Raw genomic sequence first — 144,179 nt, 5'->3', positions numbered from 1 at the left:
ATTCCATTGTCTTTGGAGAAACACATCAGGAAAGGAAGAACATTGCCTTCCTGTGCCCTGCTACCTTCACATAACCCAAGGACCTGGAGCCCCTCTGCGTGACTCACCTTCTCGCTACATCCCTCGCAGACCCCATAAGAGAGGCACTCTGCCAGAGGTGCTCTGGATAGAACAGAGAGCAGTTGCTAGGTAGAAAGCAAGACCCCACTCAGTCTGGCCAGTGACACTGCCCACCCGACACACAGAGCATCTGAGTTCCCCTTGTGATGTCTTTCCATAACTCTAACTGCTCCCATCTCTCAGACCTGATAACAGAATAGTTAGCTTAACCCTTTAAAACATGAAAATGTAAGCCTATGAATTATTGATGTTACAGACCAAATAATTCACAAAGGACCATGAGCAAGCAAAAGTTAAGGAGGCCTCCTCAACTCACCCCTGGCCTTCCCTGCTATCCTCTTGGCCATTTGGACAAGACCTTGCCAATTTTGTAAGTCTTTAATAGGTAAATATTCTTGGGACAGTAGACAGTTTATCATGTATCACTATAATAGAGTCATTTATTCTTTAAATATTATAATCAAAGTTGGTGTCCTTAATCCTAACCACCCAAATACAATGTGACTGATTTTAAAGCAATTTGAAAACTTTGCTTTGCTATGCAAGTAATTTTATAATCCATATCGTAATATTTTATTTGATAGCTTCATTTGCATCAGTTAATTTCATACAAAGACGATAGTACAAAAGGATAGTGATGTGATCTTTTGTAGCTAGGGAGAGATCAAGGGCTCCACCAAGGCCACACAGATAACTAATGACAACATTGAAACAACACAGGTCTCCCAACTTCTGGCTAAGGACTCTTGAAAGCATTTGATACGCATTGTTTGTACCGCATTGATCAAAGTTCAAGTCTTCTTTCTATCACCACAGAGGACACAAGTTATAAAGGACCATGAGCTTCATAATCTGCATATCTGAGAGAATCTTCAGTACATGAAAGCTCAACACCCACCTCCCCTGTTACTGAAGGACAAGCCTCAGAGTGCTGGAGGACTTGTGGCTTAGTCTAAGGTTGTCAGGAACTGCCCAGCAATTACTAGTCCAAGTTCTCAGAGCTCCAGTACTTGCCTGATCCTTGCCAATCATAACCCAGTGGGCCTCCCTGGTCCTTTCTCATTTACTAGCAACACCCACGCTGCTGGCTTCTGTGGCCCCACTAAATAACATGCAATGCACCATCCCTTCTACCGACATTGTGCCTTTGTGCATCAGCCCAGATCACCTTGCTTGATTCTGAGCTTGTAAGAGCCAGGCTTCTGCAGCAAGACCAAGCCCAGGAACTGTCTCTGTGAAGATCTCCTGGGCTCACCAAGACAAAATCAGGATTTACTTCCCATGTATCTGTTTTTGCAGAGTACTTGACTATTAACCTTCTTAAGAACACAGAAACAGAACTAGCTTTAGGATCAACTTGAAGCTAAGTCTCCTTGGGCACAATATTTGCACAAAGTAAATTGTCAGTAAATGGTTGACTCAGTAGATGGCTAGGTGGCTGACAGAATGAACTACAAGTGCCCAAGGCTCAGTGGGACATCCAATGAAGTATCATTGCAGTGATCCTAGGTACATAATTTACCCTTTGAACCCCATTCCCTTGGAGCCCCAGGAAGCTGATCCATGGGGGTGTAGCCATGGCTGTGCACTTGTGGTTAGCTAGTGGAAGACAACAGCAGGAGATTGCGGGCAGGGAAAACACGGGACAAGGATATCATGGCTTCCTCTCTGTGAGTTTCTCTGCCACCTAGCCTGTTTCTGAGTTCCCCTGACCACTCTCTCCCCTGACCTTCCAGGCCTAGACATCAACACTCCAAAGTACCCAATTGCCCCCTTATTTTTCTAACCCACTCACATCTTTATAATGGCCTCTTTATTCTTAAACTGTTCTCAGTTTATTCAATTTAAGGATGCCATCTGCTTTTTGGCACAGTGGAAAGTAGCCCTTATATCACTGTCCCCCCAAGCCCTCTGATAGGTTAAGTGTGATCCTGGATTCAAAGCCCTTACTCTAAATGTGTGCTGCTAATTTCTTTGCTAAATGAGACTAAAGATCTGTCCTCTATGGGTGAATACAAGGCTCGAGTAAAATGCAGCATCCTCCAGGGCGAAAAGATGTATAAATGTAACTCCTGGTAAATATTTCATGGGAAAGTCACACTGGAAAATGAGAAGCACCCCTCTTGTATATGCTGTGAACTCATGGACTCCCTGGAGCAGAGCAGCAGAGCCTGAGCTAACGGAAGCACACAATTGCACACCAGGGAAAACCAGGCTCCCCATGGGCTTGCTCAGCTCCCTGGGGGCAGATGAATGCAGGCTGACAGAAGGAGGACAGCGAGCCAGAGAGGAGTAACCTCCCCCAACGCACTCCAGAAATACACCAATTACCAACCCAGATTGATTCTCTTCCCGCCACTCCCTCTAAGCCAGCACCTGCATCCGATTTTAACAAGAAGAAGACAGTTGCATGTTCGCCAGGATTAAAACATGCCGATCTGGTCTGATAAAAAATTTGCTTTTGTTTCCACAGGCTGAGCTGAAGATCCCTCTTATTCCTCGGGCACCAAGGACCATGAACAGGCAGTAAGTACCGCAACAGGGCTACTAGCCCCAACTGCCATCTCAAGGTGGGGAACAGGAGCTGGCTCCTGGAAGGGACAGGCAGGAAGGGCACAGCTCCGCTCACGTGAAAGAGAACTTCCTGCCTGGGGTGGTTGGTTCAAAGAACTACATTTCTAAGAGCATCTGGGCGGACAGGTTGTCGGTTTTTACCCAGCTTGGATGTGCAGTAAAAACAAAGGTGAGAATCCATGGCGTGGAGATTTCAGAAGGGCGGGCAAAAATAGCCTCTGTCACTGCACAGCCTCGTGAGCAAAGGAACAAACAGAGAGACAAGAGAATCTGCAGTCCAGCTCACTCCTTCAGACACCCAGATGGAGTGATGTGATTGATTTAGCATAATCAAATGTGGATTCAATAAAAAAAAGAAAAAAAAATACTTGATGTCTATGAATATAGCAGAAATGTAGAAAGTTTTAAGGGTTTACACAGATTTATAACAAGATAGAAAGGTGTATGCACTGAAGGAATGTGCTGTTCTGGTTCCAAAATGGACCTCTGTGCTTGGGAAAGTAACATTGCCACTCTGCCCTGGCACCAAGCAAGAAGTCCAAGGCTTGCCTTGCAAAAACACAAAACGGGCTTCAGAGGGCGGCTGTCTCAGTTGAAATCGCTGGCTCCATCGTCCCGTGGTGGAGGATATTGCAGAAGTGCATGTTCAAGAGTGACTGAACCCTCTGCAAAGCAAGACTGGGCTGCAAGGAGGAGGACTGGCTGATTTCCGTGTCATCTCTGGGCAGAGCAGGGGCAGGACCAATGCCCCAGTGAGGCCCACAGGTTGAACAAGCCAGACAAGGTGCAGAGAGTACTCCCTGGTCACAGTCCACAAATGGGCCCCTGCCCTGACCCAGAATCTCACTCACCCCATGACTTCTCTGAGCCACTGTGGGCAACTGTGGCAACAGTCCTGGCTTCCTTGGGCAGCAGCTTCCTCACTGATGTGACAAGTCTGAGAGGGCACAGATATCTGTCTGTCTTCTCCAAATCCAGTGCTCCTCCCTTTGCAGAACTCCCAAGCAGGGTGCCTGGGCCGACATCAGTGCTGCATGCTGGTTCACTGGTAGTTATAAAGCAAAGGAGATGAGTTCTCACACGCAAAGTGGTGACCAGAGAGGGAAGGATGTGACAGAGAGCAGTTTCCTAGAACGAGGAACGAATCCTGGGGTTTGTGGTAACACAAGAAACTGCACAGCAGATACACTAAGCACTATGGGGCTGTTACAGAAAAGTACCATGGTTCTATTAAATTAAAACATTAGAAATCTATTCTCTCACAGTTCTTGAGGCCAAATACCCAAAAGCAAGAGATCAGTAGCATTGATTGAGCAATTGACACCATGGTTAAGGTGCCACTTGGCATGCCTGCATCCCATGTCAGAAGGATTTGGTCCATGTCCTGGCTCTGAGCTTTCCTGGTAATTCACACCCTGATGGCCCCAGCAAGTGCTTGGGCCTTACCACCCACAAGGGAATGCCTGATGCAGTTCTCGCCTCCCACTTCCTGTTTGGCACATTCTTGGCTTTTGAAGATAGTTCGAGTGGTGAGCAAAAAATGGAAAATTTCTCTGTCTGCCTTTCAAACACATAAACAGAAATTCAAAAAGAGGGCTCAGTGGGGCACTTCACCTTCTGAGTACTCTGGGCAGATCTCTCCTGCTTCTTCCAGTGTTTGCTGGTCCCCACCACTGCTTGTCAGGCAGCTGTTTCACTTCAGTCTCCGCCTCTCTTTTACCAGTCTTCTTGTGGTCTATGTCTCCTCTCCTACACAGCTCCAGCGTCCCTCAGCTAATGTTATAAGGATGTTTGTCACCGAATTGCAGTCCCACCTGAATAACCCATGATAACATCTCATAAAGTCCTGCACTACAGCTGCAGACACCCTTTCAAAATAAGGTCACATGAGAGGACTTCAACCAGGCTGTAGAATACTGAAATTAAATAAGATACGTTGGGTATCCGTGCATTCCTTTCTCATCCTACACATCTCAGTGATCTTTTTGAGTTTGAATTTCCAAATTTCTTTGCACCAAAACAAACATCTTTTAAATTCTATTTCCCAGGAACTTCTTCAACAGCCCTCATATGTTAGATCTATAGCTCAAGCCACTATTACAGCAATCTTTATTTTTATGTTCACATACCTCCTTCAGAAAAAGGAAAGGCTACTTGGGTAATTCTGGAGGTATTTGTTATAAGCTCCCCTTTGGCCTGGCAGTTGAGACCTTGTACCCCCAGGCTGACTCTTCATCTCTTGGCGACTCCACCTGTGTCCACGACCCCCTTTGTCATGAGAACTTTAGGCAGTGTGCTTCTTAGTCAGAAAGGTGACTTCTTGTTGGGGATGTTTTCTTATCAAATCTTCCAATAGATAGCTTGTGATTTTAGCTTTAGAGTCACTTCAGGTATAAAGTACACACTCATCAGATTTTTGTGACTATAACAAAATACCTAAGGCAGGCTATTTGGGAAGGTAGGAGATTGGGTTTGGCTCATGGGTTTGGAATTTCCCTATGCAAGATGAGGCAGTCTTTGAGGTTTGGGATGTGGTGATGGTGCTCCTGCCAGCAGAGTCCTAACAGGACACAGAGTATCACACAGACAAAGAAAACATCTGGGTCTGGGTCTCTCCTTACATTATTTGACCATGGGGCGCCATGCTAACAACCTAGTCCAATGTCTTCCCCACAACAACCATGACTGGATGAAGTCCTACCCGCTTAGTGACATTGACATACAATTCTGAGGACCAAACATTTAACACATTGGCCTTTAGGACATAGTGAACATCCTAAATAATATTTAAAAATTGCAGCACGTGGCAGCACTTAGGCCATAAGTCAGGTCAAACCACCATCACTTCATAGTCATTCATCTCTCAGGTTGAACCAACATGAAACCCATACAGTTACCTGTCTTATTCCTCAGCACAATGAGCCTGCCTTGCTAAGTAAGTTTTCTCTTTCTTTCTGAAAGCTTAGAAAATCCTTTTCATTGATCCTTCCATCTCATGCAGCCTCAACTCTGCTGACCAGCATTTCTGCTGCTCTTTCTTGAAATGAAGAAAGAAAATATTGTAAGCCTTCCCCCAGCACCCATTCCTTCTACTGAGAAACACAGCAGAGAGTACCACATCTGTAAGAAGCAAGCTCTATTCTTGTGTCTCAGTCTCTATGGCTTCCTGCCCAGTGTATCCCCATCTGTACACTTGTGCTAAATCAAGAGCAGGCGGTGCAAAAGTGGCACCTGCATCACCTTGGAGGAGACTAGAAAAGCTGAATCCCCGTGCTGCAGCTCTACCCAGACACGCAGTCATACTGCAGTTTGACAAATCTACCAGATGATTTGCAGACATGTAGTTGGGGAAATGCCAGACTAGAGAAGTAGTTCCCGGCACTGATTGTTTCCCCCTGAATTCTGAAGAAATACCTGTGACGGTCGCTAACACAAGACACAGGGAGGGCAGCCACAGATTGTACTTTGTGCATGTATAGTTTGGAATATGAACCACGCCCCACCCACACACCCACACTCGGAGTGGTTTGATCAATGAGAATTATTAGCCCTATCAACTCAAGGAAGTAGATTTAAAACCTGATGGAACATTAGAATCTCAGGGCAGCTCTAAATAAAATAGAAATCTAATGTCCTTCCTATGTCAAAGAAATCAGTCTTGGGACCTCAGTCCATTTAATTTTTTAAATTATTTGAATTGTTTTATTTACATAAAGAGAATGCATTTCGTGTATTTCTTATATACAGTCTTAAGAGCAAAGTGGTATTTCCCATCCTCTCTGTCCTTATTCTTTTCAATTTTATAATTACATACTTTAAATTGACTTTATAATATTATTTTCTTGAATGCTTAGTTGAGTTTAACCTGTAGCAAGGTTGGCAAATAACTGTCTTGAGGTGCTTGTGTCACTATAACAAGATGCTCTAAGCTAGCTCACAAGCAGCAGAAATCTGCTTCCCCTGGTTCTGTAGACTTCAAGTCCAAGGCCTAGGCAAGGGCAGGTCTGGTGTCTCTGAGGGCTTTTTGCTGGTGCATAGGTGCCCATCATCTTGCTGTGTCCTCACTCAGTAGCAGAGACAAGGACCCCCAAGCAGAGACCTGCTACGACCCCCTTCCTAAGGAATCTAATCCACGGGAGTTCTGTCTTCAGACCTAATCACCCAAAGCCCCCTCTCTGTGACTAGGCTTTAACATGAAATGGATCTAAACTCTTGTTAGGTACTATTTGTAATTAATAAATTAATAGTTAATACATGCACACATACACATGTGTGGGTACTTGCCTACGTATTTGCACAGATAGAGAGACACATCAAAACTCTCATCGGAAAAGAGAATTAACGATAGGGCATTGTGGCACACGTGTCAGGTACTGCCTGTGACACCGCATCACACATCAGAGCATTGGTTTGAGTCCTAGTTGCTCCACTTCCAATCTAGCTTTCTGATAATCTGCTCAAAAGGCACAGGAAGTGGTACAAATGCTTGGGCCCCTGCCACCAACAGGGGAGACCAGGGCCCTGCCGCCAACAGGGGAGACCAGGATGGACCTGTTGACTCGAGGCTTTGGGCTGGCCTGACTGCTGTTACAGCCATTTAGGGGTGAACCAGCCAATCAAAGTTGTCTTTTTTCTATCCCCCCATTCTGTTTTTTGAATAAACAAACCTTTTTTCTTTAATGAAAGGAAGGAAGGAAGGAAGGAAGGAAGGAAGGAAGGAAGGAAAGAAGGAAGGAAGGAAGAGAAAAGGAAGGAAGGAAGGAAGAGAAAAGGAAGGAAGGAAGGGAAAAAGTCTTTTGATGAAAAGCAGTGCTCTCTGGCTTCTGGTTTCCCTAAGAGTCAGGTCAGCTATACAAAGCCTCATTCCTTGGACTGTGCCGCTACTGTTAGGGAGGCATGGCGGGACCTGCCTCAGCCTGATGCACCATCAGAGCTAGAGAAACAAGCCTTGCGGGTTCCAGGATCTCTTCATTATTGTGAACAGAGCTGATTAAAGAACTCCGGTGCTTCAGTTAGGAGTGTTAGGAAGAGGCAAGGTCTCTAGAATAATGGTTTCAAGACCATTTCCAGTAAGCAACGCCCAACTCAGGTCAGGCTCCTTGGAGAGCTCAAGTGGAAGCAACTGACTGGGGCCAGATGGGACAGCAGGCATCCCCAGGGTCGCCACTTTGAAATAGGCCAAAAAGATACAAAAGTAAACCAGTTATGTCTGTTAAATTACTCCCAAGCCTGATGAAAACATAAAAGGATTTTTTGTTGTTTTGTTTTTAAGCAAAAACAAGAAAATTAAAATCACCCATCATGCTACCACTCCAGAAACAAACATTACTCTGTACGACTCCCTTAGTCAATTTTTCCACACCTGTGTGTAATATTTTAATATTCAAAGAAACTTAATTTTGAAACACAAATTGGGGTGAGTGAGAATTTAGCCTAGTGGTTCAGGCAGACACCTCCCACATCAGAGAGCATTGGTTGGATGGCCAACTCCGGCTATAAACTCCATCCTCCTGCTAACTCAGACACTGGGAGCAGAAGCTGTGGTCGAAGCATCTGAGCTTCTGCTATTCATAGGGGAGACCCTGATTAGCTTTTAGACTCCAACCATCGGCCTGGCCCAAACCCAGCCATTACAAATATTCGGGAACAAGCCTGGAAAAGTAGGGACTGACTCTCTGTCACGCTCTCTTTTCCCAAAGTAAAAAACTAATAATAATAAATAAATATAAGACTATTCATCCAACTTTGCTTGATACTATAAGCATTGCCTCACATTATTAAATGCTCTTCAAAGTCATGGCATTTTAAGGCTACTCTTAAACATTTACAATTCCTTCTCCATAATTTCAAAGTCAAAAGGCTATGAAATGCTGCTGAAACATTTTTATAGCAGAACTTGTCCTTCAATGAGGTAAAGTTATGTGTGTTCTTCATATATCACAGTTAATGTGGCTCTGCACGTGTTCCATTGAAGCAAATCAGTGTGCTTAATGGCCAGCTTGGCTGCAGGTCCCAATAGCAATAGTAAAAGCCTGAGCACACATGCATATTACTTTTCTAAAATCCACCACGTTGTGAGTTTCTGGCCCCAAGGAAACTGGATAAGGAATGAGGGCCTGTATTTCATCTGGTAGTTTATTGTATCTTGCCCACAGTCTGGACACTTCAGTAGTTACCTGTGGAGTTTTATGAGGCGGTTTGATCATTGAGATTAAATGTAACTCTGGAAACATCAGAGCAAACTGTACCCCAGTTCTTCCCAGCAGGCAGTGCTGAGTGTGCCACCAGTGTGACACAATTCCATTGCAGTCTCTATTATTCCACTGTAATAGACCATTATACAGGGCAGAGGTTCAGGTGACCTCACATTTACCTAGTGTTGCCCTTCTTCCACTGGAGGGGGAAGCTTTTGTATTTTCTCATTCAGAAAAGAATTTTGATGGTCAACAAAACAATAAGACAGAGGTCTAGGAGGAATCTCTGAGCCATGCAACACAAGCTGCCACACATGGCTAGCAACACTTCGAACCTTCCTGAATGCTCCTAAGTTAGAGAGCTCACTACCTTCTGGGATGGTGTGTGAGGAAACAGCGAAACAATGCTTCCGCTTTAAGTCAGTATTAGTCCCTGGCTCCCTACACCTTACTCAGCCAACTGCTGGTGCTTCTCTGTGAGACGTTTGAGTCTCTAGCAATGAGAATATAAAGGTCATGGCCATCACCCCGGTGCTCTGCTGGTCATTTCCTGTGAGGCTCTGGGTCATGCCATGTACCTGTGCGACGCACAAACATGTCTCCAAAAACCCACCTCAGGATGACAGCTTGCCCAAATGCAGCATTGGTGGTTAAAGGTATGTGTCTCTCGCTCCAAAATCCATGGACTTGTGCCAGATTGAATCGCTTTGCCACACTCATGATGCTCGTCCTTGTGTATGTCTCATCAGGGGCACATCAGCAAGCTGAATGACTGCTTTGCTTATTAGAGGCATAAAATTCCCTCTTACAGGATGCACAGAAGCCCCTTTAAAATGACTCAGCCCAGGGTCTGGCACACAGGAGATTTCTGCTGGCTGGTAGATCCTCTGTAGGAATGTAAAAAGAAACTTCACGTAAACTCCAGGTCATTATTTTCCTTCATGACATGTGTGAACAAACCCCTGCCATCGACCTCAGGGAGTGCCTTCATTTTGATTTGCAGGAATTAATAAGTGTAAATCCCACTGAATTTGGGGGAAACTAGAAGCAGGGATTTTGGCACCCTGAGATCAGAGCCCTACACCCAGCTGAGTTGTCAGTATGGTCACCCTCCCGGTTACTCAGAGGTAATTAGGAACCAACTCTCGGGCCAACCAGACCCATGCTCCGATGCTATCAAAGTTGCATTGCTTAGGCTTCAGCTTTGTGGTTGGCTGGTAATTAAAAAGCTGCAAGCTGTGAGGGAGCAGGGCTGGGATCCAGGGAGGGTCTGCAGAGCTTGCCGGCCAGGCCAGCAGGGCCTCAGCAGGAGCAGCGGGTATGTTTTGCTTGGTAACTCAGTGAAGCCGGCCATGTGGGGGATGGATAATTTTTAAGGTACACGTCCTGCTTTCTTAATGGTTAAACAGTTACCTGATAATGTAATGAGCTGATGTAACCAGCTTGCTGCCCCGTGGCAAACTGCTGCTGAAAAAACGGAGGCTCCTGGTGATGGCCCACAAGGCTGAACTCTTCATGGCGTGACCTTTAAAAATGTCGCAAGGAATGAAGATTGTGAATTTTTCACATTGAAGCTTAGCATTATCATATGGGTAACATATATTCCTTATACAATATTTAAAATATAAAAATACATACATAAATTAAAGGTATCACTCATTGAAAAAAATGAAAAATATCCAGTACTGTTAGGCTTTTTAAGCCTTCTAATGTGTTATGTATTCTTTTTTAAACAATGGACATGATATTTTCCTGGTATCATTTAAGCCGTTTTTATAGCTACAATCTTCTGTCATTTAGGCATCCCACATTATGTATTTCTCTGTGGTTGGAAAATAGAAAAAGTTACAAAATAATCTAACACACATTAACACAATCATGGCAAACTGATTGATTTTTTTGTGTGTGTTCCCTGAGTTTTTCACATGCATTATTTTTTACTTATTTATTTTCTTATGAAAATCATTACTTCTTAATGCTAACTACAGAAGTGAGGGGGTGAGGATTGCAGACCCCTGTGGGCCTTTGGTAGGGAAGCAGAGGGTCAGAGAGAGGAATTTGGGTGAGAGAGGTGTGTCCGTGGCGAGGGGCAGGGGTGGGCAGAGAGGGTACTCAGCCCCTTGTTGTCAGACTATGTTGGGTGTGGAAGTGGGGATGGTCTCTGATGCTCCAGGGGGAGAGGGAAGGAATAGTGTCAGAGTGCTGCCTCATTGGTCAGTGTAAGGAGGTGACATAATCCATCTGCCCTCACAGGGGCTCTTCCTTGTTCTCTCTGTATAAATGCAAAGCCTGTTGGCTGTTCCTGTCTGCCTTGGAGTGTCCACAGGCCTGGATGCTTCCATAGAGCTTGGTGTGAAGTGTGGTGTCACTTTCCTTCCCAGCCTTGGAAGGGATACTTGAAGTCATCCATTGGATGAGAGGACCTGGCTATATTGTCTTGCATGTGCATCTGGATTGGATGAGAGGACCTGGCTGTATTGTCTTTCATGTGCATCCAGATTGGATGAGAGGACCTGGCTGTATTGTCTTGCTTGTGCATCCGGGTATGTGCTTCATTCTTTCTGCAGAGTCAGCAACAGAGATGACCAGGTCACATGTCCATGGGATGCTCTCTGAGCTTGAGTCATGCCAAGTATTAAAATGCTATGTTTCCTTATCTGACACTCAGCAAAAGCAGACATTCCAGACAACCTTATGAGGAAGGCAGTGTTTAGAGCAATGAGCCCACATAGATGTTTCACAATGAGTGTGTAGTGACTTAGAAATAAAGGCCAGCATTTGTAGTTAGGTACTCTGTAAAGGCCAAACCATTGGTCACTCGCATCCCTGTTACATATGCCCAACATCACTGTAAGGAAAAGAAAGAGGAGGGGAGATTGATTTTATGAAAACTTAGTCATTTCCAAGTGCACTTGACATCCAAAGGGTAAAATGCAGAAAGTTCCAGATGAGTAGGATTTGGGACCAATATCAATCATGAAGTCCAGAAAAACAGAAAAAAAGATTTTCCTGAAGGCTTGACTGCCTAGAATTTCCAAATTCCTAGGGAATGGAGCGAGGACCACATTTAAGAACAAAGGTGCCCTCATCACAGGCTAAACAACTGGGAACAGCACCTTCTGTTTGGTTCTCCATCCTTGCCTTCCTTTCCTAACTGATTTTTTTTGAAAGTACATATTTCTTCTTGCACTTTATGGTTTTCAGAAATAATTCTGTTGAGTTAGTGCATGAAAGGATGCATTGAAGTCAAACATGCCTTTGGTTCCCACAGTGGTAGAGTCAAACGGTAACATCAACTCTCCCATTCACCAACCGTAACATTTTATGCACCTATTTCGGTTCTTTGAGCCTCATTTTCTTGAATGAAAATATCAAGGATAACTATGTCAAAGGACGCTTGCAGACACTAGTGACCAGAATACACCATGTCTAGTACCAAGGCTGGCCTGCAGGGAGCATCCTTCCCAAAATGGATGTAACGCATTTCCCACCAACATGTCTTTCGGAAATGTGACCCACACTTTTCATTTAGAGGAGATTCTGTGTCTCCATCTCCATCAGCTTATATGAGCCTGTGACAGCTTTGACCAACAGAATATGATAGAAGGGTTGTTGTGACAGGCCTGGGCATTGTCTTTAATGTACAGGAGACTTTGCCTGAAGTGTATGGAGTTCTGCTTCTATAGTCACATTCTATGACTGTCATGCTGGGAGCAACCTTGGCCACATGCAGAGGTCACCAGACTCCAGCAGAAGAGTCACAGAGCCATCTGTGGCCATCAGCTTGGTCCAGCTTCCAGATAACGATGTACATAAGGCAGTACCAGAAAAACCACAAGGAAGGCATACAGTCAAGGACCAGGAGAGATAAAAATAAGTTGTACGTCATTGTTTTTTAGAGTGCTGTGTTCCGCAGTAACAGAGGACAAGAACAGACATCAGTTACACAATTACAGCATCACACACAGATATTTGGAATGCAGCCTTCAGACTCATTCTAGACAACAGTGGTAACATATAAACCACTGCTGGTGGACAACTAGGATACTGAGACTCGGTCCTTTGCTCCGGGTGTGTAGAAAATACTAAAAGGAGTGGAGACAGTAGATCCTCTCTACAGGAGCAAATATTGGGAGTGGGTGCTCTGATGTTGAAGGAGACCTCAGCATACCAGTGTGAGACTCGAGCTGAGCTGAAGGAGGCATGGGATGTCACCAAGCAGCCAGCATAGCCAAGAGTGGGAATAGACTTTCTACGGTCAGTTCAGCAAACAGAAAGTTCCATCAGGATTTCCTGCAAAGAGTCATGCTAAGTTGACTGAGGATTGGACTTTGGTTGCTTACAATGTGACTCTCAGTGGTCAGAGAGAAGCTTTCTTGACTCCTGGTGACAGGTGGTGGAATTTAGCTTCCTGAATCTCTGTAAGGGGAAGGGAGGGAGCCACAGTGGGGGAATCAGAAGAATGCTGGTCTGAATATAGGTGGTAAATTTTCAAACCCTGTATTGGCAGGATGGGACAGGCTTCCCTATGACTTGTCCTTTGCGTAGGCTACAATTAGAGGCACTGCTACTGACATTCATTCCCATCGCTATTTATTTGAACAAAAATCATTTCAATAAGGGTAGGTCCTTAGCCAGCATCCCAGGCTACTAAAGTGCCTCGTTTCAAATTCAGCCCTACTTTCAATTACAGTTTCCTACTAATGTGCACCCCGAGAGGTGATAGGTGATGGTTTAACTAAACGGTTGGCTCTCTACCAAGAACACGAGAGAATTAGACTGAGATTTTGTCTCTCAGCTTTGGCCTGAGTCAGCTCTGGGTGTTACGGTCATTGGAAACTGAAATAGTAGATTAGATATCAAAATCAGTCTCTCTCTCTCTTTCTCGCTCCTTCAACCTCTCTTCTTTACCTCCTTTTCTTTCCCTCCCTGACTCTCTGCCTCTCTTTCAAGTAAATCAAATAATCTTTGAATAAAGGAAATTTTATATCCAATTCAGTGTCTGTGGACCTTCCTCAGGCTTCTGTCTTGTTTTATGAGGAAGCAACGTGAAGTATTGCCCTACCATTTTTGGCAAGGTTTCATTTTCTCCTTTCTTTTTTGCTTTAAATATTGATTAGATATAAAAGAATAACTATAAAATATGCATACTGTATTAGAAAATAAAATGGTTCATATATTTGAACCCATCTCGGGTTTGGGAAACGTCACCATTAGCAGTGACATTTCTATTCACCCTTCTCTCATCACAGCCCTTCACACCACGGGGAGCAGCCATCATAAATTTTTTTCACCATTCACTCATTTTTTTATCATATATGTTTGGGTAATTAAAGATTTATTAGTCTTGCTTGTTCTTAAACTTCTAGAGAACAACAACACAAAAAACCCTCCAAAATATATTTCACAAATACTGCCTGGTTTTGACACCTGGTTCTACCAGTTATGGAATGTGAAATCTTAAACCAGTTAGTAAAATTCCCAATGTCTGTTTCTCGGTAACATTTCATAGTGTTCTTGTAAAGGTTAGATGTGCATAAGACTTTTCAAAGCAGTGCATAGAACATAGTGAGCTATGTAAATATTAGCTATTATTGTCCTATAATCCACTTTATGATTGCATCAATCCATGCTGCTGTGGACATGCATAAGTCCTGCAGTTTTGTGGTCACACATTATTTCCTTATAGAAATGCAATCCTATTCATTTATTCATTGTCCACTCAAAAGGCATTTAGCGTGATTACTGGATATCAATTACACTGATGCTGGTAAGAACCTTCTAATCTACTCAGGATATATTCCTAGGATTGAAAATGCTGGGGTTTACATCATGCTAAGGGAAATGAGTCAATCCCAAAAGGTCAGATACCACATGTTTGCCTTAATTTAAGTTGAAATGCTGTCAATTTGTAAAAGGGTACCAGTAAAATGTAGTATTACATTGTTAATTAACCCCATAATGTTGGAAACTGTTGTTGATGTTATGTTATGGCATTTAATCGGTCGGAACAATAATCTGCCAGCTATGTCTCCAGACCAGAGTTAGTCTTCTCAAGAAACTGTTGAATTCAGCTGGGCAACAAGATACTGGACTCTATGCAAGGCACATTCTTGCACTGAAAGAAATAAGATTAGATTTGCTCTGTAATACTGCAATAAGGTGGAGCAATCCACCACGGGGGGAGGGCAAGAGGAGGGGAAGGAGGAACATCAGAGCCTATGAAACGTTCTTATAAAATTAAATGCAATAAAAAAAAATTCTGGGGTGTAAGGTGTGTAAACATAGCTCTCACTTTATTAGGCTATTTATTGGTTTCCAAAGAAACCATACCACTTTACACCACAGCATGTGTGACACAGCTGCTCCCTGACCTCATCTACCTTCCCTGTGACATTTCTAATTTTTACCAAACTAGCGGATGCTTCCGATTCACACCTTGTTCACCTTAGATGTGATTAAGAATCTTTTGGGGTATTTATCGGCCACTGTGATTTGCTCTGCTGCACCAGAGGTTTGCTCAAATATGTTGCCTATGTATCTGCCAGGCTTTTTGTGCTTTTCACGTTATTCATTGTGTACTTTTCGCAGTTTGAAATTTAATTTTTTCCCTTTCTTTTTCGTTTAATGGAGACCACACCTGTGTGGCAGTGGAAATTTTTTTATGATCCATTCATTCATTCAAAGAGTGTTTCTTGATCTGAAATCATCAAGATAGTTCACTGTATTAATTTCTCAATATCCCAAACTTGGCTTTCCCTTTTAAGTTATTAACTGGTTTGGGGCTGTTTAATGTGTGTGCGGTATGCTGTTTGGGTGCTCATAAATGCTTTTTCATGGATATAAACAACTTGCTCGGAATCTTAGATTAAAACTTCTGTCCCTCCTCCACTGATAAACAGTGACATTTTTTCACAGAGCAAATTCTTGCACTCACATGAGCCTCATTCTGGTCTCCTCCTCGGCGCCTCAGCAGATGCAGCCACAAGTTGGCATTAGTAGAAATATCACTGATGACAACTGCATATCACATCCCCAAACTTGCACTTCAACATTGAATTGTATCTTGAATATTTCTTCTTCATGCGAATACTAACCTCAGTGTATCAATAAACACACACACTTTGGGGGCAGTTTTCATTGGTATGACTTTGCACGGAATTTAAAAAATAAATACACTTTTTTTTTTGATAGTGAATTTTATCAGCTCATGACCATTTAAGAATCTCCAGTGAGAGAGATTTCCTTGACATAATTTCATGTTTAATAACCTGGTTCAAAACAACTGAACTTAACCTTTTGGAAGTACCTTATGTATTTTACCGATGCTGTAAATGTTGTGATATCAAAATCTTAATTTTTTTAAGTTTATCTAATTTTTTATTTATTGTTTTTAAAATATTTATTTATTTTTATTGGAAATGCAGATTTTAAAAGAGCAGGAAAGACAGAAATATCTTCCATCCACTGGTTCACTCCCCAAATGGCAACAACTGCAGAGCTGAGCCAGGAAGCAGAGGCCCTGTCTGGGTCTCCCACATAGGTGGAGCCCAAGAACTTGAGCCATCCCCTGCTGCCCTTTCTGGCCATAAGCAGAGAGCTGGAAAGGGAAATGGAAAAAACCTGTCCAAGAACCCGTGCCCATATGGGGTGTCAGCACTTGCACATAGAAGATTAGCCAGTGGAGCCACTGTGTCAGATCTTATGTTTTATTTGAAAGGTAGAGTGACACAGAGAGAGTAACAGAATGAGAGACCTCCCACCCACTGGTCACTCAGCAAATGGCTGCATCGACCAGAGCAAGACTAGTCAAGGAGCTAAGAGGCAAGACCTTCGACTGGGTCTCCCACAAGGGTGCAGGGCCCAGCACTTGGGCCGTTTTCTGCTGCTTTCCTAGGCCATAAGCAGAGAGCTTGACTGGAAGTGGAACAGCTGGGATCTGATCCAGTAATATGGGATGCCAGTAATGCAGGTGGAAAATTAGCTTGCTATGCCAAGTTACTGGTCCCCACAATTTTATTTTTAAATTTATTTATTTTATTATTTTATGATATAGTGCCATGGGCTCTGGGCTATTCCTTCCCTATCCCCAAATTCCCTCTCCCCCACTCATTCCCTAAATTATTACAACAGTGTAGTCATTCATAAACCGTCAAAAGTCCATCATTCTGCCATTGAAGTATATCCTGACATTGTAGATGTGGACAATGGCAGAGGATTCAGCATTCCATTGTCAAGATAAATTTAACAGTTTCATTGGGAGGCCATCTTTGATTTGGAAGTAGAGATGCCTACTGCATTATATCTTCACATCCGAATATGATAGTCCCTATTACACAGTTACTACACATACCTTTAAATGAAAAGCATAAAACAAAATCAACAACAGGAAGAAAAATAGAAATTTTACAACATGAAGTTAAATAACATGCTACTTAGAAAAGCCACCAAAAGCACAGGTAGTTGAAGCCAAATAAACGAAAGGGACCACATCAAACTAAAACACTTCTGGAAATAAAGGTAACAAAGTGAAGAAGCAACCAAGAGACTGGGAGAAAATCTTTGTGCAGTGCACAATAGGGGACTAATACCTAGGATTTACAAAGAGCTTCAGAAACTGAGCTACAGCAAAACAGAGCCCTGCGAAGAAATGGGCAAAGGAAATGAACAGACATTTCTCCAAAGAACAAGTTCAGGTTGCCTGGCTATGAGGGAAGTACAAATGAAAAGCACATTGAGGTTCCACCTAACTCCAGTGAGGTTGGCCTGCGTTCAGAACTCTACTAACACCTGCTGGCACGGATGTGGGGAGAAAGGTACACTCCTTTACTGCTAGTGGGAGTTTAGGCTAGTGCAACTACTATGGAAATCAGTATGGAGAGTGCTTAAAGAACTCCAAATAAGCCTACCATATGACCCAGCTATCCCACTGCTGCAAATATTTTTCAAAAGAAATGAAATCTGCATATGAGAAAGGGATCTGTAATCCTAGATTTACAGCAGCATAGTCTACAATAGCAAAGACATGAAAACAACTCAAAAGCCCATCCAAAGAGGAGTGGATAGAGAAACTGTGGCAAATCTACTCCATGGAATACTACTCAGCCGTTAAAAAGAATGAAATTCCACCACTTGCAACCAAATGGTCCCAACTAGAGACTACTATGCTCAGTAAAATAAGTCAAACCCAAAAGGACAAATACCATATGTTCTCTCTGATATAAGGCAACCTTTATGCAAAGAACAAGAACAATAGTTCTTTCAATACTGTTTTTGCTATAACTCATGTGTTTTGATATTTTTTTATTTTCTTTTTTTTAAAAAGTTTTCATTTCTTATTAATTTCTTCACTGACTCATAGGTCATACAGAAGCATCATTTTCTTCAAATTTTTATTTTTTAATCAGCACAATAAACTTATTTTTTCATGCTGGTTAATATGTATATATACTCATATTTGAGTAATGTTTGCAGCAGGCTCCCTAAAACTTTTATCAATTATGATGATATGCCATTTGTATGTTCTGCTTTGGACATATATAATATCATCTGGAAATAAATGAATTTTATTTCTTCCTCTTATTTCCTATAACTTTCTTTTCTAATTGCACAACGCTGAAAATAATGCCAAGTTAAAGTGGCAGCAGCAGGCACCCTTGTTTCCAGTCATAGAGGAAATGCTGCCAGTTTTTCATCACAAAACACAAGGATGGTTCCAGATTATGTAGGCAATGAAGATCAAAATATTATAAATGAAACAATTATCTTTAATGTGTACATTTTAGTACCTGTGGACTCGATTATGCTTCCCCCTCCCTTTTTGCTAATATAGTGATCCACAATAATTAGCTTCCTGGATGAGGACCAACACTTCAGTCTCAGAGATGTACTCAACTTGAAGATGTTTTAACACAGTGGAGCAATGGCTCACTCAGTGCGATCGCTGACAATGGCCTCAAGCTCTCTCTTCTCTTACTCTCCTGTAGGATATTGCCATCAGCTCTGTACCAGCACCATCTAGTCAGAGAGTAGCTCCAAGTTTTTCTTCCAGACTAGAGATTGTATAAAGGGCCATAATATGTTCCTTTACAAACAATACTAGCTTTGACTCATATCTCACTGGAAGAATTTCAAGAATTGACTTGATGTAAGTTTTGATTGTAGGCAGATATTTAGTTTTACTATTCTTTCCTGAGTTACCTTGGTGTCATGTCATGTATTTGTTCACTCATATTCTTTTACCTTTCACCTCTGTGGTACCTGTTTCATTTTTAATTTTGTCCATTAGTGGCCTTCATTTGATTAAATTAGATTTCTGCGTTGTATTTTCATTTCCTAGATTTACAATTTCTACTCTTACCCTAAGTATTTCTTCTGTTGGTATTTCTGGCATTACCCCTCTCTTATTTCTTATTTCTTATTTGATTTACCAAATTTGTTGCCTTAGATAATTAACTTTTAGCTCTTCTTTTTAAAAAAGAATGTTTGCATATTTTCCATTATTGTTAAATTTTAAATATTTCATTCCTATTATTATTTATTCTTTACTTATTTACTGATTTACAGATAAAATTAGAAGAATTTCTTGATATTTTTATTTCTGATTTCATGCCTAATCATATGGCAGTACGGAGGACAGTGTACATGATACTAATTTATGATATTTTGTCACAATTTATGTTCAAGTGAGTGGCACATGCTTGATGAAATAATATTTTCTGTGATAATTCAATGTGAGTTTTAGAATTTTGTTCATTTTATATATACTTTATGTTCTCACTTCTAAGTGATCTTTTGTCTTCTAACAATTGTGAAGGTTAGGTGTTTAAAATATTTCATTTGATGATAAATTTGTATTTTTCCTAGGGTTTATTACAAACACAAATTTCCTGGGGGAATATGGAAGCTTCAAGTTATTTTGTCTTCCTGGCGAACCAGTTATTGGGTCATTATGTGCAGACTTACTTAAGACAAAAATTATGAACAAAGCTTGTTTTCCCTGGTGTTAATAGAGCCCTGCCAGCTATTCTGCCAGTCCAGTGTGACTATTCCAAGTCACATTACTTTATGTTCAAATTTTCTTATCCTATGATTTGGAAAACTCTTGCAGGAAGTACTTAGATTGTAAGAAAAGCAAAGGTGTCTTTTAACTAGGGAGTGCTCTCTATTCACAGCTGCAGTTATTACAATTAGAAAGTCTATCTCCTCTCTCGCTTTGTTGCTTTCTATTTTGCCCTTTATTTCCTTGTTGTTGATGCTTGCTTTCCGTTCCTTAATCTGACATGTGTGCATTCTGTGTGGGGGTGCAGCACACAGACATACCTGTTTTTCTCACTCCATTTTACGTGCTGCTGTATTAGTTACCCCTCCGTTGCTGCCTTTGTGATCGCCAGTATCCACACACACATCCCACACACAGGCAGCGCCCATGATCCAGTGATGTGCCTGATCCATCGATCCATTTATGCTCTTAGGCGCTCAGTGCTTTCTCTCTGGTCTCTGACACAGTGTGTCTGCTTCTATTTCGATGGTCTTTAATTAAGTTGCAAATTACTTAACATTATATGATTATTGTTTTCAGCATTCAATACCTTTCAATATTTGCTCCAATTTTCAGCGTAATCTTTGATTATTACATTTCCTTTGTATCCCAAGCCACCCATTGGAAGTCACTTCCCTGGAGTCTGAAGGACATAGTTTGCAATTTTCTCTGGTAAAGATCTCTGTTAGAAAAAAAAAAAAAAAGATCTCTGTTAAGAAAACATGATTTAGCACCAAAACTCTACTTTTATTTCATCCTTAACAGTGTAACTTCTCTGGGCATATAATTTTAGGTTGACAATTATTTCCCCTCAAAACTATAATGGCATTTTCTATACTCTTGTGTCCATTACAGATGTTCTTGAAAAGCCAATTCCTTTGAAGGGGATAATTTGCTTTCCTCTGGATACATTCAGACCTTGTTTTAGAGTTTGTTCTCCGTAGGCACATTGTAACGGGTACGCAGGTGATTTTCTTCTTATCCCCTCTGCGCTGTATGGGGCATCATGAATCTCCACGTTCATGCCTGCACTGCTTCTAGACACCGTAGTCATCATTTCTTCTATTGTTCTTCACCTCGTTCAACCTCTTTCTCATCTGCCGAAAATCCCATCCGCTCCCAGCCTTTCTATGCCATCTCTCCTTCACAGTTCCCACTGCTTCACTCCTTCTGCATTCTCTCTGGTATATTTTAGAATTCAAAACTTTCTCTCATTAATTCATGTTCCTTATTTATGTCTAAACTGTACTAGATCCATAATATCTTTCCCAAATCTTACTTGATAATGTTTCTTCTTAGTTTATTATACTAAAATTTTCCATTTGTTACTTAAACGTAATATATGAACCTCTTTTGTGTGCTTTGGTAATTTTAACATCTAAAGACAAATAGATGCTTTGGTCTAGTTCATTGTAGGTTTAGTTTTGCTGCTTTGACTTGGAGAGTTTTCTGATTTTGTTGGTGACAAATACTTCCTGGATACTAACCTCTCGGAATTCTTAGAGGCTTTGGTTAAAAATCCACTTGTGCTGGTGTCTGCTTTAGTCAGGTACCTAAGAGATCCATTAAAATAGAACTTCCTTATACTAGTTAGCGTGAAGATTTTTAGACAATTTAGGCTGCAGTATTTATGGGTTCTTGGGGGAGGGTAGAGGCACTTCTTTCACAGGCGCTGATTTCTACCAGTGAGAATGCCACACTTCTCTTAAGTTCACCCTTAAAGTGACAGTGCAGCTCTTTGGTATCCAGTTTTGCATAATGAAAGGGTCTCCCACTACTTGTTGTCCACATCCCCACCAGACTATTCCTCAGTTTGTGTTTCACAGATGTCTGAAACATCTGAGCTTGTTTGAAGTTTCCCACATTCTGGAGAGCTGTATCAGTCCCAGGCCACCAAGGCTACAGGAGACCTCCATGCTCGGCTTCCCTCCCAGGGTTCTCACCTTAATAAGCCTTTGTTTAGATTATGGACTATTTCTAAGCAAGCTTTTGCCAGTTTAATGGAAAAGGAAGATGCTTTAAAAAAAAAAAACACTGTTTTCTACAGAATCTTTAGTCTGGGTATTTAGTTTATTATACTGCATGAAATAAAACTCATCTACCCAATGGAATTTAATTTCTAAACTTATACTTCAATAAAATTTTAGTTAAGGAAGAATAAAACATGATTTTATGTCTTCAGTTTTTAGCAGTGCTCTTATTTTCACATTAAAAGAGTCATACTTTTCAGGGATTGGCTTGTTTTTCACTTAGTGCAGTTCACCAAAGTTCTGCAAATGTTCATTCGTGAATTAAACTCTTAATATATGCCAGACACGGTGCTGTTCCTATTTATATATATGGTCTCATTAGGCTTCATCTTCATAAACAAAGGATTCAAGGTTTACCACATGTTTACATGGCCAAGTCAGGTCTCCCTGAATGGAGCTATAGAAGTGAAACCATTGGTTGTGGCCAGTAGATGTAACCCATTGAACCCTCATTCCCAGGAGATCATGTATCTGACACCCAGATGTTGAGAGCATGAGGTAGGAAAAACCACAGCATGTGACCTTCTTCACTCTCTCCAGCTTTGGGAATGAAGGTCTGAAAGAACAAAACAGTGGATACTGACCAGAACCACAAGGTCTGAGCACAGTCCTCTTTCCACCACTGCAAGCTCTGTGAAAACAGGCAAGACATGCTCTCTTGAAGCCTTGGGCTCTCTTCCCTAACTTTGGGGATAAAATAACTCCTACCAACTTTCTCTCACATCCTTTTTATGCCTGATGTGTGAGAAGGCAGAATATCTAATCATGAAGACAGATGACTATGGCTGTGCACTTGAAGCCACCTAGACAGTGCTGACCCTGCTTCCACAGCTACCCAATGGGAGTTATGTGTGATACAACATACATGAAGCACATGGGAGCAGCTGGTTCATCCTTCAAACTCAAAGTCATTAGACAGCAACATCTCTACACTGAGTCAAATCTAAGACTCAGTTAAAGAGGCAGATCTCTTCATTTATAAAGCAGAAATAATGCATGTCTCACAAGACTGTGATTCCTTGATGCCACTTGAATATATCCATAGGAAAAGTTTTGAGCAGCTCAAAATGACGAAAGGTATGTGACATCTCATTGCATGGCAATGTGCTCCAGAAAGAATTTAGCTGAGAAGATCGACAGCAAGGTGCGGGGTCTGTCCTATAGCACCACACCATTCCTTTCCAACTTCCAACCTACGCAGAAGGTGGAGGTTCCAAGAATTGCTAGTGCCCAGAAGGCCATCGTAGAATAAGCACATTCGTGATGGTTACATGTAGAGATAAACCCTAAGTTACAATCTGAGGATCAGGTTTCAGTTGAAAAGCTAAGCCATGACACCCTTTTGAGAACCAGAGAAGCATGTGTGCCCTTTTGAACAGCCAACAAATCTACCTTCATCATTTTTCTACATACATCACCTGGAAGAGTGTCTCACACAGGTCTGTCAAATAAGTGAAGCCTGATTCCTCCTTACAGTTAACTTCACCTCTAAAAATGATAATATTTGCCTCTTAAATTGCTGTGACACATAGGAAAGGCCCCACCTAGAGAGCACTTCTCTCCCTGAATTGTAATCTCCTGGGTGGATCTGATGTGACAGTCCTGCCAATCCCACCAGAATGCTCAGGCATATGTCCACAGTAAGTACTCGTCCAACACCAAATGGCTAAGGCTTAAATTCCCTTCTTTTTCTTCACTGAGCTTATTGTAAACAACCCAAAGGAAATAAACAACTTAAGCTGACAAAATTCAAGAGCCAGAGGATACATTTGTCTCATGTTTTTTCTCAGCCCACAAAGACTTCAAACACAGAACATGAAAACAATTAGGCAGTGGGGGAGAGGAGGGGAGATTTCCAAAGTGCCCAATAAACCTAAAATTCTCTGATTCCACACCTCACCAACATGTCACCAAGGGAAGTGGCTGAAAAGAGGCATGGTCTCTTGATGGATGGCACCTTTCTGTTCATAACATACAGGCCAGCCCAAGGGGAGACTCATCTCTGGTATACCCACACAGCTTGGCATACCCAGCCTTTGTCTCTCAGGAAGCATGGGAGGCACAAAAATCACCATAGCATCTGGATGGAGACAATGTTCAGTGATAGCACAAAAAGAGTGGGCAAAGTCCAGAGACAATAAGCTGCATTGTGTATGTATTTCTTTTCCCTTAAAAAAATTATTTTTTTAACTTGAACATTTGAGTCAGAGGGAGGAAGAGAGACAGAGATATCTTCCATTGCAGGCTTATTCCTCCAGAGGCTGCATGCTGATGTGTGGGCATCACATTCATAGGCAATTTCCATTCATCAGGTCAAATTTAAAGTTTACATGCAATAAGGACAGAACAGGGGACAGACTACAGACTTCCTCCACCATGCTAGCATGGTTCAATATTTTTCCCTTTCATTGCATTGTGCTGACAAGTTATTTTTTGTATTAAGAAGCACCCACCGACCAGGCCAGAGAAAGATACCCACCGGCATGGGTTGGGTTGAACCCATTCACATCACCCACTGGCAAATCCGAGCACCAGAATAAAGTGTAGGTGGCGCCAGGTTCGGTCGCGACACAAACCAGTACACATAATGGAATGCCAACATGAAGTGAGCCATACCAGATATGGCCGCAGCATCCAAACAGCACACATGAGAACCAAGGAGGGAGGAGGCAAAGCCGGCAGGGGAAATGTGGGCTCCCCTGCTGGACAACCACTCCCACTGGAAAGCTTGCATTGGGATGGGGGCAGACCAGACCAGGCAGCTAGAGCAGGGAAAAGCCAGGTTGGGCTGACTGATCCAATTGGTGCAAGCAAAAATCAGAGTAGGTGAGGGTTGATTGGGCTTTGCTGCAGCATCAGCTGGCAGAGGCTGGTACTAGAGGCTAAATCTGTCAAATTAAACTACAGAATCACCTGGATAGTGCATAATTCAGGAGTGGGAGTGCCGTAGGAGGGAAATAGTGGGCACCTTGCTCTTGAGTTACCACTCCGATGGGAGAGCATGAAAACCAGGACCGGGCAGGGGTGGCTAGACAGACAGGCACCCACCAGTATGTGCATGGGCTGGATAGTAGGTTGGTTGGGTTGAACTGAGCTTCAATGTCCATTGACAAGTACAAGAGTTAAATGGGATGTGGGACAGACCAAACAAGTCTGCAGTACATACTGGCAAGCATGGGAACCAGGGCAGAGGCAGGCCTGGTGGGGGTTATAGGGAGTCACCCCAACTAGGCTGCAGCTCCCACTGGTTTGAGTGAGGACCAAATATGAAGTGGGCAGGATCAGGCTGAACTGTAACACCCATCAGTTCACGTGGAAGACAGGGCTGGAAACAGAACTGACCCAGTAATTGAAATGAACAGCATGTGCGTAAGCTGATTGGGGCAAAGGACTGTGCCAGACCCTGTACTGGCAAGCACACACAAAAATCAGGTCTGGATCACCTCAAACAAAGTTTCTTTGGAGATCCCTCCAGCTGAACTGCTGATCTTAGAACCCCAACCATGAAGAGACTATGTCAGCCAGTGGATTCCGAATAGATTTCATCACACTTGGATCGGAGAAATTGGCAGCAATTCAGAATTGTTCAACTATCAAAACTGCTTGAGCAGGACTCTCGGAGCATGCCTCCCATTGGGGACCTGGGATGGGTGGGAGACTGAGTGGGACTTCTCCCTTTGTTTCTCCCCTGACCCCAGATACAGAGAAAAAATGATGATATTAGTGTGGCAACAATGATCTTACCCACTTTCCTGTAGTCCCTGACCCTTCATACCCTAATCAACTAAGTAAAATTATAAATAAAAAAGAAGAAGAACCCCCTTCCTGTGGCCCACTTCTGCCTTTGGGATTTCTGTCTTTCATGGGCCAGATTGACTGTAGTGGGGAATTTCTTCTTGACAAAGTGCAGTTGCCTGGACACATCTGCTCCAAAGCTGATAACACATCTCGGACACCCATCATTGGGTCATTTACTTTACACTTCAAGTCTTGGATCTATTTCTTCAGCTGACACATAAGTGGCACAGACTGTCCTTTCAATGTCAAAGCACTCTGGATTTAGAAATAAACCTTAGCCTCATAAGGTACAGCTTCTAATTCACTTTGGGTTCTGTTCTTTAGAAAGAAGCCCTTGAGTTAGCTAAATACAACCAGGTGTTGAAAATTTCAAAACAGGCATCTCTGCAACTAGCTGTGAGATATATGTGTTTTCCAACTTTAAAGGCTCATGGAAAATAGAGTTCAGGTTGATTTTGATGCAAACAAATCTGAATCCAAATCATAGTTTTGTTGCAATAAATTTTATCCTTGAACTGTCTTGAAGAGTCTTTGAATCTGTATGCATGTATGTGTACTTGCTATTGAAAAATATCACATATGCACCTGGTACACGTAGCATGTCATAGGACCATCGCAAGCATTGAATGAGGATGAAATGGATAATTCTCCTCAAAGTGGAAGAGATCTGGCTGGCTTAAGCACCTGTATCATTTCTACTTAGCCACACAGATTTAGGATTCTTCCCCTCAGAAAGAAGAGGAATTGATATTTCAGAAGCATGTAAAGTTTTAGAAAAATAGGGTTAAAATTTCCTTGAAGCACACTGTGTTAGCCTTTAGTGAATTCTCCATTGTGGGCCAGACAACAATGAGACACAGCGAGCAATGACCTGAAACATCTCACTCCCGCAGTTGTCCACTCTGAGTCGGCATCCCACATCACCAGCCACTAAGGGAAACAAGAGCTGGACAGAGGATGATGCAGGACTCTTGGCATTGTGGGAAGGACAGGAGTTATCCCAGACTGGATAGAAGCCCCAAGAGGAAGGCAATCAGGAAAGAGGTCTTTGGGTTTTGTTTTGCTTTTTTAAAAAAAAAAAACAGTGTGGTTGTTGATATATTTATTCACTCCATCCCTTTTATGGCTTCCAGGTGAACTCCAAAACTCAGTGAATGTTCAATTCAGACATGACAGGCAGAGCAGTCACTCGGTGCAAGTGCAGGGAAACATGTGACAGTGACCCCAGCCGTGAACTGGGGTCCTGTATGAACCCTTGAGGTCTAGTTAAGATTGGCATGAGCAACCTTTCCATGCATTGCAGGCTAAAGCCCCACCTGCAGACGTGTCTTCTCAAGTTATGTGAAGTTCAGTGTAGAAAACAGGAATGAAGTAGCAGTGGGCAACTGGACCCCATTGAGGTCTCTTGCTGAGCCACATTGGTGCTGGAGGGAAAAGAAAATCAATAATTGGGAGACAGGGATTTGGCCTATTGGTTAAGCTGCTGCTTGGAATACCTGCATCCCACATCAGAGACCTGGCTTCAACACCCGGCTCTGCATCCTATTCAAGCTTCCTGTGATGCCCCCCGCCCCGTGTGGCTCGAATAGTTGGGTCTCTGCAACCATGTGGAAGACCTGGGTTGAATCTCCCGGTCTTGACTTTGGCCTAGCTGGTGCACATATGTGGGGAGTGAAACAGTGGGTAGAAACACACACTCTCTCTCTTCCTCTCCTTCCCTCTGTGCATTTCAAATACATGAAATAAAGTAAGCTTTTAGAAAGAGAAAATCAGCAATACTGATTTTGTCTTTGTTTAAAATTTGATATTCTTGCATTATGGATTTTTTCTATTAACTTTGATTTTTAAAAAACATTGCACCCAAACTGTATTCATCTTGATGACTAAACCCTTTGGTACAGCTGGGGGAAAGAACCTTGCAGTCCAGATGGGGGCTTGAGCAGCACAGCATCCACCCACTGTAGATTCAGCATCACATTTGGTCTCTATCCCAAGGGACGGTCCAATAGTGTAAGAGTGGAAACTGTAGTTCATCTCCACTCCATGAAAATCTGTATTTCTGCCAAAATCATGGTAAACCAGGCTCTCAGTAACCCAGACAACTCTGTCTCCATGGAGTCTCCTGCTCTAAGCAGCACAGCTCATGTAACACCAAGCAGGGATCCCAGGTTCCCTCTCCAGCTGTTTTCAGCAGGCCAATCTCTTTCTACTGAAGGGCCTGAATCATGCTTGATTGCCCAATTTCATTCTCTTGTGCAAATGCTCCCTGACTTACAGTTGGGCTGTGTCTCAATACCCCGTGTAAATTGAAGCTATTGTAACTACCAGGAGGGTCTAATCCACGCGAGCGTGCCCCTGCCCAAAACCACAACACCACATAGGATGACCCAGAGCCTGCCCGGGATTAGATCAACACACAAAATGATTTCCACTGATTGAATATTGCTTCCACATTATCATAAATGTGCAAGTTGAAACGACACACCATCATGAGTCAGTGACCCTGAGTAGTTTGGAGATGCCCAAGGCAAAAGTCATACATTTTCATTAAATCCCCTCTCCCTCTTTACCCACCCAAAATGAAAAAGAGCTCTGTCAGACTCAGAGGCTGGGGCAGAGGCGGGAGGAGGCAAGCTTTTAGAGGTAACTGCCATGAGCCATCCTGCACTACAGTTTGACTCAGTGGCAGCAAAGTAGGCCGGTGAGGCTCCAAGCCTGGCTCCCAGGTGAGCACCTCCTGCTAACTGCCAGCACCTGCTCTTCATCTGCCTGTGTAGGTTTCACATGGGCATCTCGGCTCTTGCCGAGGATGGTGCTTGGGCAGGGAGGCTGAGGACTGCGGTGCCTGAGAGAAGGCAGAAAAACTATGATGGAAGAGCAAGAACAATGGAGACAGTTCACACTAGCACAGCCTCTTGTGGCCTGTATATTAAATCTGGTGATGCGAACTGATATACCAGCAACAGGCTCCCTATGTTATTACGAGAGTGAAAAGTGAAAACATTTATGCAGCTTCCTTAAAGTTGCACAGCAGCCAACCTGAAAGAATTATAATGCATGAGGTCGGAAGATTGTGCATGCATCATATGTATGCGTATGTGCACAGCAGAGAGGGACAGAGACAGAAGGAATGGAGTTGGGAAGAGAGAGGAAAAGTTTTTCATAGCTCATTCAAAAATGTAGCCTAGCCTCTTACCCAAGGCAACGATACCTTGCACAGTCTCCTCCACAGACATTCCAGAAGAAGCTTACTTCTTGCTTTCCAAGGGGACTATCATGTCACAGATTTGAACATAGGAGGTGACAGGACAGAGCCTCACTTTTAGAAAGTGTACATTTCCACACAGGAGTCTCGGTTCTTCCATTCCATGCATGGCAGGGAAGAACCACCTTCACATGGTGGTGTCTCGTGTTTCTCCCATGTGCTAATAACGTCCCTCATGAGGGGAGAATTCTAAGACACTCTGAGCAATGTCATCAGGGAACTTTCTAGTAAGCGTTAGAGATCTGTGCTGTCCAATAAGACACCCACATTGCCACACAAGGATATTCAGAACTTAAACTGAGACAAATATTACTGAGCAACAAAATGGCTATACCTTTCCATGTGGCCATATGGACACATGGCCACCATATCAGGGAAAATACAAGATCATGGCCTTATTGGTTCTTAGCTGTCCTTTGTAACGCTTTGCTTATTTTGCTGTTAAAAAAAACTAAGATTTGGAGGAGATCCTGATGGACTCTTACAGGGTCATCTACCATCAGCTAGCTCCTCCCACTACAGGCAACAGACAGCACCTCCCACATGGCCCATTAAGGGATGCACAAGCCAAAAGGCCAGTGGATCACTGCCTGAGCCAAGACAGGAATTTGCTAGGTGACCCAAGGCCACCAACCAAGTGTAATCCAGCGTATCAGTGCACGGGCAGCCCCATCCTCAACAGCAGCGGGCTGGCTGGATGAAAGCTGAAGCTCTGTCCTGCTAACTGAAGGAAGGACCACCCTGGGACACTGGGCTCTGCTCCGCACCATCCACAAGGATCGCTAACTCACCAGCTCAACTGCTGTGAACAGTCAGTACAGCAGCTTCTAGACTTGAAATGCATCAGCATTTCTAGAGGTAGGAAAAGGCATGTCACGGACTGAAGCGCGCCTCTTTAAGCTTGTGTGCCAAAGACCTGCACCCACTCAAGAAAGGAACTATCATGTTTGTAGACAGAATTCTAAAAGAGGCACTTAATTTAAAATGAAGTCAGCAGAGTGGTCCCTGAACATGGATGTCTCCGTATTGGACATCACTCCGTGACTACTGAACTTGTGAAAAAAAAAGAATCTTGGGCTGGGAGGCTCAGAGGATGGTCAGGAATGAGACCAGCAGCTGTCAGCTGAGGGATGCAGCCTCAGAAGAGACCTTAAGCTCTGGCCTCCCAAAGTTTGAGATAATCAACTTTGTCTTTTCAGTCATTCAATCTCTGGTTCATAGTTAGGACAGCCAGATCAAATAATTACAGCATTTTGCTTTTTTATTTGTGTATGTGTTTATTTATTGCTAGGGCGGGGCCAGGCAAACCCAATCACTTGAGCCATCGCCACATTCACAGGATGTTAGAATCAGGAATCAAGGGACTGAATGCAGGAACTTAGCTATGAGCTAAAGGTGTCCCAACTGGGCATCTTAAATACTAAGTGAAACAGTGGCCTCTGCTCATAACATTCATTCGATAAATCTTTCCAGGTGATTCCAGCAAAAAACACAGGTGGGGAATGGCAGTTTTAATTGACCAAGATAAAATGACTATCACAATACTACCAGTGCCACTGACCATGGTAACAACAAATGAAAATATTATAACTTTCTACAAACACACATGCCACTTTCATAAGCATTTTCACTATATTGTTTTGAGGATTCATCATCCCCATGTTAAAGATGACAGCACAGTGGTGTCATACCCAAGCCAGATCAGGTCCTCCACCTTGTGACTTCATTCCCGGGATGGTGGCCAATCCTTGTGCAGAGCACAGCAGCTGTCCTTACAGCAGGGGAGAAGCTGTTGGCAAAGCTGTCAACACTCATGCTGTCAACACGGTGTGTGCCGAGGCAGGTTGAGCAAAGGACACAGTCAAGCACCCCACACAGGAGGCCAGTGCTCTGGTGTGTACCTGCCAGTGGCTTACAGTGAGAGCTTGGGTCAGTTAAGAGGGAAACTTGGTGACAATTTAAGTAACCAAGTTGGATGACCCTGAGCTCATTCCCCCTTTAGTTCCCTGCTTAATTCAGTCAGCTTAATGTGTTAACGGAATTGTGTGGAGGAGTGGGCAATAGCACAGGAGTGATAGATGTGTTTCAGGAGCTGGGAGTCTTTTGGAGAGACGGAAATATAGGTATTCTTATGCTCTGCCCCCAGAAAAACATCTGAAGCATAATTAATTTGTTACACTGAAAAACGAACTTCTGCAAACTCATTCACTTATTGCTTACCACACAAAGGTTTATTTCATCCATAAGTTTGGTGTGAGCCCTGTTGTTCTGAAGGGGACATCTCTTCCAAGCAGTAGCAATAATTGGAAGAACATGGATCTTCAAGAAGCAATAAAGTCCTCCATTCACATCAGGCATCATCATGGTTCACCATCACAGGTATGCCACACTCCCAGAATGCAGAGGACAGTGCAAGGTCATCAACAGGCCATGTCAGCACCCCCTGCCACCTGCCTCCTGCTGCTGCCTGGGGGCCCTGCCCCATGCTCAAGCTCAATGTGGGCACGGCCTTGGTGTCCATCACCTCAGGTTCCTGCTGAGATGGCTGCCTTTCTCTGCAGCACCAGATTTGCTTAGTGGCTGCCTGAGAGTGAGAGGCCACAAGTATCCACCCTAGGAAGAGGCACACTCGCTGGACGGATGCCTCGCTCTGAACAACTAAGATATCAGAGAAGTCCTACAGAAGCTGCCATGGGGCTAGCAAGAGCCAAGTAACACTTTTCCTGTTAACTCCTAGCCTCGGAAATCACTCTCAACCCAGCTTTTCAACCCCCTGGTCACGATGCCCTACCTCCAGGCCCAAGCTCTGGACATGCTCCCAAGTGTGTGGCGAGGTGGTTGCCTCATGCCTGGGCACGGCATCCCCTCTGCTGTGCCCACTCCCTCACCTCTGTGAAATCACTCATTTCAGGGCTGCACAACACATCTCTCTTTTCACTTTGTGAGAGAAAAGAAAAAAACAATGCAAGAACAATGTGTCAAATGTGTAAAATGCTAGGATTGAGCTCAATGCAGAGAGTTACATGTGAGGCTTTTCTGATTGCTTCTGGATCTTTTTGACCTTTGCCCTTGCTCCTGACTATTAGCTTTTTTCCATGTGAAATAAAGATGGCCAACAGTGTATATTTTCCGTAGAATGCCAGGTTACTTTAAAAGGTTGATTGAAAATGGAATTAAAACATGAATTTATTTGAATCCACAAATGCAGTTTCTCACAATCTACGCTTCCCCGAACTCTGTAAAGCACCTCACGCATTACTCCAGAGGATTTGGAAGTCCTGTCTTTGGCAGAGGACAACCGTATTCCCACTGAGAGGTCCAAGTGAGGGCTGGACATAACCAGTCAGCCCTGCCCAAGGAAGCGGAAATTGGGCTGGTCAGGCTCGAACACCTGACCGGTTTATGTCAGGAGAGAGAGAGAGCGTATGACTGAGGACCCCAGAAGTTGGGAAGTTACAAGTCACCACAGGGCAAGTTGGAGGGAGTAACACGTGCCTGTCTCAGCATGCCAGGCACCCAGGAAGACCAAGAACCCTCATAAAGCTGCAAAACATTCAATTTCTCTCTCTAAATGTTTGTCAAAACACTGACTTAAAAAGTAAATAAATACACACTTCACCAATTAGTCAAAATATTATCACTTCCAGAAGCCAGCATGGAGGAAGCACCGTAGGATTGGTATGTCTTTGAAAAGGGCGGCTATGAGACGGAGAGCTCTAGTTTCAGAGAGCCCAGGTATCCCACCTGCTCCAGAACAAAAAGGGCCTTCTCTTTCTGTAACTCGGCTTCCTCCCTGTAGGCTACACAAGGCAGCAGCGCACACTACCCGAGGCCCCCTCTGTGAGGCCACACTCAGATCTTTCCCAGTCGTCAATGACCCACTCCTCTGAGGGAGTCAAGTTGTTCTCCAGGTCTGCCCCTGAAGGATGCATAGATGCTAGAGCAGGCCACGTACTGACAGATCTTTCCAAAAAAACCCAAGCTTGAGTGGGAAAGCCAGAAGCACAGAGCGCCTTGCAAAAGCAAGAGGGCAAAGCCACATGCTTAGAGTAATTAACGCGAAAAAGGCAAACTCCTTGAGCCACTGCAGAAGGAAGCAGGCTGGGAGAACCCTGGCTGTGGGGTGAGGCTCTTGGTCCTTAGATCAAAGGAGGAAAGGTATAAAGCTTGAAGCTTGAGTAACAGGGAAGTGACAGGCGAAGCCAGTAAATAAGACTAATTAACATCAGCTTCCTTCCCTCCTGACACAAGTCTGAGTGCTCGCAGCAGGCTGCCAGCAAACAGTGGGGTCCCTGCTTCTGCCTACTGACCTGGAGCTAACGCGCTTGCGCGAGCGGGACACTTCCAACAAGAACACCCAAATGTTTTCTTTTATGTCTGAAGCTGCCTGGGAGCTTCTTTAGGGAAAATATTGCGTCTTCTTCCATTGTATCCTCCTTAGCTCTAGTTTTCTTCCTGGACGCCTTCTCTGATGTACCCGCTACCTCCATCTGCCTTATCTGCGTTCTGGCCTTACCAAACACCATCCAGAAAGAAAGTGCCACTTGAAGAACTAGGGGAAGGGTGAGCATTGGATGTGTCACTGCTTGGGACACATCCTTTATCAGAGTGTCTGGTTCAAGTCTTGGCTTCGCTGCTTCCTAACCAAGCTTCCTGCCTCTGCACACTGGAAGGCAGCCGATGATCAGCCAGCACTGGGCCCTTGCCCTGCCTGTGGGACTCAGATCTGCCCTTCTGGATCCTAGCTTCAGCACAGCCCAGTACTAGCTGTTGCAGGCTTTTGGAGAATCAACCGGCAGACAAGAAAATCTTTCTGTGTCTCTCTGTCTCTCTCTCTTCCTCCCTCCCTTCTTACCCCCTTTCAAAGAAAATGAAAACTAAATAACTTAAAAAGCAAGTCTAGGGAATTGAACTTTTAACGTAAGAGTCATGTTTTGCGTCTTTGGTTTGCAGACACTTGCCAGGCATTCAGCTGGAGTAGCAGCAGGCTACTGTACGCAGAAGCCATCTGTGCCTTCCGTCGTCATCAAACATTGTGACTGTAACATGACATTGAGCCTTCTATTCTTAGAAAGAGGCTACGTGTTCAAATACAGACAGACCTCAAAAGCACACTCCTTTGAATTCCTGCTCCGTTGTCCACGAACTGTATGACAATTGGGGAAAGCCTTTTGCTTGTTGGAGCTTCACTAAGAAGTGGAAATGTCTTTGTCACAGAGTTTTCTTTGAGAGTGAAAGGAGACCGAAAACATTCCGATCACAAGACACTGATTAAATTAGGTCTTATTTCACTTGTCCATGTCCCTTTCTCTCTTCTTTCTTTAAAATGATTTATTTTATTTTTATTGGAAAGACCAACTTACAAAGAAAAAGAGACAGAGAGAAGGATTTAGCTTAGTGGATAAATCCTGATTTACATCTGCTGGTTCACTCCCAAGTGGTTTCAATGGCTGGAGTTGAGCCAATCCGAAACCAGGAATCAGAAGACTCTTCTAAGTCTCCCACTTGGATGCAGCGTCCCAAGGTCTTGGGCCGTCCTTGACTGCTTTCCCAGGCCACAAGCAGGGAGCTGGATGGGAAGGGGAGCTGCCTGGACATGAATTGGCACCCACATGGGATCTGGTACATAGATTTAGCCACTAAGCCATCACACCAGGCCCTCCTTTCTCTCTTCCATTGTCAAGTATGGTGATGTGAAGGTAGAGTGAACTTGCATTGGATGTGCAATTAATGATCACTGAGATCACTTTATAATGAAAAAAATTATTTTATCTGTATATATATATATGCAATCTATTATATGTGCGCATCTAGATCCAGCTGCCTATTTACCTGTGTACTTATCTATCCACCAAATGTTCCCATCTTATTTTTAAGCAGCGCAATCATCTGAAAACAGTTTTGCTCCCTCTGCCTGTGATCCAGCCTCTGCTCCCATTACATTTCCTGCTTCTTGGCCTAAGCATTTGGAGCAGGGACGACATCTCCTCTTCACCTGTCTCTGGTTTCCAGGCTTCTCTCTGCCCAGTTCTGCCTACACTGGAACAGAACACAATTAAATGACTTTCTTAAGCAGTTGGAGTGCTTGGCCTTTCAGAGAGGGAATGAGTACCTAGGCAACTTGGAAATGCTTTCAACTCAAGGGTCAAGGGTCACTCAGACCTTCACTTCTATCCTGCAAAGTGGATCGGGGCTGACCTTGTGTTGACCTGAAGAATGCTAGACATGAACGGGAGCAGAAGGAAGCTGAGAGCCAAAAACTCAGAGATTCCATTAAACAAGACAACAGAGCAGGAAGTACTGATTCACCAAAGACCTGGCATTTGGCACACTGGATGTTGTGCAGCCAAGAAATGGGAATTCTCAGCAAATGTACACGGAGACAAATGGAAATATCACACTCAAACCTGCTTACCAATGTCACGGAGCTTCCCACTATGGCATACATAGGGCCATGGTGTCTATCACAGTCATAATCTCAGGCAACTCACAGGCACCCCATAGTGTTTACTAGTGAGATAATTAAATGAAAGTATGTCTATATGAATGAAAGGAAGGAGTGGTGAACAAGAGAACAAATGAGCAAATCAGCGGAAAGGTGGCCAAGGCTAGTCTCTCACACTGTGTTGCTGTGATTGGTTTTATTAGCTGCTCCCTTCCTGGAGTTCTCATGATTTGGGTGAGACAGAGTCTCAGACTACAGAGACATAGACAGTACAGTGAGACGAAAGAACAGCAATATTCCCAGGCTCCTGGCTAAGCTGCCCAGTTCTGTGAGTGCCAGTGGCAACAGCTCAGGCTGCTGTGTTGACCCCACCAGATCCTCATTTTCTGCTCTGTGTGATAAGGGTAATGAGAGCCTCTCTGCTCATCTCACAGAATCATCACAGAGTCCCAGTAGGGATAAATGCATTTCATGGCAAGTTTGTTGATCATCAAGACAAAGTAGTTCAAAAGAAATCAACAGACTCAGGAGCAAGCTGAAGAAAAAACAAACCCATTTCAATTCACAATTACAATATTTAATCAGTGTACACGAGACTGGAATTTTTATAGAAAATAATCTAGCTTCCTGGAGTGGCAACACAGGGATAGAGCACTGATTCTCTGGTTTACTCATCAATTGTTCTCTACCTTCCAAAAAGACCTAGCCTCCCAAGCCTGCAGGATTTAGTGTTGCAGGTGCAGTGGTCTCAGACCCATGAGCTAATTGGGCTTGGCCAGCAGCACCAGCAGCCCTGGTCTAGGGGAGGGCATTATTTTCAAAAACGGATGAAATATTTATGAGGCGAGTTTCTGGACCTCTCAAAGTCTTTAGCCCTGAGAGTCTTGAAAGGGATGGTAGCTGTCTACAAAATCTCCCAGTGATCCGTCAAGGTGGTAAACCCTGACCCTGACTCTGTACATTGCCTTATCCCAGTGAGTGCTGAAGTCTGGAAGAAGTTGCCTTGACAACTTGGTACACTTGTGAAACTGAACTGGGTGGTCTCTGTGTGGCTAAATGTCTAACTGAGCCTTTGACTGAAGTTTCCTAGATGTGAGCCCCAGCAAAGGTTGGGCTCTCCTCACCCTGGCTGGTTCCCTGTTCACTGACAGTAGATGGGTGTATCAGCATCAGGGTGCTGTGTATGTACAATCTCCAACCCCATGACTCTCAGATTGTCAGTGTATATTGGTAGGTACACATATCCTACCCTCCCCACCCCCACCAACGACTGGTTCCTGGAAGCCCAGACTAAGTCAGCTGTAATAAGAACTGCTACTTGTGGAGTAGCCAGTTGGTAAAGGATTCTGGCCTTGCTGAGAGATAATGGGGCAAAGGCTAAATCACACATTTGGTCCATGGTCCGGGGTATGAAGCCACCTTTGCCAGTTTCCAAGTTTGCAGCCTCAGCTCCATGCTAGATGCTGTTGTATCCTAGCAAGTAGGATAGAAACAGACCTTGCCCTTTAGAAACATAGCACTAATTCAGAGAGAAAAGGGTAAAGATTCTCACAAATAAATATTTGCTGTCTACCGTAAGTCCAGGAATGACTGCTGCGAAGGCATTGATTTCACCTGAGTTAGAATGTGACCTTGAGTTGAAATCTTAAGGACAATTGGAAAATTCAAAGAGTGAAAGAAAAAAAAATAGGTAAACTTCTCATCTAAGGGAAATCACATGGAGAAAAGACCTTGAATTTGAAATGAGAATGGCCCCTTTGAGGAAATGAAAGGTCAGTACAGCCTGAGTTAGGGAGGGCGATTGGATAAGTCTTTGGAGACTGTCCAACAGCAGCCAGGAGGATTAGAGCACATGGAGCTCCACGGAAAGATTCCACGGAAGCACTGTGCCTTTTCATGCCCTCGGCTGGAGTGGGTCCTGGAGCCAATCACTCACAGATACCAAGAGACAGCTGTACTGGGTTAGTGAGGTTTACACTACAGGGTAAATAGGCATCTTGGGAGCCAGGATCTAGAAAGGTTCTATTGGCTTCAAAAATGCAGTACAAACTCTCTCTCTTTGCACGTGGAGAAAACTAAGGTAGAAGGGGGTTAAGCCGTTCAAAGAATGCATGGGTAGTGAGTGGCAGGACCAAGAGCAAGGCCAGAGGTGGGGTTCGTTTCACATCAGGCATATTTTAGAACATGTCACATCAGCACGTGGTGAATGGAAACGCAATCACTGGTAGAATCTACCAGGGAACCTTCACCATGCACATATTCTTGATTTAAAAACAAAATGTCATGTGTGTCCGTTCTAAACACTACCCCATATACATTTAAAAATCAAATTTGAAAAGAAAGCAGAAAGGGTAAGAGAGTTCAACAACCTGAAGAGAAGCAGACGCAGGTCAGTGATAGAACAGGAAGGAGGGGGTAATTCAAGACAAACGTGGAGGAAGTAAAACTTGCGCATCCAAAAGTCAGGTCTCTAGGAGACAAAAGACAAAAAAAATGACCAGGTTATTGTCTTGGAGAAATGCATCTGACACACGTAGAAGTGGAGACCCAAGACTGCAAGGAACAGGCAGAACTGGCATGGCTGAGTGGAAAGGGAGTGAGCTCCAGGTTGAAGTTGAGACCACCATGAGCAGTCAGTGCACATTGCCAAGCAATGTGCCTGGTCCAGGCTGGGTCACAGTGTTGGCTGTCTCAATTAAGAAGCCTTCTTTTCCCGCCAGGTTTGAACTCTCACCCCTGCATCATAACCACCTCAAGCACATGAGTGGGTGATCAAATCCTAACTGATAGGGGATCATCTCTACAGGAGGGGTGGACTTGGCTTCAGCCTCTGTCTCTGGCTGCTTCTGGCACTGTCCTTCCTGTCTCTGTATAGCTGTACTTCAAAATGCTCATGAAAAATGGAATGAAAAGCTAATATGCCTTTTGGTAGATATTTTGAAGACTGCTAATGTGTTTTGAAATAGAAAGGATCAATGATTTATTAAAGAAATGTATGAAAGAAGGACATTTCTGCTGTGGTGTGAGGGCTCCTTGCTGACCTGTGCTGCTTCAGGTGAAGTGGAGCAGTCCTGCTTCCTTGATCAGGGCTCTCATGTCTGGGTTATTGTTAGCAATGGGCTGTTATAGCTGGTCTCATTTCTGCCTAAATTATAAACTCTCAGAGAAGGAAATTTCTTTCACATATTTAGAGGAACCTGAGAATGAAAAGTGTAATTATCAGGAAAGACACAGGATTGAAAATCAGGTGACCCGAGTTTGCCTCCCAACATCACTGTCCAAATCTTACCGTCTTTGTGACAGGAATGATTCCTGCTGCAAGCCTGTGTTCCAAGAGCCCTTCGCAATCTACACAGCATTTATCAAATAAAGGCATAGTGCAGAGACGTCTCAGTATTTCCTAGGACTTGAAATTTTTGATGACTAGATTTAAAGGACTCAAATTTCCAACAAAGCATTTCCATTCCTCATCTCTAAGCAGTCATTGTTCCAAAAACGACTTGCTTTTATATCCTAGACAGCAAATACCAAGGCCTATCTTGCTCAGATGAGAGAAGAGATTTGAGAACCATTTGACAATGCACATTTTCTCAGCATCACAATCACAGATATACGTGGGCTATATGACTCAGTGCTGATCCTCCATGAAAATATGTGGAGTGTTCAATTACCCTTGGGACTGTTCATCTCTTACCTGGGGAGCTCAGCGTCTAATCATAGAACAATAGGCTGCAGTGGGGAAATTTTTCACTGTATACCAAATAGTTCATGGAGAAGCCATGGGCCCCAGAGCCCTAATGGAAAGTGACTTGTTCTTTATTTTTCAGTGTGTGAGTCATCCTTTTCTCGTCATTTTCTCCTTAACATTTCCCTGGAAAAGACACAATAGCTCTGAGCCTGACAGTGTTCTAGGGAATCTAGGGATAGAATAAATTCAAGGGCTCCCATTTGCTCCCCTGAATGGGGATCTAGTTGGATCCATACATGAGTAATGTTTCTGGCAACAAAGGTTATTTATCAGAAGATACACAGGACTCGAAGGAGACACACTGGATCCAAAAATAGTGAGATCTCACTGGCAGTTAGCTTTCTGGAGCTGACTTACAGACTTATTCATCCATTCAATGTTCAATGAAAATTTAATAAATGTCCAAATCATCTGTCTATAACTGTGTTTGGGGCTAAGAATTAGAATCCAACCTATACACAGTGGTTGCCTGCAAGAATCTCCTTGTTTCATGACACACTGTTACTATCCCACCTCAACAGGAAGATTTTTCCATTTTGATTCCAGAGACAGGCAAACCAACAGTTGCAGCTCTGTACAGTAAACATTGGGCAGGATGCCAGAAGAGCTAAGGGAATCCAACGCCAGTAGATGGGAAGTGCTACAGAAGCAGCAGCCAGGTGTTGATTTGGGCGGATGAGGAAGAATTAACTGGCTGTGGAAGTGTTGGGGAGGGCCAAAACCCAGTCAGGAGAAACTTGATGGGTATGAATGGGTGAAAGGATCCATTGACCAAAGAGCAAGACCAGAGGAAGCCCTCCCCACTCTCTAGCAGCTCCCAATGTAAGCAATAGTTTCCTCTGAGAGTTCATTCAGGGCCCAGGTTGGATGACTACAGGTGCTGGTTCTCTAGCATTGATGTTGACGTTGACATGGACACTCTGGGTCTAAACCTCTGCTCCAAAGGGAGAGTCTCCCAGCAAAACAGTGCATCCGAGGACTTGGAAGTGCAGGGACTACTGTCCAGGTGAGCATGGTGGGCATACACCTTGCAGGTTCACAGTCACAGTGCACATTTCTACCAGGAGGGGCTGTGACAAGAGGGAGTGATGTGGGAAGACGGGGTGTTTGTGCTCAGTTTCCACCCTTTTCTCTTGGTCAGTGGGCTCTGTGTTGGCCATGAAGACCAAGAGAAGGAAAGAGTATCATGCAACAGAGTCCTCATGTTCTCGTGCAACAATACCAAGACTCCCTTTTTCTGTAACATTGACGATCCGTTAGAGAATATTCGAACAGAGCAGTTGGGCTTTGAGCCAAGCAGGAATAAAGTTGGCAACCATTGCCACGTCACACCTATGACTGGGGCAGGCTACTGTAGCTCCTTTAGCTTCTAATGTTTCACCTACAAAGTGCAAGCTAAGAGGGCCTGCACCAGGGCAGACATTTGCCCTACAGTTGAAGTGTCACATGGGATGCTCACATCCCATACAGGAGTAGGATTTGAGTTACAGCTCTGCTCTGCACATCAGCTTCCAGCTTCTTGCCAATACAGACACTGAGGCAGCATGTCACTGTCCCTGAAGGTTGTTTCCTGCCTCCCACGTGGGAGCCCTGAACTACGTTCCTGATTCCTGGAGCATTTGGGGAATGAATTAATGGATGGGAACTTGCTCTCTCACTCTCCCTCTGTTGCTTTCCCTCAAAATTTGTGAATACAATTTTTGTTTTAAATACAGAATGCCAGCACCACAAAGTAGGACATTCATTAGAATGCTACATGTATATCACAAGTCATACTACACTAAATACCTTTATGTTTGCTTGTTGCTATTTTACTTGTTTCTTGAGGAACACAGAGATCTAACCCAACTCATCATTATTGCTACAATTCCCTTTTTCATTCCCATTCATCTCCTCTTTCTTGCTTTTTCTCTTTCTAGTAGCAGTCCCAACTCCAACACACACAAACACACATTGTGTTTCTTGCAGAAATAATGTTAATTCTAATAACCAACTTGTGAGGTCATTGTCACCCACAGAGTGGCCAAGGTGCTCGTTGAAGTATTCTTACACATAACATGTCTTTTTGCTTTCAACAAGCTATTGGCCACATCATTACCAAAACACAGGACAAAAGACCCCATCTGTCTTCTATCGATGTCTTTTTCTGATATGCCAGCAGCAGTTCAAGGAGTCCAGCTGATTTAAGAACACAAGGCTTTTGAGACAAGAATGAGTTTATTTTCCTAACAGGTGATTACTATGCTTAACCTCTATTTAGTGTGAAAAGACTCCAGCTATTGCCTCCAGGGAGAGTCAGGCAGTTAGTGTGAATTACAGCACAGGATCTATGGATATCCTGCTACCTGCAGGTGTGGCTACACAAGGACACACGTTAGCCAGTGTCCACTGAGATGAGCAGTTGGTAGAGGGGAAACAGAGCTACTCATGGCTTTACTGGGGACAGAAACAGGACCAGAGATACTCCTTGACGACTGATCCAAGAGAAAGGATGATTTACCTTCTGTTTGTGTCCACAACCATCTTCTACAACACAAGTCAATTTAGACAGGTTTTACACATAATATAATTAATCCATTTCAGAGTACAAATGATGTTATGGCAAATTTACCAAGTAATGAAACTATCACCATAAGTTGGTTTTAGAACATTTCTATCACCACCATAATTTCTCCTGCTCATTTACCAATTATCCCAGTCCCTCCACCCCCTACCACATTCTCAGGTAGTTTCAAATCTCTCTGTCTCTTTAGGTTTGTTTATCCAACTCTTTCCATGTAAGTGGAATCATACAACAGAGTGTCTTTGTGTGACATAGTGAAGTTCAGTGTTACTGGGGCGGTTTGATGTTCTAACAGGTGTAATAGTTCACTTTTCTCAGTTGCTACTCAGTGTTCCTAAGCATGAATACATCCTCATTTTGTCAGTCACCAACTGGAGAACATTTAGATTGTTTTCCATCTAGGGCTCTTGCAAATAATACTACTAAGAACATGCTTGTAAAACGTTTCCTGTGGACAAACACTTTTCCCTGTGAACAAACATTTTTCCCTGTGGACATGTTGGTTTCTGTTGGATATTGAAGTAGGGAATTGCTGAGTGAGATGGCACACTCCTGAATAACTGTTTAAGGAACTCCCTTCACAGTCTGGATTCCATTCTAGGGGCTCATTTGCTGCTTGCTCCCCAACTAGTGATTTTGACTTGAGCATCAAACCTGCTCCCTCTGCCCGCTAGAGCCCAGGAAAACAAAAGCTCTCCTTCTTCACCTGACTGCACTCCTATAGGAAGTGAAGCATGGAAGCCCATAGCAAACAGCCCCAGAAAGAATGCACTCTGGTCTTCTCTTTTCTACATGTATGCTACAGGGAAGATAAAATAGCAGTATGGAGATTGGGAAATCAGACTGCAAGATTCAGAAAGTTGATTTGGCTCATGAGCCACTAACTGAAGTCTTTAGGATTCTAGGCAAGAGCTACTTATTACCTAATTACAATTAATTAATTACAATTAATCAGAGAGCTTTGGATACCTACTAAGTACCTAGCACAGGAAGAGATGGAAGAGGGAAAGAAAGTTCTGAGGTGCCAATTGCAGTTTGATTGATAAGACATCCAAACCTGACAGTTACACACCACACTGCAATGACATCCAAACCTGACAGTTACACACCACACTGCAATGACATCCAAACCTGACAGTTACACACCACACTGCAATGCACTGGGGGATTTGGGGGTTTTCTACCTTTTTACCTACATCACTTTCTATTAACAGATTTCTTTATGCAGGAAAGGGAAAAAGAAAATTGAACTTGATCCTGCCTTGGCTTTATAGTTTCTCCAGCTGCAAGAAACAGATGCAAGGCAGTTGAACTTGGAGGACCACAAAACAAGCAGTAAGGATGTTTGTAAACTAGAGGAAGGATAAGGAGACCCCATACTGCGCATGCGTACTTGTGTCATGGTCCCAAGGGTTTTCCTTCCCTTCATGTTTCCAAACTCGAAAAGAGAAAAGAATGGACTTTTGCTGCACACCCTCATCTTCTGAGGCTGTTTTTATCACTTTTGAAATGAGAGACATGTGACGCAGAGAGTACAACATTGACCCAGGCCTCCACTCCAAATGTGCTGTGTATCAGCCACATCGTGCTCTAGGCTCAGCTCATTCAGCACAGGCATGTGTGGCAGGCAGATCAGTCAATGGTGCGCTGGGGAATTATGGGAAATGATGGGAAATGTTTGACAGCTCTCTGTAGAGACAAAGCATGCATGCAAACAGCAAGTATATGCGTGTGTAAATTTGTTACATATATTTTATATAAGCCATACATAATCCTCAATTTACAAATAATGAAATAAATAGTATTCTTTATTAGAAAGTTCATGCAGCCAATTGATTCTCACCAAATGCTTTCATTGATTTTTTTTCCCACGCCTCTCATATCCTTGGTAAATCTATAGTCTGCAATTGACAAATGAGTAAAGCTAGTCCTGTATCAACTTTTCCTCACCAGCATAAAAGCAAAGTCTTTGTGTGAAGAAGTAAAACAAAAGCAAAAGAGCAGAGAAGCATGCCAGAACTTCATCTGTTCATCAGAGAGGTAAGCAAATTCTCTGCTGAGTCAGATAATAGTGGTCAGCGCTTAAAGAATGTCTACTCAGCTTTGGTGCAATTGGCAGTGTTGCAGATACAGATAAGATTCTTTTATATTAAATGCGGCTTTAACATGGCTTCCATGATGTTCTCACATCTAGTCTATCAACAAAGCAATAACCCAAACCCTGATTTGTAGCATGTGCCAATTTAATAGACATCTGGATTCAATCCTGGTGTCTCAGCTGGGAGGAAGTGAACAAACTCCTTGAGCCATCATCTGTGCCCTCCCAGGGCACATATTAGCAGGGATGCTAGACTGGAAGCAGAGGTGGCTGTCAAAACCAGGTAGACTAACATGGGACACGGATATCCCAAACAGCAGCTTAATTCATTGTATCACAGTGCTTGTCCCCATCTTCAATTTTAATGTAATCTATTCAATTATAATTTTATGTAATTTATTATTTTATGATGTACAATAACAGGCATGCAAAATTCCTGAAAACTGAATGCAGATCCCAATTCTGGTGTGCCAGTAGGACTGGCTGCAGCACGTTGCACATCATAACACAGGAGCTGGCTGCAGTACTCTGCAGAGAACCCTGCCTGCTCTCTGCTCCCCTGCCTCCTCTGCAGGTCAGACACTGACTTCTTTGAAAAAGACACGGGGCTTCACCCAAACATTTCTGGGCCTAGACCTCAGACATTCACTATTCATTTGTCAAGAGGGGATGCCACATCTTCATCACAACATCATTGTGAGGACCATGAAGTAGGTAGAACCATGACTAGACAGAGAGCCTTCTCAGGAACTAAGCTCAACCTCTGCTGCCCCATCTTCAAGCTTCATCTCTGCACCTGGCACGGAGCTATGGAGAAGTCATCAGCCCTCGGTCATGCTGACATTGCCACATCCAGCACTGACAGTGACCAGTGACCCCTCTGATTAGGAGACTGGGTGCTCACAAGAGGCAAAGCTAACAGCTTTTATGAGTGTTGACTCATTTGATCCAGTTGCAATTCACACTCCTGTCAGTGGGGTTCAGTGGTGCCCAGAATCCTGCAGTTCTATCAACTCGTCAATGATATTGCTGGTCCAGGGACCATGTCATGACTGCCAAAAAAAAAAAAAATATGACTATCTAGGCGATGAAGTAGACAATGCCAGTGATTGGTTTACAAACCCCATGTTGTCAACCCCATGTCCTCCACCCTTTCAGAAGAGTCTGTACAGCAGAGCTCCTGGAAACTCAAAGGCATCATCAATGCCAGCAGAGCAAAGGGACACGACTCAGGTCTACCTAAGCAGCCCGGTACACATGTGGGTGAGTCTAACACACCCACATTGCCAGTGTTTTCTACAATGAGGGTATTGCCCATAATCTGAGCCACTTAGCAATGTGCCAATTGCCATAATTAGGATAGCTACTGCTCCACAAAACTCCCTTCCAGCATACCCCACACAGATATCTGCCAGGTGGAGACTGGTGCGAAACTAATAACCTTTTCCAAGGAAACTGGAGCCAGGAGAGTCCTGGTGCTCATTCAAGCCCCTGAGCATTGATACTCCAGCTGGTCATTGCTGGAGGGAGCACTGCACATACTTGAAGTGTGGTCCTCGCCTGGTATTGGTGGGAGCTCTACACATATTTGCCAGAGCCTGGCTCTCTGTTTTATCTGGACCCCTGAGCACAATTGTTTCCACCCTCTAGGTGGGACAGATGATCTGCAGCAGTCCACTAGAGACAAAAGTCATGCAGTTGGATGATCTGCAGCCTGGAACAGGAAAAGACTTCATGAAGTCAGAAAACTTGCTTTTGTAGCAGTTCCCAGAAAAGCAGCTATTAAGGCAGAGATGAATTCTGTGGGCAGAGTTGGGAAAGATGCATTGGAAGACTGCCAGGAAGTCTCAGCGATTGTTCTGGGGATGGTAGCTCCTCTCCTCCTACCCTTGGCCTTGCTAGTACCATGCCTTTGTCAGATCTTCAGAAGAGCTTCCTCCAAAGTCCCTGTGCTTCTACTGCATCTCACCTCAGTCCATTTCCTGTTGCCACTAAAAAATATCCAAAACTGTATTTTAAAAATAGTTCATTTGTTCATAATTCTAGAGGCTGGAAAGTTTAAGAGTGAGGTCTGGTACCTGGAGAGGGTCTCTGGCTATGCCATAACATATCAGAGGGTGTCACATGATGAAGCCAAGCAGGAATGCCAGCTCGAGTCTCTGCCCCTTCTTATAAAACCCCCAGTGCCACCATTTTCACAACCTCATTTAACCCTAATGACTTCCTAAAGGCCCTGTCTCCAATATTATTAATCTGGGTCCAAGGTTCCCAATGCATGAACTTTGGTAGACACAGTCAAACCATTGCCTTCCCCAAAGACCCAGGGAGAGCCTGTAGAATCCAGATGGTGCTGCTGCACTCTGTCTCCAAGGCCCTGCTGCTGCTCCACCTTCATTTGGAGCCAAAGTCTAGGGGCTATCAGTGACCGAACATCTCAGCACATCTGTCCACACTTCCCCCAGAGCTCCTGAGCCCTCTTCCTGATTCACCCTACACTCACTCTGCTTCAGCCCCATGGGTCTCCCAGCCCTGATGCATCCACTTAACCTCACTGCTGCTTGACCTCAGTTGTTTGCTGTAGGCTCTCCTGTATCTGAGTTCTTCCTGCAGACTCCTAAAACTGACACCCAAGGCATCAAGGCCCACCTCGGACTACTCACATCCACCTGCCAACCTGCACATCTGGCACTCTGAGCCTCCTTTCCTGCTCTACTGTTCCTCCAGCTTGCTTTCTCCCATATTAGCAGCCTCACACATGCCTGACTCATTCGGGTCACTGTTGTTATCAGCCTTCTCTATTCCAGGAGACCCAGGGAACACAGGAATCTCTATAAGGCTCACTGATCTAAACCTATACTGACGGTACTCCCTGACCCATATTACACACTCAGGGGGAAATAGCTTAAACATTTATTGAGGACATGACCTATTCTAAGCCAATGTTGTAAGCATTTTGCAAGCATTATCTCATTTAATTCTCACAATTTTCCCAGAATATCACAAACCCTAAACAGGCCCCAATGCTCAATGATCTGCGGAAGATTCCCTGGAAGACCCAGATGAAAATGTGCATGACTACTATTAGCTCCAACCTTGTTTTCCCCATTTGGTTATCTTTTGAATAAGTACTTTAAATGTTAATGTTAGCAGACAATAGGACAAGTCAGACTGGCCTTGGCTCAGGGAAAGAAAAGGTTGGAGCCAAGCCTAGGAGCAATGCACTGCTGGGAAAGTGAATGGGCTCAAAGGACAGAATCTTCGGAAACCTGGGATCCTGGCCACTGAATTTCCATGAACCCCAACATAATGAAATAGAAATAAGCAATAGGCCATTCACACTCACAGCTGTGCAGCTATAGGAAATATACCTGGCCCCTCTGGGGTTTCATTTTCCACATCTGTAAAGCAGAAATAAAACTCAGTCTGTGAGGTGACCAGTGGGAATAACTGAGCAAAGTGGTTGACACATACTGAGGTGCTGTGTAGTAGTAGTTTCCATTAATCCTTTGGTGCGTCACCTTGTTTTAGGGACTGGCTTCAAACCCATGCTTCTTCCTCAGGGTCGCCATGTGGGGCACTGTGTCACTTCACAACAGTGTTGAGCCCTTCCCTATCCTAAGAGCCAGGGATGCGGAACTCCATGAATGTCATGTTCTCACCGAGAGGTGTGATCAGGTACCCCTGCACGCTGGGCCTGAGCCCGCTTCCAGCATTCCCTCAGACCACACAAGAGGGCTGCTCATGTTTACCCCTTTCCCTTGGGTTTTATGGGATGTGTCCTCACTAGGCAAAGATCAAGGTTTCTCTCAGGGATTTTTTTGAGACATATGCATATTGCTTTTTCCCTTTTCAAGTTGTTTTCCATCACGTATCCAGAATCTTTCAAGCGTGACAATCTATAAATTAAATTCCACTACAAACACATCAATCAACCTAGAGAAGGAGTAATTCATGGTGGTAATTGTATTTGCTCATTACATACATTGATGATCTATTAGGAGTCATATCCCCTAACAATGAGGACAGAGAAAAGAAAGAAAAAAGGCATTTGAAAAGATGAAATGCAAGCTTCTCTCTGTCTTGGTTCATTTATTTCCTTTTGCTGATTCAAAATTGAAGCAAAAAAAAAAAACAAAAAAAAACGAGATGGAGGAGAACCATTTTATGATGTTTCTTAAAACCTGAACATAAAAGATTAAGGATTACTTTGTTGCTTTCTAAATTAGATTATCTTTTTTAGTCTCTTCTCAAGATTAAAAGGAAAACATGAAGCATTCATTTTAGAGGCATACAGGAGGCTTCATTAGAATCTAGCACTGAGGAAGTCAAAGCCGAACGCAAGGGTCTCCAAGCACATCCCGTCAGGCCTGAAAGACATCGTAGACTTCCCTGCTGGCATCTCATTAGCTTGGACAGGTCATTTCACTTCCCTGGGCCTAAATCTTCTCACTTGTAAAATTAACAAGCTTCTGCAGATGATATCTGTTTTCCACCCCATACATTGAGATTCCTTGAGGCCACAACTCCAAGAAATGAAGGAGCTAAAATTAGACACCACCCTCCACTCGACACTTACAAACCACTGGCCAAGCTGTTCTACTCTAAAACATTCTAGACCCATTTTCTGCCTTGGTAAATAGGAATGCAGTATTACCGCCTTTATTTATGGATTTTTCTAATGTACAAATATTTTATCTGATGTTAAGCTGCATGAGAATGACAGGTGGGCCTGCCAATTGGACACTCCGAGTTTTGGTGAAAGATATGCACATAAATTATGACCATGCAGGTGGCAATCCATGAAAATTAAAGCCTCATTCATTTTGACGGAGCATTGGAATTCTCAAAGAAATGAAAAGCTGCAAGAGGGGTGTAGCCCAGGTGGGCCCCCATGACCAGATGGAGGTCTAGACAAGGAGCTACCTTCCAACTGGGGATAACTATGAAAGGCAGCTTTCGGAGATGTGCTCAGAACCAGGTAGACCATGCTGAAGTCAGGTGGTCACTCAAACCCAGGGCAAGCCGATGCAGGGGACTTAGAGCGAAGTCGAGCAGAGAGCAGGCAAGTCTCTTCTTGTCAGCATGGTCCCCTTTCTCTTGGGTGCCCTTCACGGGAGTATGGCCTTCTGTCTCTTGTTCACCCATGTCCCAGGCATGTTATGGACTGAATGTGTGTGACCCCAATACTCCAACGTTGATACAGGATGACAGCATTAGGAGGCAGGATCTTTGGGGAATAATTAGATTGTGCAGTTGGAGTCTCCATGAATGGGATCTGTTGCTTTATTTAAAAAAAAAAAAAAAAACTTGGGATAAAGGAGTCTTCTCTTGGCCAGGTGAAATGACCAGAAGATGGCCAGCTAAAAACTAAAACCAGTCCTTTCAACACCTTGATCTCGGACTCACCGACTTGCAGAAGTGCAAGAATTGTTTCTTGGTTAACCCCCTCTACACTATGGCAGTTTTCTTAGCAGCCTGAATTGACTCAAACAGGCCTCCTGTCACACCCAGCACATATTCATGCAGCCTATAGCAGCCACTCAGTGAATGTACGGCTTGAGGATGGCGGCAGGGTTTGCTGCCCATCTCAATTCTGGAGGCGGCTATATGAGAGGACCCTCTCTCCCAACTCCCCATTGATTGTAAGACAGAACATTTCATAAGTAAAGGGGGTGAGTGTGGGGTAGCGGCTGCCATTCACTCAGGAACAGCCATCCTTCTAGTTCACACCTGACTGAACACATCTGGGAAACGTTTATTGGAAAAGGTGGTGATGTGCTGGAGCCAGAAGACCAAGGATATTTTGAGGGCTCAGAGATGGGGAATGAGGAGAGGAAAACAGAGAAATGCACAAAGAGAATTTCAAGTTGCTGCCTCCCCTAGCAAGAAGCTGCTCAGTTTTCCAGAATCAAAATTGCAAACAAAACTCAAGATCAATCAAAGGTAGAGACAAAATTGTAGAGGCTCTGTGAGTGGAAAGGAGTTGGTGTCAAGATCACTTAGGAAGCCTTTGTAGGCATCCTGCGAAAGACCCAAAAGATTCAGCAGACAAAGGGTGCTTGTGTTAGCTGAGCCTGCTGCCAGTTATCTTAGCATGTCCCATGCACACTCTTGGGGTCTGGCTTCCAGGCTTTTTCCACTAGACTTACAGTTGCTTAAGGACCCAGTTCTAATTATCCTGTTTAAAACAGAGACAGAAAAATGCTCAGGATGTGTATAACCATACACAGTGGATGGCACCATTCACCCCACTCCCTGACTTGACTGCTGAAGTGATCTGATCCCTCAGTGGATAAGCTGAAAGACACAACAAGTCAGTGAAACAGCTGGCTTCAAACCCAAGTCACATCAGCCTCACTTTCCTCCTCGTGAGCTGGCCAGCACAGGACTCACGGTCCAAGACCGTACCTCTAACACAATAAGTGGGAAATATCAGACAGCATCCAGCACCTCCAAGCAATGATCCAAAAGCTGAAGCTGCTTCACATTTTTACATGTCTGTCTTGTGTCCAAGTTGTTTCCCTTACCCTCTGCTGCAACTGCCTTCCCATCCAGGGCAGAAAGAGACTACATTCTGTGAAATGTGCTTTCCTGGTAAGCGGGACATAGGAAGCCACAGAATCCCATTGCCTCCTGGGACACCTTAGCATCATCATCTGCTTCCGGCAAATGAAGCGACCCAGACCTGGAGGTCAGAGAGTGCCTCACAGGCAACCGCATACACTGCCTTCTCACTGGCAGCATGGTCTCCAGTATGGCACAGGCAAGGAATTGGAGGAACAGCCCCAGAGTGCTGGCAGGGCAGCCTGGTGGGGCTGACTCACACAACCCTGCTTTCCTCACTAGAAGCTGGCTGGACGTGTTGCTCAGCCCCCCAGGGAGCCTCCAGCACAGAAACTCTCCTGGGGCGTCTGTCTCCTCAGACACACTGGGACCTACAGTGGGGCATGTGTTACCTACACAGTCTGTTCAATGGACTGAGATAAATCTAACTCTAGCACCCCAGTGCCTGCAGGCCTGAGTCCCAGTTTCCTCGCCTGTCAATGAGGACAACCTGAATATCAAAGATTAAGTCAGCTCACCTAGGATAGCATCTGCAGCAGAGTGGGTGCTTGCTGCCTGCCAGAGGTGTCAGTTCTCTCCACGCTCCATGGGGAGGCAAGTCCCACTGAGCGAACCTTTAAGATGTGTATTAATCAGAGTTCTCTCGCCAAACAGAGCCAACACATGCCAGAGTCAGACACAGAGAGCCTGGGTTTGATTTGCAGTGATTGGCTCACAGGACAGTGGGGGCTGACGAGTCTAAAATCTGTAAGGTAGGCTGATTGGCTGGTGATCCAGGGAAGAGGGCAGGGTGCTGTCTTGACTCCCAGTTCCTGCAGACAACAGGCTAGAGCCTAAAGCAAGTTTCCTGTGTCACAGTCTTGGGGTAGAATTGCTGTCTTCAGGAATCCCCCAGTCTTACTGGCTTCCGCTGGCTGAATGAGAGACCCACCCATATTTGAACAGTCATCTGCTAGACACAGAGTCTAGTGACTTCAGTGCTAAGCACCTCTCTGAGAAATGCCTCTGCAGGTGTTTGGCCATACAGCTGGCACCACAGCCTAGCCAAACTGACACGCAAACGCACTGTTGCAGCACAGGACTGGAAGGGTGGTGGACAGTTCAGCAGAAATACCACATTGTGGGGAGTTCATTACTGAGTGGATTTTCCTCTGAGTTCTTAGCTCAGATTGTCGGGGAGATTTCAGATACTATAAGGCTGTGAGATCCTGGGAAATCAGTGGTGGGGATTCGTGAGCTTGACAGAACAGGCTCTATGTAAATATAGTTGAAGTCAAGCTTAAAACACTGTGAAAAGAAAGCTTTACATGTTCCTTATCTCAATCAAGCAGTACAAGCACATGATGGTGTCACTCAGTCCATGGGCACAAGCTCCGCAGTCTCCTGAGCCCAGTCTCAAGGGGAAAGCCACACATTTTTCTAGGTCTAGAAGAGGAATATGCAACACAAAGGACATTTACATATATCACCTCTCAAACTTGGGAAGCAAATGGAACAAACAACATGGGCACCAATCAATCACCATGAGAAACCACTTGTGCCAACTGATGTGATGATTATATTAGGGGGATTATAAGCAGAGTGTCCTGCTGCAAGACATGCCTACAACCTGCTTAGCACCAAGAGCTGAAGAACAGGTCTGTTCAAGTACTTGCAGAGCCTTCTGGAATTTTCTGACACTTGTGAGAATTAGCTTGACGGTTTCAGAGGTCATAGTAACAAAACAGGCTACAGAAATATCCTAGCTGACTCGACTTTCAGGTTTGTAAAACAAAACAAACAAACAAAAAAAAAACCTTCTAGGTGTTGCTGAAGTGTCATCTCTTGCTTCCCTATTGAGTAAGCGGGGTACCTGGCAGATAGACACTACCATGTCCCACAGGTATTCTCCCATCCTGGAACCCACATCCCTCCCTGTGACATCCTCCCAAAGGACAAGCAAGACTTAAACGATTGCTGAGTAGAAAACAGATTGCTTTTTCTCTCTCTGATCACAGAGCACTCAGCACAGCACCTATAACACTAAATGAGACTAAATGAGTAGGAGCTGTTTCATTTCAGCAAATTCTCCAGCAAACACTAATTCAGCTCAGACGGAATCTACCAGCAGACAACGTCAAATCCCACAGGTTGAGGACTCCCTCTCACAAGACCACCCCCACTTCACGTGTCCAAGGCAGAGCCCCAGGCCATGACTTATCCTTCAGACTGACCAACTAGTATTTGGAGTCCAAATGACCCACTCCCTGGGCTGCATTACTGTGCAAAAGCGGCTCACAGAACCAGGGAGACACTTTACTACACTCAACTGTTTTTCACAAGGACATTTTGTGAGAGGTCCCAAGAAACAGCCTTGGGAAGAGCTACCGAGCTACCTGGGCAGGGCCTGGAAGGGTCCCAAACACACAGAGCTTCTGTCCCTTGGAATCAGAGTGCCCACTCTCCAGGCAAGGGATCCTCTTGGTGCTCACCACGCTGGAAGATGATCCTCTCTCCGTTTTTATGGAGGTTTCATTGTGCACATGTGCACCTCACCGACCACTGGTAATCAACTTGACCTTCAGCCCCTCTTCCCTGCTCAGAGGTAGGTAGCTGGGGCTGTGAGCTCGAACCCTCTAGCCCTATGGCCACTTGTTCCTCTGGCCAAAGCTCCCCATCCGATGGATATCTTCAGACTTTCTAAACATCATTTCATTAGCATAAACTCAAGTGTGCTTGAAAGTGTATGTTAAGAAATACCACAGATACAAACCAACATGATGGTTTAACACGTTAATCCTGTACCTGTGGCTCTAGTATCCTAGACAGGCGCCAGTTCATGTTCTGGTTATTATTAAGCATGAAAAAAAAAGAGGATGCTGTTTTCTCAGAAGTATTTTAAGGTTCTGTAGCCAATCTGATGACATGGGGAAAATAGTATATGATGATGTCAATAGTTTGAAAGTTCTCACCAGGGGTAAATATCTTATATTTAGGACAGGAGTGACAAAAATGACACAGCCACAGGATTCCACCTTAAACTGTGTGCTATGTATAAGTTCAGTGAAGCATTCAAAGCCATTTGCCGGGCAATGGAAGAAAGTGCTGGAGTTAAGAGCAATGACAAACGTCCAAAGTTTATGTTAGCATTAAATTCATGCACTAAATTTTCTGCTGTAAGGGTATGCTGGAATACAATTCCCAATTTATTTGGAGAAATGTTAGGCAACCAACTGACTACCAATGATGACTTCATTGCAATTAGAGAGTGAGAGCCTCATGAAATGAGCAGCCAACACACCCACATCCTAAAAAGAAGAAGTGTCAGGAGGAAGCCTAACAGGAGCAAATGACTTGTTGTTACTCTAGGTAAATGCCACATCGCAGCAAGTATCTGATGTTTCTCATCTCCAGCTCAGGAGCATTTTATGATGATATCTTCTGCCATATGAACTGACAAGCACTGTGGTCGGACATGCAGCTGAAGCACATTCAGTTTACATTTCTGTACCCGAGTAATCTACACACTTGGCCTGGTTGAAACACTCCTCCTGCTTGGTGATTGTCCATCTCTGATGTCCCTCAATCAATTCAGTGAGAACTGGGCCCTAAATAATAAGTATAAGCACCAACACACAATCCATACCTGAGGAAGTCACAGTAAGTCTGCTCTTCCCTACTTGTCAAATGGGAATGATAAAATAAAGTAAGGAATCTCAATCCTGTTATCAGGACTGGATTCAAATCCAAATGAGATCCAAGTGTATGCTCCTTCCCTATTCACATGACCTTTCCTTGTGCAGAGATCAGCACATTCCCACTTGGCCACTCCCAGGGAGCACCTGCTCGCAGAGTGACTCCTGTCATTGGCAGACTTCTCCTTTCTCTTTCTGCTCTCTGCCATTCTTTTCTAAGACAGAATAAGATTTAAAATATATGAAAAATGGAGTGAAGGCCTATGTCCTTTTTGAGTTTTCAAATCTCCCAGTGAAGAGTCAGGATCCGATTGATCTTGTTCTAATCTCTGAGTCTCCAGCTTGGTCTTCCTTTCAGCTTTCTCTGGTCATTGTCTCACTTGCACAAAGTTACCCCATGTGGAGCAGCCCGCATCCACTGACTGCTCCATCAGGGGCTGTGGAGGCCCAGTCCTCCCATCCCAACTCTAGACAGCTCTGGAAGCTCATCGTTGCCCATGAAGGCCGCTGGGGCTTTAGTTGAGACTGCATTACAGCCCTCTTGTCCCCCTGCCCCATTCTGCTTGCTTCTCCTCTCTCCTTGGAGTAAAGCCCAGGCACACGCTTAATACACTACCTGCACAGGTGTCTCCATCTCAGAGCCTTTAAACTCGAGGAGTTTAAACCTGCAGTGTGTCCTAAGGAAGGGGAGCATGAGTCAAACAGGAGACAAAGCAATCCAACAGTGTCAGGGACAGAATCGGACCACCCTGAGGGCTGGCTGTGAGAATTAGGTGTGAAATGCTAAACAATGACCAATAAATTGTGGCCTTTATATAAGTTGTTAGCTGTTCTGATTATCACTCTTATGCCATTATATGCTATTATCGTTCCTGATCTTGGAGAATTACAGCTTACAAGCAGCCTGTGTGATCGCTCAGCTACATGGGAGCACTCTCTGAGTGTACAGAATGAGCTTATAGAAAAAGCATAAACTTGATTTGGAAGCCCACGGAAAGTTTCGTTTCACAACAGAAGAAATGGTTGGGCGCACCTGGATGCACTCAGTCGCAAAGGTGAGAAATCAGAGAGTGATAATCGGGCTGAATTGGAGACAGCATCTTCAGCTCTCAGAACAGGGTGTCCCTTCTTCCTTACTCTTCAGTCTGCAACTAATCTTGCAACCCTCACAGGTATCCTCACGGAAGCCTTCCTTGGCTTCATCCTCCTTTCCTTCAAGACTACTTTGCTCTCTGGAAGAGGTCAGATGTCTAGTGCATTCATGTCGTAGTGTTGGAACAAATGACCACTAAATGGATGTCTTGAAATGAAAATTAATTGCCCCATAATTTTGGATTCCAGAAGTGTGAAATCAAAGAGTAGCCCAGACCATGCTTCCTCTGAATGCTCTACAGAAAAAATCCTTCCTTGCCTCTTCTAGCTTGTGGAAGTGTCACTTTAAGCTCTGCCTCTGTCTTCACATAAGTCATCACACAGCTTTCTCTCCCACATTTTCTTTTCTACTCTTAGCAGAGCACCTGTCATTGGGATGAAACAAGGTCATATGCACAGTCTGTGGGTAGACATATATTTTGATACATACCATCCAGTCCATTACAGTAGGTATAGATTGATCCAACTACACTGACCCGGCTTCTATTATGCCTGCCTGAACAACAACAAGGATGCATAGAGGGCAGTATTGGAGGGAAAATAAGGAAGGCATGGTATAAGAAACTACGTGAAGGGGGCCAAGCAGGTCTCATTGACTGAAAATGCAGGAGTGAGGCATGGGAAGGGATACATCAAAGCTGGCCTGGCGCTCAGGAAGCTAAGCTGCAGCTAGGGGGATAATGGGCTCTGCTTGAGCAGAACATGAGACTAACAGATCCCCTCTGCCTCCCTTTCCCCGCAAGTTTAGGGCACCTCTGGATTTTCTGACATGTCCTCACATTTCTATACAATTCATTAGCCTATGATGCTTCCCTAGAGGATGATAAACCAGAGTCAACTGCAAACTGAGAGAACAGCAGTTTAAAACTGTTGATTTGCTATGATTTATGTTAGTACGTGGCTGGGATGGGCTGAGTGGTTGGCACAAAGGGAAGCTCATCCCAAATAGTTGAAGCCTTTTGACATAAAGCTCATCTATCTATTTGCAAAAATAAAAATTAAAAAAAAAAAACGACAAAAAACCCACCAATTCCGTAGTCCCCAAGTACAATGGTGCACATGGGAGTGCTGAACTTCTCCTTCCAAGGTTAGACCTCCATCAGATGAAGCAGTTTTGACCCTTGATAATGAAATTTTCTTAGTAGCATTTTTTGTGATAGATTCAGCCTTTATAATTTATCCAACACTGTATTTTTTAAAATAATAATCTATGTAGTCTGAACTCAAAAGACAGATTCAAGGCATAGACCCTGGCAGAGAGGAAACTTTTTATATACCCTTGCTCCTTGTCTTTTAGAAGCAAACAGACTGTAACTACAAATGACCCAAATACAGAATCCACTGCAGGAATAAGAGCCTTTTCTGGGGCCAGTGTTGTGGCAGAGTGGGTTAAGCCATTGCTTTAGACCCTGGCATCCCATGTGGGTGTGGGTTCCAGCACTTGCTGCTCCATACAGCTCCCTGCTCATGTACCTGGAATACAGCAGAGGTGTCTCAAGTGCTTGGGCCCCTGCAACCCATGTGTAAGACCTGGATGAGAGAACCAGCAAATGCAAGATATTTTCTCGATTTCTCTATTTATCTCTCTCTCTCCTTCTTTCTCTCTCTCCCTCTGTTTCAAATAATAAATATTTTTCTTTAAGATTTTTTTTATTTTTATTGGAAAGACAGATGTACAGACAGGAGGAGAGATAGAGAGAAAGATCTTCCATCCTCTGGTATTCCCTAAATGACTACAATGGCTTGAGCTGAGCCAGTCCAAAGCCGGAGCCTCTTCTGGGTGTCCCACGTGGGTGCAGGATCCCAAGACCTTAGGCCGTCCCTGACTGCCTTCTCAGGCCACAAGCAGGGAGCTGGACAGGAAGTGGTCAAATATACTTTGGGAATTTCAGTATTAAAATTCTTTGCCAGGAAAAATATCCAGCACATCAGTGTCTCCTATGCATCTCTTAGAAGAGGCTGTAGTCCTTTCTTCTTTTTAACGTGGATTCCTTTTGGCAGAGTTTTGCTTGCTTTTTGCTACTTGGTATAACAGGAAACACTCCCGGAGCAACAGTAACTCTCTTGTATTAGTAGTAGTTTCCATACCAGCTTGACAATAGAAGCTCTTTCCTTGAGTATTTGTTGTAAATCCTGGAACTAGTGGTCAGATTTCAGGGATGCATAGTGATACTTCCCACCATGCCCCTCTCTCCTGCCCACATTCTCCACCCACCTTCCTCCTCTTTTTTAAAATTCTTACAGTGCATATGTTCAGTTCACTTCAGGGCCATTGGCTTAGCACCCTATGAGATAAATAATTTAATAACTAGTTAGTAAGGAGGGGCGGGAATCTACTATTCCTGGGAGTATAGACAAAGGCTGTAAAACATAATCAAATCTCAAAATGTCAATTTCACTCACCTAGATTACATTGTGGTACTCTGTGTATTTCTTGCCAAAGGTCAGGGAAAGTAGGATATTTGTCTTTTGGGTACCACTTTTTTTCAACGATCATAATGATTTCCAATCGCGCCCATTTTGTTACTTAAGACAGTATTTCATTCTTTTTTTATGGCTAAGGGATATTCCATAGTGTATATAGACCATATATGGTCATCTGTGGATGGATATACGGGTTGATTTTGCATGCTGCTATGGAGTGGGTGGCTAGGTCATATGATAGATCTATTTTCAGATATCTGAGGAATCTCCATTCTGTCTACCAAAATGGTCAAACAAGCTTACATTCCCATCAAAGTGGATTAAGGTACTTTTTTCACAATCCGCATTAGCACTTATTGTTGTCATTGTTGTTTTGGATGATAACCATTCTAACTGGGGTAAAGTTAAATCTCTGAAAATTGTTCTTGTCCTTTGCCCATTTCTTAACTTATTGCTATTTATGCTGTTGTTGAGTTTCTTAAGCTCTATATAGATCCTGGGTATTAATCCTCTGTCAGTTGCTCAGTTTGCAAGTATTCTTTCCCACTCTGTTGGTGGTTTCCTTATTTTGTAGATGGTTTTCCCTATACTTTGGAAGCTTCTTACTTGATATAATCCCATTAGCTTATTTTTGCTTTAGCTGCCTGTGTTTCTGAGTCCTTTTCCAAAATGTCTTTGCTTATACCTATATCTTGAAGAGTTTTCCTAATGTTTTTCTCTAATAATGTGATGCTATAAGATCACAGATTTAGGCTCTTGATCCATTTTGAACTGATTTTTGTCTAAGTTGTAATGTAGGGATCTTGTTGTGCACTTCTGAATACATAGATCCAATTTTCTCAGAACCATTTGTTGAAGAGACTATCTTTTCTCCCCAGATTTTGGTTAGCTTTTCAAAAATTAGTTGGCTATAGATATGTGGATTAATTTCAGGATTTCTATTCTGTTCTGTTACTCTTCATTGCTATTTTTATGCCAGTACCAACCTGTGTTGGTTACAACTGTCCCGAATTATATCTTGAAGTCTGATATTGTGATGTCTCCAGTTTTGTTTTGTTGTTGTTGTCCAAGATTGCTGTACAGAATGATGGACTTGTGACTATTGCTGAAGGACTATACTATTGTAATAACATAGGAAACAATGGTGGGGGAGGGAGATGGGGAGGATAAAAGGGAGATGGGGAGGAAATCCCTGAGCCTACAGAATGGTATCGTGGAAAATAAATTTTAAAAAAATTTAGAAGAAACAAATAAAAAATGCTTCTGCTATTCAGAGTCTCTTGTGGTTCCTTGTGAATTTTAGACTCATTTTTCTAGAAATGAGGTACAGATTTAATATTACCAAAATATCTATACTACTGAAAGCAATTTAGGATTCTTCGTGATCCCAATCAAAGTACCCATAACATTCCTGTCAGACACATTGTTCTTAGTGCTGCTGGGTTGATGACTGGAGCCCAGGAGGCCAGGAGGCCAGAAAGGCAGTCAGAAGTAGAGGCCAGCAGCCATGCCAGAGCTTCAAAAAGCAGAAGTAACATGGAGGAAAGGTTTCGGAGCAAAGGGGGAGAATTGAGTGGTTAGGATGGCATGAGGGAGAAGGAATGAAGATGCCCAGGAGAGCAGCTGGTATGGAAACCACATGAGCCAGGTGGCCTCTCCCCAGGCAGAAGGCTGGTTTTGCTGGAGCAAAACCATCTAGAAAGATCTGAAAGGAGGTGCAGGCTCAGGTCCAGAGCTTAGAAAAAAAGTCAGGGTGTAGACACCAATGTACGAGTCGAAACCGTTCCTTAATAGACAATGAAATGAGGCAAATGCACAATAATAAAGTCATTTTGAATTACATGATAGAAAAAAAAAGCATCTTTCTACATGGTCAATTTACACAGTGACAAAATACATCCAGACAACTTGTAAATTCTTTCCTTACCACACTGTATTCTAGAGGCACACCTGAAACCTCAAGTGCATCAAGTCGGTGCAAGGTATCTCTTGGAAGTCTTCATCACATGCCCATTCACGTGTGAGCCAGAAACAGACCCAGGCCCTGGGGCATAAAGCTGCAAACCCCACTCTCATAGAGATGTTTGCTTACTTGTCCTGCCAGACAGGAGCATCAAGCTGCAAGTTGGAAGGGAACTCTTGTGTGTGGCAGGGTGGGAGGGCAGTACTTGGCACTTAAGGTAAGATGTCACTTGAGAGAGACATACTTCTTATTGTAAGACTTGGATTCAAGCCCCACCTCCATATCTGACCCCAACTTCCTGCAACTGCACATCCTGGGAGGCAGCATGTGATGGGTTAAAGTCCTTACCATGCGCATGGAAGACCCAGTGAGCTCCTGGCTCCTGGCTGCAGCCTGGCTTAGCCCACTGTTGCAGGCATTTGACGAGTAGATCAGAGAAAGGAAGATCTTGTCTGTCTCATTCTCTCTGCCCTTAAAAAATTAAGAGAGGAGGGCCCGGCGTGGTGGCACAGTGGTTAAAGTCCTTGCCTTGCACACCCAGGATCCCATATGGGCCCGGCGCCGGTTCTAATCCCGGCAGCCCCGCTTCCCTTCCAGCTCCCCGCTTGTGGCCTGGGGAAGCAGTCGACGACCCAAAGCTTTGGGAACCTGCACCCGCGTGGGAGACCCTGAAGAGGCTCCTGGCTTCAGATCGGCAGAGCATCGGCCGTTGCGCTCACTTGGGGAGTGAATCATCGGACGGAAGATCTTCCTCTCTGTCTCTCCTCTCTGTATATCTGCCTTTCCAATAAAAGTAAAATAAATCTTTAAAAAAAAATTAAGAGAGGAGTAAAAATGAAACCGAGACAAGGAGCCAGTCAGTCTAGAAGGTCAAGGTAGGTTTCTCTGTGGAAATAACCCAGGAATGTGAGTCACGAATACCAAGACAGCAGTGATGTTCTGAGGAAGAAGACACAGACCTGCCAGGGCTGGTGGGAAGGGGGCAGGAGTAGACCGTCTCAAGACCAGGGGAGACTCCCTGGCCCAAGTGCAGAAAGCAGGGGCAGGGGAAAGCTGTCACGGAGCCTTGGAGGAGGGAAAAAAAATCACAGGAAAATGTGTGAAAGTGCATGAATCGCCCAAAAAACAACGTGAAGTTAATTAAATAAGTGTGTGTATCAGTGATGTTTTATGATAGTAAATGAAGTCAATGAATTTTAACAAAATTAACCCAATTTAAATTAACATAATCACTTCCTAGAAAATGCCTGAACAGAGAGAGTCTAAATTACACGGGAGTTCAATAAATATTACTGGACTAGGAGTTGGTGTTGCTGAGTCCTGCTCTTCCTTCCCTGGACACTGGTTTGACAAACTCAGCTCACATCGCGGAACTTCCAGAATATCATCCAGCTCTCAGTTTAAATATCGTAAGCGCCTCCCATCTACGCGGCTAAAACTGAATGCAGATGAGAGGGGAACTGGTGGCGTTTGACCAAGGTCACTGTCAACGTGGGAGAGCTACCCCATGTTCTCCTCTTGGGGGCATCTCCTCTGCCCTAGGATTCCACCCCTGCAAAAGAAAACTCTTCTATTAAAAAAAGAAGAAGTAGTTGAATTACTTTACATGCAGATTTTTTTAACCCCAATGGAAATGCAAAGAGAGATTCAGAATTATATGTGAGGCGTTAATTACTTAAATCTGACTGGGTGCTTGTTTCTATGAATGAATGCACTTAATTAATTTTTCCCCTAGCTTCTTGCTATTTCCCAGATATAATCTATTTTCTTTCATCCCAGGGGCAATGGAAGGACGACAAAAGAAGGAACCAGTGATTTGAAATTCCAGAACTTCGCTCTGCCGAAAAATAGGTCAGAAGATTTACTTGTTTATTAATAGAAGGGGGTGGGACGCTGGCTCTGTGGCAAGCCAGCTGACCATCACACATGCAGAAACTGTGGGCTGGAATTATGGCAGTGGGAGTGACCCCAGAGGCCGTGCTGAGACCAAAGGGCGGAGAAAGGGCTTGCTGTGGGTTGAGACTCCCTGCCTCCACAGCCCTGCAGGTGAGGCACCTCACCAGACCTCCCAGCCAGAAAAGGAGGCTCCAGGCTCCTGCCAGTGCATTTTAGGATGCCCTGGGGATCATATCACCAGTCTGTGTCAGGGACTCACAGCAAACAGACAAGGTAGAGCCAAAGGCTTCCAGCCTTCCCTTCCTCGGTGCTTTGATTGGGAAAAACGCTGAACATTTATGGCATCAAGACTAGAAGAGGCCCCTGAAGATGCTGGGACAAGAGACAGAGCTTTGCCCTCAGAGGCTCACAGACCAGGCAAAAAGCTCAGTGACAAGTGCTAACGTGACAAAATTCCCACCAAGGGAGTCAAGCAGACATTAGCCCTGTCTGCTCTGTCCCTCTGCAGACTGACACAGAGCAGCATCCTGCACCTAGCAGGCACCCTTTCACACCTGCCTGGGTGGACTCCTGGGCTGGTGAGTGAGGGCCCAAGGGTTTCCATAATGATGCTAATTCTCCCATCCCAATTTAGTTCAACTCAACCCAGCCCACTAAATGTCCTTCAGTTCCTTCTCCGTGAGCCACCACAAGCAGGCTCGGATTTAAGATGTGCACAGAACATGCTTTCCCTGACTCCCACGTAACTGAACACTCGGGGAATTTTTCAAAACCACTTTAAGCAAAGGAAAATTTGTGGCTGTTCTCAGACTTCTTTAATGTTTACATTAAATGCATTTGAATAACACATTTTAAGTCCATTTCTCTTATTTCTTGACAATAGCGAAACCGGGAGATGGAAGCATTAGGAGCTTTCCTTCAAGTGCAGAGGACTGCAGCAATTACATGCATCAAAGTAATATTTACAGTTGCATGGTGGGGGGACAGAGAGAAAAGAGCAGAGCTTTTTTTCTGAAGCAAATTATTTCAGGATGTGTCATAGCACGCTCAGGATATATTAAAAAGAGCAACAGACGATGTTTGTGCAGCCTGTTCCAAACCATTTATAAACCCAAGCTTAAAAAAAACCCATATACATACAAATCTCTGTACCTCTGCATATTTTATAATGGGAGTATTATATGAATATAAATTAGTATTTGAGATATGTAAATCAAATCCAATGTCTGAAAGCTACATATCGAGCCGGCTGTCTTGTTTTAATAATCATTACACACATGTATTCCCTCCTCCATAGAAATGACAATGGCCAGCATTCGATGCTGAGCATAAGGGGAAGCCACTGCCGAGCAGGCTGAGGTGCAGAGTGAGCCCACTGGACCTAGGTTGGAATTGGGAGGTCTTTCCATTACAGTTTATTGTGACTTTTAGAAATGGCAGGTGAAATTTTTTGTCCATCACAGAATCTCCTGGACCTAGAGTTTGGAAACAAAGAGCTCTGTGGGCTCCCTGGGCCAACACAGCTCCTTAATAAATCATAGAGGCCAAAGGTCTGAGCACTCACTATGTGTTAGGCACATTCCACCTGCCTGTGGATGTTCTCACAGGATGTTCTCACTGTAGCCATCCTACTTTTTAAGACAGATGAATACAGCCCTTGAGGCTAATAGAGAGTCACAGCAAGTAAAGGTAGACATATTATTATTCCTCACACTGTTGCATGTGGGGGTCAACACACTCAACAAGCACAAAGTGGCTGTCCATCCTCTGCCAGCCGCCCCAAGCTGAGCTCATGATTCCTCATTAACAAGGCTAAATTTCACTGTGGGTTTTGGAGTAGACAAACAATTCTCAGGTCATGCATGTGTGTGCTCATGCATGTGTAAGAGTGCATGTATATACATGTGTGCATGAGTTTGTACATGTGTGTATGTGAGTGGCACTTTCTATTTCTTTTTAAAAATATTCATTCATTTATTTGAAAGTCAGATTTACAGGGAGAGATAGATCGGCCATCTGCTGATTCACTCCCTAGGTTGCTGCAACAACCTAGACTGAACCAGGCCAAAACCAGGAGCTGCGTGCTTCATTTGGTTCTCCGAAGTGGGCATCTTCTGCTACTTTTCCCGCGCCAATAGCAGGGAGCTGGGTTGGAGTAGAGCTGCCAGGACACGGACTGGTGTCCATAGCAGATGTCCAGGGTTACAGGAACCAACTTTCCTGGCCATGACTTCCCTCATGAAGAAGAGGGAGGTGAACTGAGGCTCTGGGAGACACATCTGCACATTGGGATAAATAAAAGCAAAGCTTGTTCTAGGGGCTGGGCTTGGGACCAGCAGAGTCTGTATCCCCTGTGGTCTTAGAAACGTGTCAGAAAGAGGAGTGTGGGAGCACAGCTCCTGCATGTCAGAAGCTTTCCCAGAAAGCCTAATGCTTGCTTTAGGGGCCTGAGAATCTTGGCTAGGAGCATTGTCCCCCAGAGTGAAAGCTTTGGAATTGGAGTAAGAGACCTAGGGCTCCAGTCCTAATCTGTGCCTGCCCACCGAGAAGTAAGAGAACAGAAAGAAAAATCATGAGAGAAAAAGGAGGGCACAGGAGACCCAATACTTGTCTCTTTGAGAAGAGGACTAGCCCTTAAATGGTTAATCTGTGGGAAGCCCTGAGAACACCACAGCTGAACAGACATAGCCCCACCAGCAGGACACTCAGTGTATGGTAGAGTGGGACAGCAGGGTGAGCCATTTGCCACACACTGCCTCTCTAGGAACAGCTGAGTGAGTGGCAGAGCCAAGACTCCTTTCTAAGCCTTCAATTCCCACAAGGATCTATCTCCCTTTTCTCTCCCTTCTCACTGACAGTATTGGTCCTAACAGTGTCCTTCACACTTGCTACATGCAGATCCTTCCCACTCATCACCACTTGCTCTATGGATTTTATCTTTCCTCTCCCTTAAGCACCTGCACTAACAGTTCACTCCAGGGGAACAGAGTGCAGGTGGCTGTAATTTCTCAGGGCACAGGAGAGCCAAGTCCTCACCCCAGAGAAGGAAACCTTCTTCTATTGCATGCACTAGGAGGCCCCCTACTGGGCCTCAAGAGCCAGGCAAGCCCAGGAACTGTGAGCCTGCTGCCTGCTTGCTTCTCCCCTTGATTTTGTGTCACCTGCTCCCAGCTTTCACAGGATTGCATTCAACCAAGAGCAGTGAGGCACTGGCTCGTTCTGCTCCACCTCACTGTGCTTAGAGCGAGGAGTGCTGGAAGATCGCAGTAGCCAAGAGATTTGCAGGTCCAACATTCTTTGGCAGGGCATGTATGCAATGTGGAGTCCAGACAGCTTTCCCACGGTCAGCCACAGGGGGCACATCCCTACCCAATGCCCCATAGATATTTGCTGAAGGATGGGGAGGAAAAAGATGGGAAGTCTGGGGGGCAGTCAAGATCCACTAGTTTTATGGTGTTGATACACTAGGACGCTGCTTGATTCAAAGCCAGCCATGCCACATGCTTGATACTTCAGCAGGTGACAAAATGAAGCAAGTGGGAGAAGGCTAGGGGGAAGAAGAGATGGAGGAGACCAAAGCGGGAGGGCTTGAAAAAGATGGAGGGATGTGGGACATGGGCGGTATTCTGCTTGGAAGAGGAAGGTTTTACCTAACTCCGGCATGGTGGCTCAGCCTGCCACTCTCGTTTGTTTGCCGTAGAACCCATCACAATGTCTGACGTTTTTGTTTTCAATGATCAGTATTGGCTAGAGACATCGGTAGCTAATGTGAAAGACCATAGCCTACAATGACCCTACTGGCTTAAAGAACTGAAAACCTAGTTAAGGAATGAAAGAAATGAATCAATAGTCAGACGCTACCTGCCAGCTTTACAAAGTATATCGTGAGCAGTGCAAAGCAGGGAGGTGTCCAGAGGGGCTGGGAGGGCAGCTTCCTGAGGAGGCAGCGGGCAGGGATCTGGGGTGAGCTTATGACAGTTCTGCGTGGCAGTAGACACCTCCAGGGTTTTCTCCCCAGGGTCCCGTCAAGGAGTTGCAAGACCCAAATATCTTTTATAAAAAGATAAGAGGAGGATTCTGGAAGCTAATTAGGGATGTTTTTGAGGCATAATGAACCTATTTATTCACTAATCAAATATGAGCCTTGACTCAATCCCACCTGGAGGTGAGTTTCAGCTTTTCAAAGTCATGTGGGACTGGGAGATGCTCTCTGATCTGCAGTCTGTGATGAAACAAGAAACTTGTTCCCGGGGGCTTTTAAGAGGCATTGTGCGTGCAGGTGGAGCATTGTGAGTGCACATCCTATTGTGTGGCGGCCATTGTTGGCCTCATTGGAATAGGACTGGCGTGTAAAGAGCCAGCCTTCATTGACAATGCAGCTTGAAGCAATTGGCCTCCTGGGAGCTGTGCGTGTGGACATAACACTCATTCACTCACCATCCACGCAGTCCTGCTCATGTAATAGCAGTATAGACAACACTGCAGGCACTGAATTGGCACCAAGTTTCCTATTTAGGATCCAAGAGCCCAGTCCAGGGGGCCTGAACACCCAAGTTGCTATCTATTCCAGTGAGGCAATGTGAGTTACACGGGAAACCGTTGGAGGCACACCCGGGTGGTGGTTGGAGAGCTTTGTTGGCCATGTGGGAAGCAAGGAGAACTCTCCCTGCCCAGCTATCATTCTCATGTTCCTGGACTCTAGAAACCTCGGTACTTCCCTCTCTAATTAGCCTTTGGTGCCCCTATATCACTTTTCTGAGACAGCTGTTTGTATCTTGTGCCCACTTACCTTAAGGATCTACACTGTCTGCTAGTTTACCCCTCACGTTCTCTCTGCCCTGAGCACCCTGTGCATGTCCAAACCTTAGCCTCACAGCTCCCTGACACCAACTGTCTACCTCTAAGGCATGGAGAGGGAGAATGGCGCACCTGGTTACCACAGACAGCAGGACACCTACACTATGTGATCCAGTAGGATCCTCACAGTCAACCCATCCTCAAAGGGGAAGAAATCCTTCTGGTCTTACTTGGCACTGGGATATTATAAGACTCCCAACACTGAAATAAACATGATATCCACCAAGAATTGTCGTAAGCTTTTGGCAAAATCATTGTTGCATAGAGTTCAATTCCTGCCTGACACAGGGCAAGCATTCAGACAGAGGGGAAAAGGCTATGAATTGAGTCACTTCAGATTTCTGCTCATTTCTGTCTAGTTTAACAGCTCCAAGAAGGATCGGTTGTCTTTCAAAAGCTAGTGGATTTTTTCAGGAGTAACTTCTCATTTCCAAGCAGAACCTAAAATGAAAAGTAAAGTTGAGCAGATCAATCTTGGAAGTTTCAGAAGGCAGAATGCTGGTGGTGTGAAATCACCCAGTCATTCGCCAAGGGTGTGCTGCCGACTCCTGGGACTTCCCACACTGCGCTCAAGGGAGCAATGAGTTACTAGTCTTCATACAAGGAGCTTGACCCTGGAGACAGGACCAAGTGCCATCTCTGTGGACTGGAACAACACACAGCCAAACTCTGTTTCCATGGATAAGGTGGACGCCAGCACCCATGGCTGCCGCACCAGACCCAGTCCTGCCAGGCAGCACAAGCATGAGTCGGGGCTAGAAACAGGAGTTGAATTTCATTATAGTTACTAAATGTATTAAAATTTTTTAAGTGTTAAAATAACTCAGAATTAAAACTCTGTAAAGATCCTTAAGTATTGAAGACAACAGATCTCGGAAGATCAGCCTTGTTCACTTTATCTCCCGTGAATGCTGACACTCGCCTTACACACTAAACAAAGAGTCAGAAAAGCCTGCTGCTGCACTCAAGCCCAGGTTAGAGAGGGTCAAGGGAGAGAGCGCAGAGTGGCTGCCATGTGGGTCACTCAACATGGTCATGCCATTGGCACTGCTGGCAAAAGGAAACCAGAGCCTCCTGGCAAGAGGCGGCATGCAAACTCCCCAACGTGCCGGGCGCACAGAGAGCTCGCCAGCTTTCCATGAAGTTTGCTAGCAGCCTCATGCATTCATCACCTGAGCTGTCAAGCTGCAAAGAGTGCCAACAGGAGTCTTTTCAGATAGCTTGTCAGTGGCTGGTGTCAAGAAGGCGTGTGCGCCCCAGTCAGACAAAACTGTGGCATCCTGGACACTCCCAAGAAACTCCCTCCTGCCCTGGCCCCTGGGATGGTTGCTCCAGCAGACCCCTCCTCCCTCCCCACTCTGTTTCCCAGGCTCCCTAGCTCCTAGCTGGGGCTCAGCTGGAATAACAACAGCACTCCCTGTTTTGTTGGTGCTTCCTCTGCTAATTCACTTGGCTTGCACTGACGCATGGAGAGCCCTGGGGTGCATAATCCCCCAGGATATGACATCTGAATGAGCAGGGAGACAGAGCTGAGAGCATCAGCCACTTTCAGACAGCCTTGGCCATGGGGAGGAAGCTAAGCTCTGGGCACACAGCACACTGCAGTCTAACTTGCTGCTGCTGGCTTCTACAAAACCAGGCATTAGGAGTCGGGCAAATGCTGGTTCTGCCGATCCTTGCTGGGCTACTTCAAGAGGAGAGGAGCGGGAGTGGAGGGGGATGGCAATGTTAACTCTTCTAAACTTTGTTTGCATCTGCAAAGTGCAGCTGGAAATGCACAACAGGTGCATTGTGGCTTTGGACAAAATGTTCAAAACTCCCTCTGCTGGCTGTTTTGAAATATACAATACCTTATTGTTGACCTACTCACCCTACCATGTCCTCAAACAGCACTACCATCTCCTCCTGACTAACTGGAGCTGGCACCCCTGGACAACCTCTCCCATGCCTCCATCCTGTGACAACCACTGTTCTAATTCTATCAGGTCTGCACTTCTGCTCTGTATCTCATCAATTTGCACAATTACTGTATGCCCATTCAAAATAAAGTGTGGACACACCCATTTAGCCTAGCCATTAAGATGCCCTAGCCCAACATCAAAGAGCCCAGGTTTGACTCCCAGTTCCAGCTTCAGTCTAGCTTTCTGTTCATGGGCCCCTGAGGAGGCAGCAAGTAATGGCTCTAACATTTGGCCCCTTATCACACATGGAATACAGCCAGCTTGAGTTCCCAGCCCCCAGCTTTGGTCCTGGCCCAGGCCTAGCTCTTAGAGCATTTGGGGAATGAACCAGAGGTTGGCAAATCTCTTTGTCTGCTTCTGTCTTCTCTGCCTCCCACATAAATTCGTAATAATAATAATAATAATACATAAGCAAAATAAAAAATTTTAAAAACCACCCACTCACCAAAATCCCATCCAGAGCTTCTTCCCCCGCCCTTGCTGTGTTGCTGTTACTATAAGCATGTGTGTAATACCGCACACTGTCTGCTTAAAGCCGACTTTGAAGGGTACAGTGTAGCATTGTTAACTACAGACACTGTGCTGTATAGCATCTCTCTAAGACCTGTTGACGTTCTACAACCAAAACTTGAAACACGTGCACTTGTACCTCCTCTTTCTTGCTCCCCCAGCCCTTCCACAAGGGAAACTATTCTAGATCCAGCATAAATGTAGTGTGATACAGTATGCATGCACGGTTGGATATAAACTTACCTCAAAAAGCATCCATTGTACATGTTAAGTATGTACAGAGTTCTGAGTTAAAATAAATCTTTTTATAATGCTGAATTTTAAAAAGAAATTGCAAAAAATAAATTTAAATGGATTGAACTGGTCCATTTAAAAAAAAAACTGTCGGGCCCAGCGCGGAGGCACAAGTGGTTAAGGTCCTCGCCTTGCACGCCCGGGATCCCATATGGGCGCTGGTTCTATCCCGGCAGCCCCATTTCCCTCCCAGCTCCCTGCCTATGGCCCGGGAAAGCAGTCGAGGACGGCCCAAAGCTTTGGGACCCTGCACCCGTGTGGGAGACCCAGAAGAGGCTCCTAGCTTCGGATTGGCATAGCATCGGCCGTTGTGCCCACTTGAGGAGTGAATCATCGGACGGAAGATCTTCCTCTCTGTCTCTCCTCTCTGTCTCTCCTCTCTGTATATCCGCCTTTCCAATAAAAAAAAATAATAAAAATAAATCTTTAAAAAAAAAACTGTCTACCAGTCAGAACCTAGCCTCATTCAGTGCCTGGACAGGGACTTCAAACTATGTTTTCCTGATTTCCTCTTTTTAGATGAGAAACGACTCACTTCCACCTCCAGGAGCCTGAAATAGGGAATCTTCTAGCAGCTCTGGGCCCCCGTTCTCCTATTTGTAAAACTCTGGAACTGGCCCACATTATCTCCAACAAGCTTCCTAGTATTTGCAGCCGTAGGTCCTCAAGTCCAGGGGAGGCCAAGGTCGGATACTACTTTAATCCCCATGTTCCTTTAAGGTCCTGGGCAGAGTTTGCCTTATCCTGAAAACTCCCACACTCAGCCTTGCAGGATGCCTGTGTGGGACCTGCTGTCCCTAATCAACAGGACGCCTTTCTACACTTTCATTCTGCTCAGAAGCACATGTCACTTCTGTGTCCCATGCAAGGAATGGCAAGCCCAGACGCCAGGGAAGTCTTTTCGAGGTGTCAGCAGAGTCAGCTCCTCACCAGCTGATTTGTGTTGATTTCCACAGAATTTCAGGCCACCTGAGAGGATACCAACTGCTCCCCTCAAGGGGCCCTGAGAGCACAGTTGCACCTGCCACCAGAGCATGACTGGCCATGTCCTCCAGGCCCTGGGGAGGGGACAGGCAAGGCTTGGGAGACCAGAGGGGCTGCAGGTAAACCCCACACGCTTAGTGGCTTTTGGGAACAGGCAAGTTGCTTCCTTTTCTATAAACTCGGGGTTCCCAACCTAGTCACTTTGAGAATTAAAAATAGGGAAGAGAAGGCAATAGAGCAGGCAGGCAGCTGTACTCATGGGCTGTGGTTTCCTGGTTACCAACACCTCCATGTTCCAGGATTCTGTACCCAGTCCCAGCCACCAAATCAGCCTCATAAATATTTACACCCGGTGTGTGTTGCGATGTGCAATTAATTGCTCCTGTGACGCACTTGGGGAACCTCAGAGGAAAGGTGTAATGCAAGGACTGGCAGTGATTAGAGGTACAAACAAGTTGGCTCATGGCAGCACCATCCTTTGGAGCTTTCTGCGTCCTTGGGGCCTTTCAGATCCTTGCCCACAATGTAGGAAAAATATCCGTGCACAAGTACACCACTCAAGGGTGAATCCTGTGGCTATGCCAAGACCTTGCAAGTGAATGGACAAAAACGTACAGATACCCCACCAGAGAGGAAATGCAGTTAGTCCAAAACCTATCTGAAAAAAAAAAAACAATATTTCTATTTCAGGAATCATCAAGGAAGGGCAATGGGTAAAATAAGGAATGAGTGCCAGGTAGGTAAAGTGATTTGAAAGTCCGAGGTTTATCATGGTAAGAAACAATGACACAGTCATGCTTTCTATAGATAATGACAGAAAATAATATGAACCAATCCCAGCTTCCAGGAAGTGGCTGAACCAGAGGCAAGCAAGTCCACTCTGTTTGGCCATTCCAAAGTCCCATCACAGAAATATTCAGAAGAGGCCAACAGTGCAAGAAGAGACTCACATTGCAACATAATTTACAATCACAAATACTAACAAGAACCTCAGGACTCAGTATCATGTAAAACACATGTAGGATCTTATGTATTCTTTCGTAATGCATAGATGCATTTTTCCCAATGTATGTGTACAGATTCATAACATACCAATGTTCAAGAAAATCACCAAACAATATGTGTGACGTTGTTTTCTACAAGCCCCTTTGTGTTTTCTTTCTAAAGATATTGTGAATGGAAGTCTAGGGCAAGGCAGCACAAAGCAATGGCAGAGGCTGCCTGTGAAGCACCTCTCATGCAAGCAGCTGACGCTCACCCTGGCTCTTTTCCACCCTAGGTCATGGACTCGCCTCGGTGGTGGTGCCCCAGGTGAGTCATCAGCGCGGTGGGAACACCTGTACAGCCTCAAATGAAATCATTGACCTGTTCAAAACAACATCAGCTGCTAGCTCCCACCTCTCCCTCCAGTTGCTGCTGAGGCACACTGGTTTGGAAGCCAGAGTATGGGGATCCTGGCTCTGCAGGTGTTAGCTGAGGAGCCTTGCAGGAAGCATGGCTCATTCTGTGCCTGAGTTCTTCCATCTGAGAAATGGGTATTCATCTCCCAAATGCCAGTATTGTGCCTACTCTTCGAAGTTTGTTCAGCTCTATATCATAGAGTTGGTTTAAACTTCATAAAATGGGTTTCCCCAAAATAAAGTTGAGTGACTGGATGATTCAACAAGCTCATCCTATGTGGTCTGACAGCTCTTCTCAGAGCTGGTTTTTTGGTACCTAGAAGTTAAGCAAAGTTTGAGTAAAACTTGTGTTTTTCACAGAGAATAGAAAAAGCCCACGGGACATCTCTAAAAAGCTTAGCATTGGACATGATGATGGGAATGTGAAGGAAAAAAAAGTGAGAGTGGTCCAGGAAAAAGCATGAAAAGTGATTGAGTGGTGAGACCAACAGAGTCAGCAAATGAGTTGGAAAGGTTCATTACAGAACACACTGGAACACAGGACCAGCTCTCAGCAGGTGCACACAGCATTGGCAGAATGGGGCAAAGCAAGCAGTGTCAGCCTAGGCAGGACCTGAGCACCCACATAGTCTCACGGAAATGTTTTTCTGAAACTTCCCAGGAAGTTTTGACTAGGGCTATGCCATTCTGAGGGGATGCATTCAAACTGCACTCTAGTCTTTGACCTCAAACACAGTCCTCTTTGGGAGCTCACCGCCAATCCCTTCCCAACTTCCACCTGAATCCCGTCCGGAACTGAAGGTGCTTTATGACAGGGCACACCGAGGAGGAAGTATCATGTAGCCGCTGCGAGCAATGAGGCCAGGCCTCTTGGTGCCCCTCTGTATGCTGACGGTGTGTTTTCTGATTTCAAAGCAAGCAACAAAACAGTGTGTATTCTGTGATCCCACACAAATGGACTCCAAATGTTGCTGGAAAACTGGAATGAAAAGAGCACACCTTTTCCACAGACTTTTCAGAGCACTGTCACATACAGACTGCATGCCTGTACGTCGTGTGCGCATGTGCGAAGAGCTGTCTTGAACTGGTGCTCACTTTCTTTTGGCTTTGCTCGGCCTTATCATTTTTCTATCATAGCATACATTTTTATTTTTCTATGCTAAAAGAAATCTACGACCAAAAATAAAATGAATTCTTAAAAAAAGAAACACTGCAGGCCTGAAGACAGACACATTCTGTATTCAAACTTGCACAATTTGTCAATGTCAACACCTCCTCAGAGGCTGTGTGGAAGGAGCAGCTCTGTGTTTTTCCATAAAATAAACTCACAAGTTCTCCCCCCACCGAATAGTGAAATCAGAGAAGAGAGCCCTATTTAGAAAGTGAGCCCTTCTGTCTTAAATCACCACAAATATTTAAAAAAAACAAAAACAAAAAAACCTGACAAAGATAGATGCTAACTGGTTTGATTAAGCAGAAACATTTTCTTTTGTCCAGGAATATTTGAATTTTTTTAAGTTTTCTAAGGAAAGCAGTGTTGATAGTTGATGATTTTTCTCATTTTGGAAAGAAAAATTTGTGTTTTAAAAAGCAGTGAAGGGCCCGGCGCGGTGGCGCAAGTGGTTAAAGGTCCTCGCCTTGCACCCCCGGGATCCCATATGGGCGCCGGTTCTAATCCCGGCAGCCCCGCTTCCCTTCCAGCTCCCTGCTTGTGGCCTGGGAAAGCAGTCGAGGACGGCCCAAAGCTTTGGGAACCTGCACCCGTGTGGGAGACCCGGAAGAGGCTCCTGGCTTCGGATCGGCATAGTATCGGCCCGTTGCGCTCACTTGGGGAGTGAATCATCGGACGGAAGATCTTCCTCTCTGTCTCTCCTCTCTGTATATCCGCCTTTCAAATTAAAAAATAATAAAAATAAATCTAAAAAAAAAAAAAAAAAAAAAAAAAAGCAGTGAATACAGAATCTATAAGTATCCACTGCCCCCTGCTGGCCTCTTGCAGGCATCACAGCACCACATTAATTCAGCAGAGGCCGGCCCGGGCTGCTTCTCCCAAAGACGCTGGGAATATTGGTGAATAGAAACAAATCGAAAACTGACAACTGACTTGCTGGGGCAAGGTGCTCACCCCGTTCTTGTAAACACAAGCCACAGCTTCAAATCAGCCCCAGATTAAGAACTCCAAAGGACTAACACACTCGTCTTCAAACTTTTGTGTATAACATACAATCACAATTGGAAATGTTTATGCAAAAATAAACCAAAAAAAAATTGCATTCACACATCATCTTTTCATAAGAATGTATGTTCATGAACTTTGAAATCCCTCATATATATGGATTTCAATTTTTGGCATCAAAATAAGCTTGATCTTTAAAATCTGTTCACCATATCCTGAAGCCCATATCAGGGTTTGTGCTTTCGTTGGTTTGCAGTAAAGCCGAGCAATCCTTAATTTTCACAGATAATTTAAATTCAGGTAGGTCCACATATTTTGTAAGAACCACTGATCACTTAAAAGGGGAAGATGGGAACTAGCAAAACCACCTCCCCACCAAGAAGCAACTATCAAATCCAGACAATGGCCATTTCACTTGAATCTCTAAAGAGCACCTCAAGAAACGGAATGGGGGCCAGCTGCCTCCCAGATCACCCGTTCCGTCACGTGTTCACCCCTTCCTTCATTGGATCAATTTATGGCAAACCAGTAAGATGACAAAATGACATCCAGCTTTGGCCACAATGAAATATGAAGGTGAAGTTCCTGGGCCTGGGAAAGGCCTGGCTGCAGTACTGAGGTTGTAGCGCTGTGCTTTGCAGATGAAGAAATGAAGGAGGGAAGAGAAGACGTGCCTGCCCACACCGGCCATGCACTGGGAACACGAAGCCTGTTCTCCAAGCCTCCCATACGCCGCCCGTAAGCAGCCATTCCGCGAACAGTCATCCATTCATCGCACAGAATACGACGACTGCATCTCCTTCTCTGGCTAGGCAGACGGACAGGGAAAACTGAATCCACACACATGCCATCTTCAGACGATACATGCGTTATCCAAAATTACACATGGATTTTCATTTTTACACGGAAATAAACTTAATCTTTCAGTGCTATTTTTCGATGAAGTGCCCTCAAAACTGTAGGATATAAAACAGATTATTTTCTGTTTGTATTCTGCCTCCCTTTTTTTCTCTTCCTTTCAATCTCCCAAAGTGCAAGCCATCCAAAGCTCTTCGCACATCACACTCCTTTCCTCAGCACGCAAAGGAACAGAAGGATTCTCATCCTCCTTTTCCTTCAGACAAGAGTTGATGCTGAACCAAAGATATTCCAAAGTTTAGAACCTGCCAGGTACAGGATGTGGCCTATCCTAGTCTCCTCATACTGAGATCAAAATCAGCCTGATACCCTCTATCCCTAAATAGCTTGTAATTCCTAACAGACAGAAGCTGAAGAAGACAGCCCAGTTCCTAGCACAGAGGCCAAGGCTTTGAGTTTGCAGCTCAGGAGTTGAATCCATGCTCCAGCTCCTGGCCATGAGTGGAAAGACAGAACCTAAAGTCCTGATCTGTGTCAGGTGTTTTAAGGGTTCTGGTTTTGTTACACTCACGTACAGATAAAGGTAGACTGAGGCCAAGAGAAGTCAGAGCAGAAGAAAATGAGTGGAGCGGAACTGCAACCCATCACAACCCACCCAGGGATACACGACAAACACTTTTGGCCTCTGTCCTTTCATCCTTAAGTGACTGGTCACCCACTCAGTGACTACTGAACCCCTTAGGCCTCACGGTCGGAGGTGACTCCAGCCTGAAGAGCCCATGTGGAAGATCAAAAGATGGATGCCAACAGAGTTGAACACTAAAAAGCATACACAGTGTGCTGAAAAATGAACACTAACTGATGAGCAAGTTCCTAATATAGATCCAAATACAGTGCGAAAGATCTGGATTGTGTGAGAAAGATTTGGTCATGAAGCTGAGCTTGAAAATGCAAGCACAGAACACGGTATCTTGTCAGTGGGCACCGTGCCAGGCGCTTATCTAGTGAGATTGAAGAGTTGATGTTCCCCATGAATGCCGTTGGCCAAAACTTCTCAGCTAAGTTGGATAGATGCTAGTGTTCCCATCCTAGCCCCTTTCTAACCTTAGCTGATAGAGGTCTTTCCTGAGCTCACATCACACGAAAGTGATACAGTCGGAATCTGAAGCTAACATTCCTCACTGGGCTTCAACAGAATGCCCAACTTTTTCAGGTCTTTGATTGACAGATCTGCCATGCAGTGGGTGAACTCCAACATGGCCTCTACTAAGAACTGCAAGATATTTAACAGAAATGTATGAGGACTTAAACTGCATAGATACCATTTCATTTTGTTTTTCTATGCTAAATCCAGTCCAGACGTGAGAAAAGATAAGACTATTGAGCAGCTCTGCTCCTGGAAGTCCTCGGAGGCCCCCACTCCTCTCGCCACGTTGTTGTCCCTCTTGCATCGGCCTCCATCCTACAGCCTAAAGCAGCTGTATCTGTGGACCAGGCAGCAGGATGGCGGAGAACAGGAAGAGGAACAAAAAACATTTCAGAAAGCCTCCTGGAATTTGCAAGTTCATCAACTGAGACTTCGATGCATGGCCTCTTGCAGATGCGAGGGGCACAAATGGATATGCACCAAAGACTCTCAGGGATCCGTGCTGTTAAACCAAGAGTTCCTGTCCCAGACAAGACACAGACTCACAGTTGTATCTCCCAGGCTATGTAGTGAGCACTCACTCAGAGTCACTAATTCCTGGGCTTTCCCCGTGTTTATGAGTAAGTCTAGTTGGGAGCCTGTGGAGTTGGAGCCATTCCTAATCTTTACTGTACCCCGGCCCACTTTATACTCCCTTAAGTCTTCCCTTGTGTCTAAAATGAAAATGGAAGCTGGTTTTGCCTAGGGAACCAATCAGACATGAGGAGCCTGCTGCCTTTGTTTCCTAGAGAAACAGAAAGTTCCGATTCTCTGCAGGCTTCCTCATTTTGCCTCACTTCGCACACCAGATAAACATATTCCTGTCAGTGGGACCTGCTGGGAATCCTTTCAGCAAGTGATTTCCTTAAATGTGAATATCTCATGGCAACTGCACTTGGAGACTCAACCAACTGCTGTGTCCCTGGGAAGGCACTAAGACGAAGGCGTGAGCCACATACCTCCAGGAATGTGGGCTCAGGGAGAGAGAGAGACAGAGAGACAGAAACAGAGGAAGAGAGAGAAGCCCCACTCTAAATATACAAGGCATGAAAACTTACAACCAAGGTTCAGGGTGGGTGTCAGTCTGGGACATTCACAAAGGGGAAATTTGAGGATTCGGAGACTCTGGCGACCCTGACCTAGCAGGTTCCTTGGGAAAGGCAGGACACAGAGACGGGACATCAGCTGGGGAAAGGCAGAGCATGAGGAACCCAATCAAGGTGTTGGAGGCGATCAAATAGGGAAGATGGAGATGTGCACTAACGTGGACAGAGCAGCCCAGACATCAGGGTCGGTCAGGAAGAGAAGTCAGGTGCAGTTTTGTCCAGGAAGAGATGCGTGCAGAAGAAGAGGGCAGAGATGGACTCCAAGCAGATTACACTGGGCCTTGGTGTCCACACAGGTGTCTGGGCTGTAGATTGTGGGTCAGCAGCTGATATGGACAGGGGGACAGTTAAAAAAAGCCATGCTTAAAATTATATGTTCAGATTCTGCATTGACAATACAAACAGGAAGTTTGGAAGATAAAGAGATGTAAATGAGGTTGGCCTGAAGAAACAATCAGATGCTGCCATCTTATTATGTCACAATGAGTGGGGTATAAAGCAAGTGCTTTAACAACTCTGTGAGATTTCTATGGCCTTGAGTGGTCAGAACAACAGTAACACAGAAGACAGGAAAATGGGATCTTACACGATGCTGAGCCTCCGGCCAGCTCAAGAGAGGTGGGAGAAGATGAGATCTCCAGGCAGAATGGACACAGGTCCACCCAGAAGGGGCATGGAGCCAGTTCAAGGGAGTCTCAGGCTGGATGACTGGTCTTTGACAAGGAGGCTCCACAAATCTCTGAATGGTCACACTCAGTGAGTTATTTCTGGAATGATACAAAGCCCTAAAGGAGTAGAGCATATCCCCAGTAACTCTGGGTTCTTTTGCTGCTTCCAGGCCAGCTGGGCTGTCATGGGTGGCCTTAATCATTTGACTCAGCTCATGGAAGAGGACAAATCACTGCCACCAAGAGCTAGGACAATGTGTGGGGCTTCTCCACCAGAGATCTCAGTGAAGATGTAATTGTGCTGGGTCAGGAAGATCTCTCTGTGCCCTGAGATAGTTGTAGTTACCTCTCCTTCCAGCAGGGCGGCTGGCCAGGATTGGGTGTAGGTTGGATCCGGCTCCTCCAGCCTCACCATTTCAGGAAGATTAGCTTTGGCTGGATGACACTTTCCCTATCCACTGGATTGCAGCAAATTGCAAGGAGCTGTGCTTCCATGGAACCAAACTTTAACTAACTTACACATTATGACCTTCAAAAGCCTTGGGCATGCTACACAACTTACACCTGCTTCCTGCGTAGCTTGCTATCACACCTATCGTACCACGGTGGCTCACAAAATCTGGATGCAGTCCAGACAGTTGTCTTGCATTTCCCAGCAGCCACAGGATGAAGGGAAACATAGTCCCTCACAAAAATGAAGCTTTCCACCTAATCCCAGCCAAGCATTCGCTGACAAGTGCCCAGTTCCTGCTCTCTGAGGGGCAGAAGTTCCTCATGGCTGCTCTCACACAGAGACAGTGATAAGATCATCTTCCATATTTAAAGCTCCTCATAGCAGACTGAAGGCACAAAATTACAATACAACTTGGAAAAATTAGCTCCACACAGAATGCGATGATGCCCATGAGCAGTTCTATTCAACAGATGTCTCCCAAGAACTCCATTGCTCAGTTGCTCCATGGTGGGACTGGAGCCCCAGGCCAGGGATTCCATCACCCGAGTCTTGGGGTGAGAAGGGAGAGGCGAACAAACCCTGTGAGATGTTGCTGAGTCAGCACTCAGGAGCAGCTGGGGGCAGGTGGAAGGTCTTTCAGCATCCTGCTTGTCAGGGAAGGTTTTCATCTGCTCCAGAAAAAGCAACCCCTCTTGCATCCCCTGCCACATGGTGTTTCAGTCTGTTCAGTTTTCCTTCCTCCTTTTTCCATGGGCCCTGTGTTGTAAGAGCAACAGGTAGAAATAGGAACACAGAACTGCCCATTTCAGTTTTGAAAATTTATGGTCAAGAAAAGCTCACTGGAATGGAAACAAGATTTCCACAGGAAAACAAGAGCCCAGTCTGGGCGATGTTTTGAGCCGCCTCTGTGACTGCAATAACATCTGAAGCCTTCTTGTTGGCAGGTCAGTCCCGGACTATTCACAAGCCTCTTCGTGATGACGTAAGTCGGCTGTTTCCCTTGCCTATTTTGTTAGTCTTTGCTGTTTACAAAGAGAGTGGCCTTTCTCAAGAAATCTGGTAACTTACAATAAAAAAAAATTACTTTCCCAAATCATATACTTCCTTGTCAAGGAGGACTGCATTTCAGCTTTTGAGTATAAACTTGTGTTCTAATTCCTCAATAATAAAACGGAGATAAAAATTAATTTGCATGGTCAATATGAAGATTGAACAAAGTGGGAAAAAAACATGCTGGTAAGTGTTTTACGACAAATGCAATTCCTAAAACAGTGAAATTTTAAGTGGAAGTAAAGCTTCTGGAATATAATTTCACACTATGAAGAAAAACAATATAAAATATCCATTTTTGGCTCAGGCTTAAGAATTTAAACTAATAAAGTAACCTAAAATTTGAATCACATTTAAAGACATTCACTGACATTTTATAATAATATATTTGAAATGGCAGCACATTGAGATAATACTAAATATTCAATAGTACAGAAAGAGCTGAATGTTAAGATAAATCCACTTAATGATGTCATTTGCAACACTTAGGATGAATTTTAACAACTAAAGATTAGACTTTATAACAGCAGTTCCAATATCTAGAATTACAATACATTTTGATTTTAAAAAATGTTTTAAAAAAACCTGTGCATGCATCTAAAACATTTTGTATAACAATAAGCCCACCTTTTAATACTCTCTTCCTGTGAATTTTTTGAATTCTCCTCACATGTAACGCGATTTTAACTGACATATTTACAAATGCGGGAAGTGGGATACGTTTATAGAATCATTGACTCTGTGCTGTTTGAAATATCTCTTCTAATATGTAATTAAAGCTATGGATCCTTTCAAGTACACATATCAATATTTTTATAAATAAGGGTGCTGATGGAAGAGAATATTGGACATGTAGTAGTTAAGAACTCCTAAAGTTGATAAATGATGGTGATGATATGTTAGGTGATCAACTGGGTAGAAATAAACTTGTAGAGGATGGGTGGGTAGATAGATGGAAATGGAGAGTTATCAAAATCCTCACCTCTACTCCTGACGGTGAAAGTCTCAGAGCCCTGGCACACACTGTCTTTAGACATGGGGTGATGACCCCACTGCTCCTGCCCTTTTATCACAGACTGCCCTCAAGAAGTGTAACGAGAGATTTGGATGGGAAATGAGTTCATTCTCACATCTCCAGTTACTCTGGTACATTCAAGACTTCCCCAGAGAGCCAATGCTCTAGGGAGTGTGGCAGTTTTCATACCAGGCCATAAATGGTACCCTACAGCTGATGGCCATCTTCCCAGTTCCTCAAGGACCCACATGCCCAGGCTCCAGCTCAGAACTCACTTCTGTGTACAGTGCCATCACCCCGTTATATTCCCTGCCTTGCTGTGCGAACCCTGGTGCACACCCCAACAGCATTCCTTTGCCTTGAGCACTCAACTCTGCTACGGCTCAGTCCACCAGCAAATGTGCTGGAGCACCTGCTAAGTATGACCTGTTGGATGTTTTCTCAATTCATCTTGCAACAGCCAAATATAGCAGATCTGACATCCTCCAGTTTACACATTGAGCAACTGAGTCATGGAGATGGACTTACCTTTCTGAGGTCAGAACGTGGCCCCATAGCTCAGTTGGAACAGAAGCATCTGCAGAGCCATCCTGCCTGCAGGCAGGGCAGTTCCACTTAGTGTCACATAGGAGAACTCCGCTCCCTAGGGACAAGCGCCACCTGAGATCACATCATGCCCAGCTGCTGGGGACACATCCATGCAGATGGTCCTGCTCTGCCCTGGCCCCCAGTGACTTACCCTTTTCTCCTTGGAAAATTCCAGCTATCCGTTTCCACCATCTCTGCTTGTGCTTGCTGCCCGTTTGTGGGAGGGTCTCCTAGATAACAGAAGTTTGCCATTTTAATTAAATCCAGTTTATCTGTTTTTCATCTCATTGCTTACACTTTGGTTGTCATATCTAAGAAATCAATGCCTGAGCCAAATTGTGAAGATTTACTCCATGTTTTTTAGTAAAAGTTTTATCATTTCAGCTGTTACATTGAGATATATGACCCGTTTAAATGTAATTTTTTATGTGTGTAATGATAATATACTGTTTTTCCTTTTTAAGAAAAGCTAGAAGGATGCTTTTTGAATGTTTTCACCATAAGCAATGATAAATGTTTAAGAAGATGGTTGTTTTTCCCTCATTACTATTATTATACAATAAATACATGTATTAACATAGTATTGTTACACCATAACTGACTATGGGCTATTTCTTATGTGTCAGTTAAAAGGATTCAAGCTTCACTCTTATGCATGGACTATCCAGCTGTCCCGGGGCCATCAGTGGAAAAGACAGTTTTTTGCCCACTCTGAACCCTCCAGAATTCCTTGACCTTAATGAACGGGGGGCTTCATTGCTGGACTCCGTTACAGTCCGGTGATCTCTGTACCTGTCTTAATGCTAAGATCACATTGTCTTGATTAAGGAGGAGGAGCCATTGAAATCAACAAGAGGAGTTCTCCAAATGTATTCTTTTGTTTTCCAACATAATTCTGTGTGTTCTTACTTAACGTTAGGATTAACTTGTCCATTTCTGCAAGAAAAAAAAAGGTGCTGGGGAGGACTTGGATTGTTGAATCTGCTTATCAATTTGAAGAGGATCCCTTCCCAACAAACTTAAGTCATCTCTCCGTGAACATGATTTTTCATTGAGTAATGTGTTTGTTTTCCCTTTGTCAAGATACACTCAACAGTTTTACTGGGAGTCCATCTTTGATTTGGAAGTAGAGCTGCACACTGCATTGCATCATCACATCTGTGTGTGATGGTCTCTTCTGCACAGTTACTATAATCCCCTTGAAGGAAAAGTCATAAAAGCCACAAAGCCACATCAACAACAGAGACTAAATGACTGAGTAGTATTCCACAGAGTAGATGTGCCAGTTTCTTTAGCCTCTCCTCTTTGGGTGGGCCTCCGGTTGTTTGCATGTCTTTGCCATGGTAGATTGTGCTGCTGTAAGTAGAGGATTACAGATCCCTTTCTCAGGCAGGTCTCGTTTCCTTCGGCTAAGTTCCCCAAGTTGGGATAGCTGGGGCATGCTGCTGTCTTTCTAAATCACTTTCAATGGGGTTTTTCATTTTTTGCTTACTGTTTTTCACTTCTTTTCCTAAATTGATTCTGAAGTATCTTATTCTCACTAGTACTTTTGCTAACACATTTTGCTACTATTAGTACATAAAATGCAAATTGCTATTACTAATATAAAGAACACAACTGAGTCTTGAATAGTATGGAGCCTGCTTCTTAACAACTTTGCTGAAGAATTTATTCTAAATTATGAGCATTTTAGTGGATTCTTTGGGGTTTATTCTTTCGATGCCACCTCATTTGCAAAAAGATCGCCTTTCTGTTTTTAAGGGCCTGGGTGTTATGTGGACCTAGTCAGGTCTTTGAGGATAATCCCCCATTTTAAAGTCAGCTGATTAGTAACCTTAATTATACTCCCGGTGTCCATTCACAGGACTGATTAAATAAAAAGAGATAGGAATATGCAGACAACAACTTTAGAATTCTAACTGGTGTAAGTATTATATATCTGTGTAAGAACCTAGGCTTCAGACTCTTAAATATTTATTTTTAAAAAGTTTTTATTTGGGGCCTGAATTGTGCTGTAGCAAGGAAAGCTGCTGCCTACAGAACCAGCATCCTACATGGGCTCTGCTTCAAGTCCTGGATGCTCCACTTTCAAGCTAGCCTTCTGAGAATGTGCCTGGGAAAGCAGAAGATGACCACAATTTCTGGGCCCTTGTGCCTGGAAGAAGCTTCTGGCTCCTGGCTTCAGACCATCCCTGCTCCAGCCACTGTGGCCTCCCAAGGTAAACCAGCAGACGAAAAGAATCTCTCTGTCTCTCATTTTGTAATTCTGACTTTCAAATAAAAGAAATGAATTTTTCAAGTCTATTTATTTCTCTCAATGACAGAGTTACAAAGAAAGAGAGATTTTCCAACTGCTGGTTCACTTCAGTAGCCACAATGGCCAGGACTGGACCAGACTGAAGCCAAACAACAGAAATTCCCCCCAGGTCTCCCACACAGGAGCTGGGGACCGTGAGCTTGGAACATTTTTCACAGCCTTTCTGGGTACATTAGCAGGGAGCTGGCTCCAGTGTGGAGCTGCAGCAACCAGCATCTATGCCCATTTGGGATATCAGTGTCAGAGGTAGGGCTTGGCCCCACATGCTTGCATCTTCAAGCTGAAGTTAAATAACTTGATGATAACCTGCTCCTGCATGCTCTGTTTGTCGGCACTTATGCAAATGTTCATGATTATTTAGGAAAGGACCTTTGGGACAGTCCTGGATGGAGTGAGAAGCCACAGTGACGATGCCTATGAAGACCCTGAGCTTCACGTGGTAGACGTATGGCCATCATCAAAAATACTACCAGCCAGGCCCATAAAGGATTCTGAATATGCAGGTACCACTTGGGGGTCGGCCTCAAGCCTAGAGAAACGTGTCTGTGCTGTGACGCTGCAAGGTAATCACTGGGGCAGAGTCTAAGTTCAACAGCCTTGGGTTAAAAGCCTCCATGGCTTACCAGCTTTGTGACCCTTAGTCAGTCCCTAAAACGCCCCTTATCCAAAACATAGAGTTTGTATAGGGCCTATGATCTGCATGTGACGTGTGAGGCAGGTGTGCTTTTAACACAGAGCCAGAGCCCCGTCACTGCTGGCCCTCTTTTCTCAAGGTCCTTCCCCAGTAAGAGTGTGGGCAACATGGGAAATGTTACGATGGAGCTCATGGTGGAACAAAGAGAAAGGAAGATCTTCAATGTGATTGGTTCATTTGTAGGCAGTTTTAGGACATGGCAGAAAAGTCTCACTGGTTAAGGGTAAGAAAAACTTATAATTCCACACCCAAATGGAATTTGGTACAAATGGAAACTTCAGGAGGTTCCCTAAACCTTATTAAAACATATTAAAAAGGAAGCATTTGTAATGTTAAAGGCCAGGCCAGCTGTAATAAATCTACAGAAACTGCTTTGAAGTGAATCGTCTTAAACAAAAGCAATAGTCTTTGGTTCATACATTCAACAAGTATTTGTTAAATAGCTGTGTTGTTCCAGGACTGACGAAGGGACACAAAGACACAGCCTAACGCATGACCTCAGGCAGGTGACCATTTAATGGTAGGAATCAGTCAGCAGGTACATTTGATAGACTGCATCCGGCATGTTATAGAAACAAGGACCAAGGGCGCAGCAGGAGTGAATGGAGTCTAGGAAGATTTCTCAAAGATGCAGTATGGTGTGACGTAATGTTGACAGATCAGAAATTTCTGAGATAGACAAAGTCGAGGGTGTTCAATGCCTTGGCATTGACTGTATGCACTAAAAGGGTAACATGTGCCCTTCACACCACTGTTTTCTCATCTGTTAAGAGAAAATAGAATTTCCAACCTCATACTCATTTGTGAATGCGCAAGTATGCTGTAAACTGGAGTGTGCCAAGTCTACATGAGGCACTGCTGTTCACATTTGTCTCTCTGCACAGATACGCGCTATTTCAAGGGTGCAGTACATCCTTCCACCCTGTTAAACGCCAAGACCCCCATCCCCACGGAGGGGCAAGCCTGGAATCCACGGACAGGACTGGAAGAAGTGAGTAAGGGGGGAACCCTTGAACCATACGCATGCGGGGCATTTCCTAATCGGCCCTTCTTCCCCAAGGTAGCTCCTTGGAGGATGAGCAGGTCCAGCTCAGTGGACAAAGAGCCGCTGACTCACAGCACTGACAGCTCCACCACTCCAAAGAATAAGCATCTAGAAGGAAAGAGAACGCCCACTTGTGGAAAATGTGCCATGAGTCAGGCAGGAAGCTAACGACTTTTGCAGGCCTCTCATCCAATGCTTACTTATTCTTGAGAACAGAAATCTGAACTCCAATCTGATAACACTAACATTTCACACGGATGCTCAGACCAGCACTGCCAACTGCCTGTTGTGTGCAAATAAGTCAGTTACACGATTTCTCCCCGTTGACGGCATGGGGAGAAGTCTCACCATGCGTCTTTCCAAAGGCTGTTTATGAAAATATCTGTTTAGCTGATTAATATCTCATAAAATATTCTAAGCAGATATAAGAAGAAATTTTTAGTTTTAATAAAGTGCCTGCTCATGTTTGACTTTCTTAAGGAAGAAATGCATAAAATACTGATTAATAAATTCTCCCAGGATCACAGGGTCATTAATTACAACATTTTGATGCATTTTATGTCAGTATCTTATTTTTTATGGATTTTAGTTTTTAATTAAATATTTTAGGCATAATTTTGAGATAATATATATGTTAACTTATGTTTTAGTCAGTCTTAATGTCCCACTGAATGAAGAATTTCACAAATCCATCCATCCTTCACACAGGAGGATTTTTTCACACTGGGCTCTGGCTATAAAATAGTTCCCTATGTGACACACTAGAATTCACAGGTGTCATTTTTATAGATGTATCATACACCTCTACATGATTTCTTTTATTATTTTACTTAATCATAGAGTGAAAACATTTTAAAGACCGGCACATACTGTGAAATTTTCCTTCTGAAAATTCCTCTCAGTTTACCCTCTCAGAAGCCCCATATGGGACTACCCACCTCATAGGACTCCCCTCCAAACCAACTGTTACTTTTTTAAAAATCACTGTTAATTTCCTTTTTGAAGATGTATTTATTTTCACTTGAAAGGCAGAGTTATGGGGTAGTAGGTGTGGGGAGGGAGAGACAGAGAGAAATCCTCCATCCACTGGTTCACCGTCCCCCAAATGGCCGCAACAACAGAACGAAGCCAATCCAAAGCTGGGAGCCAGGAGGTTCTTCTGGGTCTCCCATGTGAATGAATGGGCCCAAGGCCATGGGCTATCTTCCACTGCTTTCCCAGGTCACAAGCAGGGAGCTAGACCAGAAGTAGAGCAACCCAGACTAGAATCAGTGCCCATAAGGGATGCCAGCACCTCAGGTGAGGACCAGCTTGCTCTGCCACTACACTGGCTCCAATATCTTTTCTTGCACCACACTCCTTAGTACATATGAATAGACTCTTGAATACTTGCAATATTTCTTGTGTATGATTCATTCACACTGGTATTCCATCAAAGTTTTTCTGTGAACACTGGCAATGCCTTCATCTGTTTTGTGCTACAACAGAATAAGTGGCCCTGAGTACTGAGGTCTACAGCTCACAGTCCTGAAGGCCAAGCTGAGAACACGAGTTGACATCTGGTTTGGGCTTTTCTGTGGCCTCAAGCCACAGCAGATGCTATCACAGGGTAGAAGGCTAACCCCACCTCCCAGCCTCTATAACAAACCCACTCCCCTGGGAATGAATTCACCACCATCAAACATTAATTCATTCCTGAGGGTGGCGTCCTCATGGCCTAGTTACCTCTTGAAGCCTCACCACTTCTCCTGGCAGACACTTGACCCAATGGCTAAGATGCACTCACACCACAGGGGCGCACCTGTGCTTGATCCCAGCCCTGGCTCTGGCTTCCTCCCAGTGTAAATTCTTGAAGAAAGTAGTAACAGCTCAAGCTATCGTGTCTCTTCCACTTAGGTGAGCCACCAGGGTTGGATTTCTCGCTCTGTTTCAGCCCAGCTCAGCCAGCAGACAAGACACCACTGGATGAGAGTCTGTATGCATGTCTCTCTCCCTGTTTCTTAAAGGAAACAAACAACTTAAAGTTCCTACCTCTTAACACTGTTAAAATGCCAACTCAGTTTCAACATGACTTTGGAAAGGACAAACATTTAAACTCTAGGATACAAGAAAAGAAAAGTACAGGGACCAGTGCATTGGCTCAGCTGACTAACCCTCCACCTATGTAGTACTGGTTTGTGTTCTCCACTTCTGATCCAGCTCCCTGCTTATGGCCTGGATAAAGCAGAGGAGGATAGCTCAAAGCCTTAGGGAGTGTACAAAACCTGGAAAAGGCTTCTGGCTTCAGATCAGCTCAGCTCTGGCCTTGCAGCCATGTGAGTAGTGAACCAGCAGATGAAGGATATTTCTGTCTCTCCCTCTCTCTGTAAATCTGCTTTTCCAATGAAAAACAAATAAATCTTGAAAAAAAAAAAAAAAGAAAGCACAAATTGTGCTAAGCAATGCCACTTACACAGAAGGCATTTCAAGTTCATAGAGATTGAGAGAAGATGACAAAGGATGGCAATTCAACAGATATTCAATTCTAGCCACCAAGCTAAACACTTCATTTAAGAAATGTCTCCAGGTACCTGCCAGGATCAGACCCTATACATACTCTGTGGGACAGCTAAGCAGAAAGTCCCTGCTCTCATGAAACATGAGACACATGCAAATGAAAAATTGATGGGCAACATGGCAGGTGATATGAGCTTGGGAAACACAATGAAAACAGAGTAAAATAGACCAAGGAAAGACATTCTCAATAGAGATTAGACTGAGTGAATGAATGGCTCTTCAGCCTTGACACAACCTGATCAAATGAACATCACCTGCAATACACTGCTTTCAGTCTTATGAGCTCTGGGCCTTTTATCTGAACCTCCCCTGTCTTCCCTGTCTCTGTGGTACTACATGGAGAGCTCAGGGCAGTCAAGGGACATCTCTCTAAAGAGACAGATTATGTTAGCCCTAGCCACTGCTCCTTTGTACATGAGGCTCTCAACAGAAATTAGAGAAACAGGTAAACAAACTGCCAATCACCTGCTCTCAACCATGGAAGATGAACAGCCGTTGGTAGATGATCTACTCCTGCCCCCAGTTCAACTTCCGTTCACATGGAAACTTGCCTTCAGCTCCACCTTCAAAGTTCTCCCACTCTCTAATTTGCTCTATCACCAGAACCTACAGATGGGGTACCACCACAGGCACTGCTCTGTCACTTAGCACAGGCGAATAAAGCATGGTCAGAGGACACAGGATTTCACAGGGGTTGGACCAGCGGCTGGCCTGGTGGCACAGGAGGAGAAAATGAATGGTCATCTCACAAACCAACCCCTGCTTTCCCTAGACAGTACTAACACTCCCTTTTCACAGGTAGGGCGCTTTCCTCTCTTATTTTGTGTGCCTTCTCACAGGTTGTGTATGTCTGATCCAAAAATCTAAAATATGAAAAACTCTGATATCTACAACTTTTTGAGTACCCAATTAATACTCAATATTTCGAATTTTGAAGCTTTTTGGATTAGGAATACTCTACCATAAAATCTATCTAAATATTTCAAAATCTCTAAATCTTAAGCGCTTTTGGGTCCAAGTATTTCATACAAAGGGCATTCAACTTGATCTGGTTTTGTAGCTGATGACAATTTTTTTAGAAATTCCTCACCTTAGCTAGGTCATTTTGCACTGAAACTAGGGTAAAAATGAAATCACATGACCAAAAGGATGGGGAGACCAAGACAGAAACAGGCTTATAAATTAAGCAAGAACTTTGTCTTCATTCAGGTAAATCAGGGATTTTGCTTTGTAGTCAATGTTTGGGAAAGACAATCACATTTTCATGGCAGGTGTATTATATTTTGCTCTTGCCGTTTCTATACAGTTATGTTGAGATTAAATTACCTGTGACATGAACAGAGTGCAGTTCTTATCTACACTCCTTAGCCTGGTTACAATGACCTTACTCTAAAGTACTGGTCACCCTTCTAGTTAACCTCCCGCATACCGTGTTTTGTGCTCAGTGCCACATGCACGGCCATGTGTCAGTGCTCACAGCCTAATGGAGGAAGCAGAGACCCAGACTGGCTGTGCGAGGGAAGAGGTGAGCCCGGGGAGCAAGGAGCCAAGGGCTGCCTGGCTGAGTGTGGCCCACTGCAGCTTCCGGAGCAAACAAGGATCAGCAAGGTCTTTCCCATACCTAGCAGGTTGCATTGCCATCAGTGATTCTCCACACAAAAACAGTTTGATTGACATGTAACAGTCATCCATATTTATGGGGGAGTTTGGCTCCAATGGAGATGCTTAGGAAAGCTCTGCAGGTGTGTGGTTGATGGGACTAGAGGAGTGCCACTTACATCTTTTTAGCTAGAAGATGAGAATGCTAAGCATGATGTGAGTCTACAATATAGACTTACCCAGGTACAAAGCTTAATTTGTTATGCCAGGATTAAAAACCCTGTGGGATAATGCCCCTGTAATGGTGCAGATCTGAGGCTTCCTGTAGGGTCCAAGCACCCGTAACTCCTTGTTAACTTGGCTGCAACTACCTTAAAGGCACTCAGAAACATTTAGGTGATAGAAAACAGTAGTCGTCCAGGAGAAAAAGCGGAAACACCCCTGAGCCAACATCCTACACTATCAGAGGGGAGACACCCAAAGACCCTCGTGGGGAAAATCCAGAAGACTCAAAACATGAATCTGGCTGCCAAAGCATAAGGTGCTTGTCAGAGCACCGATGAAGCCCTGTCTGAAGACCCTGAGTGTGCAGGCCCGCCTAAGATGAGACCATGGAGAACCCTTTCTGTCCCTGTGACCAGGCCAGCAATGGAGGGAGAGGCAGGAGCGATGAGAGAGCCACCGTGTGCATCAGACACAGGCAGGAATGAAAGTTGTGAGGGTCGTAGGAACATTAACTGGTTCCTCCAGTCCCCCACAAGCTAACTCTGGAGTCATTAGAAATTGATGAGGCAGGGCCCAGCACAGTAGCCTAGCAGCTAAAGTCCTCACCTTGCACATGCCATATGTGCCAGTTCTTATTCTAGCAGCCCCACTTCCTATCCAGCTCCCTGCGTGTAGTCTGGGAAAGCTATCAAAAATGGTCCAAAGCCTTGGGACCCTGTGCTCACGTGGAAGACCTGGAAGAGGCTCCTGGCTCCTTGCTTCTGATCAGCTCAGCTCTGGCCATTGCAGACACTTGGGGAGTGAATCAGTGAATGGAAGATTTTCTTCTCTGTCTCTCCTACTCTCTGTATATCTGACTTTGCAATAAAAACAAATAAGTCTCAACAAAAATTGGTGAGGCAATGAAAAAATATAACCACATTTAAAAGTCGAGTCCTAATGCCCAGCTCTTGACCCATTTGAGGAGGAGGAAAATGGCTACGACCTTCCCGGGTGTGAGCACAGCCCTGTGGCCGATGGGAGACAGCAGTGGCCGACCTCCATCCACGGCCAGCTCAGCTTAGTGCAGAGCCACCCGAGGACTTCAGGGTGGACCTGGGCTCAAAGGCTTTCAGAGAAAATGGAGAGCTTTCTCCCCACGGGTCTTCCGGTTACACAGCCCTTCGCACTGCTCTGGGTTTTTAATAATGACACTTAGAATTAGTGCAACTGTGTCTGTGACCCGCCCATCATGTGTGCAATCAGATTTGGCTCAAATCCATCTCAAAGATGAGACAACTCGAGCCAACCTCCAGTGGAGACAGAATCCCACTTCAGACAGACATGGGGAACTGGACTCTGACCTGATTGCTTGGTCACTTCCACATACCTTATCAGGATCAAGGACTTTATAAAATTGTGGAAGAATGGAACTAAAAGACAAGTATCTTTTGATGCCAAAACAAACAAAATCTATGCATCTGTAGAGATTCCAATAAATTCATGCCAAATGCTTACTGTGGGAAAAAAAAACTGTATATGAGCTTCAACATTTTGCACCAAAATAAGCATCTTTATCTTTCTAAAGATTTATCTATTTTTATTGAACAGACAGGTCAGATTTATGAAGAGAAGGAGAGACAGAGAGAAAGATCTTCCAGCCACTGGTTCACTCCCTAAATGACCACAATGGCTAGAGTTCAGCTGATCCAAAGCCAGGAGCCAGGGGCTTTTTCCAGTTCTCCCACGCAGGTGCAGGGTCCCAAAGCTTTGGGCTGTCCTCTGCTGCTTTCCCAGGCCACAGGCGGGAGCTGGATGGGAAGTAGAGCAGCAGGACATAAACTGGTGCCCACATGGGATCCCACTGCTTGCAGGGTGAAGATCTAGCCATTAAGCTCTCATGCTGAGCCCCAAAATAAACATCTTTTAATTCAGCTTTCCATGAGCTTTCTGAAGTAGCCTGTTTTACTAATCTCCAAAACAAGCCAATGAGGTAAACTGCCTGAGTAGGCTCCCTGTTTACAAAGGTGGGGGACCTGAAACTCCATCTGCCTACTGCCTTTCCCAGAGATGCACAGCAGTGAGAGGCTGAGCTGCATCCCAATCCCAGGGGTCTAACAAGGAATAGCAGGTGGGGCGCTGCACCCTCCCTCAGCAGTGGTGCACACACATGCTTAAAGGTAGTAACTGTTGGCCAACCATGTAATAGGGCTGCGTGTAAGAAGGGTGAGCCCAGAACTGGGGTCTCTATTTTGAGAATGAACCCCCAAGATGATGAGAATGGCTGGACACTAGATGGGGTATTGGCTCAATGTAAGAGCTAACAATTCCACCTTGTCTCCCACAGGTCAACAAACCTATTTCCAAGGACACCAGAAACCATCCCATAAAAGGTAAGAATCATGAGCGTGGGAACATTTACGTTCTAAGGAGATCACCTTCTAATTTTGTTTACAGTCTGAGTCACCTAACAGAAGGGGTCCTACTGAACTACCCTTCCGAAAACAGGCTGACACCTTCAGACAGAAGCACACGTCTTACACCTTAGAGCGCATGGAACTATGCCAGCTCTGTGGGCACATGCCTAGCAATGTCACAACAGGAAGCCAACTTCAAAATGTAGATTAATTAATATGACAACGAATTCTAACACTTTGGGCAAGACAAACTCAGTTTGAAAATGAAAAGATAGAAATGAGCTGAAAGCAGATAATCAGCTTCACTCGCACTGGAAACATGACTAGAAGCGAGCAAACAGCACCGAACTGGCCCGTGTCTGCCAACGGCCTCTCTGGTCGTGCCTCCCCACACCCTCACCTCTACTTACAATGTGCATTAACCGGCCCGTGCCTCCCCACACCCTCACCTCTACTTACAATGTGCATTAACCGGCCCGTGTCTCCCCACACCCTCACCTCTACTTACAATGTGCATTAACCGGCCCGTGCCTTCCCACACCCTCACCTCTACTTACAATGTGCTTTTGGAAAAGACGACAATGATACCCACTTCCCAAAGTTGGAACACATCAACCTCACCTTTATGTGGTCACTGCTATGTTCCGTATCTCACCAACACCACGTTTTCTTTAAAGAGGAAATACAGCAGCTCCCACCAGCACACAAGAGACACATGCCAATTAGGATCATTTCAGGAAGTCCCTTCAGAGGAACTATTTACTGAGATGGGTGGAGTGTAGAGGAAGAATGGAGGGGGTGCAGGAGCCACAGCTCACTGTAATGGTGCTGTCACTATCCCTGAGCCCAAAGCCACAGGAAAGTACCACCTCAATACAGTAGCAACCTAGGTCATGGGCCCTCCCAGCACAAAAGCCAAGGGGCAACATATTCCACCTCTCTGTCTAAATGCCCTCAGCCCTCCTGCTGGGGCTTGGATCCAATCAGAAAAGAGCGGTCACTGCATTGGTCACTGTCTCAGAGGAAGGGCGTAGTGGGGCATGGTGACACTGCCTGGGAGAACTGTACCCCATACCAGGAGCGCCCACTCTTGAGTGCCAGCTCCTCCACCTACAACTCTAGTTTCCTGCCAATGAGCGTGCTTGTAGACAGCAGGCGATGGCTCCAGTACGCATGTCTCTACCACTCATGTGGGAGACCTGCATCGAGTTTCAGGCTCCTGGCTTTGAGCCGGCCCAGCCCCGGCTGCTGCAGACACTGGTGAGTAAACCGGCAGACAGAAGATGTCTTCCTCCCTTTCTCACTCTTATTATAACTCTTATTAACATAATCAGAATGGATTTCACTTACTTAATAGATGCAATTCTAAGATGATAACCGCTCTGCCCTCCCTACCCCTTCAATACTCTCCCCTTCCTTCCTTTTTTCACATTTAATTTTTGCAAAAACATAATTTCACTTTATAATTATAAACATGACTTCATGGGCTTAATGCATCCTTAACCACATGTTCACCGAGTGAAAAGACAGAGCACTGTTTCAAAGATTCAGGCGAGGAGTGAAAGCGACCATCGAATCCTAAATGTCAGTTTCTGATTTCACTAAGCGGAATGTCTCTAATAAATGAAAAGGAACCAGCAAAGGTGGATTTTTCAGGGGTTTTGTTTTAATAAAAAGAAGGCAATGGAGAGGATCCCTGGCAGGGAAAGCAGGGGGCGGGTGGACAAAACAAAGGGAGGAGCTGGGCCCTGCCACGCCCAGCTCTGGGACAGGATGTAAGCGCCTGCCCTCCTGTGTCATGGTTAGAGAAGACAGACAGAGCAGTGAGTGCTAGCTGCGGTCTCAAAGGTAGAGGGTGCTGCCTGCAGTGTGCCAGCACAGGTAGAGGGTGCCACCTGCAGTGTGCCAGCACAGGTAGAGGGTGCCACCTGCAGTGCCAGCACAGGTAGAGGGTGCCACCTGCAGTGCCAGCACAGGTAGAGGGTGCCACCTGCAGTGTGCCAGCACAGGTAGAGGGTGCCACCTGCAGTGTGCCAGCACAGGTAGAGGGTGCTGCCTGCAGTGTGCCAGCACAGGTAGAGGGTGCCACCTGCAGTGTGCCAGCACAGGTAGAGGGTGCCACCTGCAGTGTGCCAGCACAGGTAGAGGGTGCCACCTGCAGTGTGCCAGCACAGGTAGAGGGTGCCGCCTGCAGTGTGCCAGCACAGGTAGAGGGTGCCACCTGCAGTGTGCCAGCACAGGTAGAGGGTGCCGCCTGCAGTGTGCCAGCACAGGTAGAGGGTGCCGCCTGCAGTGTGCCAGCACAGGTAGAGGGTGCCGCCTGCTGTGGGAAGAGCATCGGGCGCTCTCCCTTACCCATCCATACCCTTTGCAGTCTCTCAGATTCCACCTGTCTCACTCAAGGACAGCCACTTTGCTAACCTTTCCTCTGCAATACTTACACCCAGTGACAGTTTCAGAAGCCCCAGAACTTGATTTCTGTTCTTAGAAATCCACAGCGCATGTGTAAAGCAAGCCTTCCTGTCTTCCTGGCAGAGATGGGTGCACAAACTCCAGGGCCTCTAGTGCCACAGGTGTGCATCCGGGGTGTCCCTGAGGAGGGGCCAGCACAGACAGTCGTAGGCCGCTCCTCTGTCAGCTCCCTGTGGACACCCTCCCTTCAGCCACTACTCCACACGTCAGCCTGTCTGCTAGCCAGCTGTGCCTATGGCTTTACTTTGCCTCTGTTCACGAGGACAGTTAACAGAGCAGACTTGAACAGCAAAACAGAAGAGACTAAAAAAAAAAATCATGGAGAACATCCAGGTAGAGAATAATGATAAAGATAAAAGTTAGGGTCCTCAAAATTCTACTGAAATCAAACCATAGCTGGCCTCTGAGCTTCCTGGTCACCTAAGCAAAAAGAGATGCAATCTCCTGTATGTGACATTAATTTGTGACAACAACAAGAAAAGGCAAACCGATTCCCCAGAAAAAGCAATAGAAACAGCGCACCGACCTGAGGTAGCAGCTGTCTGCTTCGCAGGAGACGCACGAACACCAGGCGGAGGGCAGAGGGAGTGCTGTTGGACCAAGGCTCACGGGGCCAGGCACCTGCTGGAAAACTTCCTCAAGAGCTGCTTTCTTCCCAGCTTCTCCTGTTCCACTGCCCTCCAGGGCGCACAGGAAGCTAGGAGAGAAACTAACACGAATGCCCCATTTTAGGATCAGGCATCTTGCTGGAAAATGCTGGGATGATTTATGTGTTTATTCCCAGTCTGTATTTCTGATGCAAACACATTCTCAGATCATTTATTCACTCTCCCAAAATGTCGTAGGAAAAACATATTGGTTGGTTGAGCAACAGTAGAGCTTTCTGGTGATATTTTTCATCAAGTTGGGCAATTATAGATTTATGTTAATGTGCATTTCATGTCATCTCTCTTGCAATCATCTTCTGACATTATCTGGAAACCATCAGCTTTCAAGAGCTTATCTTCCCTGAAGCCTGACATGTGTTTTTTTCCTTAGAAATGGGTAAAAGTTTACTGAGAGGCAAAGTATTTCCAGTGCTGGTCGTTTATGGTGAAGCGCTAGCAGTAAGCAGAGCTCCGAAGGCACCTGTGTGCAGGCAGGGACCCCGTGACTCCTGCCCCCACGGCTTCTCCTGCCTGCAGAGCCAGAGCTGACGCCCACGGGGCTGACACCCATGGGAGTTGACGCCCACGGGGGCTGACACCCACGGGAGCTGACACCCACGGGAGCTGACACCCACGGGGGCTGACACCCACGGGAGCTGACACCCACGGGAGCTGACACCCACGGGAGCTGACGCCCACGGGAACTGACGCCCACAGGAGCTGACACCCACGGGCACTGACACCCACGGGGCTGACACCCACGGGGACTGACACCCACGGGGCTGACACCCACGGGGACTGACGCCCACGGGGACTGACACCCACGGGAGCTGACGCCCACGGGAGCTGACACCCACGGGGACTGACGCCCACGGGGACTGACACCCACGGGAGCTGACGCCCACGGGAGCTGACACCCACGGGGACTGACGCCCACGGGGACTGACACCCACAGGGACTGACACCCACGGGAGCTGACACCCATGGGGACTGACACCCACGGGGACTGACACCCACGGGACTGACACCCATGGGAGCTGACACCCACGGGAGCTGACACCCACGGGAACTGACGCCCACGGGAGCTGACACCCACGGGGGCTGACACCCACAGGGACTGACGAGCGTGGCTCTCCGTCACAGAGGAGACCCCAGCCCAAACCCCACATCAGCCATGCCACGCAAATCAAGGCATCTACAAAAAGGGCGTGGGTCATGTAAAAGAAAGAGGAAAGGAAAGAGAAAGAGAGGGAGAGAGAGAGGGAGGGAGGAAAAAGGAGAGAGGGAGAGAGAGAGAGAAGGGAGAAAATTACACACAAGCAACTGAGAGTCTGATTTAAAAAAAGAAAAAAGAGGCAAAGATTTCCACAAAATGCCATGAAAGGACCTTAATATTAGTGGGCTTTCAGAGGAATTTGGGGGATTGAGAATCAAGTCTGGAGTTGCCTAAGCAGGCTCAGCCACTGAGTCATCCACGAGTGGTCGGAATCTAGACCCGAAACAGCTTATTCAACTTTAGCAATGTCCCGGTCTTGCTAGTGTCCAACATTCAATCCACCCGCTGGTGGCAGCTGTGCAGTGTGAGACCAAGACCCGCGCTGGTAGATGAGACTGTCCCCTAGTGGCAGAAAACGGCAAGACGGCACCAGACCTTAAAGACAGCGCACCCTGGGTTACAGTTGATCAGGACAAATTTCATAGAGTTTTAGATCTAAACTTATTTCAGCCATAACTCGTGCATCACACATGACAAAGGCAAAGTTTGTAATTCATTCCATAATCTTTGTAAAATCATTCTTTAATGAGACTTCAGGGCAATTCATTGTCATCACGGCCACACAGAGAAAATGATGACACAGAGAGAAAACATGGAAACTGCCTGAAGTAGCAAACACATTTTCCAATAGAAAAATATAAAGTAGCTGCAAGTGTAAAAACTTAAAGCAAGACATTCAGAGTGAACGGGCATTTAGAGAATGAACAGCACAGAGAAAAGTCTCTCCATCCCTGTTTATCATCCTGCCTTTCAGGTAGATGATCTTTGTGTGTTTTTTGAAGTGTTCAGTAACAGAAATGCAAGTAAATCCGTATCCTTGAAGCAAAACTTGCCCAGTGAAGATGCAAGTAGCTTGCAGAACTCCGGGATGCTGGTCTATCCTCACATAGGAAACTACAGCCCTGCCACAAAGGCATTCCCAAACCGCTCATCATTTGCCCACACTGGTTAATAAGGAGCACTCCTCCTGCTCTGTAACCTTGGGCTAACTAGGATCAACCGCCCGAGCCCACTTAGCACTTCCAGCCCAAAGTGTGGGCGTCCTAGGCTGACCGGCAAGCTGGACCCCACATGCGGCTCCCACCTGCCTTGCTGTGCCCACACCAGCAGAGGGCAGAGCCTGCTGTCTGTAGCTGCAGCATCCACTCGCCCACCTGCTCCTTCTGACGCACCCTACCCCTGCACAGGCCCCTGCACCCACCCCCCAGGCAGCCCATCCCACTTTTTGAATATTTATTTCTTTATTTGGAAGGCAGAGTGACAGAAAAAGAGAATGAGACCAAACAAGAGATCTTCCATCTGTTCTTTCATTCCTCTGAAGGACAGAAAAGACCGGGTAATCCCACCAACAGAGCTAAGCACCTACTGTGTGGCCTGGCTGTTCAGCTCCTCACTACATCCTAGGTCCCACAGTAGGCGCTCTGTTCTCCTGCCTCTCCAAGAACTGAGCCACCTTATGCTCCATTTCGTCTGTTTTGGCACCTTCTAGAGATAACTAAATCAACATGGGCTAGCGCGTCAACGGCAGAGATGCTCACTTGGGAAACTTCAGTTTCCCTACAGCAAAAGCAGGCGCAGGGTGCACGTCTGGGAGGTGCAATGCAGGCGCATGGTGCACGTCTGGGAGGTGCAATGCAGGTGCAGGGTGCACGTCTGGGAGGTGCAATGCAGGTGCAGGGTGCACGTCTGGGAGGTGCAATGCAGGCGCAGGGTGCATGTCTGGGAGGTGCTTACGACAGCAACTCCATCCATCATCGCATCTGTAATGTTGGAAATGCACTGCCTCTCCTCTGGGAGCCAGGGCAGGCTGCCTAGACAAGCCCGTGTCCTCAGCATGCATTCCCCATGCTGCACTCCCACCCAGGAGCGAGTGAGGAGGCCTGGGTTGTCTCTGCCCCATCTCATGCAGACAAACCGTGTGCCTTGTGGGGCTTTGCCATCCCACCTGCAGAGAAACCGCGGAAGCCGAGGGTCTCCAGCACCTTTGGAACTCAAGGCTGTGATTCGCACATACAAATGCACCCAGCCAGCCGAGTGGCCTGCTGTGCCTTGGGTCAGTAGGAAAGCTGTCTCCCTAGATGTATCCCATACTCCCTGCTAACTCAAGAAGAGAGCCGCTGGGCTGCACACTCCAGAGGACTTGCACTCTCCGGTTCTCATCGGAGAGATGTGTGAGCAGAAGTTTGCTCTCACTCTTTTGGAGCTGTGTAACTTAATCCTTCCCACCACAACCAGAGACTTGTTGCTCTACTCTGCTGCTGCAATTAATTTCTGGAGCTGTCAGCAGACTTGGAGAGGTTTCTCAAACAGGCCTTGCCAAATACGCATTGGGAGCCATTTGGATCACAAGCTGTGTCTTTTGACTTTTCCATAATTAATCACCAGCACACGAAATCTTAATAGTTCCCTTTCGGTGTATCATAAAGCTCCTAGGCACAGTAACTGTGAGGGAGAGCAAGCTGTACCCCCCTTTCTGTAAAGGCCATTGCTTTACTTGCACAACTGATGCTGTTTCTGAATGTGTTGATTTGTGCAATAGTATTTTATAGATTAAGCATACTGCATGCATTTAGCACAAATTCAGTGGTAGATAACCAAAAAAAAAAAAAAAACCCCACTAATCCTACAATCTAAGGAAATGGATCTCACTATTTTCATTTCATGGACATGGCAACTAAATTCCAGAATGCTTAAGCAACTTGTCCAGCATCAACGAGAGAACCCTACTACAGACTTAGAGCCCGACTTGATTGGCTCCAAAGGTTCCATTGATGGAAACCTTACTGTGACACTGCCCCTCCTGTCAGTAAATAAATTCTCCGAGTAGAAGTCTGACCCAACATGTAAGAGGCCATTGGAGCCCCAGTGGGAAGTAAAACAGGCAGAAGGAATGCTCCTGTGTCTCTTCCTCTCTTGCTCCAGGTCTCCCACACAGGCATCAGGAACACAGGTGCTTTGGGCATTGTCCATTTGCTTTGCAGGAGCATCAGCAGGGACCTGGAGGGGAGGCAGAGCAGATGGGTCTCCAACCAGCACTCGGATGTGGGATGCAGGCGTTGCACGCCACAGCTTAACACGCTTCACCACCACGCCGGCCCCTGCAACCCTCTTACATCACAGATGACAACTCAGAAGCTCAGAGAGCCTGAGTTATTTGTTTGACAGCCCTGGGTCCTTTAGCGACAGCACGAAATTCAACCCCAGGCAGATGGGCCACGTGTGCATGTGTAGGCAACACCTCTATGAGATTTACTGACACGAGGCTATGCAGCACATAATTTAAAATCACAAAAAAAATGACTCATTACTCTTTATTATAAGCCCATAGAGCCAATGGCTTCTCACCGAAAACTTCTGACTTTCGCCAAACTCTTGGTATCTGCAGTCCAGCTGTGGCTGCAAAGGACGCGGCAGCCACAGTTCCTGGACTGGACACTATGCAGCTTATTTCCCCAGTTTCGTACTTTGCACAAAATAATGCCTATAGACACAGCACCCTTTGAAGTGTAAGCTGTTGTGTTAGTGTCTTTCTGATCCCCTTCTTAAGCCTGGACAAGTAATGAAAGATGCCAAGCACTCATCTGTAGCATTTGCCAGTTTCCATAGTGTAAACATGCCCACCATGCCAGGCTTCAAGCCCGCCAGTGTGCAGTGGGGAAGAGATGCCACCTCATAGTATGCCCACCACAAGTACAGCAGAGGGGAATGACGCAGACAGCAAAGAAAACGCAAAATAGTCAGGGAGTGTGTGTTTGAGTAGTGCCAGTTTTGTTTTGCCATAGCTGATGTACGCAGTTGAATAATGCACTGTTTACTCGTGGGTTTATTTTTGCAGCCAGCATACAGATTCATTCGGGGCTGTAGACCTCACTACATACTGCTGAAGGCAGTAACTTGGGTAGTGGATATGAAGTCCACCCTGCGTTAGAACTCAAGATCGGCTCTAGACAGTGCTAACTACACTCTGGCCACCAGGTGGCGCACAGCCGGCCTTCTCAGAGTGAAACGGCGAACTCTGAGAAGGACCTTTAACAGCAATGGTACAGGTACTTGGTTAGAACACCAAGTCTCCTAATTTAACAGTCAGTCTCAAGAATTCCAGCTCCAAATCTAACCTCATCAGTTTTGCAAACACCTGAGTTGTTAGTGCTTACTGAACAAGGTCCAAAAATGACCAAGATTGTGCAAACTTCATCAAACCCATGTGCCAGTGGACAGGCTCACTGCTTGCTTGACTGGGTTTTTCTCCTTCTGAAATCCTCGAGGTTCCCTCCATGTTTGTACTCTCGAAGACCCTGGTTATCTAGACAGGGAGTAAGTACATGTTACCAGCACCAGTAGTTGCCACGGGACACACCCGACGTGGCTGACACCACCAGGGAGCATTTTATTTGAAAGAGAGGCAAATCTTCCCTCCTTGGGCTCACTCCCCAAATGCCAGGGCTGGGTCAGGCCCAAGCCAAGAGCCAGTCCAGATTTCCCACAAGCTATTGAACCCGTCACGTGCTGCATGCCAAGGTGCGCGTTATGGGGGCGGGGGGGAGGATCAGAAGCACAGCCAGCACTCAGTCCCAGGGGCTCCGGTCCAGGAGCAGGCACTCAGTCCCAGGGGCTCCGGTCCAGGAGCAGGCATCCCAGGGGCTCTGGTCCAGGAGCAGGCATCCCAGGGGCCCCAGTCTAGGAGCAGGCACTCAGTCCCAGGGACTCCGGTCCAGGAGCAGGCATCCCAGGGGCTCCGGTCCAGGAGCAGGCATCCCAGGGGCTCCAGTCCAGGAGCAGGCATCCCAGGGGCTCCGGTCCAGGAGTAGGCATCCCAGGGACTCCGGTCCAGGAGCAGGCATCCCAGGGGCTCCGGTCCAGGAGCAAGCGTCCCAGGTCCTGTGTGCACTACTGTGCTAAATGCCCACCCGGTCAGAGATGCAATGCTGCCATTGACATACCACCCACACATACACTAGAAGATGCCACAGACACATGACACATGAAATGCATATGAAAACAATCGCCTCGATGACAAAGCACCTCTGGGTGGTCCCAGAAATCATGAGGAGAAAGAGGCACAATGCTAAAGAGATCTCATTTTCTGCATCGAGTAGTGTTACAGGACTGGAGTGACCAGGGCAGTGTGACACTGGCATAAAAGCCAATGCACAGACAATGGAGCAGAGTGGAGAACTGAGAAAGAAGTGTGGCCTTCTACAGCCACGGGCATCAGAAATCCACAATGGAAACTGTGCTTGCCTCAGTGCTTAAGACACCGTGCCCAGCCCCCAGCCACTGCTCCAGCTTCCTGCTGAGATTTGGGGGGCAGAGGGGATGGGAGGGCTCAGGTGATTGGCTTCCTTCCACTCATGAGCAAAACCCAGATTGAGTCCAGTCTCCAGCCTGTGGAAACTCTGCAGGGGACACTTAAAACTTGCTCAGAGTTGATCTGACACTCAATAATGATAATAATAGAGTCAGGAGGGAACTGGGGGGTGGGTATGTTTCATCTTGAGGGCACTGATGGTTTCAGAGGTGTACACATATCCCAGATTTCCTGAGATGTACCAGATCTTTAAGTGCCAGCCATACCTCATGAAATCAGTGAAATAAAAAGTCAATTTTATCACAGCTTAGAAGACCCCAGGGGACGAGAGCACCCCTCAGCCTCACCGAGACCTCGGGCCTTACCTCCATACTGGCTTACCCACCCCCACCTGTGCACTCTCTGTCAGGAACCCTTCCCCATAGAGAGACACAGGACATGGTCCCCGGGTGCCCACGGGGCTTGTGCCATGTATCCACATGGCACGTCACAGAAATGCAGATGACGTGCCCTCAGATACCACATGACACACACACCCACATTCCTCAAGCCAGACACCCCTCTTCCACCTGTCCCAGAAGTCATAGCCCCACCCTTCCTCTCCCTGCTACCCTGTGCTGCTTTGCTGCCGTTGTGGCACCTGCCGCCAGCTGTGACTGCTCGCTTACTGCTTCCTTTCTGTCTCCTGCTCCTGGAGTGTTAGTAACATGGGAACAGCTGCGCTATGTTCAGGTATTACTAGCACCTGGCTCATGCTGTGTGCTCCAACAGTCAATAACAGCAAGATGGATGTCGTTTTCTAAACTCACAGCCACCAAAGCGGACTGGACGGGTATCTCTTAAAACAGCAAATGTGATGCTCCTATTGAATTACAGAAACTCAATCTCTTTATTGAGCTTTTTTTCCAACGAATTGAATTTTTCCCCAATAGACATCATGGTAGTTATGAAAAACGGCCTCTTGGAAAGACTGTATCTCAATTTACAGGAAAAGTTATCAGTGTGAACAACTAGACAGTCCACCAGGGACCTCTGAAGCGAGAGCCGATACACGATGAAATGCAGAGAAATTTATCTTATGTTTTCTCATTTGATGCAAGCATCATGTGGCCTAAGCCTTTTTCTAATAGCTTTGCAACAGTCAAAGCTCTACCATTAGCTGGGTTGCCGCTGTTGTTGCAATACATCCAGGGCCATATGTTGTGTTTCTATGAAGCCATGAGCATCTATTATTTCTGTTTACAGAAAATAGATGAAAGTCTCTGGAATTCATGCAAAGCTATCCTATCCATTTAAAAAGCTGTTTTGTTAAACTGGAAAGATAGAATGAATGGTGACTGCATTCAATGAAATAACAGTTTTTGACCTGGAAGAGCCTTTAAAATCATCAGGTTTGTGTTCAGTAAGAGACTGTAAAAGAAACTCAGAGGGAACCATTTCTTCCAGGAAGAAATTTCTTTTTCTGACAGCCTAGACTAATTTCTGACTCTCATATGTCCCTTCAAGCCCACGCCCTTCTTTACGTGAAATTCTTACAAGCTCCTCATGTTTTACATGTACATCCATCATGCATGTACGCACAAGTCCTAGCCGGCCACCAAATCGGTACCTGGCATCTTCAGGGTTACGTCCCAGAGCCAGAACTTGACCTCTAACAGAGCCAGCTGTGAGCATCTGGAGGAAGGCTCCCACTGTATCTGTGTTTCCCATTGCCTAGTTCCATGCTTATCTCAGGGCAGCTGCCCATCATCATCTTAGGATTGAAGTTAATTAGGGGGAAATCAGGGGGAAATGTTCCAGGTCATACCACGTCCTTCTCTGGGGTTAGCATTTTTCTCAGGCATTTTTAGGGATGCTGTAACAGAATACTAAACATGGTACTTCACAAACTACAGAGGTGGCAGGGCCAAGCAGCATGTTGGCATCCTGACAAGTAACCCCTGTCTGCACCACCATCCCGGGGGGAGATGGAAGAGAACTACCTGCAGAAGGGAGCACACTCTGTCAAAAATAAAACAAAATGAACGCACTTTCATCAGAACCTACTCAGTCCTGCTACAACTAGGGTGGTCCCTTCTGAGGGCTGTGCCCTGGAGTGACCTCGCTTTATGTCAGGAGGCTGTGCCTCCTGAGGTTGCCACCATCACATCCCCACCACATTCCACCTCACCCCCACCTGGTCCCCACCTCGTCCCCTGAGGGCTGTGCCCTGGAGCCCGTGACCTCGCTTTGTGCCCTGCCCCTTGAGGTTGCCACCACCTCCTTCCCACCACATGCCCTTGTGCTGGACCAAGCTTCCACACACAAACCTCAGGAAGGAAAAACTGCAAGAAATGCCCCGACCTGGTTTGTACTTATTTTTGTCATTCATTCAAAAAAGGGAGCCTCAAACACAGGTCTTGATCATTCTTTCTTTCATGCTATTGTCATATATATATAATCATATATAACTATATATATATAATCATGAGAACAGCAGGCAGGAACTTGAGTTAAAGAGATGAAATGCATTTGTACAACTACCACACACCATGAAATATCATTCTGCCACTTGCCAAGTATGGGACGGCAGGAGAGATGGGTGACTTCTGCACCTTTAATTTCCCTGTTAACACAGCAATTAGGAGCAGATAGAGATGTTTAGCCTGACATTGGGTACCTAGCAAAATCTCATGACTGTTGGGTTCATCATTGACATTGCCAAAAAGGGGATTAACTTTCATGCAATTGCTTGTGTTTCAGGAGACAGACCCATGAAGGTGAATAAGGTAGGAGCCCCATCATCACACACCTGTTACCTTTACCCCAGAAGTGCAAATGTGACAACACGGGACTTAGATATCACTTGGAAAACACGTCCTGGAAGTTTGGTCATGATTTGTGGCTTCTGTTTGTAAACTGTGAGATTGTCAAGCATTGCCTCTGCGCAAAGGACAACAAGTGTAACTTCTGGTCTCTCTCCTTTGCAGACTCCCTTGCTGCCTCCCCGGTAAGACTGTTAACCGTTCTCATCATTCTGTTTATGCACGTGACTAGCGCCAGCACTCGCAAAAGAGAAACACAAAGACTTGATTTGGATCATGGATCAGATTAAGCCAACCTTCCTTCAGCTGTTTAGCCATTCACTCATTCACAGTTCAATAGCCCCTCACTCACTATTTCCTAATGAATTCTTTTCTCCTCTTTCTGATCCTCTCCCTTTCGTTAGCACAGAACTCTGCCTAATTGTAAATGGGAACATACTTGGCATGGCTGGGATCATAAAAGACCAGGATATAGCATAGAAATACATATATATACAATAATCAAGCAATGTCTATACGCATGTGGAGACTTGTAATTTGTCAGACACTGCATGTGTGTGCATGTAAACGCATGTGTTTATGCTTACAATCATAGAAGGCAACTGCTATGATAATCATATATACATGTGTAGGCCAGAGCAACAGATGTGGCTGCCGACACTGAGAGGTGATGCCGTGAGCATCCATGCTCTGACAAGCACTGCCTCACTGCTCTCCCCTCCACCAGAAGGGAGGCAGGTTAAGCCAACACCAGCATCTACCACAGTGCCTGATGTACTTTGGAAATCAGTGAGGCACTCACTGTATTCCAAACATTTTCATATTCCTTAGGAGATATTTTCTTTTTTAATTCCAGTCTCCTAGTATGGGATAAGTGGATGTTCACTGTTGTTTTCCCCAGGGTCCTCAAACCAGAACAGGTGCGAATAGGAAAGTATAAGGCTTCTGTACAGTTGTATGGAACCCTTCCGAAACCTGCCCCGACCAGGGAGCAGGGGCAAGGCGTTCATCTGCATTTTTGAACAGGAATGATCCCAACATTTGGAATTCTGAAATGGACTGAGTTGCTCTGTGATGTTACAAGTGTTCCCCAACTGAAGTGGCCAGGCCAGAGCAGGTCACAGCTCGGGTGGGCGGTGTAGTACCAGGCTAGGGGGGCAGTGTGATGCCAGGCTTCAGCACACTGGCTTCTCAGTCTCTGCCATGTTCTTCACACAGGCCCCCCGCCATTCTTCCCAAGAAGTACCAGCCCCTGCCCCCTGAGCCAGAGAATCTCAGACCTTGCTCTCAACCACACAGCTTTCCTGACATCCATCGAGAGCCCAGGTGAGAGACTGGCAATTGCTGCAGGTGGGGAGACCTGGCAGGGTGGCAGGGTGGCAGGGTGGCAGGGGGAGGTGTGGGGGCAGGAGGAGGTCAGAGGTGGAGGAGTGGGCAACAATGAAACCAAACAAGCCATCTCTCTGGGTGGCCTCCCCGAGGCGAGGCGAGGCGGAAGCGGGGAAAGGAGCGCAGGGCAGCACCAGGAACCTGCGGTTTGATGCTTTGAAGACTGCAGCATTGAGACAAGTGCTCCCTTGAGGCCCGAATCAGTTATCAAAGGGAACAGTGCGTAAGCACTAGGACAGCATGTGCAAAAGCCCAGAGGCATCCCAAGGGTCCAGGGTTGAACATGACCATGGAAGGAGCCTGGAGTTATAAAGTGCAATTTTATTCCAATTTAGCCTTCACACATATTCCGCCATTAGGACCTTCGACAAGCCTCGTCGCCGCCGTGTGTGTGCGTTTATAGGCGGGAAGACTAAGCTCTAAGCAAGAGTGACAAAGTCATACACACAAGTTGGGGGCTCAAATCCGATTTGTTTGCAACTAAGCCAAAAACTTAGGACTATTCAAGCAGGCCTGTAGTGACAGTGAACAGTTGTATCCTTGAATTTGTACTAAGTCTCTATTGTGTCCAGGAAAAAAAAGTAAGGTCGTGATTCATTTGTAGCTCGCTGGCCTCGTTATTAACCATCTCTGGCAGACAACGGACAAGCATTTCATTTCATATTTTATGTTATTTTTTTTATTGGAAAGTCAGATATACAGAGAGGAGGAGAGACAGAGAGGAAAACCTTCCCTCCAATAGTTCACTCCCCAAATGACTGCTACAGCCGGTGCTGCGTTTATCTGAAACCAGGAGCCAGGAACTTCCTCCAGGTCTCCCAAGCAGGTGCAGGGTCCCAAGCCTTTGGGCCATCCTCGACTGCTTTCCCAGGCCACAAGCAGGGAGCTGGATGGGAAGTGGAGCTGCCAGGACTAGAACCAGCGCCCATATGGGATCCTAAGGACTTTGGCCGCTAGGCCACCGTGCTGGGCCCAGCATTCCATTTCAGAGTTGCTCTTCAAAAGGTGACGTGGCCTCTGGCGTTCTGAGGCCACAGTTTTGCACCTTGCTCTGCGCAGGAAACACTTCTTCAAATTGCTTGAGTTCTTGCTTTAAATCCAGCTGACTAAATTATAGATCCCAAAGCCTAGCTTTTCTAAAACCTCAAATTTCAATGAGTAACACACAGGCAAGAACTTCAAGAAGGTCATGGGTAATGGAATAAAAGCTTGTTTCATTTTTTTAATGGATTTTTTTTCTACCCAAAGAAATTGAAATGTCTATATAGGTCTTCCAAAAAATACACTTTCAGGAACTTTTAAAAATTCCTCATATTGCTCTGTTTACAAATCTAGAGTTTCTATCTAAAAAAAGTGGCAATCCTCTGTTTGTTCTTCAAAAAATGTTAACTAATTCAAGTTAATAGTTTAAAACAATTTAGGCAGATAAATTTATAAGGTTAGATCAATTTCATATACCTTTTATAAAGTGAGCTCATTTGATATTTAATTACTTCTGATGTTGGCAGGTCTAAATCTTAGTGAACCAAGTTATCTTAAATAATTTTCATAACTGTGGGCCCGGCACAGTAGCCTAGTAGCTCAACTCCTCACCTTGCATGCACCAGGATCCCAAATGGATGCCGGTTTGTTTCCCAGGGTTCCCACTTCCCATTCAGCTCCCTGCTTATGGTCTGGAAAAACAGTCGAGATGGTCCAAAGCCTTGGGACCCTGTACCCACTTGGGAGACCCAGAAGAGCTCCTGGCTTCTGGTTTCGGGTTGACTCGGCTCTGGCCATTGCGGCCACTCGGGGAGTGAACCAGCAGACAGATATTTCTGTATCTCCTGTGTAAATATGCCTTTCCAATAAAAGTTAATAACTTTAATAATAATAGTTTTCATAAATTTAATACAGTAAATGTACAAATTTGGAAAACTCAAGTTCCCTTAAACAGCTAAAAGTCTGAAGCAGATTAACTGAACATAGCCTATAAAACAAGTCTAAAATCAATCATGTTTTTAATTGAGACCATGCAGTCACTCTGTCGTCATCTCTAATATACCCAGTATGTCTGAAAACATAAATCCACTGAGATCAGTTTCAGTTTAACTCCAAATTAATGAATACTATGGGTATTCACCTTGCTTCGTGCTGCTCCTCACACATCCTGACTGTCTCATTCGCCAGACTGAGGGCCAGGGCAGCGCAGGTGGACTGTCTTAGACAAGCTCACACAAGAGGACAAGACCCGGAGGAGCCCAGTGGAGGTGCCTACTGCTTGGTGATCGCTCAATGCTTCTGCCATCAGCTGCCCCAAGACACACAGCTCCTCTGTAGGCCAACAGACCCTGGTTTGCAGTGTCTGTCTCCCAGCCACGCTCAGCTCTAGTCCATCGCACACCACAGCTGTGGCAATGCTCACAGCCTCCCTCCGAGGTGCATGCTCTGTTGCCACGTTACAGATGAGATAAATGAGGTATAGACAAGACAACTGACTTATCAAGGCAATGAACACCTTGGAATTCATCCTGACCTCTATCCAGTATCCACAGGGTCAGATTCCACATCCCGTTCTCCCCCGCCCTTCAGTCCCCTGCTTGAGTTGTGTTGTGCTTCTTTTCTGTCCCAGATCTCTTTCCATTATTGGCATGACTTCCTGGGGTCAGACCCTGCCTGCCTGACAGCTTCATATACAAAATCCTTTACCTTTTCTCAAAGCAAAGCACTAAGCATTTCCAGATCAAGTTAATTATAATCTGCCTGTGCCAAGGGAAGTTGACAAGGAAAATCAAGTGTCAAGCGGAATCACCGTGTCGTTTATGTTCTCATGTAAGAGAAGCAGCTCACCCATGTCCCTTCTACACCACTGCTTGCATTGGCTCACAAGTTACTCTTAGAAAATGACAAGAAAAAAATCATTTCCTTTAGTTTTATGGAACAACAATAAATATCATGCTGTTAATTGGGCACTGAAAACGTAATGAAAGGTCTGCTTGGGATGCTTTCAGCTGGCTCAGTAGGGACTGCATTGTTTTAAATTATTATTATCATTTTATGATACAGTTCAGTAGGCCCTGGGATTTCCCTTACCCCCTCCCAAAACCCACCCCCACTCACTGAGTTTTAGGGACTGAATTTCATGTGATCCACATTTCTTTCTCTTGCAGACAAATAAGTTTGAAAGACTTAAGTCAGGTGAGTAGTAATTTTGTCCTGGGAAACCAAGAACACAATTTTTGCTCAACAAATGCCTGCAAAGAGCACAACTCCTTGAGGAGCTTTGCTCAAAATGTGTTATTATACCTATTTCAAAGGTGGTAAACTAAACTTAAACAAAATAACATGCAGAATTTTTGTGAAACACCTAGAGAGAGGGAGAGACAGAAAGAGAGGAAGATCTTCCATCAGCTGGCACATTCCTAAGATGGCCACCACGGCCAGAGATGGGCCAGAATGAAGCCAGGAGCCAGCTGCTTCTTCCAGGTCTCTCACGTGGGTAGCAGGAGCCCAGACATGTGAGCGATCCTCTGCTGCCATTCCCAGGCCATTAGCAGAGAGACGGATAGGAACTGCAGCAGCCAGGACACAAAGCAGTGCCCAAACGGGATGCCAGCGTCATGGGCAGCAGCTTTATTTGCTATGGCACAGTGCTGGCTCAAAATATGCAGATTTTAAACAAAGGTCTTGCTTTGTCACCTTGTTGGTTCAGTCTTCACTGGCCAAATGAAGGGCAGGCCCAGATCCACATGGAAGATCTCAGGTTTAAACCAATGGTTTCCAATGTATAGTGTTACAGAAATAAGACACTGAGCATTGTATCATACCTGGCTATCTATTCCCTGAGGGGGAAAAATTAAAAAAAAAAAAAACAAGACTGGGGAGCATGAGATTGGGAGTCACACAGACCTCTCCTGAATCCTGCCCTGTGCTTTCTAGTCAGAGTCCCCAACCACCTGGGTTTCTGTTTCCTCGGCCCACAGGAGGGTAGGGCCATTTCTTTGCAAAGATCGGTGTGGGTGTGATAAAATCAATGCAAGCAAATAAAGATTGTTCAGAACTGAATGCCAGGGGACTGTCTTAGAACCTTATGAGGGCGTTCACTTCCTTGCTGCCTCAAGACCAAGTTCCTTAAGATGATGGCTCCACCTGCCACTAATGGTGAGTTTCTGTCCCAAAAACACTAAGACTACTCACCCCCACCGAAGACTAAGAACTGGGTACCTGTCTTCATATTAGACCTGCAATCTTACACAAACAGCACAAAACTCATTTCCCTTCCCTCCTCTCTCGTGTGTTATATCATAAGCATACGAAAGTAAAAGTCACATCTTGAGCCTGTCACTCCAACCAGGTCTGTATTGCCTCTAGCTTTCCTAGCCCGTAAGATGCTCTTAAGGATGCTGCTGTCAAGGCTGCCATTACTAACTGCTGGTGACAGTCACGCCTCACTCAGCAGGTCCAGAGAGCTCTGCTAGGAGTTGCTGGGCTTCCTGGGCTCCACCAGGAAGGAGCAAGCCAAGGGTGATGCTCAGCTGCTGAGGAAAGTAGACATGGAAGGTGCTGGAGCCCACTCCCCTTTCTTCCTGCAGATCAGGTTTCTGTGTCTCCAGGAAGCTGGCCACCACTGAGAATGACCTCCAGTGGCAGGACGCCTGTGTCTGAGAGGACAACAGGCCTTCCTAACATTGGCAAGGAAGAGGGCAACAGCGAGGTCAGCCTGGGGAGCGGGAAGGGCCGTGTGTTCACTGCTGCTTTGGCTGCGATTCTGCTACACGTTGGGGTCATCTAATACTAAAGCAGCATTGCCCCTGCTCTTATTCCAAGGTACCTTGATCGTCAGGACTCCACACCCTCTCCATTACAAGTGTTCAACTCCATCTCTATCACAAATGACAGGTGTCACGGTTATGCACACATTAGGTGTTTTTTTATATTATACTCAAACCCTGTATACTAAAAGAAATGAAGTGTTACCCACCCCAATTCCAACTCACATGATTCAAAGAAAGCTGAGACTCACTGTCTCATTTCATCCTAACAATATCCCTAAAGAACAATGAAGCTTCAGAGAGATGACACACCAGCCCAGGTTCCTATACCAGGCATAACGTAGGGCCAGTACCCGAATCCCAAAGTTCAGGTCTCACCATCATCATGTGCCTTAAAACATAAAGAGATATTTCTTACCTGGGGGGTGGGAGGGGATTAGAAGAGGAGAAGGAGGTGGGTAGAAGGAAGAAAGGAAGGTTTGTGAGCTGGAAGGGCAGTGGAGGGGACAGGCAAGGGACACAGGTGAGAGGGAAGGAGAAAAGGAGGCAGGGAGGGAGACAGAAGAAAAGATGAGAGAAAGGAGGCTGGAAAAAGGAGATGGCAGACTGAGGCAATAAAGCAGGCTCTACTGTGCAATTTGAATATTGTTCTGTTAATAAATTATAAAGTATGAAACCTGAAGAAATTTCAATCTACGTTCCTAATTGTGCTTGATTTTAAACTCAGAACCCTCCAGTGAAGCTGGCTGGGGCTCTGTGACACAAAGCACCCGCTTCTCCTGGAGCAGGAGGGCTTCCCACCCCTCCAAGCTCTGCCCGCCTCTCCTCTGCCCGCCCGTGCACTGCAGCTGCCTCTGAGGGAGAGCTTTGAACTGCCAGGTTCAAAGTCTGGGGAAGACACAGTGGGGAGACTCACGTCACCCGTGAGCATGGATGCATTACGGTTTTTACTTAACTGTGGATTTGCTGTCCACAATAAAACCTATGTCCTATTTCCAGAACCCTAGGAGATGCTAAAGGCTTTGAAACAAAAGGTCTTGTCTGTTGGCTGTTGCCCCACTCAGCAGTTTGTTCCTAAGGTTTCTTGTCTGTAAGGCAAATGTGAGGTGCTCAAGATCATAATGTGAATATTTCTGTGCTCATCTTTTAAACTAAAAATTCTAGAGCATGAGAAGTGCACTCACAGCCTCATCCTTATATAACCTGTTAATAGCTTATTGTGTGTTTAAAACCTTTTCCTGCATACATGCACATACCTATGTAAGAATATGCCAGCTGGTTAGTATAACATGACCAAGCTTTTGTCTCAATGTTTTATGTAACAATGAGGCATTGTTACAACTAAATCTAACTCCATTTTCTAAATAAATCCTAAAATGCCTTTAAAATATTCCAAGATGCATGACATCAAAATTAACTACTCAACATATTTGAGCACATAGATGTTTTCTGATGATTTCCTACCGTAAGTAAAATGTGCTGATCTTCTTTATCTGTGGAACTTGGTCCACACTTCAGACTGCTTCGTAAAGAATAAAAAAAAAAAATTCCACAATGTAACTACTGGGATAAGAATCTTTCTAAGGTTCTCAAGAACCAAGACTAAATTGTTCTGCAGGAGCGTAAAAGCAACTTAGAGTCCCGTCAGTACACTGTATTCCTGTCCATTGCATGACACAGGGCACCACAGTTTGATGTTTATTTAGTCTATTGCAGATTGAAAAAAAAAAATCTATACCAGTAAAAGTTTTGTCTACTTACAATATCACAATTTGGAGCCTACCAAAGTGTCCATGAATGAATGAATGAACAAAACAACTGTGGTATATATTTACACAGAAAAATAATATTTATCCATTAAAGAGAATGAAGTCCTATCACTTGGGGAAACTTGAGGACATTATGCAATGTGAAATAAGGCAAGCACAGGAATATACATACTGTATGTTTTCACTCAGATGAGGAAACAGCAAAAAGTGCTCTCAGAAATAGAGTAAAATAGTGGTGGGCAAGGGGAATGGGGAGAAAGAGGGAAAAGCACTTTTTAACCAAATTCCTCGGATAGGGAACAACTCTCCATGTCCTGTAACACAGTAGGGTGGCTACAGTTAATAACATCTTACTAAATTCTGTATTTATTATTAAAATGTTTATTATTATTCCTGAAAATAGCTAGAGGAAAAGATTACAAGTGTTAAATGTGTGAGGATGATAAATGTGTGAGGATGACTATGGCAATTACCCTGCCACAATTATCATATGGTACAAACCTATGTCACGACATCACTGCATTCTATAAACAGACTACTAAGTGGGTGTCCATGAAAAGTTGAATAGAGCTTCTCCTGTAGCAAGTACATAATTTGATACTGTTAAATATTTTTAAAACACCCAAACTCTTATTATTCAAATGCTCCAAAACCAAATATAGTGTTATATTAAATTCTGTCACTTGGAGTCTTTCAACTTTTTTTTTCTTTTTGATATAGGTCCTTGAAGCAGAAAAACGTAAGATTTTTGCTTTCCTCCCCCCCACCCCCTTTGGCCTTAATATCAATAGAATAAGTTCTACATCTGGAGTTAAAGTTCTAATCATCATTTAAAAGAATTAACTTTTTGAAGTCTGGAGTGTGTATGTGTGTGTGTACTGGCCTGATTCAGGTGGAATAGTACATCATATTCTATTCAAGCACCCTGTGGTCTAAGTGGGATGTTGACATCAGAGGTGGCCAAAGGTTTTCTCCAGGCATGGCAGACACACTGGAAGCAAGCAGAAGAAAGGAAGGGAGGGAGAGGGAGAAAAGAAGATGGGAGGGAGGGAGGAAGAAAGGAAGGAAAGAAGGGAGGGAGAGAGGGATGGAGGGAGGGAAAGAGGAAAGAAGGGAGGGAGGGAGGGAGGGAGGGAGGAAGGGAGGAAGGGAGGAAGGAAGGGATGAGGGAAGCAAGCCAAGCAGCCACACTGTCACCCTGCCACTAACCTCTGGCTGCAGAGCCTGTCTACTCCTGAGGTCACTCAATCACACACCCAGATGTCTTCATGCATGTGCGCACACACACACACAAACACGTGCACACTGTGGGTGCCACTGCTGCATAATATGAAATCCAATACTCATTAGATGGCAGGATGCTAAGCAAGTCACCTCATGTCATCTTTCAGAGCCACATTTATCCATTCTTTTGCAATGACACACTGTGCCCAGAATCTGGGCCTGTGGCCCAGAGAGCTCATGAGCAACAGCACAGTGCAACACTGGGTGAGGAAGGCAGGACCGCAGGGTCCTCCACCATCCACAGGCATTTTCTGTCAAGCCTGGAGTCTGCTCTTCTATATCAAGAAAATTAAACTTGAGTAGGGGCCTAACCTGGGTTTATGGTTTCCCAAGGGTCCCTGATAGAGGAGTAGGTGTTTATTCACAACTCTAAATGATATTAAAACCTAACATAAACCATGATTTAAGTAATAGCAGGCTTCAGTGGTTATCAGTGCAACCCTGTGACATTACTGGTGCTATAAGAGGGGCAGATGCCGAGGGGACTGTTGATGACAATGACAATGACATGTTTTTATGGGACGTGTGATTAATGGACCAGTTGATAACTCCAGTCACAATCCCTTTGATTGAAGGTATCTAGTTTATGAGCAGCCTTGAACAGAGAATGGAGTAACAACCAAAATTAAGACCCATTGGTATCTCTATGCTCCTTGAGTTTTATTACTTGTGACCACAGTGTGGGAAATATTTTATGGGATCTCCTCTATCATTCCATTATGATGAGCCCTTGCTCATTATGGCTGGATGGTTAAAATCTATCTGTGATGAAAAGGAAATAAAAACAGTCACACCAATGGCACATGTAATAGCTACATAACACCAGTTTGTGTGCGGGGCAAAACTTTGCAAAACTTGATTACTATAGCAACATGCCCCTGGTTGTAGCCAGGTTGGAACTTCTGGTCTACATCAGAATGTTGAGAGTTGAGCAATCTACAGACTGGACATCAGAACACGGACAAGTACAGGTCAGCTCTGAGCATCTCCAGCCCCCTGCTCATCCTCTTTTAGATCTCAGCTCAGATTTCACTCAACACACACACACACACACACACACACACACACACACACACACACCACTCTGCGCCCCAAAGTAACACTTCCAAAAATCTATACAGTAAGTTTGTTTTGGTGCAAAGCAATTTTGAATGTGTGTATAGCTTTCCACAATATGCAATGTCTATCAATATTTTTAAAACCCACTCATAATGCCTGAAAATAGTTTACTGAATTGTGTGTGTATTTCTTTTCTGTTTCCTTCCACTAGAAAGTAAGATTTGTGTCCATCTGCATTATTTAACCATCGATCATGGCAGAAAACCTGTAGGTTTATCCATAATAGGTGTCCAGTAAATACTTGTCAACTGATAACAATGAAAAAATGAGAATGAGGCTAAAACTCTTCAAAATTGCCTGATTTAGAACCATTTCTAAAATATAAAAACTCCCATTGTAATACATTTTGTGTTTCTGGGAAGTTTAATGATATGTTCCAAATTGTGAACACTCAAAGCAATTGTTATAGCCTCAGGGAGAAGTCACACCAAGAGCTAGGAGTGTGTGTGTGTTAGTTTCCACTTAGCACCAATGACCTTGGACACTGCCTGCATTCAGTTATCGTAGTTCCAGTGCAATTCTAACGGGCCTTGGTCACTTTCAGTTTCTAACTGACAAGACTGTGTCACTCCCTTACACAGCACCCCACCACCAGGTGACACCTGAACCATCTCTGCTGACACAAAACCAAGCTATTCAAGAGATCCCGCCTGGGGTTCCCAGGTAAGAAGCCAAGAATATCTTGATGGGTCTTGCAGGGTAGGGGCCGTGTGCTATCTTGCAAAGGGACCACAGAATTTTCTGATCTAAAAACAGAAAAGAAAATGTGTGACCTTTGTGTCTGAAGTCCAACGAGGAGGCAATAAGAAGGTTGGGGAGTTCAGGACCAGCACATACCCTGGACAGAGTTCACTGTAATGGACGTGAATCAGCCGTATGAGAGAGCTTGGTCATTTCTAGCTATTTTTGGTCAACAGTCTCACCATGACTTGTATTATACCTGAACAACACTTAATAGATAACCAGGATGCCCTGGCCTCTTTAAAGTATTTGCTTGGTTAACTTACTGTCTCAGCTGTCAACTGAGTTGAAGCCAAGATTCTGACAGATGGCTCACCCACCTAAGTCACCAGAAGTAAGTGGTGGCTTCCTTAAAACAAAATCCAGGGCCTCCAAAACAGCGCTGTAAGGGTCCTCACTCCATTAGGGATACCTTCCCCTTCCATTCTGCCCTGGGACCCCAGCAGATGCCTTCCAGCTACCACACTCTAGCTCACTATGCAACATGGACACAGACTATCCCTCTCTGCCTATGAAATTTCCCCCATACTTACTCCTGTCCAACCTCTCCCTTCATAAAAATTCCTTCATATCCATCAGCTCACGTGTGAAGCCACACTGAATCCAGGAGTTAGTTCTGTCCTGCGTTCTAAGTGAGAAAAGTGAGGTCCAGAGAGGTTGCGGCCGTTACTACCGAAACCAAGCCCAGCCTCAAAGCCCAAACACCTTGCAGTGACCCATGCAAGCCACAGCCACTTGAAAACCTAGACCATGAACCCTGATCCTAGTACCTGCCCATGGCTAAAATACTGCCTTATATTCGTTCAGTGACTAGCTCCTGGTAAGAGACTACATGTGGGAAAGAGCCATGGTAGGCAGGATACACTAAATTCTCTAACACAATGTGAACAATGTGACTTGAGAAATGTTACTATCTTGCATGGGAACATCAGATCGAAGCCAGGATAGTTACAAAAACTCAATAAACATGATATTTCATTACTACAGTCAAACCCAGGGCATTAGTACATCACTGTCATCCCCTATCCCTGCCTCTTTCCCCACTTTGCTGCCATAAGCTGGTTTGCAACTTCATCACTTCATTCTCATTGGCTGACCTCTGTTGTATTAGGGCTGTGGCTTTTTACGTCTTATTGTTGTCTTTCCTGTTTAAGATCTGCCTGCTATAAATTGTGACCACATTATATCATACCTTAATGGAATTCTCTAAAAGAAAATAAATATTAATCTTAATATTAATTAATTAATATTAAGCTTTTCAGTTGATACCCATGGTCTTGGCTTGTTTCATTTGTCCATTCAATCTACCAACCAAACTCTCCAAATTCTCTTCCTCTCCTAATTGACCCCTTATTCTAAAGCCTCTTCTTGCCTCTGTATGTTGTTGTTCCTCAGAGCTCATCTGGAGCCCTGGGCAATCTCAACTATCCTCAAGATCAATTGTTAGTCCTAGGCTGATAATTCTAAGATCTCTATCTTACTCTCAAACCAATTCTCTTAACTCCAGACTTAATATTCACAGTCTAATGGACTGTTTCTCTTCAGTAGTCCATAAGCCTCACTAACTCATAAGACTGAAGATTCATCCCACCATTTCTACTCTTATTCACAAAACATTATATCTGTGCAGGCTTTTTACTTCCTGTTTCATTGCACCCATCCAATTAATTTGTAAATCCCAAAATTCTACCTATAAAACATTTTAATTCCATCCATTTCTCTCCTAGCTCTAAGCAAAGGTGAGCCACCATCAACTCTTGCCTGAACTGCCCTAATAGCTTCCTATTACAGTGACTATGGCCAGATTCTATCTCCCATTCATGAGTAGCTGTCTTCCAGTGTCTGGTAGAATGCACTGTTTTCTTGCCTCTGAGCCTATAGATGCTGCTTCATCCACCTAAACATACTCTCACTCCTTTCTGCCTTCAGAGGTCAGCTCAGTTAGCATTTCATCCAGGGCAGCTTTCTGAGAACCAAAGCAATTTTGGTATAGATTCAGTGTAATTTTACTCCCACCAGAACTTCAGTCATGCACATTTTTGCCATGACAATTATACCATATCATGACAGTTGTGCATCTTCCTTCATAAATAAAGCCTTATCCGAGGTTTTATCTTGATCCTTTATTCTTGTGCCCGTGCCCTAGAAGATGAATCCTGGTTTTCACAGAGCAAAGTCAGTGACAGTGTCCAGTGACAACAGCACAATGTGACAGCTAGATGATCTGCTGGCAATTCTGTCTACAAAGCCCACTGTAAGACCCCAACCTTCCAGAAGGCAACCAAAGCTAGCTGTGTACTCAATTGATGTCAACGGTGCTAACAAAAGTTCACCCTCCACTCAATTAATCTAGAGGCCTCAGTCAATAGTGCAGTCCTGGCTGGAGCCCTGCAATTAGGTTGAACTGTGGTGGCACCTGGAGCCTATTTCGATGGTGTTGATCACAATTACAAAAAGAGCCAGTCAAGTGTGAAGTAAAGCCATTGAGGAACAATCTTCATAATGCCACTTTGAAATGTACATGGTCATTCTGATGATCAAATACTTCCCTAGTCCTCTTTTCTTTGTGGATTTACTTTATAGCACTCCACAGTTTCTCACCCAGCTCACCTTTCAAGGAGTAATTGTTTCTCTACTTGGCTTCCTAGCTATGGTTGATTCTCAATCCTAAAGTTTAACTTAGATCATGAACTGAAGGTAGCAGCATAGACTAATTTTTCATTTTTTATTTTTATTTATTTGAAAAGCAGGGAGTGGGGAGTCATTTGTTTGCTGATCCACCTTCCCCCTCAAATGCCTGCTATAGCCAAGGCTGCTCTGGGCCAAAACCAGGAGTCAGGAACTCCACCCAGCTCTCCCATCGGTGTGACAAGGTCCCATGATCTAGAACCATCACTCACTTTTACTCAAGATGCACATCAACAGGAAACTGGAACCAGCAGCAGAGTCAAACCCAGGCACTCCAGATACAGGGTGTAGGTTTCCAAGTGATGTCCCAATGGCTATTGCCAAATCCCTGCCCCAAAATATTATATTCCATAGTTACATAACTATAAGGTAAGTATAAATTCATGATTTCAAAAAGTGAAGAATTGTGACAGGTCTGTAAACGACCATCTCAGTTACTGAAATGACTCAGAAAGAACTTAACAGAGTCAATTAATTTGTTCTATATTTGATATTTACCAATCTTGAGAAGGGAGAGGGAGGGCCGATGATACTTCTAGCATATTCAGTAAACTACAGCATGCTTTATGAATGTGACCCCAGGGCTTTCACAATGACCTGGAATTGAATTTACCATTCTTCTAAATAGAATTGCACCCACTATGGGAAATACTAACATACGTCCAATTCTTGTGTTTCCTTTAGCTCTTCATTCATAGTGAGTAGCCATGGTGTGCAAAACAGAGGTAAGAGTTCTTTCAGTAAGAATTAGAAAATAAACAAGTAGGTTATCAAACTAAGATACCCCTACCCTGGAACTTCACTCATGTCAACCTCAGCATCGTCAAGCTTTTGTGTATACATGTACTTAGCTCATTTTCATTGCCATAGAGCATTCCAATTCACTAATAAGATGTCATTTTAATTCACAGCTACATATGACCAGTTACAGAGTTCTCAAGTTTTTTCCTCTTAAGAACATTACTATCCATTATCTTATCACTGGTTTCACACGCTGCCCATGTACATGTTATGATGGTTTCTCTAAGAGTGAAATTGCTGCACTTCTTCTGTATCATCATGTATTTCCCAAAGGAAACGTTACCAACCTCACCAACAGTCTGTGTGTCCTCCTCATTCCCCATCCTCTCTAACAGTTGTTTCTGATAAACTTTTAATTTTCCCCAGTCTATTAGGTATAGCAGAGATTCATCTCAGGGAAAATCTATAAAGTGAAATTGAACAGATAAAAAGCAGCAGCATATTGTGTTGGTGAAGTTGCTCAGAGCAGCATACAGTATACGACTGTTCTTGGGTCGGGAGTGAGGATATTACTACTAGTACTATTCTTTCCACACTAGATCTGTCATGTTCATTCTTCCTTCACTGTATTTGCCAAGGAGATTCTATGTTTGGGTACAGACCAGAAATCTCTCTCTCTGTTGAGACAAAAAGTCGTTTTGGGGTTGGAAGATTAAAAGCCCTTGGAGTATGGTGAAAACTGTGAGGGAACTTCACACACTAGGTAAATGAATGAGATCCTGTGCTTGACACGTGGGAACGAACTGATGCTTCAAGAGCCAAACTTTCTGAACTGCCTCTTCTTCAGCCTACTCAGTTAACCTCAGTAGACTGAAGAATTTCCTCCTTGGCTTGCCTTATGCCTTCTTTTCACTTCTGCCATAGGCCATGTGGATCTTGGGTCCCTGATGCAATTCCCAACACAATTCTTTTATTTAAAAAAAAAAAGAAAATGATGAAAAAGAGTATGAATACCCCAACAGATTTAACCTCAGAGTCCAGTGTCAGGAACACTGGACTGTGTCAGGTCACATCTGGGGGTATCAGCATGAAAGGACTTGGCATGCCCAGGTGGAAAGTCCAGAGACTCAAGAGACCGACAGGTCCTCCTTCTGATGAGTTATTAAATATGCTGGAGGGATGGAGCAAACGGAATCCTAGCTTAGAGAAAAATCCAGTGTCTTAACTTGAAATATAAACATCATGGACATCTAAAACAGAAAAAGCAATTGATGAATAGAACAGAAGGATTAGTGAAAAGATGGTCTTCATGGTTATGAGTCCAAACATCCCAGTGCTGCAAGTGAATCATTAGTACTGGGGTCTCTTCTGTCGTTCTCAATTCATCTCAGAGGAAACAAGCTTGCTAACAGAAGTCTGGGGTGAACACGGGGAAATGTTTTGGCATCTATTAAATCTCTTTTTGGTAATAAATATCCACCAGGTACCTGGTTTTTGCCCACAACTGAGCTAGACCATAACGATACAGAATTGTGACAGCCCCCACCTCATTCTAAGCAAGACTAAGCATCTGAGATGGCCCTCTAGCAGCTGTGCCTTCTGCTAGATATCAGTGCATGTACAAATCCCAGTGCTTGGCAAGATCAGGTGTCAGAACTACACACAACTTCTCCACTCTTACAGAATTCTCAATCCAGAGTCCCCTCCAAAGCCTTCTGGTTTCAAGTTGAACACTTCAGGGAATCAGTGTAGACTAATGAAGTGTACATCTCAGTATCTAGAGATATTTTATCTCTACTTTACAAATGAGGAAATAATTTATGATAGTAACCACATTTATTTGGGTTTTTCACTTGTGTTTAATATTTGTCACAGTAATGTTCTCCTTCTATTTAAAATAAATGCTTTTTCTTATAAATTTTCCTGAAATGGTATGTAAAGGCAAGTTAAAATCTCCCCATAAATATTTATGGCTTACCAGCTTAAAACAAAATGTCTTATTATAAAAGTTACAACACAAAGGCCTAAGCTATGATTCTCCAATAAACTTAACAACACTCACAACTAGCATTTGTAGAGGGGCTAGCACAGGTCTGGCACTGCATTAAAAGCATAAGCCTCATGAGAATTTTTAAATATTAGTACTAAGTGATGTCAGTATGATTTTACAACCCAGGCTTTGTTTAATATGCTACCCTGCCTCATATGCTATTGGCCACCTACATCGTGCTGTCCCAAATATTCTAGAACCTGACCTGTGTCAATCTGTGACCTTCCCTTATGCAAGAAGGGAGGCTTATTTCATGAAATAATGGTAAAATGCTCAACACCACTAATCATAAAGAAATGCAGATCAAAGCAACAATGAGATCTCACTGCACTCCAGCTAGAGTCACTATTACCAGAAACAACTTTCGGCAAGAATGTCGAAGAAAGGAATCCTTTAAGCATTCTTGGTGGGAATGTAAATTAGTGTAACCATTATGGAGAATAGTATGGAGGTTCCAAAAACCTTAAAAATAGAACTGTGTGCAACCAAAAAGTCCATCTGTGGTACTGAAGTATGTCTGAAGAAAGTGGAATCATCTAAGCAATATCTATACTCCCACGCTTGTTATAACACTAGTCAAGAAAACAGCCAAGATGTGAAATCAACCTAGTTGTCCATCAATTGATGAATCAATTTTTAAAGTGTAGTGCATATGTTATTACTCAAGCCATAGAAGAGAATGAAATTTTGACATTTTTAACAGCATGTATGACCTAGAGCTCATTAGGTTGAATAAAATAAGCCAAGCACAGAAAAACAAGTATCAAATGATAGTTCTCATTTGTAGAATCTAAAGAAATCATTCTGACAGAAGCAAAAAATAGAAAAGTGGCTGCCAGAGCCTGGAGGGCAGGAGAGAAGGAGGAAGGGGACATTTGGTCAGTGATGAAGAGACATAAGATTTACTGATCTCTTACCCTGTATGTTGACCACCATAGTTAACAACAATAAATTCTATACTTGGAAAAAAGCCTGGGGTCGGCATAATACTTCAGTTAGTTAATCCTCCACCTCCAAGTGCCAGCATCCCATATGGATGCTGGTTCATGTCCAGCTGCTTCACTTCCCATCCAGGTCCCTGCTAGTGGCCTGGGACAGCATCAGAGAATAGCCGAAGGTCTTGGCACCATGCATTCACGTGGGAGACCCAGAAGAATCTCTTGGCTCCTGGCTTCAGATCAGATCACTTCAGCTTAAGCTGTTGAAGCCACTGGAGAGTGAACCAGTGATGGAAGTCTCTCCTTCTCTCTGTAAACCTGCCTTTCTATCAAACACAGATAAATAAAAATCTTTTCTTAATTTCATTTTTGTTGATGTTTACATAGCTGAGAAGGACAGATGCCCGTGTGGACCACTGATTAGAGTGGGAAGGGTCAAGTAATGGAAGAAAGAGAATGAGACAATTGTTTCCAATTTTGTTTGTTTGTTTTCTTCTTGTATCTGGAGGAAGGGAGAAGAGAATAGGAGAGGGCCACTCCCAGCAGCCTAACCACATCAGTACCTAGGCATGTGGGACAACCACTCAATGTCATCTTGGGTCCCCAGTGGAGAGCATGCTCTGAGGTCACTGCCCATGTGGTTTTAGTAGTTCTGAGGTGTTGCTGATTTCATTGTTAAAAGGTTGAGGAAATCCTCCCAAGATCCACTGACATAGTCCACCTTAGAATCTCCATTCTCCCAGATATTTGCTGTCAGCACCTGGCCAGAAGAGTTGTCCAATTTGTTCTGCCCTCTGTGGTACTAGATGTTCTCTGCAGGCCTCAATGATTTGTCACATCCCCATGTGCATCTGGGTATGCTATCCACTTCACAGATTTCAGCAACCAAGGAAGCCGATTCTGACACACACTCTCCCTGGTCTGACCACAGATTCTATGAGTTTCCCTATGGTTGGAGTTCTCAGACCACTGGTCCAGTTGGTGGGTGGATGAGCCCCAGAACTGATTCCCGTGTGTGCCAGCCAATGCAGGGTCTTTATAAAATGACAATAGCTAGAAGATTTTCAATGATAAGTGCTTGAAGTGATGGCTATGTTAATTACCCTTTTTATTATGGGCAGATATGTATATGTACATTATACTACTTTATATGAAAAGATTGGCTGTTTCCATCATTTTAGAACAAAATCACTGAACTACATGGCGTGAGCTACATGCTCAGACTCTCATTCATTCATGGATACAGCCAGGGCGCTGAGGGAAACTGCTTGGCAAAGTCGTGGCTTTGTGTTTCTCCTGGTTTGCTTTAGTTAACTCATTTTCTGAATAGATTACAGATGCAAAACTATTTCCAAAACCTTTTTTGTTCTTTGAATAGGACTTTTAAAATATTCAAGAAAGGCATTCATGCTTGAAAAGATAATAAGTCAATTGCCACAATTTCATGAAAAATTCATAATGACTGAACACTATTGTATATGCAACACAATTTGAGTGATAGAAAATACGGATATGGTCATTTTCCTCTCTCAAGCATGTTCTTATTGTCTCAGTTCATGTTGAAAAGACTGTTATGAACACTTAAATAACATGCCTCCAAGTCCTGCCTCACTGAAATATAGAACAAATGTTTCAGTCAATTGAATGTTATTGCAGCGTATCCATGTATGCTCGAGATCTGCTTCACAGTCTCCATCCTTCTGCTTATAATGTTTTTTATGTCATTGTTCTTTAGATGTATAACTAGCACATACTGGAATCTTTTACTTTTAATTGACACATATTTGCGCATATTGATGGGATGCAGTGTGATCATGTGGTACATGCATATATTTGTAATGGCTACATTGGGGTAACTCACGTTTCTATCTCAATGTTGGGAAGTCCTACGCTCTTTTTCACTGTTACTTTTACATAGGTCACAGATTGTCATAGAAGCTAGTTCCCCTGCTGTGCCACTGAACACAAGATAAGGAACACGTTACCAATCTCTCCCCCCTTCCTCGCTTCCCTGGCTTCTAATCACTACTCTACCTACTAGTTCTTTTTTTTTTAAGACTTATTTATTTTCATTGTAAAGTCAGATATACAGAGAGGAGGAGAAATAGAAAGAAAGATCTTCCGTCCAATGATTCACTCCCCAAGTGACCACAACGGCCAGTACTGTGCCTCGACGGCTTTCCCAGGCCACAAGCTGGGAGCTGGATAGGAATCCGGGCCGCCGGGATTAGAACCGATTCCAGCACGTTCAAGGCAAGGATTTTAGCCTCTAGGCCACCATGTTGGGCCCTCTACCCACTAGTTCTATCAGATACCTTTATTAACTTTCACTAAGGCATAAGAATATCCAAGTCTTAATCAATTTTTTAAATGGACAAAGATCTGAAGACACTTTTCTATAGAAGACACCCAGATGACTAACAAATTTCTTTTTTTCTTTTTGTTTTCTTTTTCCTTTTTTATTTTGACCAAGTTTCTCAAGAACATCTTCAATATCACTAGTCATCAGTGAAAAGCAGCCCCAAATCATAATACAATATCATCCCATTCCAGTTGCAATGGATATCACCAAAAAGAGGAAAACATCTGGCAAGGATTCAGAGAACGGGGAGTTATTTAATGCCCTTGGAGGTGGTGTGTGTCCATCAGCATAGCCATTATGGAAAACAGCATGGGCTTTGCTAAAGCAAATACCTTTAGTGAGATCCAGAGAGCCCACTACTCAGGCTGTCCTACGGCAGAGACAGCCACACTCTCCTGTCTACTCTTCAAAATTGCCTGATTTAGAACCAACACAATGCATTTGGACACTCTCAGCCAACCTGCCTCCAAGTTGCACCCTTGGTGTTTGTTATTCACACCTTTGCACTTACTTTTGCACAATTTCGTGTCTCCTATGTACCACACTGTTACTACCCTCTGCATGCATTGGACTAGTCTCTTCCTTTCTTCCCTTTCTCTTTGGAGCTATACCTGCTTGTCACTTAGCATGTTCAACAAAAACACACTAAAACATCAAAACTCTGGTTTAGTTCCTCTTCCCAAGCTAACACACACACACACACACACACACACACACACACACACACACACCCCTCAGAATTCTTTAATGCTGATGGTAAGGATTTTGCATTGTGTTTGAGGCTTAAGCTCTTTTTACTTATACAATGAAATGTTAAAAAGAGAAGTATCTTTTTCTTTCTTCCTCTTTTTCTTGTGTGTTTATTTGAGAGACAGAGAGCAGACAGAGCTCCCATCAGCTAGGCTTGTATTCCAAGCACCTGCAACAACTGAAGCTGGGTTCTGGGCCAAAGCAGGCATCCTGGCACTCCATCCGTCTCCCACATGAGGCCCAGGAACCCAGTTCCATGAGTCACCACTACGTCCCAGGGTCTACATTAGGAAGAAGCTAGATTCTTAAACACTACACTTCCCCTTTATTCCCATTATAATAGTCTTACGCTGCTTAAATTAGTTTACTGTGATCAACAGAATTTAAACTAAGTGATCAAGCAGATTTCTGCACCAAAGACTTTGATACTTTCAAGTCCTTATAACAAATATTCTTAGGCTTAACATCAAAAGCCACAATCTCAACATTATTAAAATAAAATTAACAGACTGTCAGGAATACTGTTCATTCTACTTAATGGCGTTAAGGAGAAATTGGGGTTTTTAATAACAAGAAGTAGAATATAGATCTACTCCAATTGTTATAGTAACTGTCATGTAAATATTTGCTAAATGTTTAGCTCTAGGATTCATCTCAGAAATTTCAACAAGTAGTCTATTCTTCCCCAGTTTGTGTTAAGCTATGATCAGAATTCTAAATTTCAATATGTCTATCATCGTACCAATCCTATCTTTAGTATTATATGCCTTTTCCCCAGCATTTTACTTCTGTATTGTTTCTATTCTCTTAAAGCTTTATGATTTCTTTTTAAAACAGTTGATCTTTAAAATTACCAACATAATTCCAAAGGTCTTTGCAGAGTGTTGCTCCTTATACTTTATTCCATATTTGTATGGATTTCATATAATTCCTATTTTGTTACTGGAAGGATATGCAGAAGTGTACATTTTCATTGCAGTATGTGGAGAAAGTATGACATCAGTATTTGACAAGTGGTAGTAGGCTAAACTCAGGCACTGTGTGAAACCAAAACCCTAGAAGTAGATTCTTATTTTGTAAGCTTTCAAATTCTTTGATCTATCTTGCACTTGAACTAACCTTTTACCAAAGCGTGCTCTTATATCATCATTCATTGGTCACTTGGAAAATAATGATTCGCAACAAGCACTGATGTTGCAATAGCACATGCGTCATAACGTCGAGCAAACACGCTTGCAAAGAATGCGATTACTCTTACCAGACAGCCCAGCTATTGCAATGCTCTTACATCCTAGTGGCAGATATAAGCTTTCCCAAAGCCCAATTTGCACTTGCCACGCTTACGTTTATAACTGAGAAAAAAATGCTCTCTTGTTTGTCATGAAATGATAGGTTCTGTTTCTTCATTATTAATAAAATATTTGCCAAATAATTGTCTCAATAATGACAATTTGTCAGTCATCCTGATAGGTTAAAAAAGCAATGTGTCCATATACATAAATATAATATATATTATTTATATATTTGTGGTTTATATGTGTGTATATACATATATATACATATATACAAATATATAACAATATATATCTTTGTTATTATTAGCAGCTTGTTTTTTATAAGAAAAGTGTTTTCTGATTTAAAGACAAATGTGGCACATTTAAGTAGCTGAAGAGATTTCTCATGCCCAGAATGGAATGGACAGGGATGGAACCGGGGAGACCCGAAGATGAGGCTGTCCAAGTGAGAAGACAGGCCACTCAGAGTGTAGTGGATGAAGGAACATGTTCAGATTCTTGCAAAGGAGGTCATGAATTTGACCAGAGGGATTAGCGAAGTTAGAGCTACCTCATACAAGAGAATTCTCTGGGTGTCTGAGGGAAATGGGAGGGACATGGCAACAGCCAAAGCAAGCCAACAGCACAGAGGCCACCTGAGGCCTCTGCCAGGATGCTGCCAAGCACATCACAACGGCCAGAGAAGGGCAGAGGCAGGTCAAGGGCCAGAGAAGGGCAACTGGCGGGTCGGCAGAAGTGCAGGCTTCCACTCTGGGTGGGAGGCAGACGGGCTGGGTGAGTAAGGAAACCTCACCTTAGTGGAACGTCCTCTTCCCAGATCACACAGGCAGCTTGCCCTCTTCCGTTCAGAGATGCCAGCCCTCAGCCAGCTACCGTCCCCGGGAGAACAGGCCGCCCTGTGAACCCCCGAGCCGGAGAAAACCCTGCCCCACGGCGTCTGAGCAAAAGGTACAGCGAGCAGAACGCTGCCAGCTCTCCCTCACCGTGCTCACCCAACAGGAAGCTCTGAGATTGGCTTTTAATATTTTTATTAGCTAAAAACAAGTGACACAAAGATTTCAGAATCTGTACCTACCTCTTTTTTGAAAAGAGCAAGAGGCAGAGACTGACCTTCCACCCTTTAATTCACCCTGCAAATTGCTGCTTTAGTTCTGGAGTAACCCAGACCAAAGTCAGGAGTTAGGGGCTTGCTCTGAGTCGCCCATGTGGGTGGCAGGGACCCAAGTAGTCAGGTTATCTTCTGCTGCCTCCAAGACTGCTTAGCAGTGAGTGGGATTGGAACTAGGGCAGCTGGAAGGCTAACTGGTGCTCACAGAAGATGGTGGCCCTTGCAGAGGTCCAACTCACTTTGCCACAACGCCAGCCCTCCTGCTGTTCTGATGGTGCTGTGGTAAACCCAGGCTCCAGCCCTCACATCCATCCCTGCTCTTGGGGCTTGGGCAGCTACCGCTTCAGAAAGCAGCAGTGGCTAGATCCTTTGCTTGCACTTTAGAAAGTGTAGCCAAAGGACCTTTCTCAGTTGATGGAGTACAAGCTCTAGCTCCTTCCAGACTCTCCAATCAACTTCAGAATCTCTCAGTTATCACTAGTTTGTATCCATCTCCCCAAGCATCTGTGGGCTTACCTAAATTCAGGGATGCAATTCTGTGAACTGGACATCAGCAATAAAGTTAAGCTGACTGACACTAAGGGAACAAAAGTAAATTCTGAATTAATTCATACTTAACTACTTTCCTTGGAATCTCATACCCTCTTGTGTGAACCTGTCCTGCAGGATGTACAGCACAGCGAGTGGTACATTGGACAGTACGGTCGGCAGGCAGTAGAAGAAGCACTAATGAAGGAGAGGAAGGTAACGCCTCCCACAGGGCCCACCATCCCCACTCCCTGCATCGTGCCAGTGTGCTCAGCTCATGGATCACAGGGTGGCACAAGCTGTATCCTTCAGTGCAGTGGCTTCTGCAGCACCCTCCCTGTCTCATTCTAGAGAAAAAATATATATAAAATCTTAATTTGAAGGGCAGAGAGAGAAAGAAAGAAATCTTCAATCTGCTTATTCACTCCCAAAATGACCACAATGGCCAAGACTGGCATAGGCCAAAGGCAGAAAATTGGAATTCCATCTTGATCTCCTACATGAGGAGTAGGCAATCAAATATTTGGGCCATGCTTCTGCTTCCTTCCAAGGATCAGAGGCAGAACAGCCAGGACTCAAACCAGCACTCTAGTCGTAAGATGTTTAGGCCGCAGAGCCACAACACCAGTTCTGAGAGAGGGGATTTTTAAATATGGAGTTTCGGGTCTCAGGCAGACTCTAAGACTTTCTCAACCTCCTGAAGAACTGTATAGGTCTTTTTTTCTAAAGTTAGCAACAGAAAGGTCAACCCTAAGGAACTCTTGAAGATCTGGTATGGAAGTGAGGATGAGGAGGTGAGAATGGAAAGGGGCTCCATCTGTGTCTTCCCAGTGTCATCTCGTTAGCAAAGGTCTGCTCAGGCCCAGCTGCTCGCTGTGTCTCGTTCCTTAAGAGCAGAGAAAGGGCCTTGATGGTCCAGGCAGCCAGGATGGGAGGGCTTGTGCTGCACTTGCAGCTCTCAGCTCCTGAGCATAATGGCACGGCTTACGCTCCATGTTCAAGAAAGGAGTTCCCACCTCACTGATTAACTTCCTCCATCCCACCACGGCTCTTAAAACTTCAGCTCAGAAGGAACATACCTCACCTCTGCTCACATATCATTGGCTAAAGTAAGCCACACAACCAAAAGTAACTTCAAAGGGTGTAAGACAGTACAAACCTCCCAAATGACCCAAGGGAGGGAAGAATACGTTTGATTAGGACAAATGACTACCACAACCACCATTACCAACAGTAAGTCATTACTTTTTTTATTATACTTTTAAAGATCTTTACATAGTCGACTAGGGTAAAAAGGTTCAACAGCTACAGGAAAGTAGGCAAGACCATCATTTCCATATTGTTTCCTTTATGTATCTGAAGTAAAGGGGGATTTTAAGGGAGAAGCCCCACCCAGTCTCCCACCCACCCCAGGTCCCTAATGTGGGGCATGCTCCGAGGGTCTTGCTCAAGCGGTTTTGCTGGTTCAACAGTTATGAATTGCTGCCAGTCTCACCACTCCGAGCACGATGAGGTCACTGAAGAATCCACTGATTGACAAAGTCCTTCATAGAGTCTCCATTTGTCCAGTTTTTCACTGCCATCATATAGCTGAAGTGGTTGATTGACTTGTCCTGTCCTCTGTCTTTGCATGGCTAGGGCTCCGAGTCCAGTAGTTCGATTGGGAGGATCCCCAAAGGAACTTTGTCTGAGGTGTTTCCAGACCAGATTCTTGTATATAGTAGCAAGCACAGGGCCTGGCACAGTCCATCACCCCGATCAGCTAATGGTTGCAATTGCTGGGTTCGTTCTGCCTCCAGCCCTGTCTTCCACTGGAACCAATGGGTGTTGTAGTCCAACCTGGTTCTGCCCAGCACACACTCCCCCCTCACACAAACCAGTGGGAGCTGCGGCCTAGTCGGAGTGACCCACAATAACCCCCACCAGGCCCACCCCCTACCCTGGTTTGCCAGTATGTATAGCAGACTAGTCCAGTCTGTCTCACATCCCATTGGGCTCTCATACATGTCAATGGGTATTAAAAGCTTAGTTCCATCTAACCAGCTCAACTATCTAGCCCTCACGGATGTTGTTGGGTGCCTGTCTGTCTAGCCATCCCAGCCCCTATCCTAGTTTTCCTGCTCTCCCATCGGAGTGGTAACCCAAGAGGGAGGAGCCCACTATTTCCCTCCCAGGCTACTCCCACTTCTGGATTATGCACTCTCCAGGTGGTTGGTTGTGTGGTTTAACTTGACAGAATTAGTCCCCACTGCCAGCTTCTGCCAGCTGATGCTGCGGCTAAGCCCAAACAACCCTCACCCACTGAAATTGTAGCTTGCACCAGTAGGAACAATCAGCCTAGCCCAGCTTTTCCCTGATCTAGTCCACATGATGCACACAGGTGTTGTAGCCCTGCCTAGTCTGGTCTGCCCCCATCCCAGCTCACGCTCTCCGGCGGGAGTAGCTGTCCAGCAAAGGAATCACACCCCCATATTCCCCCTGCCGGCTACGCCCCCTCCCTTCCTGATTCTCACATGTGCTGTTGGGCGCTGCAGTCACATCTGGTACAGGTAACCTCACCCTGGCATTCCGTAATATGCAATGATTTTTGTCGCAACCGAACCTGACTTGACCCACACTTTGTTCTGGTGCTCGGATTCGCCAGTGGATGATGTAAACTGATTTAGCCTGGTCTGCCCCCGACCCATGCCAATTGTATGCCAGTGGGTAACTTTCCATGGCCTGTTCTGGGCTGTTTCCTATCATGCTTCTTGTGCTTACGTGCCAGGTCTGTGTCCTGCCAGAGGAGTTGCCCAGGCTCCTCCATCAGAACTTCTCCCAGTGCCAGATTTTGTGCATACCAGTGGGTCCATGAGGCAACCCTACTCAACAGTGGCTTTTCCTGACTGGCCTTCAACCCAATCTGGTTCTTGCTGTTGGATGTTTCAGCCCAGCCACGGTTTGTCCATACTCATATACAGCTCACACATGGCTCAGTAGGGGTTCAGACCTAGCCTAGTCTGTCCCACATCTACCCTGGTCCTCCAGGATACCAGACGGTGTTGGAGTCTGGCCTGGCTTGGTGAGTCCAGTCCCAGTCCACACTTGTGCCAAAGGAGAATACAATCATTCTGATCAGAACACAGCCCCCATTCCAGCCCATGTGCCTCTTGGTGGGAACCTCAACCCAGTTAGGGTGTCCCCTTAGCTCCCCAACCAGGCCTATTCCCAGCCATAGATCACGCGCATGCCTGTGGTTGCTCTGACTCAGCTTGGCACAGCCCCTCACCTGTCCCGACCCCTGCCTTAAACACTGTGGCTTAGCATCCCTGGCTCATGCAGACCAGTAGGTGCAAGAGCCTATCTCGGCATGACCTGTGCTCCCTCCTAGTTTCCAATTTTACTTATGGGCTAAGGTTTGCTCAGTCCTGCCTGGTACATCCCATTCCATTATCAATTCACACATTGGCTAGCCATCGGAGCTACTTTGCCCAGCTTGTTCGACCCCCAGGTCTGGACCACATGTTCACCAACAGGAGCTATAACTTGCCAGGGAAGTTTCCCAAGTTCCTCCACTTGATCCACTCCCAGACCCAGTTCTCATACATGCCATTGAGTTTTAGGCCAGTGCCCAGCATAGTCTGGCCTTCCATTTGGCCTTGTATGAGCTGGTGAACGTTGCAGCCCAGCCCACCCCACACCCTATTCAGAATGCACATTCGGGTGCTGCTGCCTTGACCAGTCCAGACTGACGAACAGTAAGTCATTATGAAAGGGATGCTTTGTGCAGAGAAATGGACTGAATTACTTAGAAGTGATAGAAGGTCATTCAAAGCTAATAGAACAGAGCCTACACTCAACTAACCAGAGCAGTGGGCATTGCTAAATGAAGAAACACCCAAATGACGTAACTGACTAGTGGACAGAGAAAAAAAAAAAGAGGTCTCCAGTAAATTTTAATACTGCATTCTAAGAGTGGATGCTGCATAATTCAACAAAATAAATAAATGTTAAGTTGCTATGGTAAACAGACTAACACCCCTCCCTAAGATGCCCACATCCTAATTTCTAGAAGCTGCAAAGATCTGACATTCTGTTGCTTTGAAGATCCAAGCACATCAAGAGCTGAGATGGGGAGCTGAGACAGACATGTCAGGATCAGATTGGAAGTGGAACAAGGGGAGCATTTTCTGAGGCGCACGGGTCGCTGGAGGATGGCAGGGCAGGAATACTGCTTCTCTAGCACCATCAGCATACGGGTTCCTGGGGCAGCTCTAAAAATATTTTTTTTTCTTTTGATGAAAAGAAGGCCCAAAGAGTGGTATAGTGGTCTCCCAGCCTGCACGTGTCTGCCTAACACACTAAGGCCAGCCCCAGCTGGGCTCTACAGGTCAGAAGGCCAGCTGGATCTCAGTTGGACCAAAATCGAAAGGCAAGAATAGGTGCTTTTCTAGAGACCACCTGCATTTCTGGCATTTGGGCCTCTCACCCCCATAACATGCATCCTTTACACATCACTATGGCCATCTGTACAGCAGCCACAGGTTTTCAGCACTTGCATCTATCTGAATGGCACAGAGCAGCCACAGAGCTAACCCTTGCAAGTGTGTTAATGCCAGCAGGACTGCCGCATCTCACTGTGAGCTGCCCCCAAAGAGCAGGGTGTCTGATTATTTCTCATATGGCCTGAACTTGGCAGAGACACAGCTGGCCTTCTGTAAGCTGTCACTCTCCACCTCATGACTTCTGAAACACTCATGTTCCCAACTCTCTTCCTCCTCTGACAGCTCGCATCCTTCCCCAGCTGCTACCTCTAGTGCCACACCTGCACTGGCCTCACCCAGCTGTATTTCCTACTCCCTAATAAGATCTCTTCATGTATCTTCATATCAATGACTGAAACACCATGCCTCTTTAGGGAACCCAGGACCAACTAGCCATATCTTGGCATGAAGACCCAATTCACTAGGCTAAAATCTTAACCTCCTCAAATGGTATAGTGGCTTCAGTATTTCTAGAATAGTAACTGGGCATTAGGCAGAATAGATACCTTGGGAAGATTGACAGCTGAAGGGAAGCACTTAGGCAGGGACCAGAAGAGGGCATTTCATGCTGACAGAGTGACATGAGCACAAGTAGATGGTGCCTTCATGACATGATAACTTGGCTAGTGTCAGGAGCTAGAACCAGGAAAGGGGCTGTGGGAGCAATGAAAAAGCAAACCACATGCCTGGCTGAGGCACTTCTCAAAGAAGGCCACGCTGAGATTGTAGGCAGCAAACTGACGCCAGTAAAGGATGATGGAAGAACTGAATGTGGTGCTCCTCTTGGTACATGTCCCAGAAACAACAACTCTTAGATAAACAGACATGCAATCAAAAATTACCAAGGGAAAACCAGTAACGTGCTTGCCATAAAACTGAATTAGGTGGGATTTCACACACATACGCATCATGACTGCTGGCAGTGCGAGGGTGGGCCGCTGGCGTGCCTCAGATGACCATGTACCTTTGTTCCATAGGATGGCACCTTCCTGGTCCGAGACTGCTCCACAAAATCCAAGGCAGAGCCCTACGTTTTGGTGGTGTTTTATGGGAACAAAGTCTACAATGTGAAAATCCGCTTCCTGGAGAGGAATCAGCAGTTCGCCCTGGGCACGGGCCTCAGAGGAGATGAGGTGGGTGTAAGTCGGCTGCCTCTCTTGCAGGCTGTTGACAAGCGGGGTTGAGGAGGGGGCTGGAGTCATGTGGTGATGGGATCAGAGAGGACAGCACTGGCTGCAGGTGGAGGCTGCAGTCTGTCCGCCTCCCAACTAGGCCTGGCCACTCCAGGCACCCACGGCATGACTTGCCTAGTGCGGGCACCTCTACAGAACACAAGGAGTCTCCCATGTAAGCCCATACCGACGTTACTTCCTCCCCAGCACTAATCTCTCATCAAAGGCATTTCAAAAGTCTGTTCGCATGATCTATGCATAGGCTTGTGTCTCCGGCACAGTATTCGGTACCCTGTGCAGCATACCCGTCTGCAGTACAGATCTGCTGATAGGGGGTCAGGTGGAGGAGTGGACCCAGGACAGAATTGTTGAATGACTGCACAAACTGATGAGAAAGGGCATTTCTCTGAAGATGTGTGGGTGAGCGTAGTCAGTGTGCATTAACTTATTCTGATCTTCAACATCTCTGGGATGTGACCATTGTCTCTGTCTTGCACATAGAGAAACTGAGCTTGAGAAAGAGGAAGAAAATGGTCAAATACACAGAGTAGGTAAGAAGGCGAGGAGAGGCTATTCAAGCCTTCATTGGGGGATGGAAGGAAGACAGGAAAAGGGGAGGGAAAGTGGGAAGGTCTGTGTCACCATTTGCTAAGGATGTGACCGCAGGCCACCATTTCACTCTCTGGAATGTCGATGTTCTTTCAAAGCCTAGACTTCCACACTTCAGTGACCCATTTCACAGCGCCAGGTCTCTGTATCTGTTCACTTGAGTTGCAGGCTGAACTATGTTCTGTTCCCCCAAAATTCACACAATGAAGACCTAACCCCAGTATCTCAGAAATGGAAAATGGGACTTTAAAAAGAAAATTAAGCTTAAATGAAGTCATGTAATAGACCCCAAGCCAAGAGGTTAGGATACAGAGTGATGACCGCGCGAGAACACAGTTATACCCAAGCCAAGCACAGAAACCTCAGAAGGAACCAGCACGGATCACAACCTTGTCTTGGACCTCTGGCATTCGTAACTGTGAAGGAACAGTCCTATCATTTAGGGTGTGCTACTTAGTTATAGCAGCCCGAGCAAACTACCGGAATCTTATTGTGGGGTGGCTAAGTCCAAATACTTCAGTGCAAGATGAAGGATGAGAAGACATGGGCAGAAGTCAGCAGAGCCAGTGCAGGATTCAGGGCTGCCCCGACAGGATCTGCAGTCAGGTGGAGTAGTGCCTACTGTGAGGCTTCACTGAATATTCAAAGAGGGTAGGGTTTGAAACAACTGGAGTATCACCTGTTTCCTTGCCCTTTTTTTTGGAAATCCTGAAGTATCACGGCATCAAGTACATGTTGGGAGTCAGAGTGTCCACTATGGTAATTTTATTACAATGACCTTATAATGAGTTAAACACAAATGTAAGGATGCCTCTGGCAGCCACGCTGGATATTTTTAGTGAGCATTGGTTGCAGGTGATAAGATCACAGAAGCTGCTGTTCTTCCATGCACAGAAGGGTGGTGTTTGGGAAAGGCCAGGCCTGGGTAGGGCACAAGAGGCTCCAGCACAGGCTGCACGGAGGTGTCGGCCACCTTAGCTCCACTCTCTAGCTGCTTCCCTACCAACATCAGTATAAACCCAGAACTTCCACATACTGGCATAGTGCCAGGGCTACCAGAATGCTTCAGGTGACTAAAATCCTTTCATACCTGTGAAAGTCCTGCCAGTGAGCTTAGTAAAGATCTCAGCTCTAATCATGCATCGCTTGGAGAGGATCAGTACTGGGTTGGTTTACATGAACAGGTGCATGGAGAGTAAATAGAATAACACTGTTGCAAATGCAGCCACAATAAGGATTATGTCAGAGCTAGAGAGATAGATGTCCAATGTTCATTATTACATTGTTATTATTTGGACAGCTAGAATGTAATTTCACTCAAATACACACTTATCCAGAAGAAAAAATCCTTTAAACCTTCCCTATTGCCCAATTTCCACCTCACAGAAGTTCTCATTGCCAAGAAAAGCCATACATGATTTTTAAACGCCCAAGTTGAAGGGTTCCTTTCAGTGGCCCTTGCACCGTGGCACGGGCTGGGTCTTCTGTCAGAGGCTGTTTCGTTTGCTCTTTCATTTTGCCCCTGCAAAAGGCCCCTTTACCACTGAAGGAAACTGACATTCTGTCTCAGTCTCTGCTATTGCTAACAGCCAAACACCACAGATCTGTTTTTATAAAGAGGTCTACTGGGGTTCACAGTTCTGGTCCAAGGTCAAGGTCTGGCATCCTGCTGGCTGAGCCCTGCGGCAGCACAGAGGGTCACACAGGGAAAGACCTTGCCCAGCCAGCTTCCAACAGACCCCTCCCAAGGTAATGCAGGCACCCTCTATTCAGGGCGTGAACAGATTAACAGACCCCTAGTCACTTCTCACAGATCCCACCTGGTCCCACCACTTAATGTCTCAGAATGGAGATGAAATCCTAACATGAGTGCATTAAATTTCACTGCATTCAAACCAGAGCAGACCTATATATAACAAGATTACAGCTTTTCTTGCCAGCCCCACTTTGGCCTGCTAATAACAGAGAAAGCAGAGTGATTCTCTACTAAGAGCCTGACAACATGTGCTCAGGAGGTCAGCTGCTCACTGGCTGTGCCCGCCTGTAAGGCGTTGTCACCTAGGCGGTTCAGATGAGCCGCTCTAATTACTGTCACTGAGCATCTGCCTTGGGGGTCCAAATGCCTATTTTAAGAAATCTCCTTTTTGTTTTGAGAACATTTTCCTCCCTTGCCGCTCCCAAACAAGTCTCCTTTAGCATATTTTGAATACTTAGCAATGTTTGGTGTGTGCAGGTAGCAATTATCAACTGACTTGATCTACTGAATCTCATCCCCATGCTGCGCTGTGAGGGAGGTGCTGTGAGCAACCCCAGCTCAACAGTCCGCGAGGCAAACGCGAATGGCTGGGCCCAGGTCACAGCGGTAAATAGCAACACTGGAATTCTATACATATCGCAAAAAGACTGATTCTGCCATACATCTTCAGATAATGTCATAACCAAATGCCAACCATGCCACACCTGTTTGCAACGGGCCTGGAGCACTGGCAGTTAACACATACAGCACACCATGCACCAGTGACTGGGTGAATAGTCACAGTTCGCAGGTGATTCCTTCCGCTCTGCCCTGTGGGAGGGTCACTTGTGGACCGCGCTCTGTTCTTCACGCCTCCCACAGCCTGAGCGCTCTGCTTTGCTGGGCTGAATGCCGCATCTTAAAACTACACACATATAAAACTGATACGGCCAGGCTCCTCTAAACACATGCCAGTCACCAGCAACTTTAGTTGTTCAAATAAAGAAATAGCATCTTCTTCATCCATTTGATAAGGAAAATGATAATTGAGGTTCCTAAGCATAATTTTTATTTCATGTCTGTTTTATTTTCCAGTTGACTTGAAAACTTGAGAATTCAAGTGTACCAATAAGGTAGCAACACCTAACTCATGAGTATTTTTGAGTTCACAGTGAGGTTATGTAAATACAGTCTCTCTCTCTCTCTCACACACACACACACACACAGTCACAGGAGCTCGGGAACTTCCCCTCCCATCTATCTTACAGGACTCCGAGGCCCTTTAGTGAGGGCTGTGTGCCCCACGCAGTGCTCACTGCCACACTCGGAGGAGTACAAGGGAACCCCCCGCCTCTGCACCCCTCCCTGCATAGGGGGTGAGCAAACCCAGGCACGCCTGTGGAGCACACAGCTGCACAGCACCTCTGTGTGCTGCGTGTTCGACGCTGGGTCAGCAGAAGAGGGGAGCTGGCCATCCTTGTCTGGCTTCCTCAGATTTGGGGATTACCCCCAGCTGGTTTCCTGCAGCTGCTCTCCCTGGACCACACACCACGGAGGCTGCACTCTGCATTCCATCATAGTCTGAAACGTCTCCTCCTGCAGCTTCCGAAGCCAGTGACCGACCCGGGGCTCCATTTCCCAACAGCTGGTGTCTGCACCACATGAAACTCCACGTCCTCTCTGGGAACACTGGGCAGATCCAGAGATGCAGCTGAGCCATAGGCCGATTGGTGGAACGCCAGCCCTAGCTGGCCTGGGAAACACCTGACATAAACGACCTTCAGATCCACGGCCTTGCCTGCATCAAACATCAACCCTGCTTCAACGTCTTCCAAAGCTCAAGAAGGGAGAGCACAGAGCCATTTCAACTAGCAGGCCTTTTTTTGCTCTGCAGATGTTTAAGAAAAGTGTCTGAAAAGTATAGTATAGATGTACTGAATAGATTTCAAAGACTAGGAGACAAACAGTGCACCAGGGTATCTTTCTCCCTTCCTTCCTTCTCTCTCTCTCTCTCTCGCCTCTTTCCTTCTTTCACTCCCAGTGAGCACCCACATTTCTTGCCTTTTCTGGCAAGGACACATTGACCACAGCTTACACCAGAGTAAACAAAAGGCTTCCACAGATTTTCAAGATCTAATAGCATGACATTTGCTGTCTCCCTGGGAAAACAAATGTAATTTAACATAAAAGTAAAAGCCTAATTATCATGTTTTTTAAAGTCTCTTTAGGGCATTATTTCAGATGTGGACCCATCAGATTTACATAAGCCCACAGTAAGAAATGACAATATGATTAATTGTTCCTGCCTTGCTTCCTAACACCTGTTAAAATTATAACTTCATATAAAATGTCATCCATGCAGATTATTAAAACAATTCATATTGAATTCATTATTTGGGAACAATGCTAAAGAAACCAGGAATGAGGATACAAAGCATTTTCCCTCTGACTATTGATATCAGAAAAGATTTCCAGTTTGTGGACAAGTTCTGCACGGAAAGTTTATTTTCATCACTCCTTTTTGGTCTTGTTCAATGCGAAGACAGAGGAAGAAAACTCAGTCCTTAGTTCACCATTGGAGATGAAAGACAAGAACTTCCCTTCTTCCTGAAGACTTGGGATGAAGCCCACGAGCACCTGCTGTGACTTCATTGCTGTCTGCTGATGCTCTGGCAGCGCCACAGGCAGGAGGGAACCGTGATGCCTGACATCTCCCTAGAAGTCACCATGTGCCCGGCTTCCTTCCAAAGGCCATGCGAGCAGGCTCAGTTAATCCTCGCAGCAGACTCAGAGGCAGGATTTAACATCACCACCCTGAGACACAATGTCAGAAAACCGCCCCAGGTCACACAGTGACAAGGTAACACGGCAAGGCTTTGAACTCAGGGATTTATTTAGGTCCTCCACCTCAGCTGATCCCATTGCAGTAGGACAACTTCTCCCCCTGCTGGACAACTGGGAAACCATCTTGCCTCTGTAGGAATCAAAACTTGGATATATCCTGTACATAAGAGAAGTGATGTTGTGGCCTGCAGGTTTATCCCTCACCAGAAAACAAAACAGATTTATGTATCAATACCTCCAAGGTGATGGTACTGGTAAGTGATGACACTGTGACCATGGAGCCCTCATGACTGCGAGCGGGACCCTTATAAAGAGACCTCAGGCCTCACGCCCTGAGGAAGATGAGAAGTCACCAGCCCTCCAGAATGCGTAATCCAGACACCAAACTCGCATTCATCCTGGCCTTCCCAGCCTCCACACCCGAAGGATTTCTGCAGTTTATAATCAGTCAAGTTCATTATGTTCTAGCCACATGAGAGGACTGGGGCATTCTGCACAGGTCAGCTCATAGAAATCTCTGCCACAGACCTAGGCGCAGGTCCAGGACAAGTCCCTTACAGATGTGGTCAGAGACAAGCAGCAGCCAGGCTGGAAGGAGGGGGCGATATCTTGAGGCATGGGAGCGGAAGGCTGGGGATGGAGGGGCACGGGGTACCTGAGCCCCCTACTCTGCCTTCCCCAGGCTTGTGCCCCAGTATGGCGCATGTGCTTCACATCCTCCACGCAGCACTTCAGCCTGGTGCTCCCACAAAGCAAAGGGGACAGTGCCACCTAGCAGCACATGCAGGCCCCAAGGGAAGTCTCCTGAGAGGTCTTCTGAGGTCCTCGAGCTCTCAACACATATCCCAAGTGGAAGCAGCTGTTAGTATCAAACAGTATGCGCTATAATCCCCACAATATAATAAATAATCTGCATGTGGACAGAAACCTTGGCAACAGCATCCCCCATTGGAAACAAAGAAAATTCCAAAAGTTTATGAACAATGAAATAAGAGGAGTATATTTCAGTGCAAATTTTTTAAATCAATGCATAGAATACTTTTAAAATTCATGAAAAGTGTACACTGTGGTACATGCATGGACTATAGTGATTTGCACGAACATAAACTTATCTTGAATTTCATTTTTCCACTATCTTTCTGAAGTTCCCTATATATCTGAGACTTGCCAACTTTTCTGCACCCAGAATATGCTGGAAGAGAGAAGAGGAGACAAACCCAAACAGGAATCAAAGTGACCCCTCCGTGACTCCCCTCCCCAGGCTGTGACCCCTCCGTTCTTGGGGTATCAGAAGTCATCAGTCTCGGACACAGCCATGTAACAGACAAAAGAGACAATCATCTAGAACGAGGCTCTACTGGCCCCCATCGCATGACCCTGAGCGAGTCCAGCCTCCCCCTAGCCCTTCAGAGATGACTACCAGCCCTGTTCCCTGCACAGACTTGCCGGGGAGGGGTTGCCTTAAGTACCGAGAGGCAGGTTGAACAAGTTCTTCCTAATTATCTCCCAAACCTCTCCTCCAGCATCACGAAACCAGCCCTCCTGTTGCGCTCAGCCTTCCTAACACTGGGCATGCTCTGAACATCCTCCAAACCCACCTTTTCCATTAATCTTGAATCACCTATAAGCTAAAACCTACCACAGGTTTATACCCTTGGCGGAGCACTTGCTGAGTCCCCCAGCTAAAGTAGGCTCACGAGCCTTCCCATCTCTACAGCACATTCTCCGAGTAACCCTAGAAACAGTGGGATCCACAGCCAGCCTTGAGCTTTCACAGGGAGCCCAGGGGGGAAAGGTAAAAAGGGTTAACCTCATCAGGAGCTCTGTGGCTGCCCCTGTCCCTCTGTGCTCAGAATTCATTAGAGCAGCAGGAGGAAGCCTTGTGGCAGATGACTCCCACCAATTTACTCAGCTCAAGCTTGGAGCCTCTGCATGGTCCACGAGTCTGTTTAGTGTATAATGAATGCATCGGAGTCCTTGGGACGAGAGTGGGGCTTGACCAGAACAACCAACCCAAGAACTCTGGGCTGGCAGGAATCCTACAGCTTCCAGAGTTCACCTTTGACCTCTCTCAGCTGTCTCACTCCATTGTCATGTTTCTTACCACTTATTTGCATAACCCTGCTTACTATATCTTTGTTGTTGTTGTTGTTCAAGATAGTCATGTTTTTAAATACAAAAATTGTTGATGAGTTCACCTGTTTAACCTACAAAGGAGATATTTACAAAACTGTGAATCTTCTGTTTCAGAGATTTGATTCCGTGGAAGACATCATCCAGTACTACAAATCTTTTCCTATCATACTAATTGATGGGAAAGATAAAACTGGAGTGCACAAGGAACAGTGCTGCCTGACCCGGCCCCTCCCCCTCAGCAGGCACTTCTCACCTTGGTAGCCCGTCCTTGCCGTATCCTCTGTGTGGTGGGCCCCATTTCTTCAAAGGATTGCTTCCTGTATCTTCAAGTGACAACTTTTAGACTTTGTAGAGAAGAAGAGCATCTATAATAGAAATCAGAAAATCAATCATGGCTTTGAGAGCTTAAGCCACAGAGGAAGTGTTGATAAGATGCAAAAGCAAAAACCTGGTGTTTTCTAAACAGACTATAAGCATGGTCATTAGACTCATGCTGCAGATGAGCAAAGAAGGTTCCAAGAAGCAGGTGCTTAAGTGCTGCAGCGATCACATGACAAGGCCACGTGAGACTCCCAAACCTCCGCTCTTTACTGGACCCAGCTGCCTTTGTTCCGAATGGTGTGGACTGTCCACTTAAACTGTGTGGGCGGTGCCTTACGCCAAAGATACGGGATATATGAGCCTTGTTTTATTTGTAATATTGGAAACTGTGATTATCTAGAAGAAAGAAGGTATGGAAAACAAGAGCGCTTTTGATTATCACCTCAAAGTCAGAAATTAGAGATACCTGCGTAGGAGGGCCGCAAGACCTGTCTCCAGCTAACTCCACTCAGGGGAACCGCACCAGATGGAGTTAGCGGCTTCCCAGGAAGGAACGGGGAGAGCCATAAACTCCTCCAGCTTGTAGGCAAGCTTGAGTTTGACGACAAGTAATTTTTTTTGACAATTCCAATTACAGACTTTAAAGAGAACTGTCCTCGGGTTGGTGCGGGACCTTCTCCATTGCACTTATCATGTGTTGTTTCTCCTCAGGGGAACAAGGCCTCGTTTTATCCCTCAAAGAAGTTACAGATCTTTCTCAGCATAAGAAAATCCAAACTGAAACCTCTCTTTCCTGGCTTCATACAATCACATTTTCGCTGCATCTCCTGCCCCGCGTGGTTTTTAGAATCCCCTCAAAGAGCTACATTTAAACAAGAAAGACAGGGTGCGTGCTGTGCGGATCTGCACCGTGCTATGAGGATCAGCCCCTGCGCCTGCTGGCGGCGCTGGCGTAGCGAGGCTGGTGGGCAGGTGCACTGACGCTGGAGGACTAGTTTTCAAAACTTCTGGAGAGACTACAAAGTTTCGGCTGCTAGATACCGTCAGTCGGGCTCCTCTATTCGGGCTGGCACAGAATCAAAAGTGGCCCTGTTTTACAAGGAGCTAATAAGGACAACATTGATGAGCCGGACAGTCCGGCGTTCGCAAGTCCACGGAAGAGCCCAGTCCAAGGGGAACAGCAGACTTGCCATCTTCACAAAGAAGCGGTTTGGAATCTGACCTTGACACTGAGGATGAAAACCACCAGCTGGTTCCACAAGAACTGGTTTCGCGCAGCTGCTGTGTCTTTTACAGGTGTCCTCCTTGGAACAGACTTCATACACAGGCTGGCAAAACAGACTACAACATCTGAGTTCATGAATTCTCTGAGCAGAAGAGAATCCTTCTGAAGGCTGAAGGCGAACAAATGTTTGGCATCAGGAAAAAAAAGAAAAAAGAGATAACGTTAAAATACTGATTTACCAAGCCCAGCGTGGTAGCCTAGTGGCTAAACTCCTAAATTTGTATGCACCAGGATCCCATATGGGCACCAATTTGTGCACTGGCAGCTCCACTTCCCATCCAGCTCCCTGCTTGTGACCTGGGAAAGCAGTCGAGGATGCCCAAAGCCTAACACCCTGCACCCACATGGGAGATCAGGAAGAAGCTCCTGGCTTCTGGCTCTGGATTGGCTCAGCTCCAGCCATTGTGGCCAATTGGGGGAGTAAACCAGGAAATGGAAGGTCTTTCTTTCTGCTCTCCTTCCCTCTGTGAATCTGACTTCCCAAGAAAAATAAATCTCAAAAATTATTGACTTATGAGCCCAGTGTGGTAGCCTAGCAGCTAAAGTCCTCGCCTTGAACGCACTGGGATCCCATACAGATGCTGGTTCTAATCCCGGCAGCCCCACTTCCATCCAGCTCCCTGCTTGTGGCCGGGGAAAGCAGTTGAGGACGGCCCAAAGCCTTGGGACCCTGCAACTACGTGGGAAACCTGGAAGAAGCTCCTGGCTCCTGGGCTTCAGATTGGCTCAGCTCCAGCTGTTACAGCCGCTCAGCCGCTTGGGGGTGAATCAACAGACAGAAGATCTTCCTCTCTGTATATCTGCCTTTCCAATAAAAATAAATTGACTTACACACTTTAAAATAAGTGAATACAATTGTTAGAGTGAGATAGGTTTGAAAAATGTTTGTTTAAATTAATAGACAACTACCAACACTGTAAAATAAATGAGGTATTTATATGATTGTACTTTAATGCAGATATTAAAAGGAATTATAAAGCCAGAGAATAGAGCAGCAACATGATAGCAGCATGACTTGTGTTCTAAAGCAGCTGACAAGGAGCTGTCTGGGCAGAGTTCTGGGCGTGCATCCTCCCCCACTCAGGTGTGCCTCCTTCAAGAGGTCAGTGTGAAGTGATACATCCCAGTGGAGGAAGGAGACTCATCTTGGAATGTAACACATGTGGAAGAAGGAATTTTCATGTGCACAGGATTGCACAGGACAGGAAGACCCGGCCTGACCCGGCCCATGAAGGGGCAGACTGTTGGAGTTAGAGACTGTGTCATCCCGGCTCACTCTCCCTGGCTTCAGCACCAGCTTACTGAACACAGGGACCCACAGAGAGCTGCAGGCTCACATCCAGAACAAACCCGAGTCACCCCGAGGCTGCTGGAAATGACGGACAGCCCCATGCCCTGGTGGCCTGGCTATACATTCAGTGTGTTCTCAAGAAGTGTTCCTGAGTTGAAACGTCTCGCTGAGGCGGGGGCTCGGGGTGAGGCAAGCATCCTGACAGCCCTGTGCGCTTAAAAATGTATTATCCTATCTTTTTTTCTGACAAAGATATGATGTGATTCTGAGAAGAAAGGGAGAAATCAGCCATGTTTGAAAGTAGAAGTCATAGCACTTACATTTATGAACATATCTGAAAATAAATATAAACATCTCCAACAGGAGTAAGGGTCACTTCCCATGACCAGGAGTTGAGGCCTTGTATGAGCTATGTTTTCTGGAAATCAGACTGAGTTAGAAGTGCTTGGGGGTTATTTCCTGCGAAGGACCATGGCGAGAAAGATCAGAGGTGGGCAGGAAGAGCCTTCAGGCTTCCACCTGTGAGAGCAGAGAGGGGAGAGGGGAGAAAGTGGAAATCCAAGAAACTGGAGTTCCAGCGTATCTGTCCGAGTCCCTCTTCACCTAGCATCTCATTTCCATTTCAAAAGAGGCACTGGACACGCAGTCTCAGCGGAGTCCCAGGACTTTGGCTTTCACTGCTTCAAGCGCCTGTGCACTCCAGACGTCTCTTTCGGACAGTTTCACTTCTGGATCAACTACAGCATCATCTAAAT

At 45.1% G+C, this 144,179-nt stretch overlaps 1 protein-coding gene across 1 annotated transcript; it reads left to right on the top strand.

Moving 5' to 3' along the window:
* The first annotated feature begins 60,487 nt into the window (after positions 1–60,487).
* Positions 60,488–140,788, top strand: CLNK (cytokine dependent hematopoietic cell linker). The gene is made up of 18 exons (XM_040966319.1): positions 60,488–60,528; positions 61,433–61,504; positions 71,435–71,466; positions 78,903–78,985; positions 83,335–83,476; positions 84,552–84,658; positions 91,419–91,464; positions 103,934–103,959; positions 104,161–104,180; positions 105,214–105,321; positions 108,534–108,561; positions 112,625–112,643; positions 114,889–114,970; positions 118,421–118,461; positions 126,690–126,820; positions 127,647–127,724; positions 133,009–133,164; positions 140,642–140,788. The coding sequence occupies exons 1-18, from the start codon at positions 60,488–60,490 to the stop codon at positions 140,786–140,788; spliced, it is 1,359 nt and encodes a 452-aa protein (XP_040822253.1).
* Positions 140,789–144,179: the final 3,391 nt, after the last annotated feature.

This window comes from Ochotona curzoniae, unplaced genomic scaffold (genome assembly GCF_017591425.1).
Source record: "Ochotona curzoniae isolate NIBS_2020 unplaced genomic scaffold, NIBS_Ocur_1.0 scaffold_4505, whole genome shotgun sequence".
NCBI lineage: Eukaryota > Metazoa > Chordata > Mammalia > Lagomorpha > Ochotonidae > Ochotona > Ochotona curzoniae.
The sequence above is the reverse complement of the archived record's forward strand: the minus strand, read 5'-3'. Positions and strand labels throughout refer to the sequence as shown.

Coding starts and splice junctions, on each gene's coding strand:
- CLNK (XM_040966319.1), top strand. CDS start 60,488: ATGAAACCGAGACAAGGAGCCAGTCAGTCTAGAAGGTCAAG. Junction 118,462..126,689: donor CCATGGTGTGCAAAACAGAG/GTAAGAGTTCTT, acceptor TCCTCTTCCCAG/ATCACACAGGCAGCTTGCCC. Junction 126,821..127,646: donor CCACGGCGTCTGAGCAAAAG/GTACAGCGAGCA, acceptor CCTGTCCTGCAG/GATGTACAGCACAGCGAGTG.